The sequence below is a fragment of the Bidens hawaiensis genome, unplaced genomic scaffold, assembly GCF_021521415.1.
Source record: "Bidens hawaiensis isolate Kalapana, Puna unplaced genomic scaffold, B.hawaiensis_p1.1 tig00006250_1, whole genome shotgun sequence".
Classification (NCBI taxonomy): Eukaryota; Viridiplantae; Streptophyta; class Magnoliopsida; order Asterales; family Asteraceae; genus Bidens; species Bidens hawaiensis.
Window position 1 is genome coordinate 285,885 of NW_027491413.1, and position 124,313 is coordinate 410,197.

Below are 124,313 nucleotides of genomic sequence, written 5' to 3' on the forward strand. Positions count from 1 at the left end.
GAGGTTAACTTCACCTGAGTTTAACTTAGCACAAAGTTGAAATAATCTGATACGATAGGACGAGTATTGATACGTGTAACTTATATACAGTTAGCAGAGCACAGTTAAAGAGAGGAACCACGATAAACGGAGAAAGGAACCGCATTCAGGTGAGTTTCTAGCCCCATTCCTTGTGATGTTTTCGGGGCTGTGTGCATACTCAATATGTTTGTTAATGCATTTATCCTAAGTGATAAGTGTATGCCATATGTGATATATGTGATAGATATGAATGATTGCTTGTCGGTACGCGAACGATCTTCGGATATTGCGCGTACTGTCAGGTTAAAAATAAAGGTACGAATATTATATATCGAAGATGTATGAACATTACAAATGAACACTTGTCGGGCGCGTGAACGATCTTCGGATATTGCACGTATCGATAAGGGGTATGGTTGTTAAATGAATGATGTAAAGAACGCCTAGAGTGTTCTTATGCTATAATGTAATTATTGTATATGTGAAGTATGAGTATACAGGTACACTAATGGTATGTGAGTCCTACGTTTGACATAGTAAGTTAGGATGGCGAATCCTTCTAACTTCTGTTGGACATAGACTTGGCAGGTGATGGCGTAGTTAAGGACTGCGGGCCTTATACGTGATGTAGATGATAGATGTAAACGTAGCTAGGGACGGTGGGCCTTATACGCGTTATAGGAGATAGACGCCAATGTAGATAAGGACTGCGGACCTTATACGTATTGTAGATAGGCGTCAGCACAGGAAAGGACTGTGGACCTTATACGTGCTATATTTGTGTTAGCATAGGGGAGGACTGCGGACTTCGTACGTGCTATGGTTTAGGTTGCAACATAGGGAAGGACTGAGGACCTTGTACGTGTTGTCAATATAGGATGGTACAGAGAAGGACTGCGGACCTTGCACGTACCATAACTGGTGAACATAGGTAAGGACTGCGGACCTTTTACGTGTTCACGATCTTGAGTACAGGTATAGACGGCGGACTATGAACATACTCTCGGTAGACTGAGGTTAGTGATTGTAGATATGTATGTATGTATGGTAGTAGGGTAATGGATTAGGTATGGGTATGTATCTTCGGATATGTATGTATGTGTATGTATTGTATGTCGTCCGATTAACTAGAACTCACTCAGCGTAGCTGACTTTTAGTATGCACGCAGGTGAGTAGAATGAGACAGCTAGCTTGAGCGGGCACATGGTGGGCGAATAGGAGACTGGCATCTGAAGACTCAAGATGTTTTAATGTTAATTGACGTTTATTTTGAAAGACAAGAATGTTTAATTAAGGCAAGTTTTGGATTGTTGTAATGTTTTTTTTATGAAAGTTTTTATATTCCGCGAAAGTTTTAATTAACTCTGATTTGTAAGAACTGTGTTTATGAGTAAATCCGACGCTAAAGTAGGGCTACCGGGTTCGGGGCCTTACATAAAAAACGGCGGGTTTCGTTGTTTTCGGGCGAAAAGTTTACTAAAAACGGCGAGTTTGGTTGTTTTCGGGCGAAAAGTTTTCTAAAAGACGGCGCGTTTGGTTGTTTTCGGGTGAAAAGTTTACTAAAAAACGGGTCGTTTGGTTGTGTTCGGGTGAAAAGTTTACCAAAAAACCAACTCGTTTGGTTATTTTCGGACGAAAAGTTTAGTAAAAAACGGTTCGTTTCGGGTGAAAAGTTTAAACGTATGATGATTTTGATGATATAGATATGATGATTATGAGGATAAAGATATGGAAAGATGGATATATGGAGAAGATGATGAGGAGGATGAAAACCTCTTTAATGAAAATAAAGAATATATATTTCATATAATATAACTACAAACAAACAACTGTTTAGTTCAAACGGTAAGTTTTGTTTGTTGTTAACCCAAAGGTCGGGGATTCGAACCCCGGCCGCTACACCATTTGAAAGAAATTTTTGATTTAGTTATAAGCTCAGGGGTAAAATGGTCATTTCAATCTTTTTTGGTCAGTCAACTGACGGCAGGGGCACAGACTGACCCGCCGGAGAAACATAATGGCCCAAAATTCGTAAAATCTTTTTCAAGAGTTAACTCATCGCGCAAATTTCTCTTTAAACTATTCATATTAATCGACATGTCTTTACCATCTGATTATATATTTATTTCATAATGTTCATTTTTGCATTGATGACAAAAAAATTTTCAATTTTTGTTTCAGGTTTTGACCCATTTAAGACATTCGTGTTGTATTGGAACTGCTAGAAAATCAACACAATAAAGGACGAGTGAAAATGCATATGTACAAGATAGAAAATCCATTTAATGTAATTTTTTTTTGTTTGATTCAGCTTTTGTAATGTGAATTTGAATTAAAATTTGAGCAAACGAAATATTCTTACATACATTTTTTTTAATATACAGATGCGTAAACATCTATTTTTGGCTACATGTACATAGATGTAAGTAGACAAACTATTTGGCAATAATAATAATTATAATTTTAAAGATTTTTACACACATGTAAAATAGATTATTAATTTGAAATAAGTGTTTATCCTTAAAGATATTGATTATTTGTTTGAAGATTTACATGCATGTAAATACAAGTTACATACGCATAAAATATATACATACATGTAAATAGAGGACATTTATAAGTTTGAACAATTAATAAATTAAATAATGTAAATATACGGTATTTTATTTCTTTGAAAAATAGATTATCATGTTTTAGAATAGTTGAATTCTTAAATAATGAAATGAATCTAGTTAGTTATTTAGAGAGAGAAATGTTTGTTTGATACCTATAATACTCTTTTCATTTAAAGTATAATTGTACAAGCTAAAAATAAATGAATGGTCTATATGAGTTCTTAGAGTTTTTAACAAAAAATATAGTTGTCAAAGGATGCTAACCCTATATATATATATATATATATATATATATATATATATATATATGCTTGTTGTTTATGAACCATTATGAAAGAGTAGACTTACAATCGTCTTTCACATATACTTTGTATGAATAATTTAAAAATTAAATGAGTTAAAGGTTAGTATTGGTCAATATAACAAGCAACACAAATACCGATCGAATGCCCACTGCAACGTGCTTGTAATTCTCGCCAACAAAAGTAGCATACAAATTATCACGATAAGATTAATAAACTAACAGAAATGAGTGTCGCGTTGAAAAGTATTGCCTTCACATCGCGCGGGCACCTATATATATATATATATATATATATATAAAAGAGTTAAAAAAATGCATAGTTTTGTAGGAAGAGTAGGAATAACACAAAATTTAGATTTAAGAAACTATGTAGTATAAATCCTTAATCATAGGAAACTATTTGGTAGTTTAAAAACTACCAATCTCAACCATTAGATTATAAATCCAATGACCTAGATTGATTTTTACTCTTCCTAAAAAACTATTTCTTTTTATTATAACTCACCCATATATATATATATGTGTGTGTGTGTGTGTATTGAAAAGTAATAAAAATCACTTTTTTGTGTAAAAGTAAGTTAAGGTACGAGCTTTATATTATCATATTTTGGTTTTGGTTTTATTATTATTATTATTATTATTATTATTATTATTACTACTAGTACTACTACTATTACTATTATTTTGTCACTGCTTTTTTACTCCATGCTGCTTTTTTTATATAATATATTAGGGATGCTTAAAATTGATTTGAAGATAATAACAAAACAAAACACAAGAAGTTAGAAAAAATAAAATAAAGTAAAAAACACTAAAAATTAGAACCAAGATCTTTAAAGTTTTCTTTGCTTTTCCTTTTTTAATCTCATTTTCATCCTTATATTTCAATAATGCAAAGATGACATGCGTTTGTTATTATTATTATCTTTAAAAAAAACATCGAATAGAAAGTTGTGTTTAATTTTTTTCTCGACATTCTAGTATAACTTCTATAGAAAACCAAGTCGTATTTAAGCAAGAGTATTACTTTTGATAACATGAGCTATATGAGTGACGGCATTGTACCGGTACGATGGCGAACCGAGCGCATTCCGATCGAACAACATTGGCACTTGTATCGGTTTTATTGGAACCAGTATCAAATTCGTTTTTATAGCTTTCATAACCATGTTTATTTTTTTTCCTTTGACATTACAATACAAGTTTTGTTGCGACGGAGTAGTATTCAAAATAAAGTATTTTATTTTATATCATAGGCTTTACGAGTGCAATATCGTATCGGTATCTATGGCGAAGCTAACTACGATGGACTTGATAACATAGGTAACGTAATTAGTATTAGGCCAATTAAAATTTCTAAGCCGCTTAATATAGGAAAATAGCTTGAAGAAAACCACAAAAGAACATATAGCAATAAAAACAATAAAAATAAAAAAACAAATATATAATAATATAACACCTTTTCTTTATCGGTTCAGTTAATTAAATAAAAAAAAATAATAGACAGTTTTCAAAAAATATTTAAATATTATTGAGAAAACGAGATGCAAAACATGGAGTTTTATTATTTTTCAGTATATAAAAGTATTTTGGGTATCTTATGAAAATTATAATAGAAATTATTCTTATCCATTAATATGGTGATTAAAAGAGAGAAAATAACCTATTTAGGTAAATAGTTTTAAAATCATCCATTTTAGTAAATATTTTTTCCTTCCAATCCATTTTGGTAAACAAAACTCGTCCAAATTTAAAACAATGTCATTTTCCTTTTGGCTTTTTTGTCTACTTCCTTTAATTCTGCAACATCTATTCTGGGGTATTAAAGTTTAATTAAAACTTGTATGCCGGGGGTGATTTGGAAAAGTTTGAATCTTGGTTTACAATTTAACCAGTTGGGGATAAAGAGATATTTGAATTTGATGAAGTCTACTTCTCTGGATCATCAAGGCTTTTCGGATTATTAAGGAAATCTTATGTATGAACAGTGGCGGAGCCACACTATCACCACCGGGTTCAGCAGAACCCGGTTCCTTTTCGGTTTTATATATAACCTATAGTGTTGAATTAACGATCGAACCCGTTCTTTTTCAGCGAACGAACCCATTATCGTCTTAAAAAAGTGTATTCGAACCCATTGATTATAAAAAGTTTAGTTAGTAAACAAATAAAAACATCGGCCATAACTCAGCAACCGATCAACTTTTTTCTTCGCCGTTCATCTTAAGGTTTCAACCATCGCCAACAACCAATACATGTTGGTCTATCGTTTGAGAAGCGTTTTTCTTCAATGAAGCATGTGAAGTCGGATTTGCATAATCATTTGGGTGACGATTATACGAATGATGCTTGTATTTGTTGTATTGAGAATGAGTTCTTTTTCAAGGTCGTGATTGAATGTATTTTTCAAAACATGCAAACACGTAAAGAAAAATTATAATATGCAATATCTTTATATTTAATGACTTCGTATTTTATTGAATGTTAACGATATATTTTTGTTATGATAATGATATTGCATTTTATTTATCTAACCGAATGATCAACCCGATCCGACCCGACCCATTCAGGGGCGAAAACTTTGACACCGAAAAAAAAATCAAGCATCGAAAATTCCGAACCCATTAGAAAAAGTTTATGGCTCCACCACTCACCACTGTGTATGAAAGCTCCTTTGATCCAATATGACATTATTGATTTAGATCTATAATTCATTAAATTGTTTATGATATGAACAATTTATTATCAATGTACCATAATTATAGAGAGTAACATTTGCCTACTCATGTATTTATTGGGTTTATTATAAGCCCTCTTATTTTCTCTTGTATTTGTTATATAAATCTGTATCTATATCTATATCTATATATAACTACTAGTTTTTAGCCCGCGTATTACGCGGGTCACTTTTATTTATTTTTTAAAATCATTTTGAATATCTATTTTTCATGTGTGATGTATTTAGGTATTAAATTTAAAGTTTATATGAATGTATAAAGTATGTTATGTTTTTTTAGTTTTAGTTAAAACAGTGTCTCATAAGAACTATTATGGATATATATTTAACATATTAAATAAAAATCATATAAATAAAAGACGGGTAGTTTAGGTTCGTGAGCCAGCTCAAGCTCAACAAGTGAAGATAGGGTACAGGCTGTTCGCTAATCGAATTCGGGTTCAAATAGTGTCTCATAAGAACTATTATAGATATATATTTAATTTATGTAATAAAAATCATATAAATAAATGACGACTCGTTTAGGTTCGTGAGCCAGCACAAGCTATAACAAACCAAAAATTAAATAAAAGGAAGAAGTAAGGAAATGGAAGAAAGTAAATTCCATCCCACATTGGTGGAGGAAAGAAATGGAAAAGGAACCACCATAGTATAAATAGGTTTGTAAACTCTTGTCCCACATCGCTAGATTAACAAACTAGTGAGCCCTTTATAAGAAATGAAATTTCTATGTTAAAGTTCTTATAAGGCATATCACACCCAGTGGTCCTAGCGGAGGGTGCGAAGCACCCGAACGCGCACGGGCACGGGCTCGGGCGAAGTGCGATGGGCACAATGTGACGCTTTGATGACGCACTTCGCACGCTCGCATCGCCGCGAGCAGCTTAAGGGCCGCCTTAGTATTTTTGTCTCCCATCGCGATACGCGACAGGATTGGGTTAGCCTCATCGCGTACCGCGATGACGTAGAAATTATCCGATAAATATGGCGGCATAGCGATACGCGATAGGCTGATATAGCTACCCATCGCGTACCGCGACGTGGAGGTTACGCAGTGGACACGTAGCCTGCCACGTGTCGTGCCACGTAGCAGGCCTAGGCTGACTCATCATAGCTATAAGCTACTTCGCGATACGCGATGGCTTTCTATTTATGGCCATCGAGTAGCTCGATAGGGTCCGAAACTTGCTATAAATATTAAGGTGACGGGACATTCAGAATTCGCTCAAAAGATTTCTTTCCTCTCTGAGTTCTCACACACAAACATAATATTAAGATTTTAGTATAATACCGAGTGTCGTAACGATATCCTATCCGATCGAAAGAAGCTTATATACACGAATCCGAAAGCTCTGCCTGTTAAGGTATGACATTGTGTCATCGTGTAAAGTTTCTACTCTCGTGATTATCGTTATGATTATTGGTTTTATACTAATCTAGTTATACTACATTGTGTTTGTCTTAGGTGCTTAATACCAGGATGTGATACTTAATTGTAAACTTACAAGGTGAGACATTCGAGTTTTTATACAACTCACATTTGCGTGAGACAACTATTTTTCCGACATTGTCATGATCATTTCAAAACCTATAAAACTCATGACAAATGGTCTAAATATTTTCAAATATATTTAAAAAAAAAGTATTTTAAATACATTACAGTGATTAAGTCTCTGTAGACTTACGGGATGGTTACTACTGGTATTGTGGGGTTTTGTATACAAGGCTTGTCTACTGGGCTATTACACGTTACTTATTGGACAAGTGTTAGCCAATAAAGTAATATGACCACAGTCATATATACGGTCGAGTGACAAGTACCTTTCGGTAATTTGTAAGCAGGCAGATGTAAAAACATCTTAATGTTGTAACTATAAAATGTGTCATTTACAAATGAATGTACTCACCAGTATTTCTTGCTGATCAAATATTTTAAACATGTTTCAAGTGACTTGTTAGAGATAAAGGAATGATGATGCGGGCTTCCAGCTTAATTAAGTGGCTTGTCACCAGAATAAAGAAACGTGTTTTGTAAATTAGGGTTTAACCCTATAAAACTTATGTTTGTATCAAAAGGGATTAAATCCCCGGTTTTATCATAATAATAATCATGGTGTTTTTATAACTCTGATCATTTTTCCTAACTACGGTTCTGATGAAATTTTTCCGCTGCAAAATAATTTAATAAAGACCGATACCACCAATCAATGTTCGCGGCTCCCCATCCCGGGGTATAGGGTTCGGGGGCTGTGACAGCTGAAGTGGTATCAGAGCCACAGGTTTAAGAAATATGGGTATTTTAATAATACCTAATCCTTAAATAAAAAGTTAGGAAATACATGCATTAACCTATGTGTTAACCATACGTATAAGAATCTAATCACACGTGAAAATAAAAACAACTTTCTTTTTGGAGTTCGTTGTTTTATTGTTTTTGATTAACAGCATGAGTGAGCTAGTTGAAGCTTTTGAACACATATCCGTTAACTCCACGGATATAGAAGAAGGAGAAGCTAGTCAACCACAACCTGAACCTATGATTTTTCAAGCTCTACCTGTAGAAAAACCAAAGCCTAAAAGAAGAAGAAGGCTCAGAGACTGGCAACAAAGATTGAAAAGAAATAAGTAAAGAAAAACCACAGTCAAACAATCAACTCAACCACAACCTGAACAACCAACTCAACCACAACCCGAACAACCAACTCAACTACAACCCGAACAACCAACTCAAGCACAACCAATAGAACAACCACCAACTTTACCACCACCCATGTCAACCATACCCATGGAGGAGCAACTAGGCAGATGCCTAGACGAATGCGAAATCTTTCAACCCATAATCAATGATATTGGTGCAGGCAGCTCCAACAACCCGAATATGCCATCCCAGGACCCAAATTATCCACTGTTCCCTGATGATATTATTAGCCAAGCTCAAATGGAGGAATGGTGGACCAATGATTGGCAATACCAAACAATGATGAATAACCCATATGCACCGTTCCAGGCAGAAACCGCAAAATACCCCACCATGACACCGGAGATGACGACAGAGCTCCGTCACTATGGGGAAGAATTGGTGGATCATGCCAATAGACTGAGGGATGATGGGGAGACCCTACTCTGGAGGTTCTACGACCGAGAGCCTTATATATAAAGTTATATATATATATAATATTTATATGTTCATTATCGTAATTTATTTGATAAGTGTATGTATGTAAGAAAGGTGTGTAGTGACGCATATACATAGGGTGTAGATGTAAAATATAGTGATGCATATATATAAAAAGAGTAAATGTCGCAAAGATCGACGATTTTGACATATTTTGTGCCTATGTGTTATTTATGCTTATGTGTTATTAATATCTTGCTTACTTTATTATTTGATTACGATATTAATAAATCCTTTCTTGTATGTAATTCAGATGTCAAATGAAGCTAGTTCTAATCACGAAAACAACCATAATCACGAAAACGAGCACAATCAAGAAAATGAGAATAATCATGAAAATTCCAATCAAGAAACTCATCTGAATATGAATGCTATTGAAAATATGATAGCTCAGAAAATTACGGAAGCAATCCCTTTAATTGCTGATGCTATTAGGCAACCCGTTTCTGTAATTAGGCATAAAACCGAGAGTAATAAACGCAATTCTAACAATGAGGCTAGTCATAGCGTGAATGGAGGGAATAGCAACCCACAACCCAAAAAGTCAAAAGTCCACGGTTGTACTTACAAGGATTTCTTAGCCTGTAAACCAACCGAATTCTCTGGAAATGAAGGACCCATTTCAGCACTACGCTGGTTAGAAAAGACAGAAGCTATAATAAGAATCAGCAAGTGTGCTGAAGAAGATAAAATATTATATGCTTCTAATCTCTTCGTTAATGAAGCAATAGAATGGTGGAACACAATCCTCCAGTCAAAGGGAAACAACGTTGTTTATACTATGACCTGGGAAGAGTTTAAAGAAATAGTAGAAAGAAAATTTTGTCCTCCTCATGAACGAGAAAAAATTGCTACTATGTTCTTAAACCACAAGATGGAAGGTGTGAAGTGTCGTGAGTATACGACAAAATTCTTCGAACATGCGAGAATGGTGCCGGCTTTGGCTTCGCCAGAATCAGTACTAATTTCTCGTTATATTTGGGGATTAGTAAGTGAAATCCGTGATCTGGTAAAGTCAGCTAGACCTCAAACTATTGAAGAAACAGTTGAGCTAGAAAATACCCTGACAGACGGATTAGTCCGAACTCAGGAAGAAAACAAAAAGAAGGATCTAGCCCAAAAGATTACCCAAGAATTCCGGAAGAAAGGAACAGGGCAATCTTATGCTCATCCTTTCTGTAGAACTTGTAGAAAAAGGCATTCAGGGAGATACGCTTTTAAGAAAACTAAGTATTGCAATTATTGCAAAATGGCTGGACATACGGATGAAGAATGTAGAAGAAAAGAAAGTCGTGTTTGCTACAACTGCGGAGAACCTGGCCACATCCGTCCAGAATGTCCAAAGCTGATAAAGGCGCCTGACAACAAAGTAAAGAACACAGATGGACCTAAGAAGAATGCACGAGCCTTTCAGCTTACTGCACAAGAATCAGCAATGATTCCGGACGTCATTGCGGGTACGTTCCTTATCAATAACGTTTACGCTAAAGTATTGTTTGATTCCGGAGCAAACCAAAGTTTTATAAACACGAAGTTTTGCCAAGCCTTAAATCAACCATTAACCAAACTCCATCAAGTCTGCACGGTAGAGACGGCAGATGGATATTCCATTCATATTCATGAAGTACTTCAGGAAGAAAACATAAACTTACTAGGCCACCAGTTTAAAGCAAATTTACCCCCAATGAATCTGGCTGGATTCGATGTTATATTAGGAATGGACTAGCTAGCAGCCAATCATGCTCGAATCCTATGTAATACAAATTCTGTTGAAATTCGCTCGCCAACATGAGAAATTATTACAATTCAAGGAGATAAGATGCTCAAGCCTAGAAAGTTTATATCAGTAATGAAAGCGGCAAGCTATCTAAGGAAACAAGGCGTGGTATATATGATTTCTGTAATCATTAGCGCCAAAGGAAAAGAGCTAAAAGAAATTCCGGTAGTATCGGAATATCCTGATGTCTTTCCAGAAGATTTACCTGGACAACCGCCTGATCGAGAAGTTGAATTTAGAATCCATATAATACCAGGAGTAGCGCCAGTTGCTAAAACACCATACCGATTAGCGCCAACAGAGATGTTAGAATTAAAGAAGCAATTAGATGAATTGCTAGAAAAGGGTTTCATACGACCTAGTTTATCACCTTGGGGAGCACCAGTACTGTTTGTCAAAAATAAAGATTGGTCAATGCGTATGTGTATCGATTATAGAGAATTGAATAAAGTCACAATTAAGAATCGGTATCCTTTACCGAGAATTGATGATTTATTTGATCAACTCCAAGGAGCTCGATATTTTTCTAAAATCGATTTACGCTCAGGATACCATCAATTAAAAGTGCAAGAAGAAGATATTCCTAAAACAGCTTTTAGGACAAGATATGGTCATTATGAGTTTACAGTCATGCCATTTGGTTTAACCAATGCACCAGCTGCATTCATGGATATGATGAACCGAATATGTAAACCATATTTGGATAAATTTGTAATCGTTTTTATAGACGATATACTTATTTATTCCAAAACCAGTGAAGATCATGTCAACCATCTTCATACACTTTTGACGCTACTGAGAAAAGAGAAGCTTTATGCTAAATTCTCAAAATGTGAATTCTGGTTACAAGAAGTACAGTTTCTAGGACACTTGATTAACCATGAAGGTATTCACGTGGACCCTTCCAAAATAGAAGCTATTACTAATTGGGAAATTCCTAAAACTCCTACAGAAATTCGAAGTTTCTTAGGATTAGCAGGATATTATAGACGCTTCATTCAAAATTTTTCCCGAATGGCAGTTCCGTTAACCAAGTTAACGTGTAAGAATGTCAAGTTTGAATGGGGACCTAAGCAAGAAGAAGCTTTTATAACTTTGAAGCAAAAGTTAACAAATGCCCCAATACTTGCACTACCAAAAGGAACTGAAGATTTCACAGTTTGTTGTGATGCTTCTAAATCAGGATTGGGATGTGTACTAATGCAACGTGAAAAAGTAATTGCTTACGCATCTAGACAATTAAAGAAGCATGAAGAGAATTACACAACACATGACTTAGAATTGGGAGCAATAATTTTTGCCCTAAAGATCTGGAGACACTATCTATATGGTAGTAAGTTTACTGTATTTACAGATCATAAAAGTTTAAAATATATCTTTGGGAAAAAGGAGCCTAACATGAGGCAAAGACGCTGGATGGAAATTCTTAGCGACTATGATTGTGAAATCTTATACCGTGAAGGTAAGACAAATATAGTAGCCGATGCATTAAGCATAAAAGAGCATGAGAAACCTAAAAGAGTGCGAGCTCTAAGGTTAGAACTTCAAATCAATTTAATTGATGAAGTAAAGAATGCTCATAAACAAGCAATAGAAGCAAATAATATTGTTCTTAACCGTAAACCTAAACCGACCGAACACACAGAAATACTAAACATCAATAATCATATATCAATTATCAATAATCAAAACATAAGTGTTCTTAACCGCAAGAGAAAAACTGTAAAGAGTTACAAACTATACATCCCGGGTGCGATTCTAGGAGATTAGCGGAGCCTAGACATGATTGAATCTTCGATATGGATTATAGAAATCATATGTAGGGTCTTGACACGAGCTAGGATGGTAAAATAGCCTATCAGAACTGCTGCAAATCGCTTCTATTCTTCAAAAACGGAGTTAGGGTTTCTTGTTGATGAAAATAAAGATATAAACATAATTTCCCGTCTGCACTCCCGTCGCGGTACGCGACGGGGTCTTCTTTGGTCCGATCGCATACCGCGATTGACCATTGATCAAACATTATTTTATCTCTCATCGCGGTACGCGATGGCGACTTCAGCACACCCATCGCGTACCGCGATGGGTCTCTGACACAGCAACCTTCACTTCTTATATCGTTTTGCGTGCTGGACATCCCGGGTCTTCATTCCGTGTCACAACAGGTCCAAATTGAGTACTTTAATGCCTGTGACCTGAAATCCAATAATACACGTACGAAGTATCGATAGTTCTAAAATTAATGGTTAAAACTAGATAATAAACGAACTAAAACATATACAAATTAACCGACCATCAATGTTATTCTTTTTACTTATAAACTTCTAGTACATTTTCCTCTTTTCAAACGACACCCGGTGGCAGTTTTCTTGCGAGCCATCCAGAACAGGCTTCCCACGTGTGATAATTTGATAGAAAGGAAGATTATTTCAGCACAGATATGAGTTGTAATTGTTTAGCGGTGGGGGAGTCAGCGGACCATATATATGCGTCATGCTACGTTGAGAGCATGGTGTGGCAAAGGATTGGTAATTGGTGTAACATTCAAACTTTCCATGTCAAAGATGTCCAAGGGTTATTTGTGGCTATCAAACAAGTCTCGGAGGTGGAGCATAAAAGAAAAATGGTCTATTCTGTTGTGATGGCCGCGATATGGTGTTTATGGGAAGCCTTAAACGAGTTCATCTTCGAAAACAAACCGGTAAAGATTGATAAAGTGCTTGAAGATAAAAAGGTTTTAGGTTTTTATGTATTAAAAATAGAACGAATTGTTTGAGTCTGGATTGGAATAGGTGGAAATCGATAGTGTTGTAGTTTCTTTTCTGGATCGTTTGTGGTACTAGTTCATGCTTATATCTTGATAGGAAGGGTTTTTGTTGTTTTTAACTACATTTTGTTATAGAAGTTGTTAAAAAAACAACCATTTACAGTTTCAACACATACAAATTAAAAATGGTTGCCTATTCATTAAATAGCATGTACACTAACTTTAAAAATATGAATTATAAAAGATTATCGACCAAAAAAAATATTTTATATATTTTTGAAAACCTTGGATACAAAAACATTAAGCATCTAAATAACAAATAATGAATATTTGAACCAAACACGACTGAATCACAACTAAAGATTAATACTTTAAGGTTAAATACAAGTATAGATACTGAAATTTCATATGGTTTTTTAGTTATTAATTTTATGATAATGTCATCCATCTTTTAAATACAGTTCTACTTGTCCGACCAGTAAACCACTAAAACGTTCGATTCAATGTCTTGTCCGATCATGAGAAAATTTGAGTATTCCGATTCAAGTTATGTTAATAAATTCTAGAAACGATATTAAGTTATAAAATTAATAATTGCCTTTAAACTTCTAGACTCATTTAAATTATGTATTCGTTATTTATAAAATATGATCTAAATATAAATTAGACCCAAAAATATATACTTATTTTAGCATATAGAGGGGTGCCCCGTAATTCATTGTGGAACAAAACAATTAAAAGGTTGTTAACGAGTTGATCTAAGTCGAGCCAAAGCTAGCTCGAGGTCGACTTGAACTATAAAATATGTCACGAAATCATTAATAAACTAACCAAAAGCGGGTACTGCACTATGAGATTCTAGGGGCACTTTTGTCTTTAGGCCACATCATATACGGTTAACTTCAATGTTCTTAAAAATAGTTACAGTTTTAATCTTTCAACTTGAATCAATTTTTTTTAATTTATATAATAGTAACACTTTTAGCCCCTAATCTAAACAAACTACCCTCAGGACTTCTAAACAACCTTAATCTTTTCACATGTTAATATTGTTTTTAAGAAACTACACTATAAAAACGATCATTCTATTCTCTTTAATTTATAATATTTAAAAACTAACATGTTACGTGATTATCACTTGCAAGGTTACAAGCATACCGACATAGATAATTTTCATATTGTAAAACCTATAGCCATAATTACAATTCCCAAGTAAGGTCTGTCTAATTAAAGTTAATGATCAACAAAAAAGAAGTTAATTACTAAACGTTAACATCATAATCTCTTTCAAGAAATTTTAATTATTTGAACCGCTGAGAATCCTTGATCCTTAAAGAAGGATCCTTGATTATGGACGAAGGATCCTAGTGGTTGAGAGTTGAAGGATCCTTGAAGATATGATCCGGAGGATCCAGGTTGAAGGATCAATGGTCCTTGCTGAAAGGTTGAGGATCCTTAAGTTGGTTGACCCATGGACCCCTAGTGAAGGATAGATGATCCTTGCTGAAAAGTTAAAGATCCCTGAACATGCTGACCCATGGATCCCTAGTTAAGGATGGATGATCCTGGGTGAAAGATCGAGGATCCTTGAGTTTGTTGACCCATGGATCCCTGTTGGAGGATAGATGATCCTTGCGTGAATTGAGCCACGGATCCTGGAGTGGTGAAATCCAGCATCCTAGGCACCAAGGGAATCTGATCCTCCACTGGCCTCTTAGTCTTTTTGAGATCCTCAATCTTCCGAAGGATCCTCTGGTTGGTCTTGTTCTGCTACTCCATGTAAGCCTTAACCTGCGAAAACATAGAGGAAGCATCATTGTTAGTATTAACCACCGAAGCGGCAGTAGTGGTTTTCGAGCTCTGGAAGACTGGTAGTTGCGTCTTGTTTCCAGCAGCAGTAGCCCATGGTGCTCCCGTGATTGGCGGAGGCATCGGCGTCAAAGTTCTTGATGAGAAAGGAACTGAAGATGGCATGGTTGATGAAGCAGAGGTTGATTGAGAGGCCATTGATAGTGATATGGGTATGAAAGGTTGAAAATTGATGGGAATGATATGGATTATAGCACCAATTGCCCCACGGTGGGCGCAAAATTGTTTTGGACAAAAATCTGCTAAGGATTATATATCCAAATTTATTATGTGAGGTTTAGTGCCAAAACGATAACAATTAATATATGAATGAAATGGAGATGAACACCGTGATTTGTTTCGAGGAAAAACCCCTTGATCTTGTTTAGATCAAAGGAAAAAAAAACTCCGGGTGACGACAATTGTCTATCACCACTTTATTAATAACAAAAAAGGGTTACAATGGGTGGAGTTTATGATCAACGAGTACAATAATGCTAAGTGAATGTGATTACAGAGAGCTATCAGCTAAAGTGTGCGAGTGTAACTGTGTGACCTAGAGTTGATCATAGACTCGGTTTATAAAGAAAAAGAAAAATTCAACAACTAACTAAGTAGCCCTATAAATCCGCCATTTCTCCACTCTCTTCCTTCGTGCCTTTTGACCACGTGCCGTTGAAGTCCAGTAGCGAAATAGATGGTGGACTAAGTCTTAGAGCCGTTGCACTTGATAAATATCAGCCTACATACAAGAAACAATCGTTAATAATACTTAAACCTGAGGATCCTCGATCCTATCACAGTTTCGAAGCCCTTCAGGAGGATAATAGATCCAGATCTGTCAATAAGAATAACATATCCTCAGAGTCAAATTTATTTGGCTTAACAATATCTACTATTGAATGCTATGTGCGAAATCCATAACAAAAGCGAAAAACACAATATATCTCTTTAATCTTTTTTGTATTAAACAATAACAGTGAAGTACAACTTGAGTATGACCAAAATCAGAGCATGTACTCTCTGGAGATTCGGATATGAACTCTATGTCAAGCAACCTATTTATAGGTGAACTTGAAGCTTATACGATGTGTAAGCTTATATAACGCATATGTTATGCGCCACATAAGTTATCATGCATAAAGCTCATATGCTTTCAAACATTAAAATTACATTCCAAACACTGCTATCTAATACAATACAAGACCTATAAGACCTAAGCAACTGACAATATGCACTAACAATAGTAATTTAGAATTTCAGAACTTGGTTATTCTCTTTGCCATGATGGGTCAGGTCACAAGATATCCATAGGGAATAATTAAGCATATAAAATGTTTTAGTTTCAACGTGTTTACTAGCATATGTTGCTAACGTATTTTATAAACTATTTTACAGTTTGTAAGGCCCCGATACCGGCGCCTCATATTTGGACGTTGGATTTACTCATAAACGCCGTTCTAAAATCAGAGTTAATTAAAACACTTTCGCGGAGAACTAAAACAGTCAATCATTCGTTACAATCATCCATAATTTGTCTTTTTAAAACATAAAATAGAACATAGTGATAAAACATCATAAAAAAATCTTCAGATGCCAGCTTCATCCAACCTTGTCACATGTCCCTCTCAAGCTAACTGCCTCATCCTACTCACCTGTGTGCATACTAAAAGTCAGCTACGCTGAATGAGTTCTAGTTAATACAATCAACATACAATACATTCTTATATTACACATTTGTCCTTCTTTACTTTCTTTCAAACATACGTAAGTATATACTCGCATTCTTACTTTCATACTTTCTTTCTTTCTTTCATACCTCGTACTTTATCTTTCTTTACATACATACTTTACATTTTAAAGAGCCTTTCGCCCTATAACCTCACAGATATTATTAGGGTCTGCCACCCTTAAAGAGCCTCTCGCCCTATAACCTCACAGATATTATTAGGGTCTGCCACCCTCCTTCACATATATTATTAGGGTCTGTCACCCTCCTTCACAGATATTATTAGGGTCTGCCATCGTTTACCGTCAATTCCTTCATATCATACCTTCCTTCCTGTTTATATATTTTACATACTTTCTTTCATACTCATTTTCTATAACATATATACTTCATAATACAACATATATATAAACAATCACATCATCTAACTATCCCCTGAAAGTACATGCAATATCCGAAGATCGTTCATGTACCGTCAAACATTATTCCATAGCATTCACATATATCATAAATAGGCATACACTTACCACTGAAGGTAAGCGTATTAACTAATCACATCGAGTATGCACACAGCCCCGAAAAACATAACAAGGAATGGGGCTAGAAACTCACCTGAATGCGGTTACGTTCACCGTTAATCGTAATCCCTTTCTTGAGCTGTGCACGGCTAACTGTATAATATTTACATGTATCAATTTAACTATTACTACTCATATCGTATTTCTATCTTTATATAACCCACAACGAACGGGGGTCTGGGGGCAGCGCCCCTAGCGGGGTCCAAGGGGCAGAGCCCCTGGCTGGGTCGAGCTGCCAGGTCAGCTTGGAAAAATTTTATTTCCATTAACTGTCTTAACACATTTTTCATTAACATTTTAAGTTATTTTCTAAGTTGGGCTTGTTATTTATTTCAAGATATTGGGCTTGAGCATGTGGGCTGAACTAAGTCAGGCCCACAGCCAATTACCGGATCTGGGTTCTACTGGGCTCAGACCCAAGCCAAACTTGGTGGTCGAGAACTCCAGACAGAGAACCCTTGCTGACCGAGAACATGGGTTGACCGAAAACCCGTGTTCGACCGAGAAAATGGGTTGACCGAAAACACATGTTTGGCCGAGAACCTTCATGGCCGAGAACCACGTGGCCGAAAACTTGGCCGCCGAGAACTCTCTTTGGCCGAGAACCCGTCTTGGCCGAAGTCTCAAGTTGACCGAAAACCATAAGGGTTGACCAAGGATCTTCACAATTGGTCGAAAACCCCCAGCTCAGCTTATTTCCTATCTTAGGTTCCCACCTTGCCCAGCTACTTGTTCTAAGGTTCAAATCATGAACTTTTTCCGTTTATTATCATCACCCATAATCATTTTACACTCGATAGTAATCCTTCATCAAGATCTAGTCTATTTTAGGTATAAAGTTTTGACCTTTAATCATAAAACGTTCTTTAAGCTAGATCTAGGGTTTCATTCATGAACCGTATCCAACCATGAGTCCTTTACGTCCATATTAATCATCAAGTTTGAAGCTTTATGATTTATCTAGACCCGATCTAGTCTATGTTCAATTTTCATGGCTAACCGTTCATAAAAATGCAAGCTTTAAGATCAAGAACATACCTTTATATGGTTACTAGGTTTCGGCTAGCTTGTTATGGAGTATTGATCTTGTATCTAGCTTGAATATCTAGGATCTATCAACAAATGGTTCGATTTTTTATCTCGGGTCCTTTTTCTTGCTTGTGGCCGAAATGGAAAGATTTGTGGGTGTGTTTTGGTATTTAGAGAGAGAATAAGATGTAAAATATGGATGAAAATGGAAAGGATTAGGGTTTAAGGGGTATTTATACTCCCTTAAGCCCATGGACCTTAAGGCCCATCTTTCCTTTTTATTCCATGATTAATTCCATTTAATTAGCCTACTTATCTTTCCCTTTTACCATTTTACTTTTTACTTATTAACTCAAGTAAACTTTTCCGTCATGACGAGTCAATATACATTATCATTATTATTCGAAATTTGGGATGTTACAGGTTTAAGCTAAAACAACATCATACTATCATTACCTCAGGTCGGTGCTCGGTTTCCTTCTTGGTTTCGGTTTAGAGAAAGGAAGAACTAGAGAGAAAGCTTAAGTGTGTGTTTTGGATGGTGTATGGAATATGTGAAATGAATGATTAAGTGGTGATTATGGTTTATATATTTATGGGTCATGGGCTTAAACCCATGGTCTTTCCTACAACCCAAGTCCATAACTCATATCCATTTGACCAACATAAGCCCAACTCATATTCTATTTATCTAAACCGACAACGACCCACTGTAAACTTGACGAACTTTATTTTATTATAATAGCCAAAAGTAGGATGTTAAATTTTTAGTTTGTGAAACTTTTCAGGAACATTAGGGATCATATAAGTGAATCCCTGTTAAAATTTGGTAATTATTTGATAAAAGGGTAATATTTGGTGAATTTATTACCGTTTATTGGTGTTTATTTGGGAAAAATAGTTAAACTTCTTGAAACATAATGACATTTGGTTTTGAACTAGAAAATGCAATGGTAAGATCACTAGTAAAGTTTTGGATCATTTTCAGATGTCTAAGTACAGTATGTGCAATTGCTTTTTACTCGGGTTTCAACAGCCGACAAATGCACAAAAGGGTATTTTGGCCAAAGAATTAGGTTCTGGTAATTTTACAAGGGTTATGTTATGGTATTGTGACCACATATATAAATTATCGTATTTTTTCGGGAATCGTTTGGTATAAACGGGTTATTTATCAATTATTATAACACATAAAATGAATTTTTATAAATAAATAGTTAAAAAAATTCTAAAAATATTTTTATGAAATTCTACATATATTACTTTATTTTTAAAAAAAAATCTCATAATTTATATATAATTACATAAATAGTTATGATTAATTAAAGATTTAGAATATATATGTTTTATCAAAACCGACAGTTTTGTGTTTAACGAACTGACTGGTATGTCAAAACATCAAAAGTGGTCAAACATCATAGTTTTGGATGAATTTGATAAAAATTTACTTTTTACAAGATTTCCGAATAATTCGGGTGGATTGTACACGTATTGTATAATCAAACCCGTATGAAAACGGAAACGAACACTGCGATCAATCCAGATACCGAAACCTTAAACTTCTTTTACTAATCAAATCATTTTATCAAAAAATATGTTTACCTAAGTTTGTGTGATCTTACCTATTTCCGAAACGCGTAAACGATCAACTTGGTCAGGCACGGAAAACGGTGAAACTGAGCCAAATCTGGTTTTAAACATTTTATAACGTACAACGTCACAATTTAAGAATACTGACATGTTCTGGGCATAACAGCTATATCCAGACTAATTAAACAGACTGATTTAGTTTAAAGATTGTACTAGTGTTAACCATACTATACCGATTATAGGATACGAGCTATAGTCAAGGCATTATACATTGTACAAGTGTAACCGATCAATACTACACTAAGGTGAGTTTCATGACCCCACTTTCTAAACTGTTTTATGAACTTTTGGGGTGGAAAGCGTGTTTACATATACGTATATACTTGAAAACTTGTGATGCTGTGAATTATTTAAGTACTAACACTTGAAATTCCCCACAAACACAAGTGATTAACTTCGTGCCGATGACGTGTGGATAGTACTATCGGTATGACAAACCCAACTGACAGGGCCGGAGGGGTATGCCGGAACTTGTTAACCCAGTTGCACATTTCCATTTAAACTTATTACATTCTGCTATGTAGTGTTAGACATAGTACATACTTTGGGCAAAGTGGATGTTAAATGCCAACGGGAGTGCATGGGCAGGGGTGACCATGTGTTTTAGCTCGTTTCGGTTTCACTTGTGGCTTAGTATAAAAACATCATACACATACATACATACATACATACATACGTACGTACGTACGTACGTACGTACGTATGTACGTACGTTGTACATACTGTGAACTTTATGAACTCGTATACTGATTTTTTGTTCGTACTCGTGAAACTTGAAACTAACCAACTAGACGTAGTTGACTCGTTTTAATATGCTTTTCAGGTAAGCCAAAGTTGGAATGATTGCTTACGTGCTCGATGTTAAAAAGTGAAGTTGAATCGCTGTAAATAGATGCAAGTACATAGTAATAATTAAGAAGCCCGAGAACTGGTTACGTACTTTTCGCCTAGTTTGTTGTAACACCCCGGCTAAAGCGGAATATGCCCGAGTGTGATGTACAGATTGCCCAAAACACATGTGACACTATTAAGTGGCGATAATATCATTAATTCATTCAAATCCCAAGTACACAAGTTTATCAAATGAACAATACAAAGAAAAAGGAACAAAACAAACGTCTTGTTGTTTATTCTTTAAATAACCTAACTTCTAATATCTTTCGCCATTTCATCCTCTAATGTAAGTACATGTAGCATATATATAAAATAAAGTTAACTAATTGAATAGTTGGTGAGTCGACACAAGTTTGATACAAATACATAAAAACCATACAATTCCATGAAACATGGTGTAGTAATAGTGCAAGTAATGTCTTTTCCATTTGGTAACAACCAAAAGTACTCGGATCGGGGGTCCCTATTCCACTCATAACATCGAGGTCCTGAGTGCATAGGGGGGCGTATGATCATACTTGTTGAGGAAACCATGAGCAAGTAATCTTTGAGCAAGTAAGCAAATAAGCACACAAGTCCATGTACGAATCGTAGTTTGTAATTAATAAATAAACGAAATTGGATTGTTGATAAGATATATATGCTACCCCCAAAACAGTAAAAATAGTAAAGTGTATAATTTTTGGCTTATTGACATGCCTACTTTAAACCGTCACCCAGAAATATTTATTAAAGTGTATAATTTTTATTTCTTGTAATTACAGGGTGGACGTAGGGTTAAAAAGTACCGTGGTATGGGGTCTTTAGAAGCTATTACAAAAGGAAGCGATGCTCGTTATTTGGGTGATACGGTTAAGATGAAGATCGCGCAGGGGGTTGTTGGGGCGGTTGCGGATAAAGGGTCGGTTTTGAAGTTTATTCCGTACACCATGCAGGCGGTTAAACAGGGTTTTCAGGATCTTGGTGCTGATTCTTTGAAAGCGGCCCATGAGCTGTTAAGGTCCGGGAACTTAAGGTTAGAGGTATGTATATTATTATACCCTCATCTTTTTAAATTTTAACTTGAAGTTAAATTCTAGCTTGTATTGATTTCTTGCGGCCAAGGGTGTGCATGAAACCGGAAAAACCGACCGGTAACTGAAATAACTGAACTCAAACAAGGGCTGACAGTTTGGTCTTATGTTTTCTTAAAAGTTGAATTTTCCTTTTGGTTTTGCATGTAGTTAAAACCGAAAAACCGAACCGAATCAAATTTATGGATTTTTAATTTCGAATGTTATGTAGCTTATTAGAAGTTAATAAAAAGTACAACCCAAATATTTTAGACTAATCAATTAATCACTAATTTACGAATTAAGTTTGGCCCAACAGTGTAAAGCCTAAATGATAAAAAAAGCTGGAAATTATAACTCAAAATTGTTTTCTAAGGTTCAAAAACCAATTTTGAACATCTGCCCTATATACATTATCATTTACCTTAAATAGTACATATGTCTATAAAAAACATGTATGTACATAATTATACATATATGTATAATGTTGGTTTTTTTACCTTTTTCGTTTTTTAAACCGGGATGATATATCATGAGTTTGTTGTAATGATTGTTATATAAGGCCAAATAGGTAATTTTGATCTAGCTTCCAATGTTGTGCTTTCTATTTGTTTAGGCACGGACAGGCTTGGTTTCTTATGAAAAGAAAGCATTTTGATGTGTTTAAATCACTGTAGTTGAGGTTGTTGGGTCTTTTTGTAGTCGGTGTGTTTTTGTTTGTGCTTTAGTTTTAAATTCTTGGACCGCTATGAATCATAAAATGTGGTTTGATGGTTTAAAAATGAGTCATCTCTCAGTTAGTGTTCTAGATTGATGGTATTTGGAGGTTTTCAAGGTGCAAACTAGCCACACCCACACCATATCAAAATTTTGCGGTATCGCTACGATTAGAAACGCATAATCAACACATCAAAATTTTGCAGTATCGCTACTGTCAGAAACAAATAATCTCACATTATTAATTGCAAATTGCATTGCTTTACTCATGAGCAATACAAGAACAATGGTATGCATACTAGAATGAATAAAACTCAAATACAAAAATTGAGATGATGACAAGAGAGAGAGAACTAGAGATAATAATGGGCATCTTTTCTTAGATGGTAAATCTATAGACAATGAAAATCAGCTGCAATGATAAGACGGATCATGTACTTGAGCCATATGACCGCTGCACTCGGTGTTCTTGCCGCCAAAGTCTTTTTGTTAGCAGGGCATGTAAGACTTAGAATCTTATATAGCAAGTAAACAAGAGGTTTCAAAATATAATATTATTATCAAGTCTTCTTATACGAAAGAAATGAAAGAACAGAAGAGACATTTCTTTGCATCAAGTTCTTCAAAAATCATGTCAATTTCATCTAATAGTCAAGCTTTAAATGTCATTATACGAAAAAACAATTATGGCTACTCTCATATATGGTATTCGTATACCCAAAATCAAACTTTTAATCCCATCAGGCATCAACACTCCAATTATCAACAAACACATGTAAGAAAGTTACATTTTCAGTATGCACTCATATTTTGTTGGGTTTAAACAATTTTAATTAGTATATGAGTTTACATTCTCTTTTCTGTTTTTAGTTTCTTATTTGAACTTTTTAATATACATTTTAACCTAGTCTTTTATTGTATAATTAGAGAGTGTGTTCGGCAGTGTAGCGGCGGATTTAGAAAATTTGTTGTTAGGGTCATCCTGACTTTTCGGATGGCTTTGATGGTTCGAGTCAGTTAGACAGCTTGGGTCATTCAATGTATCCAGATTGAGATTTTACTTTGGTCATTCGGCTTCGGCGTTTATTATATATAATATATGCAGCAGCAGTTAAAAGTTGAAAGGAGGTTTGGGTGCCAATTCATGCGCTGGATGATGATGATGATGGAAGGAGTAGTTGTGAAACTCCCTCAACCGATAATAAACAACCACCCGAACCCTAATTATTATCATTTATCCAATCGAACAACAACAGCTCCTCCTCTCAAACTCCTCCGCTTCAAATCTTCTTCTTCTTCTTCTTCATATTCAACGATAACAGCTGCTGCTGCCTCTCTCTGTTCCAGCACCCGTCACTCTAGGCCACGCTACCCGACCAGATTTTCATATTCTCCACCAGGTATTATTATTATTATTATTATTATTATTATTTAAAATTGGTGGAACTCTAGTATTCCATTCCAATTGGAGATTTCTGGATTTTACTAGTAACATAATAATACTACTTAGTTTCCCTCAATCCACTCCTACTGGAACACAATCTCTTCAAAATATCTATCTTCTTTTTTTAACTCTTAATTCTCGTGTTTCAACTCTTAATAATTTGCAACTTGGAAACAGCTTAATGGTACCCGGGAGGAGACTGTGTATACTCAGTTCTTACTGTATATATTAAATTATAAATTCTGCATCATATTAGAATTACCGATATCCCAATTATTGTGTTAAACTTGTTGTGTCGATATCCCAAATATTGAGCTGGTCAAATTTTATTCTGTTTAAGCGTATGCTCTCTTTCATCTTATCAAACTCATCACCTTTTAATAGCGTTAAATCTGCGTGTTGTGTAACCCGATTACTTTACTAAACATATCCGTGTTAGGCAGCGTTTATGAAAATGACATGTTCAGTTAAACGTGTTCAGGTTCACTAGTTGTGTTAAACTTGGATAGATATTATGAAAGAAATATCATGTTATCATCAACGTGTATCTATCTTGCAGAAGGTGAACAATGGATCAAACCTCGTTTACTTAGACAATGCAGCAACCTCACAGAAGCCATCAGCTGTCATAGATGCTCTTAACAATTATTACAGATCATACAACTCAAACGTGCATCGTGGAATTCATTTCTTAAGGTATTTATGTAACACACCAATTCACTCTCAACATTCCATTAACAATCATATATAATTTTATTTAAACACTAGTGCACGGGCAACGGATGAGTATGAAATGGCAAGAAAAAAGGTCGCGGCTTTTGTAAACGCATCAGAATCTAGTGAAATCGTGTTCACGAGAAATGCTACTGAAGCTATCAACCTTGTAGCTTATTAATGGGGACTTTCTAATTTAAAAGCCTGTGATGAGGTGTGTCTTTTTATTTGAATATTCTTGAATAAAAACGTTAATATTCTTATAATTGGCTTTATTATCAATACGTGCAGATAGTTGTTACAATTGCTGAACATCACAGTGCCATTGTTCCATGGCAAATTCTATCTGAGAAGACTGGCGCGGTTTTGAAGTTTGTTAGTTTAACAGAAGATGAAGTACCGGATACCAAAATGCTACAAGATTTTCTTTCCAAAAGGACTAAACTAGTGGTGGTTCATCATGTCTCAAACATGCTTGGTATGTATATGTTACATGCATCGTCTTTGACCAATTTTGGTTGCAAAAGTTTTTATCTGTGTGATGTAGATGCCATGATTTTTTAAATTCATATGTAGCTTCGGTTCTTCCAATTAAGAATATTGCTCAATGGGCACATGATGTTGGGGCAAGAATATTGGTGGATGCTTGTCAAAGTGTACCACATATGGTTGTTGATGTCCAAGATCTTGGCGTTGATTTTCTTGTTGCTTCTTCTCACAAGGTGAGCAGTTTCATTAAAGGTGGTATAATGGGTAGGTTGGGTTGGGTAACGGGTCAAAGCAGGGAAATTCTTGTATGGGTTAAAATGGGTATGGTAAGGTTGATCCCAATTTGGGGTGTGCATGGGTCGGGTTGCATCGATTGTGACTAAAACCGTTCGGTTTTACCATACGGGCTTGAAATTTTTGGGCCTAAAAGAAAATTGGCTGGAAATAATGAATTTGGGCATAAATCTTTTTGTTAATTGATGGTTACTTGATTATTATGCATTTGGGCTTATAATATTTGGATTACACTGTTTATTAAACTCTCAAAATCATTGAGATTTAAAATTTAAAATGTAAAATTATACATTCGGTTCGATTTTTTGGTCTCTATTACGTGCATAACCGAAACCGAACTGAACATTTGGTTTTCACGAAAAGATAAAACCAAACTGTCAGTTTTTGTTAAGAGTTTGGTTATTCTGGTTCGGTTTTCTCGGTTTCATGCACACCCCTTCCCAAATCTCTTTTTTCTAAAGTTTTATTTTTTATAAGCAACTAGTGTCATACATGGTTATACAATTTCAATAATAATCTAATTATTTAATAAAATGATTTTAACTGAAAATGCACCAGTTGAGCTTCAACACACCATATATTTTGAGCTATTTTTTTATTTTATTTTACCATTCCGCCTCTAGCAAAATATACATATTCGAATATTCAATGTTTATGAATTGAGGGATAAACATGCTTCAGATGTGTGGACCTACAGGCGTTGGTTTCTTATATGGAAAGAGTGAACTATTGGCTTCTATGCCTCCATTCTTAGGTGAGTCAGATTTATATAAACATCAACCACTTAGATTATAAATTTAATCATACAATGTTTGAGTGCGCTTTTATGGTTGATATTGCAGATGGCGGGGAAATGATTTCTGACGTTTTTCTGGACCATTCTACTTATGCTGACCCTCCATCCAGGTTGGCCGACTCGATCTATTTTATTTATAACCTTGTTACAAACTTTGACTCTTGAGGTCAAAGTAGTTATAAATGCCTTTTGCATCAGCCATCCACATGGACCCCACCTGAACTTTGATCCCTGCATCTTGATTTCATAGTTATGATGTTTCAGATTTGAGGCTGGAACGCCTGCGATTGGGGAAGCTATTGGTTTAGGAACAGCAATTGATTATCTTTCTCAAATTGGCATGCAAAAGATTCATGATTATGAGGTTATTTTCATCTGTTTCATTCTTGCTTTGATATTCATTCATCTTCTTTGTCTTTATACATCACAATAACTGACTTTTCAAATTTCAATCTATTTTAACTAGCCGCAGTTTGGTAAAACGGGTGGTTGGGTCGGGTCAGTTAACGAGCCAAAACTGTGTTCAGGTCAAGTGGATCCTTTTTTAAAAGGCCAATTTGGTTCAGGTCAAAACGGGGTTTGACCAATTAGTCTCGGGTTGAAACGGGTCGTTTAGAAAATAATTACAGGTTCTTTTTATAAATCTGAATTTGGTTTAGGTCAAAACAGGTTTTGACCAAAATGGGCTCGAGTTGAAACTTGGTCGTTTTAGAAGAACAAAGAAACGGGTCCTTTTGAAACCCATCTGGTGCAGATCAAAACGGGTTTTGACCAAAATCGGCTCGGCTAAATCGATTCAGAAAAAAATTAAAAATGGGTTCTGTTTGGAAATGCTAGTTTAGTTCGGGTCAAAACGGGTGTTGTTGGCCCATTTTATAGACCCAATCAGTCCATTTAGTAAACAAAAATTACCCAAATCATTCAATTTTATGAAATGATGTCTCATTATTGCCAGGTGTAACTTTACCTTAAATGATCATTTAATTTTGTTTAACAGGTAAGAGCTGGCTAATTACCTTTATGAAAACCTTCACGCTATTCCCGGTGTTCGTATCTATGGACCGGCGCCTTCACAGACGGTTCATCGGTCTGCTCTATGTTCGATCAATGTTGAGGGCCTTCATCCCACAGATGTAGCCACTTTTCTTGATCAACAGGTACCCAATAAAAGCGCCCGCCAACTTTGACCTTAAAATATTCAAATAGCATGAAACCAAACAATAAAATTTAGTGATGATCATGTTTTGGTACAGCATGGAGTAGCGATTAGATCCGGGCACCACTGTGCGCAGCCACTTCATCGGCACCTAGGGATAAGTGCAAGTGCGCGGGCCAGTCTTTATTTCTACAACACGAAAGAAGACGTTGATGACTTTATTCAGGCACTTAATGATACCATTGGTTTCTTCAACTCTTTCAAGTAAATCATATTAATCTACAATGAAATGTGTTCGTATGTGAAACTATACACGTATTTACGTATTTGGATATTCTCTTGTGATGTATCAATTTATTTTATTTTATTTTTTGAAAAAGAAACTAACATGTATAATGAAAATAAACATAATAGTATCTTGTTAGAATTGTGTCCAAACCTATACAAATCTTAAATGTAACGAAGGCGATCACTTCACATACAGAAGTCCCAACATTTATAAGTTAGTTGTATACTAAGTATTACGAAAATCCTTTTCGAGTCTATTTCTCTCATATTAGTCGTTTTACCACAGTAAACGAGTTAGAAACCGGAAATCTAAATTATTGAATTTAAAATGATTAGCCACGTTCAAGATAGGCTTGATCTCCAAACAAAGGTAACAAGCCCTAATTTTGATAAATAAACATTTGACATTTGAAAATAAATGCAGAACATGTAAATACTAATCCTAATTAACAGTTATTAAACTGCTCCACTGCTATTTTTGCTCAATAACCGGTTACCTATCAGGGGTGTTGTACATTCATGACTCGTAAAAGTTAAACAATTCCAAAGAGAACCGATTGGTTAAATTTTGAGGCATGCATAGTTAGGATTGCTTATTTTAGCCAGCTTATATCTTATTAACTTTTTGGAAAGTAATTAGGTGTTTAGAATTGGTTTTGTGTGAGGGAGAAAAGTTGATAAGTCACACTTATGACTTATTACTCATTGAAAAAGTAATAAGGAGCTAAAATGAGGAATCCCAAACACAGCCAAAGAACGAACCCATGAGACAGACTTTAGCCCATGCAAACAAATGCAGCCACCACTTTCTGCACAACAAGTCAACACATCCACTCACCACATCATGTAAGATGACACCCAGGACTCCAGGAGTTGACAAGAGGGAATCGCAAAAGTGTTTTTTTGAGTGTAGGGTTTATGTAAAAGAGAAGTGATTAGCGATATCTTAGTTAAAACTTAAAAGAGAGAACAAAATGCTTGAGATGCGCCTTTTTTTATATATTTAAGTAGGGGTTATGTAAAAGAGTTGCAGCATCTATGGAATTTAAATACGAGGTCCAATACACAAAATATCAGTATCAGTACATGCACCAAATTAGATCCACCTCCAGTCTTTATTCTCTATAAATTAGACCCTTGAAAGACAAAATTTTCTTTGGAAAAAGGAAACAGAATAAAAAAATTCAAAATTCAAAAAGTGTTAAATTTCCCTTGAGTTTTTGCTTGCTCATTATGGAATCAAACAAGTAAATGATTCTCAGCCATTGATCTTGTATTGGTTCACTAATGCCGTAGTGAAGGAAGCAAGCAATCATACATCCGCTCCATGCGCGAAGTCACCATTAGCTTATGTGCAGTCTGCAAGTTTGGCTTCCCTAAATCACTGATATCCTGCCTCAAACTGTCCACATAGACATAATGCATAAGTACATATGTTTATATACACACATAAAGTGTAAACACTTCAAGTTACATAATAAATTTAACTAAAAAAAAAACAGAAGCAAACTAACCACTGCCATTCACCGGTAGCCTTTGCTTGTGCCTCCACTGCTCTATAAAGGCGGTCCAAGGTATACAAAACCAATCCATACATACATTGAGCATCCTTTTCCTGCAACAACAAACCAAATTCATTTTGCACGTTAATATCAATAACAAGTTATTGGTAAACAATAATGAAAGAGTAGCATTTACCAGCCCCTGGTCGATACGACTCTGGAACTGCATAATTCTCTTCTCAACTTCCACTATTAATAACCTTCTTTGCACCCGAGCAATTCTCCCTTTGCCTTCTGCCCTAGTGTCCTGGAAACAAAAATTATAAGAAAATTGGTAAATGTACTATAGACTATTTGCGTGCTTAATATAAATATAAACAAAATATATATTTTAGCAGACCTGCTTGAACCATGCACGTAATAACATGAGAACAACAAGCGAGAGAAAAAACGCAGGTAAAGCAGCAAGGATAGCAAAGTTAATTTCGTTAGCCCGTAATATCTGGTTGAGTTCAAGCATTGCCCTATTTGTAATACCATCATTAGAAATACATAGTACAATTATCATAAATGAGAAATTATGATTGCAACTTACGTTTCAATGTCAAGTTTTAGCTTCTGAATCTGTAAATTGCAACAAAACAAAAACAAAAACAAGGTCAGGTGACATAGTTTGAAATTAGGGGGTGTTCATGGTCCGGTTTTGACAGTTTTGGGTCAAACCATCAACCAAACCATTAGTACGGTTTTCGATTAATCGAACAAGGGTGGGAGTATGTTACTTGAATAAGCATTGCACGAGCAAGTTCACCCCCGAGAAGATTCTGAATTGGATGCATAAGCTCCTTCTCGTATCTACAAAATGTTTGATTAAATATTAGAAAAACGAGAAATTGTTGCAAATATAATGCAAAAAAGAGAGTGCGGTTTTGCAAACATCGTGTAACCCCTACACGATCTGTTTTAACCCAATTACCTAAACAAGTCAAATGGGTTGACAAGTTGGTGGGCTGTAATCAAGGTGTAAATGTGTTAAACGGCTTTCAGGGTTCTGATATATGGGTCATTGGGTTGGTGAGTTGACCGGTTTAAAATACAGGTTAATCAAGTCAACTCAAACACGACCTGTTTACTAACGGGTTATATATAACAACCCAAAACCTGACTATTTCGTTCAACCCGAAATTGATTCGCATGCTTATTCATGTCAAAGACACCCTATTTAACACGAACACAACCCCTTTAACCCATTTATCAAAATAAGTCAAACGGGTTGGCAAGTCAGTTGTTGTAAATAGGGCTGGCAATTCGTGTCTTAAGTCTTAACAAGTTTAACAGGTAAGAATCGACGCGCGTAACACAAATATAAAACTTGAATACGACTCGTTTAACTACTTTATATGTCATGACTATAAGACAGTTTTGAGTTTTGTGTACCAATAAGGGATAATGAGGGTGTCTAGCCTACTAACTTCAATTATTTAAGAAAATAAAAAAATCACATGTCGCACTTTTTTGATTAACAGGCATTATCGTGTCTTTAACAGGTACCCAATTGCCAGCCCTAGTTGTAAACTTGTTAAACGGGTTAACGGATTGTAATAAAAGGGTTAAATGGGTCATGAACCAGTTGGCATGTCAACCTGTTTATTTAAATGGGCTGGAGGGTTGACCTGTTAAATAGACACGTAAAACGGGTCTACCCAAATACGACCCGTTTAACCCTATTTATCTAAACAGGTAAAATAGATTCAAATACATAATACCTGCCCATTACTATTTCAAGCATCTCCTGATCCGATGCATTTTCTGGAAACTTTTGACCTTTTGTCTGCTCACTAAACGCCAACAACATTCTGCAAAAAAAAAAAAAAATCATAAAAAAAGTTTGTTTCAACCGACTTTTAACTGTCTAACTAACCTGTGTAGTGAGTTAGAAGTTAATTGCACCTCTTCAAGTTCCATCACTCCCCTATGCCTTTTTCTAAAGGTCTCAAAAAGCTCGTCTCTTATAGCTATAAGCTGAAGTAAAATGATATAGATTATTATTGCACAATAATATCATATATGTGATCACAAATAACATGATAAATCTTTTAGAAAGTTAACTCAATAGACAAAAAAGTCTTACTGGCTGCTCTACATGGTCAGTCATAAAAACGGTTACAGACTCTTTTGCATCCGAAATCCAATTATCAATGTCAGAACTCCCGGCCAATCTACTATGACGGAGAAGCCATAGTGAAAAGAATGTAATTCCAACCGCACCGACAGTGTAGCGCATCCAATGTTGGGTCATTTTTCTTGGCTTCTGGTGTTTGGCAACCTAAGATAAAACAATAGCATGCATAATCTTAGGGTTTAGGGATTAAAATTTAGTAGGTTTGTACACGAACCGAACGAACACGAATGCAGCATGTCCATGTTCGTTTGTTTAACTTTAACCGAACATATGACCAAACACAAACACTTAAATGAACGGGGTTTTGTTGTTCATGTATCGTTCGTAAGAAAATAAACCTGTTTGTGTTTGTTCAGGTTCGTTAGTTAATAGTATAAACAAACGGTTCACAAACATAAACAAATGAACATAAGTTAACATAGATAACAAAAATAACTGAATTAAAAGTAAATGTGAACAACAATGTGTTGGCCCTAAAACCATACTGAAACTAGAATAAATTGTATGTGGGCCTGTAAGCATTTACATGAGTATATAAGTGAACGTAAACGGACGAACTTAAACAAATGTAGACTAACATATATGAACGTAAACGAATGAACAAAACATGTGTTCATTTTCGTTCGTTTAAATAAATGAACAAAATTCCACATGTTTGTTTATTTATAAAATAAGCCGACATAAACAAATTTCCTGCCAAACAGTTTTGAAACATAAATGAAGGAACGAGACGTGTTTATCTTGTTGGTTTAACAAAATGAACAATTTCTCTTGTTCAAATTAATAAATAAACATAGTCAAACTTCCAGCCAACTTCTTTCGTGAACAGTTCCCTAAACATTCTGTTCATTTACAGGCCTAGGGTTTAGTGTTTAGGGATTAAGGTATAGAGATTAGGGTTGAGGGGATCAATCAAAACCATAGCCTTTAGCATATTTAGCATATAATAAAGTAGTATATTATGATTCAGTTATTAAGGTCAAGGGAGAAAGAGAGCAACATGATTTTGAAATTAAATATGCAAATAGAAAGTATGAAAAAAGACATTACCAAGAGAGATAAGTATACGTCAAGTTTGCTTAGATTCAAATAAATCAAATTAATGTTATCTCTAATCGCGCAATCAGTCCACTGAGACCCTTCTTGGTTTATACCAGGCAGTTTCTCAAACAACAAAGGTGCCGAATAACTCCCATCAACAGAAGAACCGGGCTGCATATTCAGTTGTAGGTTTAATATACAACATGTACGTACGCGTATGAAACCATGAATTGAAAACTAAAATGTAAAATTACCTGGCGTATTGCACTAACATGTCCAATTGATGTTTCCAGTTCTAAAAACAAAGCGTTTATCGTTCTTATTAACGAAGTCACTGACATCTCGGGCTCCTTCAAGATCTGCTCCCCAATTTTGTCAACTTCCACATAGACCTGATGAATCACAAAAGAGAGATTGATTATTGATAGGCCATAAAAAAGGATAGTTGATTCAAACAAGCGTACCTGTGCTAGAAATGTAGCTAATGAGTATCTTAAACTAGTTAAGACAATTATCCTCTCGGAAATATGTGCAGATGCTGTGGTGGTGAGACTTTGCATGCCAGTGCCATGGAAAAGGTAATCATGTAAGAGCTGTCCGGAAGCATCAAGAAAGGCTTTAGGGCCTCTTTCGAAAACCATGAAGTATGCTTTCTGAGAAGTAGATCCCTGAAACAATAATAACACCAATTGGTAGAGGAAACAAACAATTAGAATTAGAATTAGAATTAGAAATAGAAACCTCTGCTCTAGCTTGCCAGAAGTGTAAATTCTTCTCGACGCTATGCAAATTGAAGAAAATGTGTTCCAGTATGTCTCCTAGAACCTCATAGAGTCTGGATGCATCAGGTGTCAGCCTGGATGATTAAAAAACGTAAATAATTTTGAGAGCAATAAGCAAACAAATAATAATAATAATAATACTTGTAATGGTCAAGAGAGGCTGTGGGCAAGGGCAGCGGGAGAGAGTGGCGGCGTGAAGTGGAAGGGATGAGGGTGCGCTTGTAGAGGCTGCAAACCTTCTCCAGGAGGATTCTGGAATAATACTGGAACAAGGATGACTTTGACTTTGACTTTGACTCTTCCATCGGAATGAAGGAAAAGTGATCGGAAGATGAACAAACAAACAAACTCAGGGTGGGTTTTTACTTTTTAATTTGACACAAGAAGACGATGATGGAGTTTTATTTCATAGATTATTTGTTTTTTCATATATTATTAATTAATTTAGTTGTAAAATATGGGCTCCAAGTTGATAAATATGTTTAAGCTTTTAGATTTTATGTTTTTAAAAGGTGAAGAAATACGTTTTCAAATTATAAATCTTTTTGTAAAAATACGAATATAAAATATTTAACTCCTAACTGCGGCGTGCTTACTCAGTGAAATTTGACTTGTCGTATGTTTTAATCTGCTTTATCACAAACAAAATGTTTAGAAACCTTTTAAACTAGTCTTTCGGAGGTTGGTGAGACCGATCAATTCACGGACTTCAGTTGGAAAGCTCTTCAACATCTAAGCGCCTTTCTTGGCATTTGAAATCCACAAATACATGTCCGGAGCATGAACATAAAAGAAAGATGATGCAATCTATTATTATGGTGGTGTGTTGATGTATATGGAGGGCTCTAAACAACTTTATTTTGACGAATAGTTTGGTGAAGATTGAGAAAATTTTGAGACATTAAAGTTTTTTTTAGATTAAAAATAGGGCTAGAAGCATGAATTTAAATTGGGCTAAGTGAAAGATATTTATTGTTGTTAGGTGTAAATGTCTAATAGTTTAGGGTTGTAATTGTAATATGTTCATATACACGTAAAGGAGTATGAATGAGAAATGGTATCCATGATTTGAGATTATTATTATACCATATATAAATATAGGGGGTGTTTGGCCTCGCTTTTATTTTTTAGCTTATGTTTTATTTCCTTTCACAAATAAGCTTATTCAAATAAGCTAAAAAAAACCATCTTCAAACAAGCCTCGTCAAAAACCATATTGTAAACCGTGAAAACTGGCCGAACCACATCATAAACACCCCTGAGAACAATTGATGGGCGTAGGAAAAACATATACCTTCATGGTAAAGTATCATTACAAGAATGATATGAAGTTCATACCAATTTTTATAAATATAAAAACTGGATCATCAGTAGATCCTAAAAGGATTATTAAGCATACATCAACAACAAACATCCACACTTAGATTATGCAGTGAAACTAGATTGGTCTGCAAGTGAACCAGCAGCATTTGCTGAAGATGGTTCTGCGTACCATTGTTGATCTGCACGCGTTAGGAATGTAGCTTCTGCATTAACAACACGATCATATGTCAGAAATATGGATCAACCGAACAACTTATAGATCAAAGGGGTGAGTAATCTTGACTTACCTGAGAAAAAGACGTCCTTATAATCTTCTTCATCGTATATAAATTGTGGCGGATCCGGTGAACCGACCCCTACTATAGTGCTTCCACTGCAAAATCATTATGAAAATGATAACCAACTAACATGATTATTTAATGTAGCAAAAATCATTATGCTTCATTTTTATTTCATTAGGGGTCACAATTCTTAACATGGGTGTTCATAAACCATTGAAATCGTCCAACCCAACAGCCAACACGGTTGCCAAAAACTGTCACCTGACAAATTAAACGAAATTATCGGTACCTTCCAGACATAAAAACAGCATCATATTTTCCACGTCCCGCAGCGATTATGCGTTGTTTTAATCGTTTCAGAGATGGAAGCACTTCAAACGCAGGTGGTTCTATGGTAATAACATATGTTAAGTGATATTAATCAATTTTGATGACATGTCATATTTATAATATAAATAAATAACTTCATACCCAAATCGTTTACACAAACGTCTTGTGATATTCCGTTCTTTGATATCTTCTCCAACAAGGTTGACGGGTCAACGGTACTTGATGCATCTAACCGGAACCGCTGATAACATACATTTCAATATTTGATCATTATTGTTATACGTGGAGGTGACACTTTTAGATCCGTTTAGGGATCAATAGATTGATTCGGGTTGTGTTTTATCTCATACCGGTCAAATCAAAAAGTCAAAAACAAAGGGGAATGGGTCAAGCGGGTTGAAAGTAACTTAAAGTCCATTTTTAAGGTCTTAAACCTACTAAATCGTTTTTCCATACTTTGATTATGAGAATTATACGGTTTTTGTAATGAAAATTAGCCATTTATTGTTTTTAAATTATAAGAGGGGGTTGCGGCGCAGCTTGTTGCCCGCTTACCTGCCACTTCATTGTAAATCGTTTGGATGTTTCTATGAAATATAAAAGGAGCTAATAAAAAAAATTATAAGATGGAAAAATTAAAAAAAAAAAGAATTTGTATGCCAACCTGTTTTGACCTGCTTCACCCCGCACTTAATTTGACCTGTTTCATCCCGAACCTGTTTTGACCCATTTCAGCCCGAAGCTGGTTTGACCTGTTTCATCCCGGACCTATTTTGACCCATTTCAGCTCGAACTTATTTTTGACCAGTTACAGCCCGAACTGTTTTGACCCGTTTAAGCCCAAACCTGTTTTGACACATTTCAGTCCGAACCTGTTTTGACCTGTTTCACCCCAAACCTTGTTTAACCCGTTTCAGCCCGCTTTGCCCCGTTACCCAATTCGCATGACCCACCCATCTTGTCACCTCCAATCACAAGACAAAAATTACCTTGTAAACTTCAGCTGTGGCGCATGCCTCGGGAGGCTTAATCAGAACCATTGGCAGGTCGAAAGGTACCGGTGAGGGTATATCTTGGACAATCTAACATCAAAAATGTGACAAACAAATCAAATTACACGCAATATATTTACTTGAAATTAGCATAGCATTAGACTATGTGTAGTGATTTAACTAAAAGGTGAACCCCCCCCCCCCCAACACCACCAAGAACTGCCACATGGACAGGGGGGCTCACACTAACTTTTCCATAAAAAACGCATAATGATTTAACTAACACCACAATTGTTATTTAATTATTTGATATAAAAATTGTGACATGAGCATGGCCCCACACCCCTTGTCAATGGTGCTCCTGCCCTTTTGCACTCTTCACGCCTACCCATTTTGGTGTTTGGCGCCTTATGTGGCTGACATGGATAAGAGTGTTAGCCCATAACACCTAGTCTTAAAAAGGAAACAGCAAATAGATCATCTGTTAATTTAAATGGATACGTACCTCACCTCGACCGGTGCAATAGGCGGCTCCATTGGAGAAAAAGAACGGGACATCTGAACCGATCTCACCCGACCATTCTTGAAGTTCTTTTTCAGTGGCTAGACCGCCACTGAACTGGTTTGCCGCCCATAGTGCAGTTGCAGCGTTACTACTTCCGCCTCCAAGCCCCGCCCCAGTTGGAACTCTTTTATCAACATGAACCTGCCACAAAATATCATAAGCGGATAAATAATAATAGAGGTCGCAATTTTGATACATGTGGTTAGAGTTTACGGGTGTAAATGAGCCAATATGGTCGTGAGGTACTCGAGATCGGCTGGTTAAAAGATAGAATCGAGCCGAACTTAATCAAGCTTGAGCCAGAGTTTCACTTATCAAGCTTGAGCTGGCTTGTGAGCCTAAACGAGCCATAATTATGTAGTTTTTATTTAATATACTAAATCCACATTTATGTAATAGTTATTATATATACAATTTATAAGAATAAGTAAATAATATATATTAAGATCTACATAAAATTTTAATTAAAATATATACATGTATATAAATAATTATAAATGTATATAAATTAGTTAATATATAATAAACAAGCTGAGCTCGAGATTGAAAAACTATCCAGGAGCCAAGCTCAAGCTTTAGAAACAAAGCTCGATACAAGCCTATTGCGTGTATAACTTTGATTTAATATAATCAATATTTATATAAAATTATTACAAATATAACTATATAATATATATTATGATATATAAAAATTACAATGAAAATATGTATGCATATAAATAAATATATAAAATATACTTAATAAATGATAAATGAGCTCGAGCTTGTAAACTACTCACGAGCCAAGCTCAATCTTTAGAAACAAAGCTCGAAACGAGTATAGCTCGAGTTCTCATAACCTATACGTGGGAAGCTCAACCTAGGCTCGGTTCATTTACACCCTAATTCAGAATGGTCAATCCAGATTGTCTTTTCTTTAACGGGTCAAACTGGTAAAAAAATAGCTTAAAATAAAAACAGGTCAAAAGTTACCAAAGAACTTTTCTCTCTCTCTCTTGTATAAATGCTCATAAATCATTTTGTTCTCAAAATAACATCATAAGACAACAAATTATTTACTACGAAAACTATTATGGGAGGTTAACATCAAACAAAAATTATATAGAATCTAACAACTAAAAATTCATTATTTCATGTAATTTTACACGTCTTACCCAAAAGAATTTGTCACTTCCAGTCTTCTTGCGGTATAAATTCAAGGCCTTTATTATCTGAATGCACAAAAGATTTCATAAAACCATTAAACGCGTGACACAAAAAGCACTAAGAATTAAAGATTGCTGATTTACCAAATTTCTTTCATCAAGTGGGATTCCAGGGACATTGGTTGACAATCGATCAGTAGATTTTGATGGTGACAAGGAGAACTTTATCTTATCACCAAAACTGATTACCTAAGGGTAAAACAGTTCAGTTTTCAACATCAAAAGTATAAATAAACCTTCAAAATATAGAATAAAAGATCAACAATATTATACAACTTACATGAAAGAGAGATGCCAAGTCATGGAACCCATCCGGCCTCTTACTCGTTATTCTTAAAAACACATTTATCTGCATTTCGAAAAGATTTCAAAGCCCAGTTCATAAACAGAGTGTTGCATTGACTTTTGAAGTCAAACTGACTTCAACTTTAAAATGCATATATTAATCAACTGTAAATGTACTAATATGTAGTCTTGTAAACATCGCTAGGCGCTACTCAGGCGGTGGGGTACTGACTGGTGATTAATAAGGATTAGCCAGGCGATGGGGTACCGACTTGAGTTGTGAGAACTTGAATGAACTCCACTAAACAGTAATTTAAAAAAAAACATATGTATTATATGTAAGTTACATCTACGAAAAAAAATACATTGATTGCCTATACACATATGATAGTTACGGGAATTTTATTTTTTTGATTTGTTAATAGAGTTCTTTTGAGTTTTCACAACTCAAATGATGTAATAATTCCTATGCACACACACATTTTGCATGTACATTTTGTTGGTTTTTACAAACCTTAGCATTTAAAACCCTTGTTTGATCATGTTTTGTTGCTTAAACACTTGTCGATGCTTAAAACACAGGTTAAGGGATTAAAAGCAGAGTAGCGATTAGGATAAGATGAAACGCATGGGCAGTGCTAATATCTCAAAATATTAATCCTCATGGAATTAGGCATAAATTAAGAAACATAATAAAAGAAAAGAGAAGATGAAAAGTAAGTAAGTATTAGTAACCTTGCAAGGAGAAAAGAGGGCGAGTCTAGACAACCCAGCATTCATATCCACCTCATCAGCTAACCTATTCAGCTTCTCATCTAGATTATACACTATCTGAAACAACAAACTCACTTAATATTAATCATCACAAGTAAAGTAAATTAAATGAAGCAAGCATCAACCTCCACTTGCTTTCTGCTATCAGATGAGGCTTTGATTACTAGTCGATTTCTGGAACCAAATTCAAGAGATGAGAAGCGTTTAGGTTGATGGTGATTGCCCGTGAATTTGGATGGGAACAGATTAGAAGCGCCCATTGTCGCCATCGATTCAACTACTGAAGCTTCACAGACACAGAGATTATTATTATTATTATGGTGGGTGGGTGGGTGGGTGTTTGTTGGTTGGCGGAATCAGAATTGGGGGTTAAATGAAGATTCTGAGCCTCTTTATTTTGACTTATAGACATCTCTTCTATATATATACACTCCTCTACTCTAATCTCATCTCTTTTGGATTGGTCCTCAACGTCAACATTCTACTCCCTTATTTAATCATTATTATTATTATTACTACTACGGTTACTAGTAGTATACCCGTGCGATGCTGCGGTGATAATAATATGTTTAAACAGATTTTTGGTAGTTACAACCTTTTAAACATATGGTACGATACGGTTTTTACAAAAAAATGAATTTTGCTTTTTGTGCGTTACAATTAATATATGAATCATAAAAACCAAGTTTTATACCCGTGGCATGGTAGTTTAAGAAAAATGATCGAAGCTCATTATGCTTATAACATGTTTTAACCATAATCAAATTGACAACTTTTTTTTAAATGACTCAAACTCATTTTATTATTGCATGTTTTGACATAAAAAAATTTTAAACCTTTATTTATAATGACCTAAACTTATTTGGCTTATATCCAGTTATAACTCAAAGGCGTTTTTACCTGCCAAAGTTCTCAATCGTTGACCCGGAACAATAAAAATATTTAAAAAAATGATCAAAACTCATTTTGATGTCATTTTAACTTGAACCAAAATTGATACTTTTTTTCTAAATGACACGAAATCATTTTGGTTATAACATACGCATCACTATTCTTACATTGGAACGTCGACAAAAATAAATATTTCGTAATTGTGTGTTTGAAATTTATTAATACGTGTTATATTTTAAGAAAAAGAATATTGATGATTATATGGGTAAACTAAAGGGAATGGAAGAGTAATTATTAATTAAATTTACAAAAATTGAGTATAGTTGAAGGGTTAAATTTGTAATTATATTTTAGGTTTATAATTGCATATTTGAGTTGTACTCTTATGGTTAATACATTATAATAAACACCTCAAAATAAAACAAAATTTACATTGAAAGTCAATAAAAATAAGCATGTTGCAATGGTAAGTTCGTTTTTGTTTAAAACACAATATTTCTTAAAGATATTGAAAAAATAAAAAATTTAAATGAAATTGTCAATTAAATAGGTAAAGATAGAGAGTTTATGTGTAACTAATTTTTAAATTAATAAAGTTGTATTGAAAGTTGAAGGATTACTTTTATAACTATATATTCTAAAGTAACTATTTATAACCGTACAAAATGCCAAATATACTATATTGCCCTTATATTTTCAAAATTTTATGCATTAGTGATTGTATTTTATGTAATAGTGGTTGTACTTCTTAAAATTTAAGAGGTCATTCACTCATGCTTTATATATAATATAGATATAGATTATTACTACTATAAAATTTGAGACTTAACTTTATTATATTTATTTACATGTGATAATATGTGAATTCTAATTTTTACATCATGGTAATGTTTTTAGGTGGATAACTTGTTTCTATTGTATGTACATGTTCCTCAACAATGAGAGGTAGTTTTCTTTTCTCTGTCCAACAAGCGAACGAACGCTAAGGTCTCACACACAACACAACACAACACAACACAACACAACACAACACAACCTCATACTCTAACATGGTTACTGTTTGAGGTAACATTGCTATGCTATCAACGCATCTTTCTTTCTGCTAACCAATCCCAACACAACACAACACAACCTCATACTCTAACATGGTTACTGTTTGAGGTAACATTGCTATGCTATCAACGCATCTTTCTTTCTGCTAACCAATCCCTTCACTTTACTCCTAACTATTTTTTTATTTGCAACTAAACTTAATCCGCTTCAAACAACTTACCTGAAATTGTGGATTTTTTTTATTTATTTACTTTTCTTTTTTATCATTTTAACCCAATGAAAATCTAATGTTTAAATAAGGATATGTAAATAGGCAGCAGCAGCATAAATAAAGTAACCAAACAGACAGGCAAACAACAATAAACACACACACGTTTAAAAGTCATGTTTTCTTTTTCATTTTCAAACCATTTCTTTCTTTCTTTCTTTTCCTTATTCTTTTCAAACTCCCTCTTCTCCCCCTAGAGAGAGGGCGAAGAAACAAAGTGTCTGGGCAAACTAAACAAGTCTTTCTCCTCAAAAGGAGATGTCCATTCACCCGCTTCCGAACCACCACCGCCACCACCAACCACCCCAACGCCCACTACATCAGGGACTTGCAACCCAGCCACGCCACCTATTGACAACGCCGGCCTAACTGCACCCCTACCAGGCAAAGATCCCGAGCCAGAATCCATCCACGACCCGTTCGGTATAAACCCACCACCAGCTGGTGCAGCACGATTTAAACTCCAGTCTATGTTCGTGTAGTCAAACTGTGACGACCAGTCACCGTTCCAGTCTTGTGACGGGCTTGAAACCCCGTTTGAACCGAAACTCGAGAACAAGCCTAGAGAAGTAGCAGCCATTAACGGTGGAGTTGAGGTGGACCCCACCGTCCTGTTATTCCACAACTGGTTTGTAGCAACTGGCAGTTGACCACCATGATGGTCAACCACCCCACCACGAGGCTGATAATGAAGCTGGTCATACAGTTGGTTGGTTCTATAACTCGGGGTATTCATGTTAAAGCCTCTTGTCGTATGGAACCCGTTTGGATTCAAGCCTGTTAAGGGTTCAGCTGCACTGTTAGAACTAGAGCTCATACTTGTAGCAGGCATATGCTTCGATTGAGCCCTCTGCATCATTATAACCGGTTCTCTAACTGACCCGATCTGAAGACTCTTTAGCTCATTACCAATGTTCATGTACGGTGTTTCGGTTTTGGATAGCGGCGGGGCAGCCTGCAACGAAGACGTCAATGAATAAGAACCAGACGGGCTCGGGCTCAATCCACCAATCGCCCACCTCTTTTCTAAAGATGGAGCCGGTGGAACTTTCTTCAACAGTTGTATATTCTTGCCGCCAGGTTCTGCTAATGACCGCCCTGTAACCGCCACGGCTCCGAGTGCTTGATTTTGCTTTAGTTGATGTATATGTGAAGCTGGCTGTGGCGGCATCTGGGTGGTGCCGCCAAAAGGTTTAGGTGGGGCACCGTTTTCCTCCGGCTTAGACGGGACAGAGGCAGCATTAGATTCGGTTTTCTGAAACTTTAACAAATTCTCTGCCGCCTGCGCAAGGTCACCCTCACAGGCAACTACCGCACGTTCGACCTCTTGTTTTGAGCATTTAAATTTAATTTCCATGTCAGCAATTTGAGCAAGCTCGTGTGATATGTCAACTTTCAAGTTGCCGCCACCATGGTCAGAGTTGACTTCTTTTTGGTTGACTGAATCTTCACCACCTTCAAACAACCAAGCCACCGATTCTTCTAACTTTCCTTCGTTTAAAATAAGGGCCATTGTTGCGCGTTCAGAAGGGAACCCCATTGCAACGAGCTGTTGAGAAAGCGATTCTAGCTTTCTCGACATTAAATACCCGCAACAACGTTCGTGCAGCTCCTGAGCCCGTCTCTCTTTCTGTCTCTGATGTTTTTTCTCATTTTTTTGACGGATTTTTTCTCGTTTGTCATTATCGACCCCAGTACCCGCCTCGTTGCGGGTGGTAGGACCGTGAGTCGGTTTGTCTTTTGGGTCTTCTGACTCACCTGACCAACTACCATTGTTGGACGCACAATCATACTCCACACCTGTATGAACAGAATTCGGGTCATCTGTATCATCAATATCGTGAAAACGGCCATTGGTGTGAATATGCGGAACAGATAAAACTGATTCGGTTTCGAGTGAGTGAAAGGTCCCAAGAAGTGGGTTGTAACCGCTAGAGGGAGCATTGCCACCAGTGTTTGCAGTTACTGTGGGTTTGGTGGAAGGCTTTGGTTGTTCTTTTCCTGCTGCTTTTTTATCCTTTGACTTTGACCTGGAAGTTGACATTTCTGTTTCTGGTTTTCCTGAAATGTAAATGATTTTACCTTGGTGTTAAATACTTGCAAACAATTGTTGTAATATCTAACATCTAAAACTAATGATTTGCTCGTTCATGTAGTAACTGATACATTCTTATAATATCATAACCCTAAACATGTCATTAATTAAATTAGTGTCTGCAAATAAATGTCCAAAAATACATTTTATGCTTGATCATTGCAGGCTTAGTTAAGTTCAAGTAAACAAAATACAATCTGCAGTTTCAAAAGTGCAAAAGAGGAGCCTCAATTCTCAAAACTAGATGGAGCAAGTGTGAAGAAAATAGTTTCGATTCTCAACCGAAATGATTTCAGAAGTAAAGATCCAAACAGTTTGAAAGTTTTCACAAAGTTCCAGATGGTGATGGACACACCAACACAGATGTAATATTCTAATATCCAGCATGCGATACACGAACGCAGATGTAAACTTTTATTCTACCATAATAATATATAAAGCCAGAAATTATCTTGCTGAAAAGCTAGCAGACCAAAATGCATCAGCCATCATTTGAAAGCGAAAACCTATGAATGGTAATAAATCACCAAATGAAGTATCTAAGCATCCAAAACCAAACAGCTGCATAAGTTACAACAAAAAAAAGTTGCAAAACTTAGAAAAATTACTAAAAATTATCCCAATTGAAACCGTAAAATGGCCGGAACCTAATCAGAAAACGCCAACTAGGTTTGATATATATAGTGCTCGGAAAATGAGTTACATCACTGAGACCTACGTTCTAAATGTAACATTTCATAGCATAACACCATACTTATTCCTGTAAACCTTTAACATGTTAAATCAGATAAGCTAATTCACAACAATTAATTACACATGTTAAAATTGCAAACAAACGAAGAAAGACATTTGAATGAATTGGATAAAGAGATGAAGTTTACCGCGCCTTTGTTTGTTTGTTTGTTAGGGTTTTTGTTTGTTCGATCGATTTGATTTGTTAGGGTTTGCGAGTCGAACGTAAATAAAAATGAACCCCTTTTCCTTTCTTCTTTCACTCGTTTGTTTTGTTTTGTTTTGTTTTGTTGTTAGCTCTCTCTCTCTCTCTCTCTCTCTCTCTCTTTGGATCATACGTCTTATTTATGTATTGTATTTGTAGCCGACTTAGCCCATTGGGTTGCCTGCTTTGGGCTTTTTTTCCTCATTTCGCAAAACATTGCAACAGGGTAAAAGCAAGAAATCAATGAGAAATTAAAGACAATTCCAATGTTAAATTATACAAATTACTGTTTTTTCTCATGTTTGTCGTTTTAACTTTTTTATTTATATATGTTTGTTTTTATTATTTACTTTTTTTCAGTTAAATAAAATGAGTCTATTTAACATTTTTGGTACTTAATAATTTCTTTTGTAATTTCTTTATAAAAAAATGGTAAATAACCAGTTAGGTAGGTTAATCAGTCCGTTGATAACCTAGCCGTTTTTCATGATTACAAATTGCAAGCATAAAAACCAGTTATTGGCAATAATCGGTTTTAATCGCTTGACCAAAAATATGTTCGATAGTACTACCTACATATTCATCGGCTAAACCCATAGTTAATGATTATAGAATGTATTGATCCGAAGATCTAAGGGCCTCGAGTTACTCATGATTATATCAAGATCATTTATTACGGTTTAAAAGATTAAGTACGTTTCCACCCCAAAAATAGTAAAACAATAAAAAAAAGGGTCGTGAAACTCACCTTAGTGTCGGTGAGTAATGATGACAAGGTTCTTGACAGTACTCGACCTAATTGTGTCCTATGACAAGTACGGGCCATTATTAGGGTCGGCATGACATATTAGTTATGTCAGTTTATGCAATGTGTTCATCCAATAAGCTAGACCTAGGCATGGTACGACTATTTGGTGATACATTAAGTCTAATATATTATGTTTCGTAAATATATCTTCAGGGGTGTTTGGGATTCCTTATTTTCCCCTCCTTATAACTTATGAAGGATGAATAAGTCATTTTTATATTTATATATTGTTTGGGAACCAATAAGGCCTTTTAACTTTCTCCTTTTCCCTAAGGCCAAAAAATGGGTTTTCATAAGTTAGGATATGGTAACTTATCTCCTTATAGGTTTAGAATACACATTCCACCCTTCCATTCCACCCAAACACTTTTTAAACACAACTTATTCACTTATACAAAATGTCTCTTTTGGTCATTTTACATCAATAAGTTAAACAAAACGCTTTTTAATAAACAACTTATTGATTTATATTAATCCAAACACTTTTTTGGAAACTCCTTATTAGAAAGTCATAAAGCATTTTCAACTTATAACAAAAAGGCCTTTTCACAACAAATAAGGAATCCCAAACACACCATACTTATCTTATAAGTAATAGTAAATAAAATATATATTACATTATATCTTTATTTTAAAAGGAAATTGTATTTGTATATATTTATATTAATAAATATATTACTTGTATAAACATATTTTGAGAAACTATAAGTATTTATACAACCAAAAATACATATTATTGTAAAAATGATTTTAAATAAATTATCATACCTTGTACTTTTATGGACTTGACGAAATTAAACAAGTAACTAGCTAATAGATACTTATATATGTATGATTTTATGAGTAAAAGTATGTCTACGTTTTTACACAAAACATCTAACTTGTTTAAAAGAATATATAATCTTAAATATATTTGTTCTTATGTATGGTTAAAATAAGTTTATAAAAACTAAATTACTTTATTAAATAAACTTATATTTTGTAAAGTAACACTCAAGTGTCTCTTTTTAAAATAATTTTCTTCATAACTATTTTTGATATTTAATATATATATATATATATATATATAATATCTTTAAGACACAAAAGTAATAAATTTATAATATTTTATTCTATTCAAATAACTTATTAGTTTAAGTTTAATCACCATCTTATTTAGTGTGTCCATAAATAATTCTTTGTTCAAACATAACTCATGTTATGAGTTTTTAGTCCACTAAGTATATGTTAATATATCTTTTGGCCATCTTAAGGTTTATGTATTCTATTTACTAGTTGCACATTACTCGGTCCATAACTTACAACTATATTTTAAGTGAAGACATATTAGATTTTATTGTCGTTTGTGTTCATATTTACCTAATGCTAGTTTAACAAATTTAGTCAGTTTGCTACATTATTAGTTTTGTTTTGTCGGTTTTACTTGAATGAAGTGAGCATAGCCTAAAGTAGATTTGTAGTGTAAAGGGAGGGTTAGAATGGTATTCATACCACTAGACAAGGTAGGTGAAGATTTATAGCGAGGAAATAAAATAATCTTGAGCACTCCAATCTAACTTCTGACGCTCGTAAATCATCCTACTCCTTGGTTCCTCCTTAAGCTTAAGCACATTTTCTTGAACTTGACTAGGCCATGGAGCTTATTTAATGGTTATGATGGTGATGTTGGATAGAAATTGGATTAAAGTATGGGTTTGGTATTCGGACGTGAAGAGAGTAAAGTAATAAAGGGGAAGTATGATTTGTTTGGTAGTTGAATGCATGTACAAGCCCCTTTTATAACCTTTTGTTTCTGTAACTTTTTTTTTCTAAGTTATATGTGTGTGTATGAGTGGAAAAAGAGTTAATTACATTTTCACCGAATTGGCTTTTGGTAGCTTTTTTCTAGTGTGTTTTTTTGCTATATAATTCTCCTCGATGACTACTAAGTTAATTGTTTTAAATAAGAAAAAGAAAAGAAAATATTTGAGTGACCACTCCTCTCGTATCACGGGTCCATCCAAAAGAATCCATTCCATTCAACTAGAAATAGACAGAGATCTTCTTCTTCAATTCATGTCATGTCTGCTGCTGCAGCATTCGCATGTCGGCCTTCAAACACCACGGTTAGTTACTTTATACGTATCTACGTTGTTCAATTAATATTCATTCAAAATCTCCCATAGCCAGCCATATCGATGAATAACCAACCCATTCATTTATGCTTGCTTTTCTTTCAACTTGTTATTGTTTGTATGGAATGATTAATAATAATAATAATAATAATATTTGCTTGCTTTTCTTTCTTAATTCTAACTAAGTTGACTCTTCTGTTCTGTTGCTGTTTATTATTATTATTATTATTATTATTATTATTTTGTCGTAACAATTAGTTATGCAGGTTTTGATTTATATCTTGGAAAGGTAGTAGTGAGTGATGAGTAACTCAGATTATAAATTCAAATAATTATGTCATATTGTTTGTCTAACAATGTATATATTGTTTTTCTATACCCATGGGTTTGGTGATTCAGGTCTGGGATCATGGAAGTCATGGATGAAACGCTGGTTTATTCTCACACCTACTTGTCTCCTTTTCTTCAAAAACCATCCCGTTAGTCATCTCTCAAAATCACTTTCAATTTTTTATATTTAGCAAATCTTGAGATTTATTACTCCAAACAAATACCACTCCCATTTTGAAGCTTTACCAAACAACTTTTGCTTTTCATAAATCAAATAAGCCATTTTTAAAATCTCACCCCTAAATAATTTATTTATTTATTTATATACCCAAATTAGACAGAATAAAATGTTCCTTTCTAAGGCGCAATATTTTTACAAAAATATTAACGTATGAAAAAGTTACTGCCGTTTAAAAAATCGAATTGAAACTAAAAACTTAATATGGTTAAAAGATGAAGGGACAAACTTGTAAGTTGGGGTGAATTGGGTTTAAAAGACAAATTTACCCCTTTTTTCACATCTACTTTATGCATTAGCATTTGTAAACTCTTAAAATCAAGTGTCTTAATTTACCCTTGTCTCATATATTATATATAGTATCTATATAGATATTTTGTATATGTTTTAACTATAATTTGTTTATATATAATAATTTATACTATTTAGTTATTCTTATCATAATTTATGTAATATACTTATATACATTTAATATATAAATTAACAATTGTATAAATAATAGGCTCGTCTAGGCTTGCAAGCCAGCTCAAGCTCGATAAGTGAAGCTTGGGCTCGGGCTCGTTTATTAAACAAGCTTATTTTTAGGCTTGAGCTTCTTTTATTCTTGGCTTTATTCGAGCTTTTTGTGAGCCTATCACAAGTAGCTCATGATGGGCTCGACTCGTTTACACCCCTAAAACAAACGCGCAAAAACATGGCAACGTAAAGTACAGAAGATTTATCTGTGATTCTTTTGTGCAACTACTTCAAGATTCTCATATCTAATTCACATGTGAAGTTTAATATTTGATTCTTCAGAAGACAATTCTTTATTTGATCACATATATTTTTTTTTTCCCATTTTTGTTCAGAGTGCACTTCCTCAGAGAGAAAGTGAAGTAAATCTGACATTAGGAGGAATTGACTTGAACAATTCTGGAAGGTAATGCTGGTTATTGGGTGTGTGAATATTCATTAATGAAGTTTTTTCGCCTTAACATATAATTTATTGAGAGTTTTGCATTTTCAGTGTTGTTGTTAGAGAGGACAAAAAGTTGTTAACCATTTTGTTTCCTGATGGTCGGGCATTTACTCTCAAGGTTATAAGTTTTACATCAATTAGCTTATGATTGAAGTAATAATTTTAAACTCACATCTGAAAATAATTGCTAATTTCCAGACAGAAACATGTGAAGATTTGTATGAGTGGAAGACTGCACTTGAACAAGCTCTTGCACAAGCCCCAAATGCAGCTCTCGTTACGGTCCAAAACGGAATATTCCGGAATGCTACTGTTGATTCAATTAACGGGTCGTTTCTTCAATGTTTGTGAACTTCATTCTTAGCTTTTATTTTTTTTTTTCTGTGTGAGCCCACCTTAGGACTAGGCTTGTTAGTGAACCGAACGATGCTCGTTCATTTTACTTTAACCAGACAAATGATGAACACGAGCTATTAAACGAATGGGGTTTTCTTGTCCGTGCTCGTTCAATAAGAAAATGCACATGTTAGTGTTTTTTTATGTTCGTTCTTTAACAATGTAAACGAACGGTTCACGAACGTAAACAAACATAACTAAACATAAATGAAAGAACATAACTGAACATAGCTGAATGAACAAAACTGAGCTAAAACCGATGGGAAAAACAATGTGTTGGGCCTACAAAAGTAAAAAAGTTATTATAATTAAACTCATTTGTAGTGGACCAACAAAATTAAAATGAATATATTAATAAACTTTCACGAAGAACTTCCCATCAAACGGTTCACGAACTGTTCACTAAACGTTGGGTTCGCTTACATGGTGCCTACTTAGGACCCTGTTTCAAGATAATCAAAAAATCTAGTGTCTTTAACTTTTGGCGGTAACTTATTTAATATTTTATTTTTCAGGGAGAGATAAACAGCCCGTTAAGTCTTTAGTTGTTGGAAGACCGATATTGTTAGCACTGGAGGACATAGATGGAGCCCCATCATTTCTTGAGAAAGCCCTTAGATTTCTCGAGACACATGGTTAGTTTCTTTCTGAATAATTATGAAATGTAAAAATGAAAAAGAGTTATTGGTTCTTCTATGAGGTAAACTTATATTCACCCTGCATTAAAGGAAGCAAAGTTGAAGGAATTTTGAGACAATCTGCAGATGTAGAGGAGGTGGACCGTAGAGTTCAAGAATATGAAAAAGGTTTCATTTTTTCTAATCATATTATTATTGCTGAATTTAGAGTTTGTTCAGATGCTAAAGTTTAATATACATTATTGTAGGAAAGGACTTTAGTTGTGATGAAGATGCACATGTTGTTGGTGATTGTGTTAAGGTACATATTTGATTTGATTCCGCTTATATGTGGAAGAAGGTTTAATTACTTTTATAGATTATGTGATATTTAGTGGTGACTATTTGGCATCTTGTATTGATCATTGATTATATTGTTTTTGTTTGCAGCATGTTCTTAGACAGCTGCCCTCGTCACCTGTTCCTGCTTCATGTTGCTCCGCTTTGTTGGAAGCTTATAGTGAGTTGTACTCTCCTCCCTGTGTTTTCAGTTGAAGGAGCAATTATACTTAGGGATTAAAGATTAATTGTAATATTTTATCTTTTTTTAATTTTTGTTTCATTTTTTTATTGAATGGTAGAATATGCTAGCTGTTTTCTGTAGGGCCTGTAAGTGAACCGGATGTTAACTTAAACAAGCGTAAACTGACGAACATAAATGAACGTAAGAAATTGAACACAAAACGAATTTAAATTAACGACCAAGACATGTGTTAACGTACGCTCGTTTAACTAAATGAACGAAAGTTTTTGTTCATGTTCGTTTGCTTATAAAGTCAACAAACTTCCCGCAAAACGGTTCACTGAACTATCGATTCATTTACAGGCCTAGTCTTTTGTAATAACGCATTAACACATTAAGGGAAATCATGTTGTTTGAATTCACACTTCATATTGTTAATAAACATTGTATTTTTATAGTATGCATACTAATAATTATTGCAATGATCCAGAAATTGGTCAGAAGGAAGCTCGAGTAAACGCTATGCGAACTGCAATCTTTGAAACATTTCCTGAACCAAATAGGCATTTATTACAAAGGTTTTTTCTGGCTTATTATAATTATACTGTTTGTACTTTGTCGGATTTTTAAAAATCCAATAATATTTTACTTGCAGAATCTTGAAGATGATGCACGCTGTTTCTTTAAACACTTCGGAAAACCGAATGACAGCATCAGCAGTTTCTGCTTGCATGGCACCGTTGCTCTTACGCCCACTGTTGGCTGGCGAGTGTGAGTTGGATGATGATATTGATGATAATTCTGCACAGCTGCTTGCTGCTGCTAATGCTGCAAGTAATGCTCAAGCTATTATTGCAACTCTTCTAGAGGAGTTTGAGAATGTATTTGATGTAAGATTTTTTTGTATGTACCAAGGTGGCAATTTTGACCTGTTTAGTGTTTACTTTTGAGTCGGTTCTGGCGATTTGGGTCGGTTTTTTTATCGGCACTCGTATCCTTAGGTCTTTGTAAGTTTAGTAAAATGGTAGCTTTTGGAAAAGATAAAATTTTTTTCACTTTGAGTATAAAAGGGTTTACAAAAAGAAAGAAAAAAACAAAAAAAAAGTGAAACAGAATTAATTGCATGAAATCGGTTAAATTAATAATATACACGTATTACAATTATGCGATTCTTATACGTGCAAAAGTATTATCTTTCTATAAATATGAGATAGATTAAAAAAAGTATTTTCTGTAAAATATTTAGCTAGTTTGGTTTTGGTGTCCAGTTCCAAACCGTTAACTGTAAATCAAACTGTGAACCACGTTTTCCAAACCGTAAACCGAACCGGTTTACTCTTAACCTGGCCGGTTTAGCTCAGTTAATGGTTTTTGAACACCCCTAAAAAAGTTTAGCTAAAATGACAAGTCAAATGTTTCTAACAGGTTGAATATTGAAAGTCACCACTCACCAGGATTCATTTATACAAAGATTTATTTATTTTTTCCGGGAACAAACACCCTAAGTATTTAGAACAGATAAGTGTTTAGCGCTCAACTCAACTAGTAAGCCCGACCCGGCCCATTCCTAACTACTGAAAATGTATCTTTCTTTCAGGATAATGCTATGGTAAGATGTTCTATATCAGCAGCATCTCGGGACATTAGTGCAAGTGAAGATACAAGTGATGATGAAAATATGGAAATAGAAAACAATGTTTACCATGATGCAGAAAACGAAACTGGTCAAGAATCTGATGATGATGATGATCCCGAACGTATATTTAGTGGAAAGTTGAGTGAAAGCAGTGGTTATGCTGGCAGCGATCTTTATGACTTTAAGGTACTTACTTTCTCGCTATTGGCTGAGGTGGCATGGATTAAGCTTAAAACTCTTTTTTGACCAAAATTATATATAATTAATATTACAAAATCTACATTAATTTAAAAATTTTGATCGAAATGATTTACGAGGTTTGACACATTAAAATTACATTTTGGCTGAATTCGACCCGTTTGACCACATTCAAGGGTGATTTCAACCTCTTTTGACACCATCAAGTGTGATTTCAACACATTCACCCATATATTATCAACCGGCAATGTAATTTTTTAAAAAAAATTATTTTAATGTCTTTTTTTATTTTATTATTTTTCTTTAAATATGTATTTTTTTATTTTTATTTTTTTATAGTTTTGGTACCGTAAGGAACATAACCGAAACTGACTGAATTCACGTCAACTTGTTAGAGTTGTAACCTGAATCGTAACCTTTACTCTAGGATGATCTTAACCATATCTTCATGTTTTCTATTTTTATTTTATTTTTTGAATGTTGATTTCTTGAGTCAAGTTGTAATCTGCTTGAAATATTTTCTTGTCCCCAAATTAGTGATTTTTAATGTTTGGCACTTATTTAGGCATGTGGAGCTGATGAAACAGATGTGGTATATCCTAGAGACAACGTATATGCAGCAACTGTATCAGATTCATTGGAAGATTTTCAACCTCTTGAAGAAGATTCTAATGTTGGAATTAATGAGCAACAAATACAGCAACATAGGCCTAGTGATAATCAGATGGATGTACCTCAATCTTTAATTCTTTATCTGGACTCGAATCAAGTACCGGGACTCCTGTTAGCAAACTAACAGGATCCAATATTAGTTCTAGGCGCTCAACGATTTGGAAACAGAATAATGTAAGTTTCATTAACATTTATAGGTTTTCTTTTTCTTTTTCTTTTTTTAAATTTGATATATAATATCTATACTACTGTATCAAAACTGAAAATCTAAAGATGTTAGTTTTTGTTGTGATTTATGTTATAACTAGTGGCATGAACTTCTAACGCACACAAACGCAACATGAACTTCATGGTTTAGGTTTAGTTTAAATGGTTTCAGGTCAGACCCCGAACCCATTTAGCTAAAACCCGGCCGGTTCATGGGTTGACCTGATTATACATTTATTTAATTTACATTTTTTGAAATAACATAATCTATTCGAGTATATTTTATACCAAAATTCAAAACTTTTATAAATAAATTGGCATACTTTAACCGCTCAAAAGAAGTAATATGCAATTCGTAGAATTTTAGAGAATTAATTTTTTAAATTTAATAAATTTTTTCATCTTAATCGGTTTGTGTTCGGATTCATGTGTGACACGATTTTCGGGTTTGTGTCAGGTCCGACCCATTTAGCAACACTAAATACACCATGGTCTCTTTTTGCTGATCGTTGTTCTTTCTTTTCCACAGGGAAGAAAGACCCCCTCAGTGGAATCATTTGATTCTTCTGACGAGGAGGAGTAAGATTATGGCACCTGTCACACTTCAGTTAATTTTATTTTTTCCGCATTTAATATCATTGAAGAAACACTAACCGGACCCCGGGCAGATTACTGGTAACCTGGGGGTTAGATAGCTGTTTCCCACGAGGGGTTAGACCCTGAGAAGATGGTTCTTCTGATAACCTGCAAAACAGACACCGTGAGTGTAACACCCCGACCAAAGGCGGATTATACATCGGGGCGCCACATATTGTTTCATTACTCGTGACACTATTGGGTGTCAATATTTAATAAATACATTCATTCGCGCACGCGCAGGGTAAACACAAGACAACATAAATCATCATAAATCAATATATTATAAATCATAATAATAAAACAGCAATAACTTGTCTTGATACATTTTAATCTAGGTCCAAAATAAAGAAAACTTCCTAGGTGTCCACAAGCTCCAAAACAGCTACTGCAAACCTGAACATGTGTTAAAATAAACGTCAAACACTTGCGTGTTGGTGAGAAATCAAGTTTAATACAATACATAGATAACCATAAATCTGCGCGCAACATGAGTATGTCTGGTTTTCAACAAGGGTGTAATCTGATCGGGACCAACTCTAAGATTCATAAGACTGTCAGTGCTCACAATTGAGCTCACAAACAAGACAAACTGTGCATGTGTAAACAAAAGAGAAAATCATAAACGATAGTTCTCCCGTGTTCATCTAATGGTACCATGAGAACTGCGGAATAGACCGACAAGACGGTTAATGATCCACACATACAAATAAACAGCCAAGTCTACGTCCTCAACACATGGGATACTGCGCGACTAAAGTTCATAAACAGTTTAAGACTCTAAGTTTGTATGAACACATGAACATCCCAAAATATTAAAAGCAAAAAGGGATTAGGTACGAGATTACTCACTTGATAAATGATGCGGTGTAAGATAAAGCAAGAACCAACTTTAAACAAGCACAAGTTAACCTATAAATAAGATTATTGTTTTAATGATTTGTTTTAAGTCTTGATTATAAGTTAGCATAATTAATAAGTAAATTATTATATATAATATATATATATTACCGGAAAAGCAGGGCAGAACAGGGAGGAAGACGGAGGCAGAGAGGAAGACGGCAGAGAGAGCAAGGAGCAAGAGAACAGGAGAGATTAAGTGTTTTGTGTGTGTAGTGTTAAAACATTATTATTATTATTTATAGGAAAACCCTAGGAGACATAATCCCTAGAAAAGGGGAAAAGATCTTTAACAGGATCAAGCAAAAGATATCAAAAAGCATAAGAATCCAAAAGCAAAAGATATGGAAAGATATGGCAGCTGCAGAGGCAAGATAAAGCTGTCAGGGAACAGTAAAAAAAGGCATGGGCGGTTCAGATAAATGTACTGGTCAAGCATGGAAAAAGCAGATCTCCAAAGATAATGTCAGTCACTTATTCTGCCAACCAATGGGGTTGGTGCGCATGCTGCGCCGAAAGTAACTTTTCAGACATAAAGCAGATTAGGTCAACAGCACAAAAGATAAGACAACACAAAAGCAAACGGCTAGATTAAACAGAAGAAAACTCAAAGGGTTTAGCGCGAGAAGGCTGACACAAAAGGTCAAGAGAGCGCGAGCGCGAAGGCAGACAGAACTAACCTTAACGCGTCGCGGAAAGAACTACATTTCTCAGCGCGCCGCGGGAAGAATCACATTTCTTAGCGCGCCGCGGGAGGAACTAAAATTCCTAGCGCGCCGCGGGAAGAACTATAATTCTTCGCGCGTCGAGGGATGAACTACGATTCTTAGCGCGCTGCGAGAAGAACTACAAATCCTTAGCGCGTCGCGGGAAGAACTACCGTTCTTAGCGCGTTGCGAGAAGAATTACAATTCTTAGCGCGCTGCGAGAAGAGTTCGTCTCGCGTATCGCTGAAACAGGTGGTCTTCACGCAGGATTCCTTGTAAGGGATCTGGCGCGTGGAGCTGCGCAGACAACCTTAGGCGGGAAGGAACAAAGGACAAGCAAAGAGTTAGAAGAAAAAGAGGGAAACAAGGCTTAAGGGCGGGACGGCAACAAGAGGGAAAAGAAGGCGGAAAGAGAGGAGGAGAGGGACGGGACGGCGGAAAGAAAGAGAGAGAAAGAGGCGGGAAGGAAAATATATATATTATTATTAAAAGTAAAATATAAGTATAAATAAATACTAAATGATAAAAGAAAGAGATCGGATAAGAGAAACGGGTACCTGGGTCGGGTCGGATCAGGGCAGATGTTACAGTCTCCCCTACTTTAAGAAATTTCGTCCCGAAATTTATCTCGAAGTAGGTTGCGCAGAGAACAGGTGCGGGTACTTGATCTTCATTTGATCTTCCCTTTCCCATGTAAACTCGGCTCCGCGCTTGGACTCCCAGCGAACTTTCACGATAGGGATACGACTGCGCTTGGTTTGCTTTACCTCGCGATCCATAATCTCAACGGGCTTCTCAACGAAATGCATAGTTTCATCAACCTGAACTTCATCAAGTGGAATGTGAAGGTTCTCGTCAGCTAAACACTTCTTGAGATTGGATACATGGAACGTTGGATGCACATTACTGAGCGCGGGCGGCAGGTCAAGTCTGTAGGCAACTTTTCCCACACGCGCGAGAATCTTGAATGGACCAACATAACGAGGAGCAAGCTTACCTTTCTTCCCAAAGCGGACAACACCCTTCCAAGGCGACACTTTGAGGAGAACAAGATCACCAACTTGAAATTCGAGAGGCTTTCGTCTGCGATCTGCGTAACTCTTCTGTCGGCTTCTAGCAGTCAGCAGATGATCACGGATCTTGGCGATTTTATCGGTTGTCTCTTGAACAAGTTCGGGTCCTGTGATTTGAGTTTCACCCACTTCGTTCCAACAAATCGGGGAGCGGCACTTACGACCGTAAAGTGCTTCAAATGGGGCCATACCGATACTGGAATGATAGCTGTTATTATAAGAGAACTCGATCAAAGGCAGGTGCGAATCCCAATTACCTCCAAAATCAAGAACACAAGATCGGAGCATATCCTCAAGAGTTTGAATAGTTCGCTCAGACTGTCCGTCAGTCTGGGGATGATATGCCGTACTCATGTCCAAGCGAGTTCCTAGCGCAGATTGGAGAGATTTCCAAAAGCGAGATATAAAACGGCCATCGCGATCGGATATGATGCTCAAAGGAGTACCATGGCGGCAGACAATTTCCTTGACATAAAGCTGCGCGAGTTGCTCAACACGGTAGTTTTCACGAATGGGCAGAAAGTGAGCAGACTTGGTCAATCGATCCACTATTACCCAAATGCTATCATGTTTGCTTGCTGTCAAAGGTAACTTGGTAATAAAGTCCATTGCTACACATTCCCATTTCCACGTAGGAATTTCAGGTTGTTCGAGCAAACCAGATGGGCGTTGGTGTTCAGCTTTTACTTTAGAACAAGTCAGACATTTAGCTACGAACACAGCAATATCCTTCTTCATACCGGGCCACCAATAAGTAATGCGCAAATCCTTGTACATCTTATCAGCGCCAGGATGAATAGAATACCGAGATTTGTGCGCTTCACTCAGGATATCAGCGCGAAGATTCTCATCAAAGGGAATCCAGATGCGATTGAGATAACAGAGAATTCCACTCAGATTGGGCACAAAATGCGCTTCCGCGCCACACGCTAACTCGGCGCGAAGGTTACCATTACTGATGGATGCGCGCTGCGCGTCACGAATGCGCGATTCAAGGTTGCTTTGGATCGGCGCGAAGTGAAGCTGGGTGCGCGGCAAGATACAGTTAAGTTGGCAGGGTTTTCGGCTGAGCGCATCGGCTACCACATTAGCCTTACCAGGATGATACCGGATCTCACAATCGTAATCGCTGATGAGTTCGTTCCATCGGCGTTGCCTCATGTTAAGTTCCTTTTGATCAAAGATATGCTGAAGGCTTTTATGGTCAGTGTAGAGGATACACTTAGTACCATAAAGGTAGTGTCTCCAGATCTTCAAGGCAAAAACAACTGCACCAAGTTCGAGGTCGTGAGTTGTATAATTCTTTTCATGAACCTTGAGTTGCCTTGATGCGTAAGCGATAACCTTGCCTCGTTGCATAAGAACACAACCGAGACCTTGGTTGGATGCATCGCAATACACGACAAAATCATCATTACCCTCAGGTAGCGCAAGAACAGGAGCTTCACACAACAGACGCTTGAGCGTTAGAAAGGCTTCTTCTTGCTTCGAGCCCCAAATATACGGTTTACCTTTGTGCGTTAGAGCTGTTAAAGGCAAAGCGATCTTTGAGAAGTTCGAAATAAATCGCCGGTAGTAACCAGCTAAGCCCAGAAATGAACGGATCTCAGAAGGAGAGGATGGCGTAATCCAGTTCTTGATTGCTTCAATTTTGGATGGGTCGACATGGATACCCATCTTGTTAACAACATGGCCAAGAAACTGTACTTCATCCGACCAAAATTCACACTTGGAAAGCTTAGCATAAAGCTGCTCAGCTCTAAGCTTTTGCAATACCAACCGAAGATGTTGCTCATGCTCGGCCTTGGTCTTAGAATACACCAGAACATCATCGATAAACACAATCACGAATTTATCCAAGAAAGGCCTACACACCCGATTCATTAGATCCATGAAAACGGCGGGTGCGTTGGTTAAACCGAAGGACATGACCAAGAATTCAAAATGGCCATAACGAGTTCGAAAAGCAGTCTTCGGAACATCTTCATCGCGGATGCGCAACTGGTGATAGCCAGAGCGGAGATCGATCTTGGAAAAACAAGAGGCACCTTGGAGTTGATCAAAGAGGTCGTCAATACGCGGTAAAGGATACCGGTTTTTAATGGTGAGTTTGTTCAACTCGCGGTAATCGATACACATGCGAAACGATCCATCTTTCTTTTTAACGAACAACACCGGAGCACCCCAGGGCGAAGAGCTAGGGCGAATGAATCCTTTAGCAGTCAACTCTTGAAGTTGGCTGGCCAATTCTTGCATCTCAGCGGGTGCAAGACGGTAAGGAGATTTAGCTACGGGGGAAGCACCAGGGACAAGATCAACACGAAACTCGACTTCACGAGCGGGAGGGATACCAGGAAGATCATCAGGAAAAACTTCAGGAAAATCACGCACAACAGGGATATCGCGAAGCTTCTTCTCTTCAGCAGGTTTAACCACATGGGCTAAGAATGCAACACACTTCTTCCGCATAAGCCTTTGGGCTTCGGCGCAAGACATAAGTTTAAGACCGCGGGAGGGTTTCTCGCCGTAAATATGAAGATCACCATTCTCTCGAGGTATGCGAATCATCTTCTTGGCGCAAATAACTTCGGCGCGATTATGCGTAAGCCAGTCCATACCAATGATAACATCAAAGCTTCCAAGAGGCATAGGGATGAGGTCGATCAGAAAATCGTTTTCGTTAAGGTTAAGCGTGCAATCTTTAATCACTGAGTTTATTAAAACAGTTTCACCATGAGCCAATTCAACTGAAAAATCTTCTTTTAAATCGTTGCGCGGTCGCGCAAGCTTCTGCTCGAAGGCGCGAGAGATAAAACTTCGATCGGCGCCAGTATCAAAAAGTACAGAAGCATAAAATCCGTTAAGCAAAAATGTACCATTAACTACGTCATTATTCGCTTGCGCTTGGTGCGCGGTTATGTTAAAAGCTCGTCCACGCGTTACTTGGTTCGAAATCTGGTTCACCGGATTCGCTTGTGTGATTTGCACTTGTAGTCTCGGGCACGCGTTCCGGAAATGACTGGGATCACCGCAGTTATAGCACGATCTGGGTCGTGGGTTTTGGTAGGTTGGTTGTGGGTTCTGCGGGTAGACTGGTGGTGTTGGCGCAATTGGATTGGCGAGAAGGACTCTACAGTTTTCTGCAAGGTGACCAGCGCGGCCACATCGGGTACAAAGTCGACATGGGACTTGAGGTGGGTGGTGGAGTCTACAGGTTGGGCAAAAGGGATGGTTTCCTGTGTAAGGTTTCTTAGTTGGCGGGGCAGGGAGTGCTGGATTGGTTAAGGCATAGTTGTGGGCTACAGGAGGTGTTGGGTAAGCTGACAGAGGGTTAGGCGCGTAAACTGGGGGTTGGTAAATGGGTTGCTGGACAATGGGCGTGTTGGTAAGCGCATAGGCCTTGCGCCTGCGCTTGAGGTTGTTACGGTTTGAGGGTTCTGGTTTGGTTTCTGTTGGTTCAGGAACAGTCTTGGTGAGTTTGGTCTTTTCGGTTCCCCGCAGGAACAGGGTTCCTGCTCTGACATGGTTGTCGCTGAGCACTGCGGCCAACTCGATGGCGTCAGAGAGGGTTACTGGGTTTCTGGCCCATACAGAATCTTGAATTTCCATGGGGAGACCCCCAAGGAATTTCTCGATGGCTCGGCGGGAAGGGGTAACAAGGTGAGGGACCAGTAAGCTTAGCTCGTGGAAGCGCGTCGCGTACTCGCGCGCTTCACCGCTGTATTGCTTCAAGTTCCAGAATTCTTCCTCCAGGCGCTTAACTTCGTTGGGAGGGCAGAATTCTCGCGTAAGAATTTCCTTGAATTCCTCCCATGTCATGCTAGAAGCAGCCTCTGCGCCACGCGCATGAGCTACTCCATTCCACCATGTAAGCGCTCTGGATTCCAGGACACTGGAAGCATATAGGGTTCGTCTGTCTGAGGGGCATTGGGTGTGGAGGAAAGCGTTTTCTATTTTCTCAAGCCACTGGAGCATCACGGTGGCTCCTTCAAGACCTGTGAACTTTGGAGGGTTACCCGCGTTAAAGGACTTAATGTTGTAACCAGAGGTGTTGGTATTGTTTTGGCTCAAAGCTTGGGCTATTGCGGCGGCCATTTCCTGGGAACGTTGCTGTCTACGCATGCGCGAGGCTTCTCTTCTCTGAAATCGGCGAGATAGCGGAGGCATTCTATAAAAATTTTTAATTTTTAGTTAATATCTTGGTTTTAGCGCAAAGTATAACTTTATAAAGCTTGGTTTCGCAGAGTTAGATACTATCAAAAGTTAAAGTAGATTAAATGACCCTAATGCAGACTTAATAAAAGTAACAAATTCGAATCAAGAATCGACAATTCATGTATCACCATGACTTTCCGAATTCCCAATTTAAAATATACGAGCAAACGAGTATTGGAGATTGACGATTCATGTATCACCATGACTTTTCAATCTTCAATATAAAATATACAAGAAAATGAGTATTGGAGGTTGACAATTCATGTATCACCATGACTTTTCAAGTCTCCAACCTCAGAACATAATCGTAAATGGAAATTGAAAATCAACTATTCATGTATCACCATGACTTTTCGGATTTTCAAACCCAACAAACGAATATGTAAGAAAAATCAATAAAAATCGAAATTCAACAAAAATCGAAATATCGCGGAATAAAACATAAAATCATATACTGCGCAAGCGCGAGCATATTCATAAATAACGAGTAATTAACAATAAGCGCGCAAACATGAGATTTCTCTCATGCGCGATAAGGGACTCTTAGGTATTCTAGGCCGTTACGTCTAACCACCTATCCTAAAGTCACGGAGCTCTGATACCAATCTGTAACACCCCGACCAAAGGCGGATTATACATCGGGGCGCCACATATTGTTTCATTACTCGTGACACTATTGGGTGTCAATATTTAATAAATACATTCATTCGCGCACGCGCAGGGTAAACACAAGACAACATAAATCATCATAAATCAATATATTATAAATCATAATAATAAAACAGCAATAACTTGTCTTGATACATTTTAATCTAGGTCCAAAATAAAGAAAACTTCCTAGGTGTCCACAAGCTCCAAAACAGCTACTGCAAACCTGAACATGTGTTAAAATAAACGTCAAACACTTGCGTGTTGGTGAGAAATCAAGTTTAATACAATACATAGATAACCATAAATCTGCGCGCAACATGAGTATGTCTGGTTTTCAACAAGGGTGTAATCTGATCGGGACCAACTCTAAGATTCATAAGACTGCCAGTGCTCACAATTGAGCTCACAAACAAGACAAACTGTGCATGTGTAAACAAAAGAGAAAATCATAAACGATAGTTCTCCCGTGTTCATCTAATGGTACCATGAGAACTGCGGAATAGACCGACAAGACGGTTAATGATCCACACATACAAATAAACAGCCAAGTCTACGTCCTCAACACATGGGATACTGCGCGACTAAAGTTCATAAACAGTTTAAGACTCTAAGTTTGTATGAACACATGAACATCCCAAAATATTAAAAGCAAAAAGGGATTAGGTACGAGATTACTCACTTGATAAATGATGCGGTGTAAGATAAAGCAAGAACCAACTTTAAACAAGCACAAGTTAACCTATAAATAAGATTATTGTTTTAATGATTTGTTTTAAGTCTTGATTATAAGTTAGCATAATTAATAAGTAAATTATTATATATAATATATATATATTACCGGAAAAGCAGGGCAGAACAGGGAGGAAGACGGAGGCAGAGAGGAAGACGGCAGAGAGAGCAAGGAGCAAGAGAACAGGAGAGATTAAGTGTTTTGTGTGTGTAGTGTTAAAACATTATTATTATTATTTATAGGAAAACCCTAGGAGACATAATCCCTAGAAAAGGGGAAAAGATCTTTAACAGGATCAAGCAAAAGATATCAAAAAGCATAAGAATCCAAAAGCAAAAGATATGGAAAGATATGGCAGCTGCAGAGGCAAGATAAAGCTGTCAGGGAACAGTAAAAAAAGGCATGGGCGGTTCAGATAAAGGTACTGGTCAAGCATGGAAAAAGCAGATCTCCAAAGATAATGTCAGTCACTTATTCTGCCAACCAATGGGGTTGGTGCGCATGCTGCGCCGAAAGTAACTTTTCAGACATAAAGCAGATTAGGTCAACAGCACAAAAGATAAGACAACACAAAAGCAAACGGCTAGATTAAACAGAAGAAAACTCAAAGGGTTTAGCGCGAGAAGGCTGACACAAAAGGTCAAGAGAGCGCGAGCGCGAAGGCAGACAGAACTAACCTTAACGCGTCGCGGAAAGAACTACATTTCTCAGCGCGCCGCGGGAAGAATCACATTTCTTAGCGCGCCGCGGGAGGAACTAAAATTCCTAGCGCGTCGAGGGATGAACTACGATTCTTAGCGCGCTGCGAGAAGAACTACAAATCCTTAGCGCGTCGCGGGAAGAACTACCGTTCTTAGCGCGTTGCGAGAAGAATTACAATTCTTAGCGCGCTGCGAGAAGAGTTCGTCTCGCGTATCGCTGAAACAGGTGGTCTTCACGCAGGATTCCTTGTAAGGGATCTGGCGCGTGGAGCTGCGCAGACAACCTTAGGCGGGAAGGAACAAAGGACAAGCAAAGAGTTAGAAGAAAAAGAGGGAAACAAGGCTTAAGGGCGGGACGGCGACAAGAGGGAAAAGAAGGCGGAAAGAGAGGAGGAGAGGGACGGGACGGCGGAAAGAAAGAGAGAGAAAGAGGCGGGAAGGAAAATATATATATTATTATTAAAAGTAAAATATAAGTATAAATAAATACTAAATCATAAAAGAAAGAGATCGGATAAGAGAAACGGGTACCTGGGTCGGGTCGGATCAGGGCAGATGTTACAGTTGGTGAGTAGGCAGCGGCTGATAGTGACCAGGCCTGCCGTGTACTATTCCTTTTTCACCAACTACAGGCTAGGCACGTGATATGTCAGGAGTTGGTGAGTAGGTAGCGGCTAATAGTGACATACAGTACAGGAGCATGCTGCTCGCCATACTGTTGTCAATGAGCTGTCGTATCTTTGGACAGATCTTTTGCCCATACCTTGTCAGGTACAGTAAAAGATCCTCAGTATCGTACGGACTGGCCCATTTGGGCGGGAGTATTCCCCCTCCCGCCTTTGTGCGGGAATGTTCCCGGCTTGCTCATTCCTTCTTCAGGTGACTGCTGAATTATTATGAGAGTTAAGCCTTGTGCGTGTAGCCATGCTGCGCGGGTGGCCTTCCCTGATGGCCGGTATCCGTAACTGCGGGAACAGCCGGAGTACCTGGAAACCATTGGTAGGCGTTTCCTGCGGGAACAGCTTGCGTACCGCACGTGAGGACGTCACGTCTCTGAGCGTGGTGGGTCCTGCTGATCCAGTTGGTTTCTGCGCAGACGTTCCTTTAGTATAGTCTTGCGGGTTCAACCGCTCAGACGTCCGTTTAAGGAGTCTTGCGGGTTGAACTGCGCATACGTCTCTTCAAGGTGAGTCTGTGGGTCCAACTGGGCTCTGCTGGGACCTACCTCTTCAAGTCCCCCCAGTCCAATGTTCTTCTCATGAATGTTTAATAAAGTGAGGTGAACTTTTGGACTTAAGCAAAGGGTTTTTGAAAAGGGTTTAGTTTTAAGGTTTTCCATGGGGATTCTTCCCACGGAAGTCCTATTGTCACGCAGAATTTCCCACTGTTCTGCTTGATCTTTGGGTATGATGCGGGTAGGTCTTTAACCTCCTCGCAAGTCAGGAGCGTTGAGTACCTCTTGTGTAGATTCTCCATGAGGTTTTGGTAGTTTTGAACATAGTGATCAATTATGTTAAAACCATCAATTCCATCTTGAAGTTTCAAACAATCTAGTTCTCATCGTTCCCGCTATGCGGGGATGTTATTCCCGTGTGCGCAAGCATGGCCCAGAAGATCCTTCTTGGTTTCATTTCCCTGCGGAGTGCTAGGTATGTGAAGGGTTTCGCCTTGACACTGTACCCGCAACCGTCTTATAGTTACTTTACTCCCAAGGTATGTATTCCTGGCGTCAATTCCCTGCAGGTGCTAGGTATGTGAAGGGTTTTGCCTTAACACTGTACCCGCACCCGTCTTATAGTTACTTGGTTGCCGAGGTATTCCTGGCGTCAATTCCCTGCAGGTGCTAGGTATGTGAAGGGTTTTGCCTTAACACTGTACCCGCACCCGTCTTATAGTTACTTGGTTGCCGAGGTATTTTTGGCTTCAATTCCCTGCGGGTGCTAAGTATGTGAAGGGTTCTGCCTTGACACTGTACCCGCACCCGTCTTATAGTTACTTGGTTGCCAAGTTATTCTTGGCTTCAATTCCCTGCGGGTGCTAGGTATGTGAAGGGTTTTGCCTTAACACTGTACCCGCATCCGTCTTACGGTTACTTGTTTGCCAAGGTAAGGGGTATATTCCCGCTTACTTTTGAATCTTTTTGAATTTTGAATTTTGAAATTCGAAGAGTTGGTGGAAAGATAAGAACAGTCCAAACCTCTGAAACGTCGTGCGACGGTTTCTTCTGACTGTGTCAGGACGTGCAGGAAGTTATGGTGACGTGACAGTACATGGTCATTCCAGACGCTTTTTCAGGCGCGTGGGCGCGATTTTTCGGGCGCGTGGCCGCGAAATTAATGGTATGCGTCCTGTCAACAGCTGTTGCCAGCTTGCTTTTTGCCACGTGTCATAGTTTCATTGCACCTTCGTTTTCTCTCTCTTCCGCATTAATTTCATCGCATTAATTGCGATTAGTATATAAAGGGGGAGAGGGTTCATTGTAATCCACACTTTCACTCTTCTGTTCATCTTCTTTGCGATTTCCGGCGAATACTCACCTTTTCAGGCAAGCATTCTCCCGAAATCGTTTTTTTCTTCTTTTACAAGATGTCTCGTGATCTCGAATCTACAGCTGATGACAAGAGTACTGCTGGCGAGTGCCAGTGTGCTCTGCCTGGCGATCTGTATCGGTACGTCGTCAGGAAGTTCATGCTCGAGTCTCTCGAGCCTGAGTTTCCTGAACCCCATCAGACGGTGTACGATGCCCCCAGAGGCAAGATCGGGGTTTATGCTGATTCTTTGTTTATGGGAATCTTAGGTTCCCATTGACAAAGTTTGTTTACCGTGTCCTTGAGAGGCACGGTGTTCATTTGACCGAGTTGCACCCCATGGCGATCGCCAAGATTCGCCACTTCGAGTGGGTGTGCCGGATTTTGGGCATTGAGCCCTATGTTGACCGCCTGATGACCTTCTACACTTGGAGGTGCATCCAGGGGTGGTACACGTTGATAACCCGGATCAAGGGTTTGAAGATTTGCGCAACCGAGCGCAGTCTTCGCGCGTGGAAGCGGGAGTTCTTCTACATCTCCGCTCGCGCCATCCTCCTTGCCATGAAGTTTAAGAATGGGCAAGTACTTCCCAGCCTTCACGCCTCCAACTACGAGGAGGCGGAATGGTTCTCGAAGATATCTCGGGTCCAATCTCCGGTTTACCGGTTTGCGGAGTCCGGGATGGTGATGCTGGGGATGAGCCGGGTGTGGAAGGCTGCCGATGCGCAAAAGATCCCAATCGTCCTCGAATACGGTTCGAACTCTGTTCCTTACGGTATGCTTTGTATCTTTTTGTTGATTTTGAATTTCTTCTAACTTCTTTCCTGTTTATTTCAGAGGGGAACGACTTGCAGTCGCTCCTGAACCCGCGGGAGGCTGACGGTCCCGCTCGGATGGGTACTCGCGCTCTAGACGAGAACGAGTTGCCCATCCTAGAACAAACGGCGGATCGGTTCGTGGAGGTCTATCCGCTAGGCCATGAGATCCTTAACGCCCGTCGGCCAGGTAAGGCGCTATTCGACCCTCGACCCCTCAATGTTGAAACCTCTGCTGGAATTCCTTTAATCGTATGTTCTGATGAGGAATCCGCAGATGGTCCTCCGTTGGTGCGGAAGAAGAAGGTTGCCGGCGGGAAGGGGAAAGAGAAGGCCTCCACTGCCGATCCAGCGCCTCGGTCTGATTCGGAGATCGAGAGCGAAGAGGTGGCGGGGAATCCGGTGGTGATAAGACCACCGCTCCGGAGGTTGCGACTGTCACCTCCGGAGAGCCAAAGAAGACGACGGTGACCGGCGCAAAGAGGCCGGCTCCATCGGGTTCGTCCCCGCCTCTCCGTACCTTTAGGCTCAAGAAAACCCGTAAGTACAAACTTCCTTTATCTTCATAGCTTAATATCATTAACACTTATCTTCTTTACGCAGGCGTGGATGTTGACGCATTCCAGGGTGGAGTGCAGAGTAGTACTTCTCCGCCAATGACGGTAGGCTTGGTCAGCCTACCTGAGGTGACGACCCAGGCGCCTGCGCCTGCTTCCGCTGGTTCAGTTGCTCACTCCTTTGAGCCGATTGTTCCAGCTGTGATGACGTCACCGCCGGCTGTGAGTGCGATTTTTACAGCATCCTTCACCGAGCCGGCGGTTACTATTGCCGCGGATTCCGCGGCGGCGACCGCGGCGGCTGCTACCATGCCTCCGTCATCGGCAACGACGGTCGATCCATCAGGTACGCATGGGGCTTCTCGCCAATCTCTGCCACCTTCCCATCTGCCTGACCTCTTGGATGGATTTCCCTTGGGTTCAGGTGATGGGTTCGGTGGCTATCGGCCTGTTATTGACCCTACAGGTGCGTAGGGTTCTTTTGGCCCTTTTTATATATTTTTTCTTATCATCTTTTCTTAACTGCTTTATGTTTTTTGCAGTGTCGGATTCCAATGAAGTGTATGTTCCACGATGGAACATTCGCCGAGGAACAACCCTTCGCACCCCTGTGGAGTGCGTGGAGTGGGCTCGTCACGCTGCTCCTAGTGGTGCGTTGGGGGAAGCCATGGCTAGCTACCAGGAGGGTAGGCTAATCAATGAGCTTCGGGTTCTCCTGGCCCGGATGCAGCCGCGCGTCGAGCTGCTTTGTCGTGAAAACGACAAGTTGAAAGCAGCTCGCGTTAAAGAAGTGACTCAGGCGCGGGCTGTCCGGGAGGAGAACCAAAGGCTTTCCGCATTGGCTGCGGAAAAGGAGAAGGCCTTCAAGGCCCTCGAGGTTGAAGTTCAGGCACGACTCGAGGCCCGTTCCAAGGCTGCCCAAGCTGTTAATGAACAGCTTCGGCTGGCTAAGGAAACTGCAAGGAACGCAACCGAGAGGGCCACCAAGGCTGAAGCTGTTGCTGAGCCTCTACGCGTGGAGAATGAAGAACTTAAAGCCAAATTAGAGGCTCTCCAGCAGGCTCATGATGCCTTGGCGATGGAAGACGCCAAAAAGCTCCAAGAAATCCTGGACCAGAGGGGGGTGCTTGGCCATGCTGAGCGTAAGCTAAAGGGCGTCGAAGAGGCTGCGGCTAAAGAAGTGTTGCTTGCCAACCTCAACAAGAGTGAAGCCGATCGCGCCCGTAACGAAGCTCAAGCTGCCCTCCAAGAAGCCCTGGTTTCCAAGGAATGGCTTCTTCGAGAAGCGTTGTCTCAGGTAAGCTTTTCTTGTCTTTACGCTTTTCTTTGTAAATAGAAAAGGTTTCTGACACTTGTATATTTTCTTTTGTAGGTTGTGCATCGAGTCTTTGCTGAGACGTCGTATGACGATGCTATGAGCGCAGCCCTCAACGCTTCTCACGAGGACGGGGAAAAGGTCGGCTTCCTGCTTGGTCTAGGGTTCGTTGAGAAAGGCATCCCGCCTTCCAACTTCCCTTTGTACAATGTTGATACTGAAGCTGTTTACGACCAAGCAGTGAATCAGTACGCCGCCTTCCCGCATCCGGTGGTGGAGAAGGTGAATGAAGTTGCTGCTGCTGATGTTGGGCTAGCTATCCTTAAGGCTTTCCTTGAACTGCCACGCTCTACTGACGGTGCTGGTCCAAGTGGAAGTGGCCCTGAAGCCTGATCCTGTAGATCCCTTCCCACTGCTAGGATAGATTTAGCTTGTAAAGATTTATTTTCTTGTAGGCGGGTAGTTACCCGGCCATTCTTGTAATGAATCATTGTGAAATATAAATCTTTTTGCGGGTAAGACCGCTACTTTCGTTGGGTTCCTTGCTTTGTAAACGTTGTATGACTTGCATACTTTAGTTTAAATTAGCAATTTTCCAAGTGTTTAGAATAAGTTAACCTTTGAACGTGGTAGATAATAGGTGTGAAGTTTTGCTTCCTCTTTCGTGATTGTGCGGGTAGGACCGTCACTTGCACTTAGTAGGATGGCTAAACTTTACCTGCGTCTAACCTGCGTGTAGGTTTTCCTCATCTTTTCTGAGGATAAGTTAACCTTTGAACGTGGTAGATAATAGGTGTGAAGTTTTGCTTCCTCTTTCGTGATTGTGCGGGTAGGACCGTCACTTGCACTTAGTAGGATGGCTAAACTTTACCCATATCTGACCTGCGTGTAGGTTTTCCTCATCCTTTCTGAGGATAAGTTAACCTTTGAACGTGGTAGATAATAGGTGTGAAGTTTTGCTTCCTCTTTCGTGATTGTGCGGGTAGAACCGTCACTTGCACTTAGTAGGATGGCTAAACTTTACCTATATCTGACCTGCGTGTAGGTTTTCCTCATCCTTTTGTTTGAAATTCTGTTTTGAATAACCGTTCGACGCGCGGTTGTCAATAGGTTAGTGTTCAGTTTCCACTCATGATTCATGCGGATAGACCGGCACTTTCATTTAGTGGGACTGAACTTTTCCCCTTCAACTGACCTGCGTGAAGGTTTGTCGTTTTTTGGGTTTATGCGGGTTCTGCCGCCTTCCCCACGCAACGACTCACACTTATGTATGCGGTGAAAACCGGCATCAGTGTTGATAGTTCATAAAAGTATAAATGTAAAATCATCAGCGTCGATGTTTTAAGGAGAATCATTTCCATTAGAAGTGGCTCTTGGCCTTTTCTTTACAAATTTGGAATTGATTTACATGCAAACTGTCTAATTGAGCTCCCTTCCATGTTGGGATGGGAGTGACATCGAGCCGATACGCACCTGGTTCGGGATCTCGTTCTTTACGCAGCATGTAGTCTCCACATTTGAAGCTGGAATTTTATTCGTGTTTTCCCCAGCTGGGGTTCTACACGCATCAGCCTGCTCAGCGTTCATTGCGCCACGAGGTGCGCGAGCGTCCCATCTCTGACAAATGCTTCGACCATGTCCTTCACGTCTATGCATTCTTCGGTGTTGTGGCCTTTTGTCCTGTGAAAGTCACAGTATTTGCTCCGATCAGCATTGTGACGATGTCGGATTATTTGAGGCTTTGGCCATGGGAGCTCCTCAGTAGCGAATATCTCGGTGACGCTTTTGGTGAGCGGCGTCCATCTGGAGTTCTTGTTTGATTGTACGTTATCCCTTCCGCCTAACCGATGCTGCAAGCCGGATGAGGTGTCAAAGTTTACCCTTGACTGCCAAATGCCTAGCTTTCGCTTTTTGTTTAATCGGGCGGTAAGGACGTTGTCTTCTCTTGTTTTCTGGGTGTAGAGGTTTGTGCTCTGTGGGAGATCTCTACCCAGTTGCTTCTCCGTTTCCGCAAAGCGTTTAGCTGCTGTCATGATGGCATCCCATGTGGATGGCATGCCATCTTTACCCGTTAAGGTGCGGATGAGCTCTGGGTCGTTCGCGCCCTGAATAAAGGCAGCGCGAACAAGATCTTCGCTAATGTTACCCAGACTTAGCTTCTTCGAGTTGAAGCGAGTGATGAAGTCCAGCAAAGATTCATCTTTTTCTCGAATGCACTTGAGGATTGTCCATTGCTCCTCGGTATACTTTCTTTGCTGGCTGAAGTGTTGGCTAAACTTCTGTTGGAAGTCAGCCCAGTCGTAGATGTGGTTGACCGGTAGACGATCGAACCACGCTCTAGCAGCCCCGACAAGCGTCATTTGGAACATGTAACACCACGTGGGTTCCGTCTAACTACTGACGGTTGCCCCCGCTATGAATCTGTTCAAATGATCATCTGGGTCAGATATACCATCATATGTGCCTATGCTGGACATTTGTTTGGCACTTTTTGGGGCGATTGCTTCCGCAATGTCCCTTGCAAATTTGGACGTTCCCGCATTTGCAACGTTTGGTCTGAATGTTTTGGAGAAGTCTCGTGGACTTCCACCTGTGCTTTTTGGTTTGAAGGCTTGTCCAAAATGCCTTCTCGGTTGGGAGTCTGTTTCCGTACGCTTCCCTTTTGCCCTATGGCGAGGGTTCGCGTCGGAGTCGGACTCCTCCGAATCATCGTCCCAGTATCCTTCGAATTCGTCAGCCTGTTGGACGGAACGCAAGCGTTCGTCCAACTCAGCTTGGAATTCCTTTTGACGTGCCTCCGCCCATGCCTTAACCTCATCGAGTGTTTGGCGGGGGAGTCTTGTTCGTTTCTCTAACTGGGTATCGGTGATTCCCAGTGAGCGATTATTTACTGCACTTGCCCCAGCTTGGGTAACTGGGGTAGTGTTCGTAAAATTTACTTCACTTGCCCCGGCTTGGGCAACCGGGGTAGTGTTTGTAAAAACTGTGTAGCCGGTATTCCCCCAGTAGCTGGGGTTGTGGTTACCGGAGTTTCTTTAACCATCTTAGAAGTTTGAAAAAACTGGAAAAAAATGAAGTTCTAGCTTTTATGCACGGATGGCGCCAATGAAGAAACACTAACCGGACCCCGGGCAGATTACTGGTAACCTGGGGGTTAGATAGCTGTTTCCCACGAGGGGTTAGACCCTGAGAAGATGGTTCTTCTGATAACCTGCAAAACAGACACCGTGAGCTTGTCACTGAGAAGGGGGGGTTCCTCCTTGTGACCACCCTCCGGCGTGAGAATCAGACTAGGTTGCTCTTTAAATATAAGTGTATATTAAGAGATTGCTAGAGCAGATATCAGGTATAATATGATGATAATATGTTAAGATAAGATGATCATACCATTCGTGGTATTTATAGCCGGAGGTAGGTTTCCAAGGAGGTGTGGCCTGCTGAATAGTATTTCTGTTCAACCAACAGTGGCCTACGCACATGCCCTGCTGGTAGTTGGTGAGTAGGCAGCGGCTGATAGTGACCAGGCCTGCCGTGTACTATTCCTTTTTCACCAACTACAGGCTAGGCACGTGATATGTCAGGAGTTGGTGAGTAGGTAGCGGCTAATAGTGACATACAGTACAGGAGCATGCTGCTCGCCATACTGTTGTCAATGAGCTGTCGTATCTTTGGACAGATCTTTTGCCCATACCTCGTCAGGTACAGTAAAAGATCCTCAGTATCGTACGGACTGGCCCATTTGGGCGGGAGTATTCCCCATCCCGCCTTTGTGCGGGAATGTTCCCGGCTTGCTCATTCCTTCTTCAGGTGACTGCTGAATTATTATGAGAGTTAAGCCTTGTGCGTGTAGCCATGCTGCGCGGGTGGCCTTCCCTGATGGCCGGTATCCGTAACTGCGGGAACAGCCGGAGTACCTGGAAACCATTGGTAGGCGTTTCCTGCGGGAACAGCTTGCGTACCGCACGTGAGGACGTCACGTCTCTGAGCGTGGTGGGTCCTGCTGATCCAGTTGGTTTCTGCGCAGACGTTCCTTTAGTATAGTCTTGCGGGTTCAACCGCGCAGACGTCCGTTTAAGGAGTCTTGCGGGTTGAACTGCGCAGACGTCTCTTCAAGGTGAGTCTGTGGGTCCAACTGGGCTCTGCTGGGACCTACCTCTTCAATCATGAACTGAATTCTATGTGTTTGTAGACTTGCTATTCAGAGACTCGAGCTAACGAAAACTGACTTAAGACAAAAACTTGCAAACGAGGTCATACTTTTTTTTTTGCTTATTCTGCAGTGATCACATACTTAATAATATATTAATATTAATACTTGTTTAGGCGAGAGGTAACACGATACTCAAGCTAGCTTGGAAAGAAGGAAGCACACGTTACATGAACGTAGGGTGGCACTTGAACAAGATGTAAGCCTGGCTTGACATGCTTTTGACGAATGCTGAACTTGTGTTGACCGGACTTCATTTAATATGCTGGAGTTTGAGTTTGTTATTATTTCATGCTTCTGATTTTACTCACCTGTCATGACAGGTTTCAAGATTGCAAGAACAGTTACAGGCCGAGAGAGAATTAAGATCCGTATTAGAAGTTGGGTTAAACATGTCTTCAGGACCGGTTTCTGGATCCCATAATATGGATCCAAAGGTTTCTTTCCTTCACCTATGTGTTTTGACTTTTTGTATGTTATTTCTTTAGTGGAAACACCCTTTGTCCAAAAGTTTAAATTCTAATTAAACGAGCCGAGCCCGAGCTCGAATAGGATCGATCTTGGCTCGTTTAACTTGTGAGGGCTCTAGCACAAGCTTGGCTCATTAGTAGTTTTTCAAGCTCGAGCTCAGCTAGGGCTCTGCTCGTCTTATTTATTACTTAATCTATATACATTCTAAATTATAATTTTTATATATGATAGTCCATATTATTTAGTTAAATTTTATCATAATTTTACATATAATATTAAATAAAAGGCTTGCATGGGTCCGCGAGCCAGCTCTAGCTAGATAAGTGAAGCTTGGGCTCGGGCTCGTTTAAGCTCGGTTCAATTCAAGATTTTAGCGAGCCGATCTCAAGTAGCACACGAGCGTCTTGGCTTGTATGATTCGTCTATTACAGATATAATATTATTCCAGTAATAATAATACTAATTTTTTTAACATATTCGAAGGTTATATATGCTTTAGAAGTACAATCTGGGCCACTTTTAACCCTTTTAACCGTTTTTAGCTAATATTTTGTTAAAATTATTTGATTGATCATATACTTTTAAATGAAGATGAGAGCTGAGCTGGAAGAGATTGTTATTGCTGAGGCAGACGTTGCTCGCTTAAAGCAAAAGGTTGCAGAATTGCATCAACAACTTTATCAACAACGCCATTGTCACTATGATTATCGACATGACTATAATTATCAGCGGTGAGTTATTTTATTAATAAAACTTTTGGTTTTATGATGGAGCATATTAATCTTCTTGTACTTGTTTGGATATGTTATAAGTGATTATGTCATTTAATTAATCATAACCGGATTGTTAAACTTTATACTATTTGGTAGGAGAGTTTTACAGCAAGATTTTGATTCTACAATTGCTTATATCAACCATGAACCAAAACAAAGGTCCGAGGTAAATATACTCTAAATATGATGATTATTCATATTTTTTTGGCAATTTCAGTTTCCAATTTGGCCAAAAATGGGTTGATAGATGTGTCTGATCCTTAACGGGTCAAGCGGATTTGGGTCAAAAGTCATTCAAAGTGTACTCAAATGCATAACCCCCCCAAAACTGCTTTATCAAACAAAGCCATACTTATTGTAATGCTATAGTTTTTGTGTAATCGTGCTTAATCATTAGGTACCAAAATTAAAAAAAAGTATAAAAGTTGCATTGTGCAGGACCGAGCCGACTACAGTTGCTAAACATGTCGTGTTCATGGATTAGCATGTTGAACCCAAAATGAACTCTGAAATTTTACATGAACCTTGTGTGGGACTGACATGACTAGGGCTGCTAAACAGGTCGTGTTCGTGGGTTGGCATGTCGAACCCGAGACGAACTTGAAAATTTTACACGAAACCGAAAATCGTCTCGCACACATGAACCCAAACATGACATGTATTTGCGAGTTGACATGAAGACGACCTGTTTAACCCTTAAAAAACTAAATGTAGTGTTTTACATATTAATACTTTAAAATTCTAAAGTTACATATTATTTGTTATTATTATTACTGTTGTTTTTTGAAGCAATTATGTTAACCCATGACAATTCATTTTAAGAAAATTATGAACTTTGGCATAAATTTACCCAAATAGTTTATGTTTGTTAAGTAAATCAAATTTCAAAAAACTAAAAAATTAAATAAACACGTTTAATTTCAAAAACTTGATCACAGCCAGTTTAGATAAACGTGTTTACAGGTTGACCCAAACCCTTTAGACTAAACCCAAACCCGCAAATTTCGTGTTAGGTTTGTTTCATTTCCGAAATTCACACCCCTAGACCCGACCCTTTTTGCCACCTCTTGAGATATGTTTTGCTCATTTGAATAAGTCATGTATCTGTTTTTTACATAATTAGCAGGAAACTTCACTGGGCGCAGAACCGAGAAACATAAAAGGGCAAACCTTAATGAATGGAAACAAGAGTAGACAGCCTACTCGTGTTCAGTTTCTAGACCCGACAAGATTAAGTGATTCTAAAACTACCAAAACATCTACAAGTTTTTCCGTGGATGAATTTGGGCTCGTTGATTATGCAAATTTAGCATCTACATCTGGACCAACCGAGGTTAGACTTGATGCAAATGACTTATTTAAATTTTACTTTGTTTAATACGGATAAAATCATGAAACTGTAACAGGTTTTGAATTGTTTTAATCAAGTCACTCATACTTTTTTCTAACCATAAAACCACTCGATTTTTAATATTGTTCCATTGTTAAAACTAAATGACCTTGATGGAACAATTATAAAGTGAGGTTATTATTTAGTGACTTTTGTTCTTTACAGTTACCTCCTACTTCAAGTTAAAACATGAAATGTATAATCATTACATAGTAACTAGTTTCGTATATGTTCCATTTAACATTTATAAAAAAATTCACAACAGTGAAACAATATTCAAACTTGAGTTAGAAAAAAGTTTTGAGTGACTTGAATGGAATAGTGAAGAAATTTGGTTACTATTAGGTGAAATATTCATCGTTAGCTGCAGTAAAATAGCGTTTGGTTACTAAAGTAAAGGTTTTAAATGTGTAGGTGATTGATCATGCAAGAAACCCGTTGGCAGCATCATCATCATCGACATTAGTAGAATTAACAACCCGTCTTGATTTCTTCAAGGAAAGGCGTTCTCAGCTCATGGAACAACTTCACAATTTAGACTTAAGCTACGCAACCTCGTCACAAGATTTTGCATATAAACAACAACCCGACCGGAAGATCCCTAAAAGAAGTTAACCCTATTTGTATATCCTCCGTTTCTTCTCTTTTCATGATTCTTTTGTCATTTGGTGTCAAAAATAAAAACACCAATTTGTTATTTTGTGTACCCCCAAGAATCCTTGATTAATTGTATTATATATATGTTTTGATATGTGTTAAAGCAAATCCTATCCGGATCGATTATTGGGATGAGATCCACTCTAGTGGGTGGGTTTATGGGTGATATTTGAGAGAGATTAAAACACACAGTTAAGAGTGTTTGCTTATTGATACAAATAATAATCCTGGCATTGTTACAAGCATACAGGCTATTTATAAGCATAATATAGCATCTACAATCGTACTAGTATTCCTAATGGCTAACCACGTCCAAGGACAATACTTTTCCAGTTGTAATCCTTGTCTTCTTTCTTGTCTTTATCAAGTAGATGCTTATCTAGCTTCTCCTATAACAATGCTTCTCCATTGGTGACAAAAGCTCTTGTATGCCAAAATTAATGTCAAGCAATTTGTTAAATGAGTAAAAACCGTAAAAGAGGGTTTTGGATGCCAAAAAGAAAATGTAAAATGTAACAATTTCCATTTTTAAACATTTTTTATGTTCCTTTCAAAAAATAGGGGGGGGGGGATGATCGGTGACATTTTCGGGTACAGATGACACTTTTTCTACAATACGAAGAGGGTTAACTGATCTGGTAATGCCATTTTGAAAGGCTTTGTAGAGGTTCTCTTTTGTAATGGATCCAAGAATAACATTTCATTAATTCTAGTGATAATTATAATTTTTTGAGAGAGATTGGTGTGAAACAATAAGAAATCAAATAATAAATATTTTTTTAATATATATAATAAATACTTTTTTCAAACGGTAGCATTACCATTGAGAGCATGGTGGGTCCATCGGAAGCAAATCGTCGAGTGGGATCAAAACACATAACATTTTAGACAAAAAGATAATTAATGTGAAGAGTGATAGCTAAATGTCAATTTTACTCTTAAGAAAGATCATGCAGCTTTAGCCTATTAAGTACATACATGTCGTTTTGAAATATGTATCATGATGCAAATTAACTATATACAAGACGCTTCTACAATTTACTGATATGACGCTCAATGCTTCCGTGTATTGCTACAAGTATCATGGGCACAAAAACTTGTATAGTTGGGACCTACATCCATAATCAAGCAACTCTTTCTTAAGGGGTGTTTGGGAAGCCTTATTTTACCTCCTTATAACTTATTTTTAAGGCATAAGCTATATAAGTTACAAAGTTGTAACTTATACTTTATACACTCACAAAATATAACTTTCCCAAACACCTTAAATTATAAGATATAAGAAGCAAAAATAAGGAATCCCAAACAGCCCCTTACACCGTACACTCAAATATTCTATGAAATTAAGTACAACATAACTAATAAAACAGACACCAGTAGGCAAGACATGATAATATTTTATTAACTTTTCAGGGCAGTTTTGGGTTAACTTGATACAGTGAAGCAGCTTATCTGATGACGTGGTGGAGGTGGCTGTGAAGTAGCGGTCACTGCCGCCATAGTGACAGACTCTTGCATATGAAAAGTTTGAGATTTGGCATTAGGTTGTACATGAAATTTGGAAATAAGTTTACAACATAATTTTGAAAAAATAAGGTATACATAAAGCCTATATCTGAATATTTGAATAATAAACTTGATAATGTTTCGATTATATACATAGTGGCTAATTTTGTTACCGGTGTTGAGTGATAATAAGTTTATGTAAGCCTAGCTAATTGCTATTGAATTAGATAGTTTCCATTTTAATTACACAAAGTCTGTTATTATTGAGAACCATGATCTTTACAAACTTGATATTAAGAACTGTGATTATTATTATAGTTAACATAGTAATTTTATTTGGATTCAAATTGTGTGAATTTGGCACATGTTGATGCTATTGCATTATGTAATTATGAGATGGACAACATTTGGATTCTTTAGTTAGTATTTAATTATGTGAGTTTTTTTGCGTGTCAAGCACCCCTATGGTATTTTTAGATTTTATAGGTGACTGCGAATCACTAACAATTGGTTTTCAAACTAAAGTAAATCACGTATTATGAAATCAATAATCGGATAAGACCAAAACTTTATAAACAAACAATAATTTCTTCCATGTGAATTTCAAAGTGCGTAATTCGGTAATAAAATCAGACCGGAAATAATTCTAGTATAGGGGTTGAATGGTTGGTAGTTATATAACTGCCATAACTACCGGTGGCGTTGCCCTTGTTGGCATTGTTCGGTGAGCTTTAAATATTAATCTTGATCAAGTGTTTACTCGCACTTGCTAATTTGTATAGGTGTAGATTCTAACTTCTCATTTGTTCCTTTAAGTGAATCCCTAACTAATCATACTATTGCATTATACAGCAAAACCTTGAGATTTTAAATGTTATCTATTCGTATATGTACCTACAAAACGTCTTGTGTATAGAAACAAGTTTTTGTACAACGTTCGTTTCGTTCGCCAGTCATGATTGTTAAATTTCTACAAAAGCAAGATACATTTTATCAAACTAAATTCCAAAACTTTTCAAGGAATTTTTATATGAAATATGTTTATGTTACTATAAAAATAATCTGATTTTTCTATCCCAAATCACCAAAATCATTTTATTTAAGTTTATATTAATCAAAAACAACATTTTCAAGTTTTTTACCTTGTTGTGTTTTGGATTTTTGTAATTTTCTTAAAATATTACAAATTTAATGCTAAAAATACACTTATATTCAAACAAAAAGTTATGAACGCCTGGAAATTATAAAATTTGGTTTTAGTCATACTTTCCCATATTAAAAACAAAAAAAAGATTCATTCTGTTTTGACTTGTTATGACGGTAATTCTAAGTTTAACGCTCATAAGCTCGATTTTACCGTTAACAAACTAAGGTCTAAGTTTAAGTAATACAAATCCATTTTCTCACCAAGTATATATGGTCAGGTTACTGTAATATTACAAAAATTAGGGTTTTGGCCTTTGGGTTGCTCATAACATAATCTTTCACAAAAAGTAACAAAATGCTTAGTTTAGTGAATGATTGTGGTGTTTAAGCTAAGTTCTTTAATTAGGGAATCCATGTTTCAAGTTGCTAATGTTTTATGAGGTTCAATTTTCATATGTTATTAGGATTTGTAATAAACATGTTTTAAGGTAGAATCATCATTTATACAAAAATACCCACGGATATGCACTAATTTAAGGTTTGAAAGTAACATTATTTAAGGTGGGTTTTGAGCATTTTAACAACTAGGGTTTATAAATTCATGATACAATCTAAGTTTTGTTGTATAACTTACATCATAAAAAGGTTTATATATAATATGAATTTGTAATAAAGTAGCTTTAAACATGGGAATTTTAGCATGACAATGCATAAAAACTTAAAGTATAAGAAAATGATGATGATTTGAGCTTGAATCCTCCAAGAAATTGCAAGAGCTCCTCAAAGTGTTGTTTTGATTCTTAAAATCAAATGTTAAAATGACTGGTTTCTGATATACAAGAGTTGATAGGAGACAAGATTGCATGTTGTATACGAGAACCTTAACGCCCTGTTCTTGAGTTTTTTAAGGGAGAGAAAGGAAAGGAAAACTAATGATAGTTAAAAAATAAGTGTTCTTGAGTTTTTTTAGGAGGAGTTAAGAGGGATTAAACTGATGTTTTTTTTTTCCAATAAATTATCCTCTAAAAATGGGCTGATTACTAAGGATAACATAGTTATCCTTTCATTTCCTCTAATTTTCTTCCAACTCAATAACACACCTAATTAAAAAAAAAATTTCCCTTCCCTTCCCTTTCTTATCCCTGCCTCTCCTTTTCTTTTATTTCCTTGGTTAAAAAACTCAAGAACAAATATGAAGGAAATGAGATGAGGGAGGAGGAGGCCAGGGGAACATTATGATAAGAAAAAAATAGTTACTAGCATTTAAAAACAATAAATGAGAATTAGTGATACTTAATCTCAACACTTTGTAAAACACAAAATTTAGAAATTATATTTTAAGTGTTTTTATAAAAATGCTAATATAAGGGTGTGGTTTGGTTACTTTACGGAGCTTTTTATAAAATGATGCATATAGAAAACATATATTTTGGTTAGGTCATAATATATAACTTTTTATAAAAGTAAAATTCTACATGGATGGTATCTTTAAATAAATTCCCAAGTGTTACTAGGATTGTGTTATAATTTTATAAAATATACAATGAGTAGGTAAAGATTTTATAAACTTTAAAATAAGTATAAACTTACACGGATGAGTTTTTAAAGAAAAAGACAAAAATAATATTAAATGGAAGTATGTAATATTCCACTCAAATTTTAATTAAATGGATGGTAAAAACTGCTAGTGGTTTTATAATTTTATAAATTGTTAATGTACTAACTCCCATGTTATATAATTATAAAGTTGGCTTCACCACATTATTTTAATGTTGTATATATGTTTATAGCATACATACTTGACTATTTATTCAAACTTTGTATTTTTAATATCGGATGAACATAAAATATTATAATTTTTTTACTATTATTCTTGAATAGTTTAATAACCGATGTTGAGAAAACAACAGACGTGGTGATATCGATTTCTTCTTCGTTGATCGTGCATCCCTCATAATCTCTTGGAATACCAATCTATGCGAATTGAAAGCTAGGTTACTGGCAGTCTAGGTGCGTTATGTATTGTGTAGTACCTTCCAAAGGTGAATGGATACCATACCACGTTAATCCTTAGCCAAGCAATTATGCTCCTCTCAGCTGCTTGCCTAGCTATTCCATTGATGCAGACTTTAAAATAATACCTAATTCGATGTATGACATTTTTAGAAATAATTAAGAACACTTAACCTCCAAAGTATCTTATATTTACCGAGTATAGATTTAGTTGAGCGAAGTAGGATTTAAGATTACAAAGATCGAGCTGCAAAATCTGTAACTTGACCACAAAGATCAAGAATTGCCGAATAAACCGTACTTATTGCTTATTTGGATAAGGAAGGATAACAACCGAACCATTTCAGGCAAATCTGAAATCCACTGATAAAATCGTTTTAATTTAGAAAAGGCGGAAGAGAAATAATATAATTGAAATGTAATTAATAATAATAATAGTCGAAATGTATAAAAGGGGGTGTTAGGGTTATCGTTTTCTTTCTTAACAATTCGCAAATCTCTCATTCTCTCTCTCGCGCAATTCATTCTTTCGTTTTAAACGTTCTTTTTTTCTGCAATCAAACAAAACAATCGTCTTCTTCTTCTTCTTCTTATTCAACGGCGTCTTCTTCTTCAACGATGATGATGATGATGATGATGATGATGCTGATGCACATGGCGCGTACTGCTGCTGCGATTTTCTTTACGTATTTTTGTTGTTGTTTTTTGTTGTCTTTTTTGCAGGAGGAATTCAAGGGTTTCATCAACATTTACTATTTCACATCCAAGATCTTCACTTTCTTCTTCTTCCACTGTAGTAAGATTATTATTATTATTATTATTATTATTATTATTATTATTATATTATGATGATTCTTGGTGTGTTTTAATATCTTTCTTTCTTTTTCAGAAACCACTTCAAACTGGTAGTGAATTAATGCTGCTTCCTGCTCCAAAGGTATGAACTTTATTCATCTTTATTATTATTATTATTACTATTATTATTATTTAAAACAAGAACTTTCAAGATTAATTTTTAAAACAACTGTTGTCAAGATTAATGTTTCATTAATCGTACAGTTTTGAGAGCTTGAAAATAATAATGTATTCAACAGTTTTCTTGAAATCAACACTTTTCTTGAAAATAATATATTTCATTATGCCAATCATACAGGTGGTCACCGTAGAAGAAGAATCAGAAGAAGAATATGGAATGGGCTGTCTTGATTTGAACACCGCACAATCATCAGTATCGGCTGCTGCTTATATTGCTAAACTTAAGAGTGATCAAAGGCAAGATTTAATGCTGCCCGAAGATACTGCTCCAAAGGTAAATGACGACTTTATTCATCGTTTTTATAAATGTTTTTCCAATCTGCATGATATTATTTATTTGTTTGCTGATGCGCTTTCGTTACAGCCTTCATTGGTGGTCACTGAAGAAGAAAAAGAATCCGGTTTTCGTTATTCCATACACCCTTCATGGGAGGTAACTGAACAAGAGGAATCTGATATGAAGTCATCATCATCAGTATCTTCAAAATCTGCTTATGTTACTCCACCAATTCTTACAATCGAAGCTGCAAACGCTGCTTCACTTCAACATCATGGTTCCAACACATCAACGGCAGATTCTTCCTTGTTATCTGGATCATCCCAAACTCAAAAGCAGATCGAGAATCCCACAAAAGCTGTGAAAAGATCCGCTCCTATTGCATCTGTGCCAAAACGACCAAAACAAGATCCTGTGAAAACCGAAACTAAACTAAAACGAGATCCTGTAAGAATTCTCATTATTAATGTTATGTTGTGTTCTGTTCTATTATGTGGTAGACTAATTAGCATCGTCGTTGTTGTTTGTTTAACCTCCTGTTTGTTATGCTCTATTCTCTCTTTTAGGCTGCTAAACTTAAAAGTGACATAAGAGAAGATGTAAAGCTAGTGCCTACTGCTCGAAAGGTGATATATGACTTTATTCATTTTTTTAATGTTTTTTTTTCTCAAATTATATATCTGCTTGATACTTGTTTACATATATTGATGCGGTTTCATTATGCCAACAGCCTTCATGGGTGGTCGCTGCATCATCCCGAACTCAAAAGCGGATCGATGATTCTAGGAATCCCACAAAAGGTGTGAAAAGATCTGGTCGTACTGTATTTGTGACAAAGCAACCGAAACAAAGCCTTGTGAAAACTGAAACTAAACCAAAAAATGATTTTGTAAGAATTCTCATTATTATTATTAATAATTTTCTGTTATGTGGTATAATAATTAGCATCATCCTGTTGTTTGGTTAATCTTTTGTATGTTTTCTTTTAGGTTGCTAAACTTAAATGTGATAAAAGAGAAGTTGTAAAGCTGCTGCCTACTGCTCGAAAGGTGATGCCTTTTTCATTTTTTTATAAATGTTCTTTTTTTCTATAATTATAAATCCGCATGATATTTTTTACATACTGATATACTAATGTGGTTTCGTTATAACCATACAGCCTTCATGGGCGGTCGCTGGATCATCCCAAGCTCAAAAGCACATCAATGATTCTAAGAATGCCACAAAAGGTGTGAAAAGATCTGGTCCTATTTCATCTGTGACAAAGCAACCGAAACGAAGCCTTGTAAAAACTGAAGCTAAACCAAAAAAAGATTGTGTAAGAATTCTCGTTAATATTATTAAAATTATGTTCTGTTATGTGGTATAATAATTAGCATCATCCTGTTGTTTGTTTAATCTTTTGTATGTTTTCTTTTAGGTTGCTAAACTTAAATGTGATAAAAGAGAAGATGTAAAGCTGCTGCCTACTACTCGAAAGGTAATGCCTTTTTTCATATTTTTTATAAGTGTTCTTTTTTTTCTTAAATTATAAATCCGCCTGATATTTTTTACATACTGATATACTGATGTGGTTTCGTTATAACCATACAGCCTTCATGGGTAGTCGCTGCATCATCCCAAACTCAAAAGCGGATCGATGATTCTAAGAATGCCACAAAAGGTGTGAAAAGATCTGGTCCTGTTGCATCTGTGACAAAGCAACCGAAACAAAGCCTTGTGAAAACTGAAACTAAACCAAAAAAGGATTTTGTAAGAATTCTCATTATTATTATTAAAATTATGTTCTGTTATGTGGTATAATAATTAGCATCATCCTGTTGTTTGTTTAATCTTTTGTATGTTTTCTTTTAGGTTGCTAAACTTAAATGTGATAAAAGAAAAGATGTAAAGCTGCTGCCTACTGCTCGAAAGGTGATGCCTTTTTTTATATTTTTTATAAATGTTCTTTTTTTTCTTAAATTATAAATTCACATGATATTTTTTACATACTGATATACTAATGTGGTTTCGTTATAACCATACAGCCTTCATCGGTGGTCACTGGATCATCCCAAGCTCAAAAGCACATCAATGATTCTAAGAATGCCACAAAAGGTGTGAAAAGATCTGGTCCTATTTCATCTGTGACAAAGCAACCGAAACGAAGCCTTGTAAAAACTGAAGCTAAACCAAAAAAAGATTGTGTAAGAATTCTCGTTAATATTATTAAAATTATGTTCTGTTATGTGGTATAATAATTAGCATCATCCTGTTGTTTGTTTAATCTTTTGTATGTTTTCTTTTAGGTTGCTAAACTTAAATGTGATAAAAGAGAAGATGTAAAGCTGCTGCCTACTACTCGAAAGGTAATGCCTGTTTTCATATTTTTTATAAGTGTTCTTTTTTTTCTTAAATTATAAATCCGCATGATATTTTTTACATACTGATATACTGATGTGGTTTCGTTATAACCATACAGCCTTCATGGGTAGTCGCTGCATCATCCCAAACTCAAAAGCGGATCGATGATTCTAAGAATGCCACAAAAGGTGTGAAAAGATCTGGTCCTATTGCATCTGTGACAAAGCAACCGAAACAAAGCCTTGTGAAAACTGAAACTAAACCAAAAAAGGATTTTGTAAGAATTCTCATTATTATTATTAAAATTATGTTCTGTTATGTGGTATAATAATTAGCATCATCCTGTTGTTTGTTTAATCTTTTGTATGTTTTCTTTTAGGTTGCTAAACTTAAATGTGATAAAAGAAAAGATGTAAAGCTGCTGCCTACTGCTCGAAAGGTGATGCCTTTTTTTATATTTTTTATAAATGTTCTTTTTTTTCTTAAATTATAAATTCACATGATATTTTTTACATACTGATATACTAATGTGGTTTCGTTATAACCATACAGCCTTCATCGGTGGTCACTGGATCATCCCAAGCTCAAAAGCACATCAATGATTCTAAGAATGCCACAAAAGGTGTGAAAAGATCTGGTCCTATTGCATCTGTGACAAAGCCACCGAAACGAAGCCTTGTAAAAACTGAAGCTAAACCAAAAAAAGATTGTGTGAGAATTCTCGTTAATATTATTAAAATTATGTTCTGTTATGTGGTAAATAATTAGCATCATCCGGTTGTTGTTTGTTTAATCGCTTGTTTATTAATTTCTATTCTCTCTTTTAGGTTGCTCATAATGAACAATTTGAAAAGTTTCGCGAGGACGCAATCCGCCGCTTAAATGCTCTACAAAAGGAGCTTGACGCGATTACGTTTACTCCAATAAGATCATATATCACAGAAAATCAAGATCCTCCTACGGTAAGAATTCTCATTAGTGTTACTTCTGTCTTTGTGTTTTTCAATTTTGAGAGCTTGAAAATAATGTTTTTAAATTGACAGTTTTTTTTGAGAGCTTCATATTTTAAATTGACAGTTTTCTTGATCCTTGTTTATGAATATTTTTTTGTTTTGATGCTGCTTTTTGTTTCTTATGCCCTTTTCTTAGTAGGTTACAGATTCCTTGCTTTTTTGGTAGTTTGTTATCTATGTATTGCTAAGTGTCTTTTGCTTGTAGGATGTATGTTTACTATGATTACCTGTATGTAGCTTTATGAGCCAGGGGTCTCTCTGGAAGCAGCCTCTCTATTCTCTCGGATAGAGGAAAGACTTGCCTACATCCCACCCTCCCCTGACCCTACCGATAGCGTGCTATGCGGTGGGATATACAGGGCTTGATTGATTGATTGATTGATATATTTTTCATAAATTTTTTTTTCTCAATTTATATACCTGCATGATGTTTGCTTACATATTTATGCTGTTTCGTTATGCCATACAGCCTTCATCGGTGGTCGCTGCATCATCCCGAACTCAAAAGCGGATCGATGATTCTAGGAATCTCACAAAAGGTGTGAAAAGATCCGGTTGTACTGCATCTGTGGCAAAGCAACCGAAACGAAGCCTTGTAAAAACTGAAGCTAAACCAAAAAAAGATTGTGTAAGAATTCTCGTTAATAGTTAGCTTCTTGTTGTTGTTGTTTGTATAATCTCTTGTTTGTTAATTTATATTCTCTCTTTTAGGTTGCTAAACTTAAAGCGCCTGCTTCTCGGTGGAAGTTTTGATGTTTCATATATTCTGTCACACTACCTGCTTATGTGTGTCTGGAGGATTATGCTCAGGTATTCTTACACTTTTCAACATTTGTATTGAATCATTGTGTTCCTTGTTTTTGTTTTTGTATTGCGTAGAAAATGTTGGTTCTTGTGATTATTGGAGAAAATGCTGAAGCTCGCTGACATCAAGTGTATGCTAGAAGACTCCTAAAAAGTTAAGTAACGAGGCATGTTTTGTATGTTAGTTGTAATATCTTACTGCCTAAAGAAGTTCAATTATGTATTTTGTTTTGTATTTGTAGATGGGAAATTAAGAGAGTGACAAAGAAGTGTTGCAGAGACAAATGTATGCTTTAGAACCTATCAAAACACTAAAACAATCAGGTAATTTTAATATACATGTTCTCAGGGTTAGGTTTTTTCTCACATTTGCGTGGGCATCTCAATACATGATATTTACGTATACACCTGACATTAATTGTGGCTCCGACTGATTTGTGCGTCGGAGTGTCTACGGGTTTTAAGCTCGTGGACCCTCTTAACGGGTTTTCTGTGAGTGTAGTTCTAACTTTGAATGAAGAGTTGTTAACTGATGCACCTAAGATCAATGAGGCTGCTACACAACTGATAAGTTCCATGGAAGTTACCAGCAATATGACAGAGATGAAAAAGGTGCTAAATCGAGCTCGTTTATGCTTCGTACAATAACGCGTGTGGAAAAGTTTCCAATCAAATGTACCTTGTAATGGATGATCTTGCTGATCAGTTTGGTATTGGAACCCTTCGGTTGACCACCCGACAAACATTTCAGCTTCATGGAGCTCTCAAAAAGGACCCTAAAACAGTTACGAGCACCATCATCAAAAACATGGGATCTCAACAAAAACGTTCTTGCTCCTGCTGCCCCGTTTATGAAAAAAGATTACCTTTTTGCACAATAAACAACAGACAACATTGCAGCACTATTAACTCCACAATCTGGATTTTATTATGACATGTGGGTTGATGGGGAGAAATTTATGACTTCAGAACTTCCTGAAGTTGTGAAAGCCCGCAATGATAATTCACATGGGACGCATTTTCCCGACTCTGCTGAACCAATTTATGGAACTCAGTTCTTTCCAAGAAAGTTCAAGAGAGCAGTTTTTAATGTGCCTACTTTTAACTCGGTTGATCTTTTCACAAACGGCATTGGTGTGGTGGTTGTTTCTGATGAAAATGGAGAACCACAGGGTTTCAATATATACATACGTATGTCACTTCTAATAAGCATTATACATACTCGTTTAATATTGTCGGTTTGTTGTATATTTGAGTATTTATTTATGTTTTTCAGGTTGGTGGTGGGATGGGAAGGACACATAGGGTGGAAACCACTTTTCCTCGTTTGGCAGAGCTGATAGGTTATGTGCCTAAAGAGGATATTTTGTATGCAGTGAAGGCTATTGTTGTCATACAACGAGAAAATGGTAGACGAGATGATCGCAGGTACAGCAGAATGAAGTGTTTGATAGATTCATGGGGGATTGAAAAGTTTAGGTCGGTTGTTGAGCAGTATTATGGAAAGACGTTTGAACCTGCCCAAGTGGGAGTTTTAAAAGCCTTCTGGGTTGGCATGAACAAGTAAGTTTCATTACATTTTTTTTCACATAATTTGGTTCATTCTTTTAAGTTATGAGTTGATTGCTTAAACAAAGCTTATTTGTATCATTTGTTTTGTGGGCTCCGTGCTGACAGTGGTAAGGTTAAGGGAATAGCAAAGAAGACGCTACGAGAAATAGTCGAGAAGTATAACTTGAATGTACGCATCACCGCAAACCAAAATATTGTTCTTTGTGATATCCGCCCTTCGTGGAAACGCCCCATCACTGTAGCTCTAGCGCAAGGCGGTCTCTTGGTAATCACGCATCTGTCATGCATATCTTGTTTTGTTTTGTTTTGTTTTGAGGAGCACCTATTTGTGTGTGTATTTATATATATTGTTTATTTTTGTAGCCTCCTACTTATGTGGACCCCCTTAACATAACTGCAATGGCATGCCTTGCTCTGCCCTCTCGCCATAACCGAGCGAGGAATTCCCGACCTTCTTAAGCGTGTCCGAGCTGTAGTTGAGAAGGTATTTTCTTTGAGAAATGGATTTTAACATCTTGAGTTATCCATATGTGTGTGTGTGTGCGCATATCTAATCACAAAGTTACAAATAATAGATGACAAAACTACCTTCAAATAATATTAAATATATAAAATAAATATCATGATTAGTTGTTAGGTGTTCTTAAAGTTTTTAAATTGTTTTGTAATATTAGGTTGGTCTCCCATATAATGAATCCATAGTAGTTAAGACTCACAGGTTGCCCTAATGGCTGTGCTCGACCCTACACGGCTGAACTTGGATTAGTTGGTGATGGTCCCAATAGCTATCAGGTATGTTCTTAGGGTTAGGTTTTTGCTCACATTTGTGCGGGCATCTCAGTACATGTTATTGACATATACATATGACATTAATGGTGGCCCCGACCGACTTGTGTGTCGGACTGTCTACGGGTTTTAAGCTCGTGGACCCTCTTAACTGGTTTTCCGTGATTGTAGTTCTAACTTTGGCATGGTAGAGATGAAACCAGGGTACACCACCACCGAGACACACCTGTACCAAAGGAGTCTCCTACATTGTAAGTCACTGGCTATAGCCGCTCTAAAATTTGTCTTAAGAAATGCAAATGTGTTGATTTTGTATTGTGAGCACACTACATAAGTACAAATAAAACTAATATTAAAATCTGATCTTTATACCTTTTTTTAATATAAATTAGATGCAAAATCACTTTCCTTTATATGATTATAAATTTTATTTCCCATTAAAATGAGTTATATTTCCATTATATGTGTAAAGTCAATAGCATAAGTTTGATATGATATTGCAGTGATATACTTATAAATGTTTTGTATATGTATTTTATAGTTCCAATATGCATGAGGAAGATTGAAGAAGCAGCTCTCGGCCATGGGAAAAGTCGTTTCAAACAAGAAAGCATATTGTCACCGTGTTATATTCTGAACTCTCGTGTGGCGGCTCCACAACCTACTGAAACATTAAATCAGGTAACTTTAGGTTAAAGATTATTAATATATATTTTTTGGCATATGGATCCTCTTTTTGCTTATAAACACCTTACTGTATTGTGCATCATAATGGTGTACCGGAGCTAGAGCCGGTGTGTGAGTTTAAAGCTGCAGTAAAATTTTATGAGAATTAGGCTGCGAGGCTTTCATTTACTAAAAATTATCCATCTTCTAAAAGTTTAGAAAAGCCTTTTTTTCTTTGTGATTATAATGTTTAGGCATAAACTTTAGAACAGGGTAATAAAGATGCAATATGTCATGATAAGGTGGTACCAAATAAATAAATTGACCAAAAAAAAGACGTTTTATACATTTTATACTTTTGTTCTTATAAATAGTAGCAGTAATGAACTCAGGATAGCACATATGTGTGCACTGTTGCATTGGTAGATTTGGGCAGTAACCACTTTTTAAGATTTATATACTCATGTTTATTGTATGTTCTTCTTGCAGTTGGACACAACTTAAAGCAGCTTGGAATGATGGTTGCAAAGTTAGCTCCCATGGTTGTGCTTCGAACCAAGTGTGGATTTCGAACAAAGTTAGTCTTTATGATACGGCAACAGTGAGCATGTGTTGAGGTTTTAGTTTTTTTTTTGGTATTACTTTACTCTAATTGATATTAACCATATGAATAACAAACTACAAGATGCTTATTTGCAGGTGTAACAAGTACCCATCAATGGCTATTCCAACATCTAGTAAATCAGCTAAAAAAAGGGAGTGGGATTTTAGTTTTTTTCCTTTTTTTTCCGCAGGTGGGCCAGATCTCTACATGTTCCTTTTTTGGGGGCTAACACTGTGATCTATACCTACCTAGAAACCGTTACGAGTCTATCTGATAGCCAAACAACATAGTATACCGGTGTTTTGTTGGTTTTATTCTAAATAAATAATACACCAAGTATTAGGGGAAGCATGATGAGAGAATTCCTCCTTCGTGAGAGAGCTCTATCTAACCATTGGTTTAAGTGTAGATATTTTTCTAGGGTTTAGGGTTTAATTTTTAGAGTTTAGGGTCTAGTTTAGTTTTAGAGTTTAGGGTCTAGTTTAGTTTTTAAGGGTTAGGGTTTAGTTTTAAGGTTTAGGGTTTGGGGTTTAGCTTTTAGGGTTTAGTAATGGTTAGATAGAGTTCTCGCGAGTTCTCTCACGAAGGGGGGCTCTCTCATGATCCTTCCCCTTAATAATAACAATAGTAATAATAATAATTATAATAATAATAATAATAATAATAACCTATGGTGGGTTTCAATAAAGGGAAATAAATAAACAATGATGCACTCTTCATAATGTTTGAACCAGAACACTTTGATGCTTGTTTGTGCTTGAAAGCTTGGCTAGTACGGATTTCATCGGGGATGGTCGGTCGCAGTGATTTGTAGAGTGTAGGTGCCTAGACGTGTTTACACGTCGAACGCACCACTGGTCGGGAGCTGTTGCCGCTCTCCTGATGAGTCCATGGTAGGACGAAACCAGCCACATTTATCTTAAGTGAGACGGAATGTGGAAGGAAACATGTCTGGATTTGCTGTCAATTACAACTACCCTAATAGTTAGCGTGTAAACTATAGTCATTTGCTATCTACTGGAAATTCTAAACCCTTTTGTTTTGCTTACAAATGTTTTTTCCTGTTATTAGAAATGGCCTTGGGAAAAGGGAAAACTTTTCTTGTTGCATCTCAGCTTCGTCTGCTCAAGTTGGCTGAAAGACACGATGTTGGCTACACGATGTTGGCTACTGATGTTGATGATTATTAGTCTATAAATGGGTCGATTCAGTTCTTTTTCTCTCTCTCAAATTGGTCAAAATAAAAGAACATAGAAAGGGAAAATATGTCAAAACAGGTTGAAAATCACCTGAGATATTATTAGTCTATTAAACCTTTCTATTATTTAGATTCATACCGTAATAGTCAGATCATAATTAACGCAGCATTTGTTGTATAAATATTTAAAAACTGTACAAAAACGTGTTTTCTGGTAGACCCAATCTGCACTAAATTTAACCCTTTACTGGTCCTACGCATTTGCCATCTTTTACTAAATTCCTTACTCATTATCTGCAATGGAGAGATACAACAGAGAGAGGTCGGCTGATTGGGGTTCTGATAAAGACGACAGAAACAAAGGGTGGTACAATGAGAAGACCGGTTTTGCGGTCAAAGTTTATCACTGCCACAGCCTCTGCTGCCAGTCGTTAAATGCAAACAGAAGAGATGAAGATACGTTACTTTCTCAAGAAGATGCAAAGAGAAGGCGTGAAGAAGAAATCCGAGACAGGAAATGAGAAGTCCGAGAAGCATTTTCAAATAAGGTATATTTATTTTCCCACTTATTATTAACGGGTGTAAACGAGCCAAGCCATAGCTCGACTATAGGCTCAAACCCGGCTTGTTTAACTTACAGCAAGCTGGGCTCGTTTCAAGCTCTGTTTATGGAGCTTAATCTCAGCTCGTTTACTATTTATTTATTAATTTATCTAAATTTGTAATTATTTTCATATATTTATTAACTACAATTTTATATATAACAAAATATATATTATTTAGTTATTTCTATTATAATTCTGTTCATAAAAATTATTATTATACAAATATATATTGAATATATTAAATAACTAGTAGAAACCCGCACGATGCGGCCGAGACAGTTTACCATTCGATACTGGTTTTCTGTCAGTTTAGCAATTCTCTCGTTGATATATAAGTACTTCTTTTCGTTTTTTGTTAGTAGCATTTTTGTGATCTATCTATGCCTTACATATCTCAATTAAATAATAGATATAATAATTCAAAAATAAAAAATTCCGAACAAACGAATACGTAAAAAATATCAGCTGATGATTACAAAAATAGCCAGGCAAATATTTTTAACGAGTTTCATTTGGCTTGTCAAACTAAAAATGGTGCACATTAACCTATTAGATGAACACCTATGACACCGGTTCATTCACGAGTACCATGTAACAAAAGTGTTTTTAGAGAAACACCTAGATATTTGATATCCTCGCTTTTGCTAATTCGTGTCTACATTGCTAATTCGTGTCTACGTTTATGTTTGTTCATTCATCTTCATTTTTTATTTTAAGTAATATATAAAAACTGAATCGAAATAACCGAATCCCATTTTATTTCATTATAATTGTTTGACTTTTAAAACCCAATACTGAATTGCATTAGGACTGTTTGACTTTTAAAAGTCAAAACTGATCAAATTTAAATGCATATTGACGGTATGACTTAAAAAGTTCAAAGGTGATCATATTAATACGCGTATTGACAGTTTGACTTATAAAAGTCAAAGATGAACATATTTTATTGCGTTTTTTTACGGGCACAGGTATTCTTTTGGCTAACTCTGCCATGTATATGTCACAAAGTGCAGGGGCAATTAAAGTCATACTATTTTTTGCAAATGCATTTAATATTCCCCTTCTTTTTCCGGTTTGACTTTTGCTGACTCAATGATTCTGCAGAACTTTGAAGATTACAACACTTGGCTTGCTGCCGAACATGGTGTGTTTTTAAGACAAGAAATGGTCTCGAAACTTGACTGTTAATATACATATGGACTGGATCGAGGGCGTTAAGGGTACGTGCATGCTTATGTTTGTTTATGGTCAAATGCGTAACTGGTCAATTGGGCCAGTTTTACCTGCTGAAGTTTCTTGAAATCTGTCAACTTGTTCTTAAAAGTTGATGCTAGCTGCAGCATGATTTTTAGTACTTCACTGAACGAACTCCACGATCTTACTATGAGCTTCACGAGACATCAATCATTTGGAATTACAAGTATTTTGGTTTGTACCCAACTGGACATTTCATATTTTTAATGTTTATGTAACCACATTTAATTATTTTTTCGTTCTTTTGTTTGTTTTTTAATAAAGGATTTCAGTTTGGGAGACTTTAAACAAAGGGCATGTTGCAGCATTTGTTTACCGGGCCCATATCAAACGCTAGTCCAAGGTGGGCGGTTTGACCACCTCCTTCCGAAGGTAATATCAGTTGACTTTTTACAAAGATTAAAAATGCTGACGTTTAGTAATTTAGGAGTCTAATGCTGAATCATGGGCACTTTGGTCTTTTTGATTTAAACAAAAAGTAAAACACCATCATCTCAAAATGTAAATTTGTCGGTTTTTCACGAGACAAAATGGTTTCCATTTTCTTGCAATTTTGATGATCGAGGGTGAATTCAGTATATGCTTTTGTATATAAGGGTCCAAAGGATTAGACTTTAAAGGGAAACGGATCAAAAGAACTAAAGATAACTTTGGGAAAAAAAAAACCTTTTTAACTGAAGAACCTTTTGATGATCAGGTGGATTCGGTTTGGTTAATGTTTGATATTAACCAAGAGATAACATTGTTGACCCATACTTGACCTGCTTGCATATTTTAACCGTGTGCATATTATTATTTCTGGATGCAGACGTGTGTTTTGAGCCGGAGCTTCCTTCTAACAGCAACCCGACCCATATAAGCAAAATTTCTAAAGAAATTTCGTTTTTTAAGATTCACATGTTATTATTGGCCATTAGGTACTTTTACAATTTTTCGATAACTTCTCTTTTGTGTTTTTACTTTTGAAGTGATTTTTTATTAATATTATTGGCCATCAAGTAATTATATATTTTTAGGGTAAAGGTTTGCGGTAATGCTTCGTTTTTAGTCATCGATAGTATAATACATGCTGTACAAGTCTCTTCATTAGATTAAAAACAATTGATAAGCTAACGGAAGACGAGTTGGACATGATTTTGATAGTTAATTTATAGTTAACTTACTAAATTGTGTGTTCAACTCATAAACAAAATGCCAACATTACCATCGATCGGCATTCTCTATATTTAATTATTTATTTTTTAGCCCTTCTGAGAATTTGATTTACTGTCTAGAAAAAAAATCAAATACATACATAATGTAATCGTCAACATGATAACTAAATCCTACCGAATTGAGGGAAAGAATTGCACTTTAAATTCGTATTACCAAAAGTTAACTATACCGACCATAAAAATGGGTCACTTTAACAAACCAACCTTGTCCGCGTGGGCTCTTTTACTTGTATTAATGATCTCTGTTGCAACTTTATTTTAGAATTTGATGTAGAAAACATTATACCAAGTCGGGTTTTGTCATATTGGGTCATGTAGAAATACTAGTTTGATCCTCCCGTGTTACGGGAGTTTATTTAAGTTTTTGTTTTTAATCGTTTAGCAATTTTATGATGATTTATTATATTTTAAACGTAGTTTTGTTTTAATTTAAGGGATTTTTACATATATCTTCTCCTTAAGCCTTTCAAGTTTCAATCACATATTTCCCGATGTTAAAATATAAATGCATATTTCCCCTTATAACATGTAATTACCCTTCTACCCTTTTTATTTTATAATACTCATGCTTCCATTCAGGGCACACTTAAGAGTTAAAAGATAGTATCTGTGTCTTTATGAATTAACAGTAAAAAAAATAAAAAAGAAGCCTTCTTTACGACCTAAATGGTTCCATAACCAATAAATCAAAATCAAGGTTTTTGTTCATTCTAATCCTCATGGCGGACAATGCCGAAAGAAGGCTTCTAGAAGATCAACTGGAGTTTAGCTCATTAGATGAATTATCTTTTTGATCCAGAGTGTTGTTGGTTGCTCTTATTTTTTTAATTGCCAACTGTTACTTAGGTCATTAGTTATTTATTATTGTAAATGTTCCAGGTTAGAAATATTATAACCTATAAACTATGTTAAAAATACCTTCTTATATTTGCTAACAATTAAAAAAACTGACTCCAACTGAATTTATTAGCTTTGATTTGTTTATCTTAACAACGACTCGTTTTGGTTTAAGTTGGGAGATATGTAATTGATGCTATTAGGAAGGGGATATATGTAAGTAGTTGTTTAATTAGTTCATTAAGGGTAAAATAGTTAATTTTAATAAAATAGATAGATATGTAATATATGTGGTTTAGAAAGGGGATATATGTAATTGATGTTTAAGGGTTAGGCAAATATATAATAAGGGAATATATATAAATGCCCCTTAATTTAATGCATATATATTAGTTTGTTACACTCATTATATTTTTTAGCGTTTGGGTTTTTTCAATTGAATTGTGTAGGTTTTTTTAGTTTTTTAACTAACAAACATAAACGAACAATTGATGTAGTTGACGATGGTGAGTAGTATCGGAAGTTAACCAATGAAGGAGATGATAGGCTAGCAACGGAGAACATTTAAAGGAGATAAATTAAATTAGGGTTTGATGATAAAAAGTGTTTTAACAATAAATGCGATATTATAACCCCATTTGAAGGCTATTAGGGTTTGGTAAAACCCATAACCCACGAAAATTATTCTTTGATAATTAAGAGGTTATTTCACAAATAAATGAGATGTTATAACCAGTTTAAGGGTTATCCGGGTTTGGTGAGACCCATTACCCGCGAAAATTATTGTTTGATTATGAAAAAGTTTCATAAATAAATGGGATGTTATAACCCATTTAAAGACTATCCGAGTTTCGCGAGACTCGTACTTGCGAATTCGGGTTAAATGCATGAGAAACCTCCATTTAAATGCATAAGGTCTTTTTGTGTCCTATTTCGTTAAAAACATTTTTGAAAAGGCTATAGCGCCTTTAGGGCAGGATCTTACCATGAAGTCTTATTTATTTAATTAGGGGTGTGCAAGAAACCGAAAAAACCAATCCGGAACCGAAAAACCGAATCGAAACAAAAATCGACGGTTCGGTTTTTGTTTTGCATATAATAAAAATCGAAAAAACCGAACCGAAACAAAAATGGACGGTTCGGTTTTGGTTTTGCATATAATAAAAACCGAAAAAACCGAACCGAAACAAAAATGGACGGTTCGGTTTTGGTTTTGCATATAATAAAAACCGAAAAAACCGAACCGAATTCCTAAATATTTGTTATTTTATATTTTATATTTAGTAATATATAAGAATTTAACAAACATGTAACTCAAATATTTTTGCTAAAATGTTTAATAATATATTATTATACGATTAACAAAATTATTTACACCTAAATTAATTATTTTTTTGAAAACTTTTTTTGACCTAAAATTTTCAAGATCAAATGGCAAAAACCGAAACCGAACCGAAACCAGAATGAAAACCGAAAAACCAAAACCGAAACCGAAACCGAACGGTTTCAAATACTCCAAAAACCGAAGTTTTGGTTTTTGGTTCGGTTTTAACAAAAAAACAGCACTGAACCGCACCACACACACCCCTATATTTAATAATATTTCCATTTAAACGTCCAACTCAAATGATTGATCTCACATGTTTAACTTTTCTTTAGTGATGAACTAGGTTAGAACCCGTGTGATACACAGATGATTAATAATAAATACAATAAAAAAGTTGAATTTAATAATATACATAATAACATACCTTATGAATTACATAAAACAAACAAACATGTAAATGAGTAGCGTTCGTTCATCTATGTTCATGAACGCACAGAAATGTTTATGCTTGTTCGTTCATGTTCATAAACTGATCGAAATAACTGAATCCCATTTTATTTTATTATAATTGTTTTGACTTTTAAAACCAAATACTGAATTGCATTATAACTACTTAACTTTTAATATATTATAAAGTAATATATCCTTCTCCCTCGTCACCTACGATCAACAATTCAAGCCGAAAACATCATGAAATTAATATCACTAAATCGTTAAGTGATTAAAAACGCGTTAAATAATCATCTATTCATGGAATATGACAACCAATTGACACCATAATCAATCGCTAACAAATCCGCGGACCGATTGATCTTGTATCACTGTTTATACGCGTCGATAATTCTATTAACTCCTCATACACCATCTCTGCATCAGTCCGAATCAAAATTCTAAATCAATTTCAACATACAAGTTGTCCAAGATCAATTTTGTTTCCGGGTTTCAAGCTGCAAACCGTAACTCTCGTTCACCCTCAATTCATAACCAAATCAAGGAAGTGTTTTGTGCTTCTAGGCCGGACTTAGTAGAGGACCGAAAGCCCTTCAATTGTCAATTTCAATTGACAAAGGGCGGATGGTGATCAATTGGGATTGAATTGAAACTTAGGCTTTAATAGGATTGGGATCGATTTGTAAACATGTATAATAATTTTCTTGCGGGTATCAGTTCGTTAATCTGCAGATTATGGAGCAGATTACCATGGTGAGTCACTTACATGTTAACATTTGTACCGGCCAGGAGTTTCGAACCCTGGGCGACCTATTTTTGGGTTATTTTTATTTTCCATCCTTTTTACGTATTTCCTTTTATTTATTTATTTATTATTATTATTATTATTATTATTTGTTGTAAATAATCGATATGGTTTTCATTCGTTTAACGAACTGATACCCAAACGTGTTTACAGGTTGACCCAAACCCTTTAGACTAAACCCAAACCCGCAAATTTCGTGTTAGGTTTGTTTCATTTCCGAAATTCACACCCCTAGACCCGACCCTTTTTGCCACCTCTTGAGATATGTTTTGCTCATTTGAATAAGTCATGTATCTGTTTTTTACATAATTAGCAGGAAACTTCACTGGGCGCAGAACCGAGAAACATAAAAGGGCAAACCTTAATGAATGGAAACAAGAGTAGACAGCCTACTCGCGTTCAGTTTCTAGACCCGACAAGATTAAGTGATTCTAAAACTACCAAAACATCTACAAGTTTTTCCGTGGATGAATTTGGGCTCGTTGATTATGCAAATTTAGCATCTACATCTGGACCAACCGAGGTTAGACTTGATGCAAATGACTTATTTAAATTTTACTTTGTTTAATACGGATAAAATCATGAAACTGTAACAGGTTTTGAATTGTTTTAATCAAGTCACTCATACTTTTTTCTAACCATAAAACCACTCGATTTTTAATATTGTTCCATTGTTAAAACTAAATGACCTTGATGGAACAATTATAAAGTGAGGTTATTATTTAGTGACTTTTGTTCTTTACAGTTACCTGCTACTTCAAGTTAAAACATGAAATGTATAATCATTACATAGTAACTAGTTTCGTATATGTTCCATTTAACATTTATAAAAAAATTCACAACAGTGAAACAATATTCAAACTTGAGTTAGAAAAAAGTTTTGAGTGACTTGAATGGAATAGTGAAGAAATTTGGTTACTATTAGGTGAAATATTCATCGTTAGCTGCAGTAAAATAGCGTTTGGTTACTAAAGTAAAGGTTTTAAATGTGTAGGTGATTGATCATGCAAGAAATCCGTTGGCAGCATCATCATCATCGACATTAGTAGAATTAACAACCCGTCTTGATTTCTTCAAGGAAAGGCGTTCTCAGCTCATGGAACAACTTCACAATTTAGACTTAAGCTACGCAACCTCGTCACAAGATTTTGCATATAAACAACAACCTGACCGGAAGATCCCTAAAAGAAGTTAACCCTATTTGTATATCCTCCGTTTCTTCTCTTTTCATGATTCTTTTGTCATTTGGTGTCAAAAATAAAAACACCAATTTGTTATTTTGTGTACCCCCAAGAATCCTTGATTAATTGTATTATATATATGTTTTGATATGTGTTAAAGCAAATCCTATCCGGATCGATTATTGGGATGAGATCCACTCTAGTGGGTGGGTTTATGGGTGATATTTGAGAGAGATTAAAACACACAGTTAAGAGTGTTTGCTTATTGATACGAATAATAATCCTGGCATTGTTACAAGCATACAGGCTATTTATAAGCATAATATAGCATCTACAATCGTACTAGTATTCCTAATGGCTAACCACGTCCAAGGACAATACTTTTCCAGTTGTAATCCTTGTCTTCTTTCTTGTCTTTATCAAGTAGATGCTTATCTAGCTTCTCCTATAACAATGCTTCTCCATTGGCGACAAAAGCTCTTGTATGCCAAAATTAATGTCGAGCAATTTGTTAAATGAGTAAAAACCGTAAAAGAGGGTTTTGGATGCCAAAAAGAAAATGTAAAATGTAACAATTTCCATTTTTAAACATTTTTTATGTTCCTTTCAAAAAATAGGGGGGGGGGGGGATGATCGGTGACATTTTCGGGTACAGATGACACTTTTTCTACAATACGAAGAGGGTTAACTGATCTGGTAATGCCATTTTGAAAGGCTTTGTAGAGGTTCTCTTTTGTAATGGATCCAAGAATAACATTTCATTAATTCTAGTGATAATTATAATTTTTTGAGAGAGATTGGTGTGAAACAATAAGAAATCAAATAATAAATATTTTTTTAATATATATAATAAATACTTTTTTCAAACGGTAGCATTACCATTGAGAGCATGGTGGGTCCATCGGAAGCAAATCGTCGAGTGGGATCAAAACACATAACATTTTAGACAAAAAGATAATTAATGTGAAGAGTGATAGCTAAATGTCAATTTTACTCTTAAGAAAGATCATGCAGCTTTAGCCTATTAAGTACATACATGTCGTTTTGAAATATGTATCATGATGCAAATTAACTATATACAAGACGCTTCTACAATTTACTGATATGACGCTCAATGCTTCCGTGTATTGCTACAAGTATCATGGGCACAAAAACTTGTATAGTTGGGACCTACATCCATAATCAAGCAACTCTTTCTTAAGGGGTGTTTGGGAAGCCTTATTTTACCTCCTTATAACTTATTTTTAAGGCATAAGCTATATAAGTTACAAAGTTGTAACTTATACTTTATACACTCACAAAATATAACTTTCCCAAACACCTTAAATTATAAGATATAAGAAGCAAAAATAAGGAATCCCAAACAGCCCCTTACACCGTACACTCAAATATTCTATGAAATTAAGTACAACATAACTAATAAAACAGACACCAGTAGGCAAGACATGATAATATTTTATTAACTTTTCAGGGCAGTTTTGGGTTAACTTGATACAGTGAAGCAGCTTATCTGATGACGTGGTGGAGGTGGCTGTGAAGTAGCGGTCACTGCCGCCATAGTGACAGACTCTTGCATATGAAAAGTTTGAGATTTGGCATTAGGTTGTACATGAAATTTGGAAATAAGTTTACAACATAATTTTGAAAAAATAAGGTATACATAAAGCCTATATCTGAATATTTGAATAATAAACTTGATAATGTTTCGATTATATACATAGTGGCTAATTTTGTTACCGGTGTTGAGTGATAATAAGTTTATGTAAGCCTAGCTAATTGCTATTGAATTAGATAGTTTCCATTTTAATTACACAAAGTCTGTTATTATTGAGAACCATGATCTTTACAAACTTGATATTAAGAACTGTGATTATTATTATAGTTAACATAGTAATTTTATTTGGATTCAAATTGTGTGAATTTGGCACATGTTGATGCTATTGCATTATGTAATTATGAGATGGACAACATTTGGATTCTTTAGTTAGTATTTAATTATGTGAGTTTTTTTGCGTGTCAAGCACCCCTATGGTATTTTTAGATTTTATAGGTGACTGCGAATCACTAACAATTGGTTTTCAAACTAAAGTAAATCACGTATTATGAAATCAATAATCGGATAAGACCAAAACTTTATAAACAAACAATAATTTCTTCCATGTGAATTTCAAAGTGCGTAATTCGGTAATAAAATCAGACCGGAAATAATTCTAGTATAGGGGTTGAATGGTTGGTAGTTATATAACTGCCATAACTACCGGTGGCGTTGCCCTTGTTGGCATTGTTCGGTGAGCTTTAAATATTAATCTTGATCAAGTGTTTACTCGCACTTGCTAATTTGTATAGGTGTAGATTCTAACTTCTCATTTGTTCCTTTAAGTGAATCCCTAACTAATCATACTATTGCATTATGCAGCAAAACCTTGAGATTTTAAATGTTATCTATTCGTATATGTACCTACAAAACGTCTTGTGTATAGAAACAAGTTTTTGTACAACGTTCGTTTCGTTCGCCAGTCATGATTGTTAAATTTCTACAAAAGCAAGATACATTTTATCAAACTAAATTCCAAAACTTTTCAAGGAATTTTTATATGAAATATGTTTATGTTACTATAAAAATAATCTGATTTTTCTATCCCAAATCACCAAAATCATTTTATTTAAGTTTATATTAATCAAAAACAACATTTTCAAGTTTTTTACCTTGTTGTGTTTTGGATTTTTGTAATTTTCTTAAAATATTACAAATTTAATGCTAAAAATACACTTATATTCAAACAAAAAGTTATGAACGCCTGGAAATTATAAAATTTGGTTTTAGTCATACTTTCCCATATTAAAAACAAAAAAAAGATTCATTCTGTTTTGACTTGTTATGACGGTAATTCTAAGTTTAACGCTCATAAGCTCGATTTTACCGTTAACAAACTAAGGTCTAAGTTTAAGTAATACAAATCCATTTTCTCACCAAGTATATATGGTCAGGTTACTGTAATATTACAAAAATTAGGGTTTTGGCCTTTGGGTTGCTCATAACATAATCTTTCACAAAAAGTAACAAAATGCTTAGTTTAGTGAATGATTGTGGTGTTTAAGCTAAGTTCTTTAATTAGGGAATCCATGTTTCAAGTTGCTAATGTTTTATGAGGTTCAATTTTCATATGTTATTAGGATTTGTAATAAACATGTTTTAAGGTAGAATCATCATTTATACAAAAATACCCACGGATATGCACTAATTTAAGGTTTGAAAGTAACATTATTTAAGGTGGGTTTTGAGCATTTTAACAACTAGGGTTTATAAATTCATGATACAATCTAAGTTTTGTTGTATAACTTACATCATAAAAAGGTTTATATATAATATGAATTTGTAATAAAGTAGCTTTAAACATGGGAATTTTAGCATGACAATGCATAAAAACTTAAAGTATAAGAAAATGATGATGATTTGAGCTTGAATCCTCCAAGAAATTGCAAGAGCTCCTCAAAGTGTTGTTTTGATTCTTAAAATCAAATGTTAAAATGACTGGTTTCTGATATACAAGAGTTGATAGGAGACAAGATTGCATGTTGTATACGAGAACCTTAACGCCCTGTTCTTGAGTTTTTTAAGGGAGAGAAAGGAAAGGAAAACTAATGATAGTTAAAAAATAAGTGTTCTTGAGTTTTTTTAGGAGGAGTTAAGAGGGATTAAACTGATGTTTTTTTTTTCCAATAAATTATCCTCTAAAAATGGGCTGATTACTAAGGATAACATAGTTATCCTTTCATTTCCTCTAATTTTCTTCCAACTCAATAACACACCTAATTAAAAAAAAAATTTCCCTTCCCTTCCCTTTCTTATCCCTGCCTCTCCTTTTCTTTTATTTCCTTGGTTAAAAAACTCAAGAACAAATATGAAGGAAATGAGATGAGGGAGGAGGAGGCCAGGGGAACATTATGATAAGAAAAAAATAGTTACTAGCATTTAAAAACAATAAATGAGAATTAGTGATACTTAATCTCAACACTTTGTAAAACACAAAATTTAGAAATTATATTTTAAGTGTTTTTATAAAAATGCTAATATAAGGGTGTGGTTTGGTTACTTTACGGAGCTTTTTATAAAATGATGCATATAGAAAACATATATTTTGGTTAGGTCATAATATATAACTTTTTATAAAAGTAAAATTCTACATGGATGGTATCTTTAAATAAATTCCCAAGTGTTACTAGGATTGTGTTATAATTTTATAAAATATACAATGAGTAGGTAAAGATTTTATAAACTTTAAAATAAGTATAAACTTACACGGATGAGTTTTTAAAGAAAAAGACAAAAATAATATTAAATGGAAGTATGTAATATTCCACTCAAATTTTAATTAAATGGATGGTAAAAACTGCTAGTGGTTTTATAATTTTATAAATTGTTAATGTACTAACTCCCATGTTATATAATTATAAAGTTGGCTTCACCATATTATTTTAATGTTGTATATATGTTTATAGCATACATACTTGACTATTTATTCAAACTTTGTATTTTTAATATCGGATGAACATAAAATATTATAATTTTTTTACTATTATTCTTGAATAGTTTAATAACCGATGTTGAGAAAACAACAGACGTGGTGATATCGATTTCTTCTTCGTTGATCGTGCATCCCTCATAATCTCTTGGAATACCAATCTATGCGAATTGAAAGCTAGGTTACTGGCAGTCTAGGTGCGTTATGTATTGTGTAGTACCTTCCAAAGGTGAATGGATACCATACCACGTTAATCCTTAGCCAAGCAATTATGCTCCTCTCAGCTGCTTGCCTAGCTATTCCATTGATGCAGACTTTAAAATAATACCTAATTCGATGTATGACATTTTTAGAAATAATTAAGAACACTTAACCTCCAAAGTATCTTATATTTACCGAGTATAGATTTAGTTGAGCGAAGTAGGATTTAAGATTACAAAGATCGAGCTGCAAAATCTGTAACTTGACCACAAAGATCAAGAATTGCCGAATAAACCGTACTTATTGCTTATTTGGATAAGGAAGGATAACAACCGAACCATTTCAGGCAAATCTGAAATCCACCGATAAAATCGTTTTAATTTAGAAAAGGCGGAAGAGAAATAATATAATTGAAATGTAATTAATAATAATAATAGTCGAAATGTATAAAAGGGGGTGTTAGGGTTATCGTTTTCTTTCTTAACAATTCGCAAATCTCTCATTCTCTCTCTCGCGCAATTCATTCTTTCGTTTTAAACGTTCTTTTTTTCTGCAATCAAACAAAACAATCGTCTTCTTCTTCTTCTTATTCAACGGCGTCTTCTTCTTCAACGATGATGATGATGATGATGATGATGATGATGATGATGATGATGCTGATGCACATGGCGCGTACTGCTGCTGCGACTTTCTTTACGTATTTTTGTTGTCTTTTTTGCAGGAGGAATTCAAGGGTTTCATCAACATTTACTATTTCACATCCAAGATCTTCAATTTCTTCTTCTTCCACTGTAGTAAGATTATTATTATTATTATTATTATTATTATTATTATTATTATATGATGATTCTTGTTGTGTTTTAATATCCTTCTTTCTTTCTTGTTCAGAAACCACTTCAAACTGGTAGTGAATTAATGCTGCTTCCGGCTCCAAAGGTATTATTATTATTATTATTATTATTATTATTATTATATTATGATGATTCTTGGTGTGTTTTAATATCTTTCTTTCTTTTTCAGAAACCACTTCAAACTGGTAGTGAATTAATGCTGCTTCCTGCTCCAAAGGTATGAACTTTATTCATCTTTATTATTATTATTATTACTATTATTATTATTTAAAACAAGAACTTTCAAGATTAATTTTTAAAACAACTGTTGTCAAGATTAATGTTTCATTAATCGTACAGTTTTGAGAGCTTGAAAATAATAATGTATTCAACAGTTTTCTTGAAATCAACACTTTTCTTGAAAATAATATATTTCATTATGCCAATCATACAGGTGGTCACCGTAGAAGAAGAATCAGAAGAAGAATATGGAATGGGCTGTCTTGATTTGAACACCGCACAATCATCAGTATCGGCTGCTGCTTATATTGCTAAACTTAAGAGTGATCAAAGGCAAGATTTAATGCTGCCCGAAGATACTGCTCCAAAGGTAAATGACGACTTTATTCATCGTTTTTATAAATGTTTTTCCAATCTGCATGATATTATTTATTTGTTTGCTGATGCGCTTTCGTTACAGCCTTCATTGGTGGTCACTGAAGAAGAAAAAGAATCCGGTTTTCGTTATTCCATACACCCTTCATGGGAGGTAACTGAACAAGAGGAATCTGATATGAAGTCATCATCATCAGTATCTTCAAAATCTGCTTATGTTACTCCACCAATTCTTACAATCGAAGCTGCAAACGCTGCTTCACTTCAACATCATGGTTCCAACACATCAACGGCAGATTCTTCCTTGTTATCTGGATCATCCCAAACTCAAAAGCAGATCGAGAATCCCACAAAAGCTGTGAAAAGATCCGCTCCTATTGCATCTGTGCCAAAACGACCAAAACAAGATCCTGTGAAAACCGAAACTAAACTAAAACGAGATCCTGTAAGAATTCTCATTATTAATGTTATGTTGTGTTCTGTTCTATTATGTGGTAGACTAATTAGCATCGTCGTTGTTGTTTGTTTAACCTCCTGTTTGTTATGCTCTATTCTCTCTTTTAGGCTGCTAAACTTAAAAGTGACATAAGAGAAGATGTAAAGCTAGTGCCTACTGCTCGAAAGGTGATATATGACTTTATTCATTTTTTTAATGTTTTTTTTTCTCAAATTATATATCTGCTTGATACTTGTTTACATATATTGATGCGGTTTCATTATGCCAACAGCCTTCATGGGTGGTCGCTGCATCATCCCGAACTCAAAAGCGGATCGATGATTCTAGGAATCCCACAAAAGGTGTGAAAAGATCTGGTCGTACTGTATTTGTGACAAAGCAACCGAAACAAAGCCTTGTGAAAACTGAAACTAAACCAAAAAATGATTTTGTAAGAATTCTCATTATTATTATTAATAATTTTCTGTTATGTGGTATAATAATTAGCATCATCCTGTTGTTTGGTTAATCTTTTGTATGTTTTCTTTTAGGTTGCTAAACTTAAATGTGATAAAAGAGAAGTTGTAAAGCTGCTGCCTACTGCTCGAAAGGTGATGCCTTTTTCATTTTTTTATAAATGTTCTTTTTTTCTATAATTATAAATCCGCATGATATTTTTTACATACTGATATACTAATGTGGTTTCGTTATAACCATACAGCCTTCATGGGCGGTCGCTGGATCATCCCAAGCTCAAAAGCACATCAATGATTCTAAGAATGCCACAAAAGGTGTGAAAAGATCTGGTCCTATTTCATCTGTGACAAAGCAACCGAAACGAAGCCTTGTAAAAACTGAAGCTAAACCAAAAAAAGATTGTGTAAGAATTCTCGTTAATATTATTAAAATTATGTTCTGTTATGTGGTATAATAATTAGCATCATCCTGTTGTTTGTTTAATCTTTTGTATGTTTTCTTTTAGGTTGCTAAACTTAAATGTGATAAAAGAGAAGATGTAAAGCTGCTGCCTACTACTCGAAAGGTAATGCCTTTTTTCATATTTTTTATAAGTGTTCTTTTTTTTCTTAAATTATAAATCCGCCTGATATTTTTTACATACTGATATACTGATGTGGTTTCGTTATAACCATACAGCCTTCATGGGTAGTCGCTGCATCATCCCAAACTCAAAAGCGGATCGATGATTCTAAGAATGCCACAAAAGGTGTGAAAAGATCTGGTCCTGTTGCATCTGTGACAAAGCAACCGAAACAAAGCCTTGTGAAAACTGAAACTAAACCAAAAAAGGATTTTGTAAGAATTCTCATTATTATTATTAAAATTATGTTCTGTTATGTGGTATAATAATTAGCATCATCCTGTTGTTTGTTTAATCTTTTGTATGTTTTCTTTTAGGTTGCTAAACTTAAATGTGATAAAAGAAAAGATGTAAAGCTGCTGCCTACTGCTCGAAAGGTGATGCCTTTTTTTATATTTTTTATAAATGTTCTTTTTTTTCTTAAATTATAAATTCACATGATATTTTTTACATACTGATATACTAATGTGGTTTCGTTATAACCATACAGCCTTCATCGGTGGTCACTGGATCATCCCAAGCTCAAAAGCACATCAATGATTCTAAGAATGCCACAAAAGGTGTGAAAAGATCTGGTCCTATTTCATCTGTGACAAAGCAACCGAAACGAAGCCTTGTAAAAACTGAAGCTAAACCAAAAAAAGATTGTGTAAGAATTCTCGTTAATATTATTAAAATTATGTTCTGTTATGTGGTATAATAATTAGCATCATCCTGTTGTTTGTTTAATCTTTTGTATGTTTTCTTTTAGGTTGCTAAACTTAAATGTGATAAAAGAGAAGATGTAAAGCTGCTGCCTACTACTCGAAAGGTAATGCCTGTTTTCATATTTTTTATAAGTGTTCTTTTTTTTCTTAAATTATAAATCCGCATGATATTTTTTACATACTGATATACTGATGTGGTTTCGTTATAACCATACAGCCTTCATGGGTAGTCGCTGCATCATCCCAAACTCAAAAGCGGATCGATGATTCTAAGAATGCCACAAAAGGTGTGAAAAGATCTGGTCCTATTGCATCTGTGACAAAGCAACCGAAACAAAGCCTTGTGAAAACTGAAACTAAACCAAAAAAGGATTTTGTAAGAATTCTCATTATTATTATTAAAATTATGTTCTGTTATGTGGTATAATAATTAGCATCATCCTGTTGTTTGTTTAATCTTTTGTATGTTTTCTTTTAGGTTGCTAAACTTAAATGTGATAAAAGAAAAGATGTAAAGCTGCTGCCTACTGCTCGAAAGGTGATGCCTTTTTTTATATTTTTTATAAATGTTCTTTTTTTTCTTAAATTATAAATTCACATGATATTTTTTACATACTGATATACTAATGTGGTTTCGTTATAACCATACAGCCTTCATCGGTGGTCACTGGATCATCCCAAGCTCAAAAGCACATCAATGATTCTAAGAATGCCACAAAAGGTGTGAAAAGATCTGGTCCTATTGCATCTGTGACAAAGCCACCGAAACGAAGCCTTGTAAAAACTGAAGCTAAACCAAAAAAAGATTGTGTGAGAATTCTCGTTAATATTATTAAAATTATGTTCTGTTATGTGGTAAATAATTAGCATCATCCGGTTGTTGTTTGTTTAATCGCTTGTTTATTAATTTCTATTCTCTCTTTTAGGTTGCTCATAATGAACAATTTGAAAAGTTTCGCGAGGACGCAATCCGCCGCTTAAATGCTCTACAAAAGGAGCTTGACGCGATTACGTTTACTCCAATAAGATCATATATCACAGAAAATCAAGATCCTCCTACGGTAAGAATTCTCATTAGTGTTACTTCTGTCTTTGTGTTTTTCAATTTTGAGAGCTTGAAAATAATGTTTTTAAATTGACAGTTTTTTTTGAGAGCTTCATATTTTAAATTGACAGTTTTCTTGATCCTTGTTTATGAATATTTTTTTGTTTTGATGCTGCTTTTTGTTTCTTATGCCCTTTTCTTAGTAGGTTACAGATTCCTTGCTTTTTTGGTAGTTTGTTATCTATGTATTGCTAAGTGTCTTTTGCTTGTAGGATGTATGTTTACTATGATTACCTGTATGTAGCTTTATGAGCCAGGGGTCTCTCTGGAAGCAGCCTCTCTATTCTCTCGGATAGAGGAAAGACTTGCCTACATCCCACCCTCCCCTGACCCTACCGATAGCGTGCTATGCGGTGGGATATACAGGGCTTGATTGATTGATTGATTGATATATTTTTCATAAATTTTTTTTTCTCAATTTATATACCTGCATGATGTTTGCTTACATATTTATGCTGTTTCGTTATGCCATACAGCCTTCATCGGTGGTCGCTGCATCATCCCGAACTCAAAAGCGGATCGATGATTCTAGGAATCTCACAAAAGGTGTGAAAAGATCCGGTTGTACTGCATCTGTGGCAAAGCAACCGAAACGAAGCCTTGTAAAAACTGAAGCTAAACCAAAAAAAGATTGTGTAAGAATTCTCGTTAATAGTTAGCTTCTTGTTGTTGTTGTTTGTATAATCTCTTGTTTGTTAATTTATATTCTCTCTTTTAGGTTGCTAAACTTAAAGCGCCTGCTTCTCGGTGGAAGTTTTGATGTTTCATATATTCTGTCACACTACCTGCTTATGTGTGTCTGGAGGATTATGCTCAGGTATTCTTACACTTTTCAACATTTGTATTGAATCATTGTGTTCCTTGTTTTTGTTTTTGTATTGCGTAGAAAATGTTGGTTCTTGTGATTATTGGAGAAAATGCTGAAGCTCGCTGACATCAAGTGTATGCTAGAAGACTCCTAAAAAGTTAAGTAACGAGGCATGTTTTGTATGTTAGTTGTAATATCTTACTGCCTAAAGAAGTTCAATTATGTATTTTGTTTTGTATTTGTAGATGGGAAATTAAGAGAGTGACAAAGAAGTGTTGCAGAGACAAATGTATGCTTTAGAACCTATCAAAACACTAAAACAATCAGGTAATTTTAATATACATGTTCTCAGGGTTAGGTTTTTTCTCACATTTGCGTGGGCATCTCAATACATGATATTTACGTATACACCTGACATTAATTGTGGCTCCGACTGATTTGTGCGTCGGAGTGTCTACGGGTTTTAAGCTCGTGGACCCTCTTAACGGGTTTTCTGTGAGTGTAGTTCTAACTTTGAATGAAGAGTTGTTAACTGATGCACCTAAGATCAATGAGGCTGCTACACAACTGATAAGTTCCATGGAAGTTACCAGCAATATGACAGAGATGAAAAAGGTGCTAAATCGAGCTCGTTTATGCTTCGTACAATAACGCGTGTGGAAAAGTTTCCAATCAAATGTACCTTGTAATGGATGATCTTGCTGATCAGTTTGGTATTGGAACCCTTCGGTTGACCACCCGACAAACATTTCAGCTTCATGGAGCTCTCAAAAAGGACCCTAAAACAGTTACGAGCACCATCATCAAAAACATGGGATCTCAACAAAAACGTTCTTGCTCCTGCTGCCCCGTTTATGAAAAAAGATTACCTTTTTGCACAATAAACAACAGACAACATTGCAGCACTATTAACTCCACAATCTGGATTTTATTATGACATGTGGGTTGATGGGGAGAAATTTATGACTTCAGAACTTCCTGAAGTTGTGAAAGCCCGCAATGATAATTCACATGGGACGCATTTTCCCGACTCTGCTGAACCAATTTATGGAACTCAGTTCTTTCCAAGAAAGTTCAAGGGAGCAGTTTTTAATGTGCCTACTTTTAACTCGGTTGATCTTTTCACAAACGGCATTGGTGTGGTGGTTGTTTCTGATGAAAATGGAGAACCACAGGGTTTCAATATATACATACGTATGTCACTTCTAATAAGCATTATACATACTCGTTTAATATTGTCGGTTTGTTGTATATTTGAGTATTTATTTATGTTTTTCAGGTTGGTGGTGGGATGGGAAGGACACATAGGGTGGAAACCACTTTTCCTCGTTTGGCGGAGCTGATAGGTTATGTGCCTAAAGAGGATATTTTGTATGCAGTGAAGGCTGTTGTTGTCATACAACGAGAAAATGGTAGACGAGATGATCGCAGGTACAGCAGAATGAAGTGTTTGATAGATTCATGGGGGATTGAAAAGTTTAGGTCGGTTGTTGAGCAGTATTATGGAAAGACGTTTGAACCTGCCCAAGTGGGAGTTTTAAAAGCCTTCTGGGTTGGCATGAACAAGTAAGTTTCATTACATTTTTTTTCACATAATTTGGTTCATTCTTTTAAGTTATGAGTTGATTGCTTAAACAAAGCTTATTTGTATCATTTGTTTTGTGGGCTCCGTGCTGACAGTGGTAAGGTTAAGGGAATAGCAAAGAAGACGCTACGAGAAATAGTCGAGAAGTATAACTTGAATGTACGCATCACCGCAAACCAAAATATTGTTCTTTGTGATATCCGCCCTTCGTGGAAACGCCCCATCACTGTAGCTCTAGCGCAAGGCGGTCTCTTGGTAATCACGCATCTGTCATGCATATCTTGTTTTATTTTGTTTTGTTTTGAGGAGCACCTATTTGTGTGTGTATTTATATATATTGTTTATTTTTGTAGCCTCCTACTTATGTGGACCCCCTTAACATAACTGCAATGGCATGCCTTGCTCTGCCCTCTCGCCATAACCGAGCGAGGAATTCCCGACCTTCTTAAGCGTGTCCGAGCTGTAGTTGAGAAGGTATTTTCTTTGAGAAATGGATTTTAACATCTTGAGTTATCCATATGTGTGTGTGTGTGCGCATATCTAATCACAAAGTTACAAATAATAGATGACAAAACTACCTTCAAATAATATTAAATATATAAAATAAATATCATGATTAGTTGTTAGGTGTTCTTAAAGTTTTTAAATTGTTTTGTAATATTAGGTTGGTCTCCCATATAATGAATCCATAGTAGTTAAGAGTCACAGGTTGCCCTAATGGCTGTGCTCGACCCTACACGGCTGAACTTGGATTAGTTGGTGATGGTCCCAATAGCTATCAGGTATGTTCTTAGGGTTAGGTTTTTGCTCACATTTGTGCGGGCATCTCAGTACATGTTATTGACATATACATATGACATTAATGGTGGCCCCGGCCGACTTGTGTGTCGGACTGTCTACGGGTTTTAAGCTCGTGGACCCTCTTAACTGGTTTTCCGTGATTGTAGTTCTAACTTTGGCATGGTAGAGATGAAACCAGGGTACACCACCACCGAGACACACCTGTACCAAAGGAGTCTCCTACATTGTAAGTCACTGGCTATAGCCGCTCTAAAATTTGTCTTAAGAAATGCAAATGTGTTGATTTTGTATTGTGAGCACACTACATAAGTACAAATAAAACTAATATTAAAATCTGATCTTTATACCTTTTTTTAATATAAATTAGATGCAAAATCACTTTCCTTTATATGATTATAAATTTTATTTCCCATTAAAATGAGTTATATTTCCATTATATGTGTAAAGTCAATAGCATAAGTTTGATATGATATTGCAGTGATATACTTATAAATGTTTTGTATATGTATTTTATAGTTCCAATATGCATGAGGAAGATTGAAGAAGCAGCTCTCGGCCATGGGAAAAGTCGTTTCAAACAAGAAAGCATATTGTCACCGTGTTATATTCTGAACTCTCGTGTGGCGGCTCCACAACCTACTGAAACATTAAATCAGGTAACTTTAGGTTAAAGATTATTAATATATATTTTTTGGCATATGGATCCTCTTTTTGCTTATAAACACCTTACTGTATTGTGCATCATAATGGTGTACCGGAGCTAGAGCCGGTGTGTGAGTTTAAAGCTGCAGTAAAATTTTATGAGAATTAGGCTGCGAGGCTTTCATTTACTAAAAATTATCCATCTTCTAAAAGTTTAGAAAAGCCTTTTTTTCTTTGTGATTATAATGTTTAGGCATAAACTTTAGAACAGGGTAATAAAGATGCAATATGTCATGATAAGGTGGTACCAAATAAATAAATTGACCAAAAAAAAGACGTTTTATACATTTTATACTTTTGTTCTTATAAATAGTAGCAGTAATGAACTCAGGATAGCACATATGTGTGCACTGTTGCATTGGTAGATTTGGGCAGTAACCACTTTTTAAGATTTATATACTCATGTTTATTGTATGTTCTTCTTGCAGTTGGACACAACTTAAAGCAGCTTGGAATGATGGTTGCAAAGTTAGCTCCCATGGTTGTGCTTCGAACCAAGTGTGGATTTCGAACAAAGTTAGTCTTTATGATACGGCAACAGTGAGCATGTGTTGAGGTTTTAGTTTTTTTTTTGGTATTACTTTACTCTAATTGATATTAACCATATGAATAACAAACTACAAGATGCTTATTTGCAGGTGTAACAAGTACCCATCAATGGCTATTCCAACATCTAGTAAATCAGCTAAAAAAAGGGAGTGGGATTTTAGTTTTTTTCCTTTTTTTCCGCAGGTGGGCCAGATCTCTACATGTTCCTTTTTTGGGGGCTAACACTGTGATCTATACCTACCTAGAAACCGTTACGAGTCTATCTGATAGCCAAACAACATAGTATACCGGTGTTTTGTTGGTTTTATTCTAAATAAATAATACACCAAGTATTAGGGGAAGCATGATGTGAGAATTCCTCCTTCGTGAGAGAGCTCTATCTAACCATTGGTTTAAGTGTAGATATTTTTCTAGGGTTTAGGGTTTAATTTTTAGAGTTTAGGGTCTAGTTTAGTTTTAGAGTTTAGGGTCTAGTTTAGTTTTTAAGGTTTAGGGTTTAGTTTTAAGGTTTAGGGTTTGGGGTTTAGCTTTTAGGGTTTAGTAATGGTTAGATAGAGTTCTCGCGAGTTCTCTCACGAAGGGGGGCTCTCTCATGATCCTTCCCCTTAATAATAACAATAGTAATAATAATAATTATAATAATAATAATAATAACCTATGGTGGGTTTCAATAAAGGGAAATAAATAAACAATGATGCACTCTTCATAATGTTTGAACCAGAACACTTTGATGCTTGTTTGTGCTTGAAAGCTTGGCTAGTACGGATTTCATCGGGGATGGTCGGTTGCAGTGATTTGTAGAGTGTAGGTGCCTAGACGTGTTTACACGTCGAACGCACCACTGGTCGGGAGCTGTTGCCGCTCTCCTGATGAGTCCATGGTAGGACGAAACCAGCCACATTTATCTTAAGTGAGACGGAATGTGGAAGGAAACATGTCTGGATTTGCTGTCAATTACAAATACCCTAATAGTTAGCGTGTAAACTATAGTCATTTGCTATCTACTGGAAATTCTAAACCCTTTTGTTTTGCTTACAAATGTTTTTTCCTGTTATTAGAAATGGCCTTGGGAAAAGGGAAAACTTTTCTTGTTGCATCTCAGCTTCGTCTGCTCAAGTTGGCTGAAAGACACGATGTTGGCTACACGATGTTGGCTACTGATGTTGATGATTATTAGTCTATAAATGGGTCGATTCAGTTCTTTTTCTCTCTCTCAAATTGGTCAAAATAAAAGAACATAGAAAGGGAAAATATGTCAAAACAGGTTGAAAATCACCTGAGATATTATTAGTCTATTAAACCTTTCTATTATTTAGATTCATACCGTAATAGTCAGATCATAATTAACGCAGCATTTGTTGTATAAATATTTAAAACCTGTACAAAAACGTGTTTTCTGGTAGACCCAATCTGCACTAAATTTAACCCTTTACTGGTCCTACGCATTTGCCATCTTTTACTAAATTCCTTACTCATTATCTGCAATGGAGAGATACAACAGAGAGAGGTCGGCTGATTGGGGTTCTGATAAAGACGACAGAAACAAAGGGTGGTACAATGAGAAGACCGGTTTTGCGGTCAAAGTTTATCACTGCCACAGCCTCTGCTGCCAGTCGTTAAATGCAAACAGAAGAGATGAAGATACGTTACTTTCTCAAGAAGATGCAAAGAGAAGGCGTGAAGAAGAAATCCGAGACAGGAAATGAGAAGTCCGAGAAGCATTTTCAAATAAGGTATATTTATTTTCCCACTTATTATTAACGGGTGTAAACGAGCCAAGCCATAGCTCGACTATAGGCTCAAACCCGGCTTGTTTAACTTACAGCAAGCTGGGCTCGTTTCAAGCTCTGTTTATGGAGCTTAATCTCAGCTCGTTTACTATTTATTTATTAATTTATCTAAATTTGTAATTATTTTCATATATTTATTAACTACAATTTTATATATAACAAAATATATATTATTTAGTTATTTCTATTATAATTCTGTTCATAAAAATTATTATTATACAAATATATATTGAATATATTAAATAACTAGTAGAAACCCGCACGATGCGACCGAGACAGTTTACCATTCGATACTGGTTTTCTGTCAGTTTAGCAATTCTCTCGTTGATATATAAGTACTTCTTTTCGTTTTTTGTTAGTAGCATTTTTGTGATCTATCTATGCCTTACATATCTCAATTAAATAATAGATATAATAATTCAAAAATAAAAAATTCCGAACAAACGAATACGTAAAAAATATCAGCTGATGATTACAAAAATAGCCACGCAAATATTTTTAACGAGTTTCATTTGGCTTGTCAAACTAAAAATGGTGCACATTAACCTATTAGATGAACACCTATGACACCGGTTCATTCACGAGTACCATGTAACAAAAGTGTTTTTAGAGAAACACCTAGATATTTGATATCCTCGCTTTTGCTAATTCGTGTCTACATTGCTAATTCGTGTCTACGTTTATGTTTGTTCATTCATCTTCATTTTTTATTTTAAGTAATATATAAAAACTGAATCGAAATAACCGAATCCCATTTTATTTCATTATAATTGTTTGACTTTTAAAACCCAATACTGAATTGCATTAGGACTGTTTGACTTTTAAAAGTCAAAACTGATCAAATTTAAATGCATATTGACGGTATGACTTAAAAAGTTCAAAGGTGATCATATTAATACGCGTATTGACAGTTTGACTTATAAAAGTCAAAGATGAACATATTTTATTGCGTTTTTTTACGGGCACAGGTATTCTTTTGGCTAACTCTGCCATGTATATGTCACAAAGTGCAGGGGCAATTAAAGTCATACTATTTTTTGCAAATGCATTTAATATTCCCCTTCTTTTTCCGGTTTGACTTTTGCTGACTCAATGATTCTGCAGAACTTTGAAGATTACAACACTTGGCTTGCTGCCGAACATGGTGTGTTTTTAAGACAAGAAATGGTCTCGAAACTTGACTGTTAATATACATATGGACTGGATCGAGGGCGTTAAGGGTACGTGCATGCTTATGTTTGTTTATGGTCAAATGCGTAACTGGTCAATTGGGCCAGTTTTACCCGCTGAAGTTTCTTGAAATCTGTCAACTTGTTCTTAAAAGTTGATGCTAGCTGCAGCATGATTTTTAGTACTTCACTGAACGAACTCCACGATCTTACTATGAGCTTCACGAGACATCAATCATTTGGAATTACAAGTATTTTGGTTTGTACCCAACTGGACATTTCATATTTTTAATGTTTATGTAACCACATTTAATTATTTTTTCGTTCTTTTGTTTGTTTTTTAATAAAGGATTTCAGTTTGGGAGACTTTAAACAAAGGGCATGTTGCAGCATTTGTTTACCGGGCCCATATCAAACGCTAGTCCAAGGTGGGCGGTTTGACCACCTCCTTCCGAAGGTAATATCAGTTGACTTTTTACAAAGATTAAAAATGCTGACGTTTAGTAATTTAGGAGTCTAATGCTGAATCATGGGCACTTTGGTCTTTTTGATTTAAACAAAAAGTAAAACACCATCATCTCAAAATGTAAATTTGTCGGTTTTTCACGAGACAAAATGGTTTCCATTTTCTTGCAATTTTGATGATCGAGGGTGAATTCAGTATATGCTTTTGTATATAAGGGGCCAAAGGATTAGACTTTAAAGGGAAACGGATCAAAAGAACTAAAGATAACTTTGGGAAAAAAAAAACCTTTTTAACTGAAGAACCTTTTGATGATCAGGTGGATTCGGTTTGGTTAATGTTTGATATTAACCAAGAGATAACATTGTTGACCCATACTTGACCTGCTTGCATATTTTAACCGTGTGCATATTATTATTTCTGGATGCAGACGTGTGTTTTGAGCCGGAGCTTCCTTCTAACAGCAACCCGACCCATATAAGCAAAATTTCTAAAGAAATTTCGTTTTTTAAGATTCACATGTTATTATTGGCCATTAGGTACTTTTACAATTTTTCGATAACTTCTCTTTTGTGTTTTTACTTTTGAAGTGATTTTTTATTAATATTATTGGCCATCAAGTAATTATATATTTTTAGGGTAAAGGTTTGCGGTAATGCTTCGTTTTTAGTCATCGATAGTATAATACATGCTGTACAAGTCTCTTCATTAGATTAAAAACAATTGATAAGCTAACGGAAGACGAGTTGGACATGATTTTGATAGTTAATTTATAGTTAACTTACTAAATTGTGTGTTCAACTCATAAACAAAATGCCAACATTACCATCGATCGGCATTCTCTATATTTAATTATTTATTTTTTAGCCCTTCTGAGAATTTGATTTACTGTCTAGAAAAAAAATCAAATACATACATAATGTAATCGTCAACATGATAACTAAATCCTACCGAATTGAGGGAAAGAATTGCACTTTAAATTCGTATTACCAAAAGTTAACTATACCGACCATAAAAATGGGTCACTTTAACAAACCAACCTTGTCCGCGTGGGCTCTTTTACTTGTATTAATGATCTCTGTTGCAACTTTATTTTAGAATTTGATGTAGAAAACATTATACCAAGTCGGGTTTTGTCATATTGGGTCATGTAGAAATACTAGTTTGATCCTCCCGTGTTACGGGAGTTTATTTAAGTTTTTGTTTTTAATCGTTTAGCAATTTTATGATGATTTATTATATTTTAAACGTAGTTTTGTTTTAATTTAAGGGATTTTTACATATATCTTCTCCTTAAGCCTTTCAAGTTTCAATCACATATTTCCCGATGTTAAAATATAAATGCATATTTCCCCTTATAACATGTAATTACCCTTCTACCCTTTTTATTTTATAATACTCATGCTTCCATTCAGGGCACACTTAAGAGTTAAAAGATAGTATCTGTGCCTTTATGAATTATCAGTAAAAAAAATAAAAAAGAAGCCTTCTTTACGACCTAAATGGTTCCATAACCAATAAATCAAAATCAAGGTTTTTGTTCATTCTAATCCTCATGGCGGACAATGCCGAAAGAAGGCTTCTAGAAGATCAACTGGAGTTTAGCTCATTAGATGAATTATCTTTTTGATCCAGAGTGTTGTTGGTTGCTCTTATTTTTTTAATCGCCAACTGTTACCTAGGTCATTAGTTATTTATTATTGTAAATGTTCCAGGTTAGAAATATTATAACCTATAAACTATGTTAAAAATACCTTCTTATATTTGCTAACAATTAAAAAAACCGACTCCAACTGAATTTATTAGCTTTGATTTGTTTATCTTAACAACGACTCGTTTTGGTTTAAGTTGGGAGATATGTAATTGATGCTATTAGGAAGGGGATATATGTAAGTAGTTGTTTAATTAGTTCATTAAGGGTAAAATAGTTAATTTTAATAAAATAGATAGATATGTAATATATGTGGTTTAGAAAGGGGATATATGTAATTGATGTTTAAGGGTTAGGCAAATATATAATAAGGGAATATATATAAATGCCCCTTAATTTAATGCATATATATTAGTTTGTTACACTCATTATATTTTTTAGCGTTTGGGTTTTTTCAATTGAATTGTGTAGGTTTTTTTAGTTTTTTAACTAACAAACATAAACGAACAATTGATGTAGTTGACGATGGTGAGTAGTATCGGAAGTTAACCAATGAAGGAGATGATAGGCTAGCAACGGAGAACATTTAAAGGAGATAAATTAAATTAGGGTTTGATGATAAAAAGTGTTTTAACAATAAATGCGATATTATAACCCCATTTGAAGGCTATTAGGGTTTGGTAAAACCCATAACCCACGAAAATTATTCTTTGATAATTAAGAGGTTATTTCACAAATAAATGAGATGTTATAACCAGTTTAAGGGTTATCCGGGTTTGGTGAGACCCATTACCCGCGAAAATTATTGTTTGATTATGAAAAAGTTTCATAAATAAATGGGATGTTATAACCCATTTAAAGACTATCCGAGTTTCGCGAGACTCGTACTTGCGAATTCGGGTTAAATGCATGAGAAACCTCCATTTAAATGCATAAGGTCTTTTTGTGTCCTATTTCGTTAAAAACATTTTTGAAAAGGCTATAGCGCCTTTAGGGCAGGATCTTACCATGAAGTCTTATTTATTTAATTAGGGGTGTGCAAGAAACCGAAAAAACCAATCCGGAACCGAAAAACCGAATCGAAACAAAAATCGACGGTTCGGTTTTTGTTTTGCATATAATAAAAATCGAAAAAAACCGAACCGAAACAAAAATGGACGGTTCGGTTTTGGTTTTGCATATAATAAAAACCGAAAAAACCGAACCGAAACAAAAATGGACGGTTCGGTTTTGGTTTTGCATATAATAAAAACCGAAAAAACCGAACCGAAACAAAAATGGACGGTTCGGTTTTGGTTTTGCATATAATAAAAACCGAAAAAACCGAACCGAATTCCTAAATATTTGTTATTTTATATTTTATATTTAGTAATTTATAAGAATTTAACAAACATGTAACTCAAATATTTTTGCTAAAATGTTTAATAATATATTATTATACGATTAACAAAATTATTTACACCTAAATTAATTATTTTTTTGAAAACTTTTTTTGACCTAAAATTTTCAAGATCAAATGGCAAAAACCGAAACCGAACCGAAACCAGAATGAAAACCAAAAAACCAAAACCGAAACCGAAACCGAACGGTTTCAAATACTCCAAAACCGAAGTTTTGGTTTTTGGTTCGGTTTTAACAAAAAAACAGCACTGAACCGCACCACACACACCCCTATATTTAATAATATTTCCATTTAAACGTCCAACTCAAATGATTGATCTCACATGTTTAACTTTTCTTTAGTGATGAACTAGGTTAGAACCCGTGTGATACACAGATGATTAATAATAAATACAATAAAAAAGTTGAATTTAATAATATACATAATAACATACCTTATGAATTACATAAAACAAACAAACATGTAAATGAGTAGCGTTCGTTCATCTATGTTCATGAACGCACAGAAATGTTTATGCTTGTTCGTTCATGTTCATAAACTGATCGAAATAACTGAATCCCATTTTATTTTATTATAATTGTTTTGACTTTTAAAACCAAATACTGAATTGCATTATAACTACTTAACTTTTAATATATTATAAAGTAATATATCCTTCTCCCTCGTCACCTACGATCAACAATTCAAGCCGAAAACATCATGAAATTAATATCACTAAATCGTTAAGTGATTAAAAACGCGTTAAATAATCATCTATTCATGGAATATGACAACCAATTGACACCATAATCAATCGCTAACAAATCCGCGGACCGATTGATCTTGTATCACTGTTTATACGCGTCGATAATTCTATTAACTCCTCATACACCATCTCTGCATCAGTCCGAATCAAAATTCTAAATCAATTTCAACATACAAGTTGTCCAAGATCAATTTTGTTTTCGGGTTTCAAGCTGCAAACCGTAACTCTCGTTCACCCTCAATTCATAACCAAATCAAGGAAGTGTTTTGTGCTTCTAGGCCGGACTTAGTAGAGGACCGAAAGCCCTTCAATTGTCAATTTCAATTGACAAAGGGCGGATGGTGATCAATTGGGATTGAATTGAAACTTAGGCTTTAATAGGATTGGGATCGATTTGTAAACATGTATAATAATTTTCTTGCGGGTATCAGTTCGTTAATCTGCAGATTATGGAGCAGATTACCATGGTGAGTCACTTACATGTTAACATTTGTACCGGCCAGGAGTTTCGAACCCTGGGCGACCTATTTTTGGGTTATTTTTATTTTCCATCCTTTTTACGTATTTCCTTTTATTTATTTATTTATTATTATTATTATTATTATTATTATTTGTTGTAAATAATCGATATGGTTTTCATTCGTTTAACGAACTGATACCCAAACGTGTTTACAGGTTGACCCAAACCCTTTAGACTAAACCCAAACCCGCAAATTTCGTGTTAGGTTTGTTTCATTTCCGAAATTCACACCCCTAGACCCGACCCTTTTTGCCACCTCTTGAGATATGTTTTGCTCATTTGAATAAGTCATGTATCTGTTTTTTACATAATTAGCAGGAAACTTCACTGGGCGCAGAACCGAGAAACATAAAAGGGCAAACCTTAATGAATGGAAACAAGAGTAGACAGCCTACTCGCGTTCAGTTTCTAGACCCGACAAGATTAAGTGATTCTAAAACTACCAAAACATCTACAAGTTTTTCCGTGGATGAATTTGGGCTCGTTGATTATGCAAATTTAGCATCTACATCTGGACCAACCGAGGTTAGACTTGATGCAAATGACTTATTTAAATTTTACTTTGTTTAATACGGATAAAATCATGAAACTGTAACAGGTTTTGAATTGTTTTAATCAAGTCACTCATACTTTTTTCTAACCATAAAACCACTCGATTTTTAATATTGTTCCATTGTTAAAACTAAATGACCTTGATGGAACAATTATAAAGTGAGGTTATTATTTAGTGACTTTTGTTCTTTACAGTTACCTCCTACTTCAAGTTAAAACATGAAATGTATAATCATTACATAGTAACTAGTTTCGTATATGTTCCATTTAACATTTATAAAAAAATTCACAACAGTGAAACAATATTCAAACTTGAGTTAGAAAAAAGTTTTGAGTGACTTGAATGGAATAGTGAAGAAATTTGGTTACTATTAGGTGAAATATTCATCGTTAGCTGCAGTAAAATAGCGTTTGGTTACTAAAGTAAAGGTTTTAAATGTGTAGGTGATTGATCATGCAAGAAATCCGTTGGCAGCATCATCATCATCGACATTAGTAGAATTAACAACCCGTCTTGATTTCTTCAAGGAAAGGCGTTCTCAGCTCATGGAACAACTTCACAATTTAGACTTAAGCTACGCAACCTCGTCACAAGATTTTGCATATAAACAACAACCTGACCGGAAGATCCCTAAAAGAAGTTAACCCTATTTGTATATCCTCCGTTTCTTCTCTTTTCATGATTCTTTTGTCATTTGGTGTCAAAAATAAAAACACCAATTTGTTATTTTGTGTACCCCCAAGAATCCTTGATTAATTGTATTATATATATGTTTTGATATGTGTTAAAGCAAATCCTATCCGGATCGATTATTGGGATGAGATCCACTCTAGTGGGTGGGTTTATGGGTGATATTTGAGAGAGATTAAAACACACAGTTAAGAGTGTTTGCTTATTGATACGAATAATAATCCTGGCATTGTTACAAGCATACAGGCTATTTATAAGCATAATATAGCATCTACAATCGTACTAGTATTCCTAATGGCTAACCACGTCCAAGGACAATACTTTTCCAGTTGTAATCCTTGTCTTCTTTCTTGTCTTTATCAAGTAGATGCTTATCTAGCTTCTCCTATAACAATGCTTCTCCATTGGCGACAAAAGCTCTTGTATGCCAAAATTAATGTCGAGCAATTTGTTAAATGAGTAAAAACCGTAAAAGAGGGTTTTGGATGTCAAAAAGAAAATGTAAAATGTAACAATTTCCATTTTTAAACATTTTTTATGTTCCTTTCAAAAAATAGGGGGGGGGGGATGATCGGTGACATTTTCGGGTACAGATGACACTTTTTCTACAATACGAAGAGGGTTAACTGATCTGGTAATGCCATTTTGAAAGGCTTTGTAGAGGTTCTCTTTTGTAATGGATCCAAGAATAACATTTCATTAATTCTAGTGATAATTATAATTTTTTGAGAGAGATTGGTGTGAAACAATAAGAAATCAAATAATAAATATTTTTTTAATATATATAATAAATACTTTTTTCAAACGGTAGCATTACCATTGAGAGCATGGTGGGTCCATCGGAAGCAAATCGTCGAGTGGGATCAAAACACATAACATTTTAGACAAAAAGATAATTAATGTGAAGAGTGATAGCTAAATGTCAATTTTACTCTTAAGAAAGATCATGCAGCTTTAGCCTATTAAGTACATACATGTCGTTTTGAAATATGTATCATGATGCAAATTAACTATATACAAGACGCTTCTACAATTTACTGATATGACGCTCAATGCTTCCGTGTATTGCTACAAGTATCATGGGCACAAAAACTTGTATAGTTGGGACCTACATCCATAATCAAGCAACTCTTTCTTAAGGGGTGTTTGGGAAGCCTTATTTTACCTCCTTATAACTTATTTTTAAGGCATAAGCTATATAAGTTACAAAGTTGTAACTTATACTTTATACACTCACAAAATATAACTTTCCCAAACACCTTAAATTATAAGATATAAGAAGCAAAAATAAGGAATCCCAAACAGCCCCTTACACCGTACACTCAAATATTCTATGAAATTAAGTACAACATAACTAATAAAACAGACACCAGTAGGCAAGACATGATAATATTTTATTAACTTTTCAGGGCAGTTTTGGGTTAACTTGATACAGTGAAGCAGCTTATCTGATGACGTGGTGGAGGTGGCTGTGAAGTAGCGGTCACTGCCGCCATAGTGACAGACTCTTGCATATGAAAAGTTTGAGATTTGGCATTAGGTTGTACATGAAATTTGGAAATAAGTTTACAACATAATTTTGAAAAAAATAAGGTATACATAAAGCCTATATCTGAATATTTGAATAATAAACTTGATAATGTTTCGATTATATACATAGTGGCTAATTTTGTTACCGGTGTTGAGTGATAATAAGTTTATGTAAGCCTAGCTAATTGCTATTGAATTAGATAGTTTCCATTTTAATTACACAAAGTCTGTTATTATTGAGAACCATGATCTTTACAAACTTGATATTAAGAACTGTGATTATTATTATAGTTAACATAGTAATTTTATTTGGATTCAAATTGTGTGAATTTGGCACATGTTGATGCTATTGCATTATGTAATTATGAGATGGACAACATTTGGATTCTTTAGTTAGTATTTAATTATGTGAGTTTTTTTGCGTGTCAAGCACCCCTATGGTATTTTTAGATTTTATAGGTGACTGCGAATCACTAACAATTGGTTTTCAAACTAAAGTAAATCACGTATTATGAAATCAATAATCGGATAAGACCAAAACTTTATAAACAAACAATAATTTCTTCCATGTGAATTTCAAAGTGCGTAATTCGGTAATAAAATCAGACCGGAAATAATTCTAGTATAGGGGTTGAATGGTTGGTAGTTATATAACTGCCATAACTACCGGTGGCGTTGCCCTTGTTGGCATTGTTCGGTGAGCTTTAAATATTAATCTTGATCAAGTGTTTACTCGCACTTGCTAATTTGTATAGGTGTAAATTCTAACTTCTCATTTGTTCCTTTAATTGAATCCCTAACTAATCATACTATTGCATTATACAGCAAAACCTTGAGATTTTAAATGTTATCTATTCGTATATGTACCTACAAAACGTCTTGTGTATAGAAACAAGTTTTTGTACAACGTTCGTTTCGTTCGCCAGTCATGATTGTTAAATTTCTACAAAAGCAAGATACATTTTATCAAACTAAATTCCAAAACTTTTCAAGGAATTTTTATATGAAATATGTTTATGTTACTATAAAAATAATCTGATTTTTCTATCCCAAATCACCAAAATCATTTTATTTAAGTTTATATTAATCAAAAACAACATTTTCAAGTTTTTTACCTTGTTGTGTTTTGGATTTTTGTAATTTTCTTAAAATATTACAAATTTAATGCTAAAAATACACTTATATTCAAACAAAAAGTTATGAACGCCTGGAAATTATAAAATTTGGTTTTAGTCATACTTTCCCATATTAAAAACAAAAAAAAGATTCATTCTGTTTTGACTTGTTATGACGGTAATTCTAAGTTTAACGCTCATAAGCTCGATTTTACCGTTAACAAACTAAGGTCTAAGTTTAAGTAATACAAATCCATTTTCTCACCAAGTATATATGGTCAGGTTACTGTAATATTACAAAAATTAGGGTTTTGGCCTTTGGGTTGCTCATAACATAATCTTTCACAAAAAGTAACAAAATGCTTAGTTTAGTGAATGATTGTGGTGTTTAAGCTAAGTTCTTTAATTAGGGAATCCATGTTTCAAGTTGCTAATGTTTTATGAGGTTCAATTTTCATATGTTATTAGGATTTGTAATAAA

The 124,313-nt window shown here is 35.8% G+C and overlaps 5 protein-coding genes, 5 long non-coding RNA genes and 4 pseudogenes across 13 annotated transcripts; 11 read left to right on the forward strand and 3 right to left on the reverse strand.

The window, feature by feature from the left end:
• The first annotated feature begins 24,047 nt into the window (after window positions 1-24,047).
• On the forward strand, window positions 24,048-28,146 carry LOC143631714 (cysteine desulfurase 1, chloroplastic-like; annotated as a pseudogene). The gene is made up of 10 exons (XR_013153408.1): window positions 24,048-24,294; window positions 24,898-25,034; window positions 25,107-25,266; window positions 25,344-25,530; window positions 25,629-25,774; window positions 26,517-26,589; window positions 26,678-26,741; window positions 26,896-26,997; window positions 27,632-27,788; window positions 27,885-28,146. The product of XR_013153408.1 is annotated as a cysteine desulfurase 1, chloroplastic-like (transcript).
• Window positions 28,147-29,127: 981 nt separating this feature from the next.
• On the reverse strand, window positions 29,128-33,887 carry LOC143631699 (protein DGS1, mitochondrial-like). Its single transcript, XM_077100379.1, has 14 exons — window positions 33,724-33,887; window positions 33,542-33,656; window positions 33,265-33,468; window positions 33,055-33,192; window positions 32,810-32,971; window positions 31,709-31,903; window positions 31,499-31,599; window positions 31,344-31,433; window positions 30,360-30,432; window positions 30,173-30,201; window positions 29,978-30,101; window positions 29,774-29,884; window positions 29,590-29,690; window positions 29,128-29,477 (listed from the first exon to the last, which is right to left on the reverse strand). The coding sequence occupies exons 1-14, from the start codon at window positions 33,885-33,887 to the stop codon at window positions 29,360-29,362; spliced, it is 1,725 nt and encodes a 574-aa protein (XP_076956494.1). The 3' UTR covers window positions 29,128-29,359.
• A 1,029-nt stretch (window positions 33,888-34,916) lies between these two features.
• Window positions 34,917-39,650, reverse strand: LOC143631715 (4-diphosphocytidyl-2-C-methyl-D-erythritol kinase, chloroplastic/chromoplastic-like). Its single transcript, XM_077100388.1, has 11 exons — window positions 39,463-39,650; window positions 39,299-39,394; window positions 38,559-38,627; window positions 38,363-38,467; window positions 38,228-38,284; window positions 37,014-37,214; window positions 36,506-36,598; window positions 35,658-35,757; window positions 35,476-35,575; window positions 35,193-35,278; window positions 34,917-35,108 (listed from the first exon to the last, which is right to left on the reverse strand). The coding sequence occupies exons 1-11, from the start codon at window positions 39,604-39,606 to the stop codon at window positions 35,008-35,010; spliced, it is 1,152 nt and encodes a 383-aa protein (XP_076956503.1). The 5' UTR covers window positions 39,607-39,650; the 3' UTR covers window positions 34,917-35,007.
• A 1,951-nt stretch (window positions 39,651-41,601) lies between these two features.
• LOC143631725 (uncharacterized) lies at window positions 41,602-43,654 on the reverse strand. Its single transcript, XM_077100394.1, has one exon. It carries the CDS (start codon window positions 43,591-43,593, stop codon window positions 41,743-41,745), a length of 1,851 nt encoding a protein of 616 aa, XP_076956509.1. The 5' UTR covers window positions 43,594-43,654; the 3' UTR covers window positions 41,602-41,742.
• A 3,795-nt stretch (window positions 43,655-47,449) lies between these two features.
• LOC143631700 (rho GTPase-activating protein 7-like) lies at window positions 47,450-75,485 on the forward strand (annotated as a pseudogene). Its single transcript, XR_013153407.1, has 20 exons — window positions 47,450-47,494; window positions 48,923-48,993; window positions 49,081-49,150; window positions 49,231-49,375; window positions 49,944-50,063; window positions 50,157-50,234; window positions 50,315-50,367; window positions 50,496-50,565; window positions 51,059-51,146; window positions 51,224-51,458; window positions 52,166-52,390; window positions 52,968-53,248; window positions 53,811-53,860; window positions 72,299-72,359; window positions 72,433-72,515; window positions 72,640-72,753; window positions 73,379-73,518; window positions 73,657-73,726; window positions 74,687-74,893; window positions 75,296-75,485. The product of XR_013153407.1 is annotated as a rho GTPase-activating protein 7-like (transcript).
• Window positions 75,486-81,066: 5,581 nt separating this feature from the next.
• LOC143631716 (uncharacterized) lies at window positions 81,067-81,592 on the forward strand. The gene is made up of 2 exons (XR_013153409.1): window positions 81,067-81,209; window positions 81,426-81,592. It is a non-coding gene; the product is annotated as an uncharacterized LOC143631716 (long non-coding RNA).
• Window positions 81,593-81,732: 140 nt separating this feature from the next.
• LOC143631702 (uncharacterized) lies at window positions 81,733-83,387 on the forward strand. The gene is made up of 7 exons (XM_077100380.1): window positions 81,733-81,828; window positions 81,940-82,031; window positions 82,151-82,210; window positions 82,315-82,384; window positions 82,814-82,902; window positions 83,005-83,064; window positions 83,178-83,387. The coding sequence occupies exons 1-7, from the start codon at window positions 81,765-81,767 to the stop codon at window positions 83,385-83,387; spliced, it is 645 nt and encodes a 214-aa protein (XP_076956495.1). The 5' UTR covers window positions 81,733-81,764.
• A 353-nt stretch (window positions 83,388-83,740) lies between these two features.
• On the forward strand, window positions 83,741-84,177 carry LOC143631732 (uncharacterized). Its single transcript, XR_013153419.1, has 3 exons — window positions 83,741-83,770; window positions 83,873-83,932; window positions 84,046-84,177. It is a non-coding gene; the product is annotated as an uncharacterized LOC143631732 (long non-coding RNA).
• A 99-nt stretch (window positions 84,178-84,276) lies between these two features.
• On the forward strand, window positions 84,277-86,159 carry LOC143631728 (uncharacterized). Of its 2 annotated transcripts, XR_013153414.1 has the most exons (4): window positions 84,539-84,638; window positions 84,755-84,889; window positions 85,410-85,568; window positions 85,652-86,158. It is a non-coding gene; the product is annotated as an uncharacterized LOC143631728 (long non-coding RNA). The 2 variants fall into 2 exon arrangements; XR_013153415.1 differs by lacking the exons at window positions 84,539-84,638; window positions 84,755-84,889 and adding an exon at window positions 84,277-84,366 and having other exon boundaries at window positions 85,652-86,159.
• A 2-nt stretch (window positions 86,160-86,161) lies between these two features.
• On the forward strand, window positions 86,162-89,381 carry LOC143631703 (sulfite reductase 1 [ferredoxin], chloroplastic-like; annotated as a pseudogene).
• Window positions 89,382-103,941: 14,560 nt separating this feature from the next.
• LOC143631717 (uncharacterized) lies at window positions 103,942-104,418 on the forward strand. Its single transcript, XR_013153410.1, has 2 exons — window positions 103,942-104,035; window positions 104,252-104,418. It is a non-coding gene; the product is annotated as an uncharacterized LOC143631717 (long non-coding RNA).
• Window positions 104,419-104,558: 140 nt separating this feature from the next.
• On the forward strand, window positions 104,559-108,985 carry LOC143631727 (uncharacterized). The gene is made up of 8 exons (XM_077100395.1): window positions 104,559-104,654; window positions 104,766-104,857; window positions 104,977-105,036; window positions 105,141-105,210; window positions 107,376-107,464; window positions 107,581-107,715; window positions 108,236-108,394; window positions 108,478-108,985. Exons 1-8 carry the CDS (start codon window positions 104,591-104,593, stop codon window positions 108,517-108,519), a joined length of 711 nt encoding a protein of 236 aa, XP_076956510.1. The 5' UTR covers window positions 104,559-104,590; the 3' UTR covers window positions 108,520-108,985.
• LOC143631731 (uncharacterized) lies at window positions 106,471-107,003 on the forward strand. The gene is made up of 3 exons (XR_013153418.1): window positions 106,471-106,596; window positions 106,699-106,758; window positions 106,872-107,003. It is a non-coding gene; the product is annotated as an uncharacterized LOC143631731 (long non-coding RNA).
• Window positions 108,986-108,987: 2 nt separating the features above from the next.
• On the forward strand, window positions 108,988-112,207 carry LOC143631704 (sulfite reductase 1 [ferredoxin], chloroplastic-like; annotated as a pseudogene).
• Window positions 112,208-124,313: the final 12,106 nt, after the last annotated feature.

Bases quoted from the DNA above. Each gene is read 5' to 3' on its own strand.
- LOC143631727 (XM_077100395.1), top strand. From the start codon at position 104,591: ATGAAGTCATCATCATCAGTATCTTCAAAATCTGCTTATGTTACTCCA. The intron at 107,465-107,580 runs GTGAGAATTCTC...TCTCTCTTTTAG, and splicing joins CTAAACCAAAAAAAGATTGT to GTTGCTCATAATGAACAATT. The intron at 107,716-108,235 runs GTAAGAATTCTC...TATGCCATACAG, and splicing joins AAAATCAAGATCCTCCTACG to CCTTCATCGGTGGTCGCTGC.
- LOC143631699 (XM_077100379.1), bottom strand. From the start codon at position 33,887: ATGGAAGAGTCAAAGTCAAAGTCAAAGTCATCCTTGTTCCAGTATTAT. The intron at 33,469-33,541 runs GTTTCTATTTCT...TTATTGTTTCAG, and splicing joins TCTGGCAAGCTAGAGCAGAG to GGATCTACTTCTCAGAAAGC. The intron at 33,193-33,264 runs GTACGCTTGTTT...GTGATTCATCAG, and splicing joins TAGCTACATTTCTAGCACAG to GTCTATGTGGAAGTTGACAA.
- LOC143631725 (XM_077100394.1), bottom strand. From the start codon at position 43,593: ATGTCAACTTCCAGGTCAAAGTCAAAGGATAAAAAAGCAGCAGGAAAA.
- LOC143631715 (XM_077100388.1), bottom strand. From the start codon at position 39,606: ATGGCGACAATGGGCGCTTCTAATCTGTTCCCATCCAAATTCACGGGC. The intron at 39,395-39,462 runs GTTGATGCTTGC...TTGTTGTTTCAG, and splicing joins ATAGCAGAAAGCAAGTGGAG to ATAGTGTATAATCTAGATGA. The intron at 37,215-38,227 runs GTAAGACGTGTA...ATTTTGTGGCAG, and splicing joins GAAGTGACAAATTCTTTTGG to GTTCATGTTGATAAAAGAGT.
- LOC143631702 (XM_077100380.1), top strand. From the start codon at position 81,765: ATGAAGTCATCATCATCAGTATCTTCAAAATCTGCTTATGTTACTCCA. The intron at 82,385-82,813 runs GTGTGAAAAGAT...ATGCCACAAAAG, and splicing joins TTCTAGGAATCCCACAAAAG to GTGTGAAAAGATCTGGTCCT. The intron at 82,903-83,004 runs GTAAGAATTCTC...GTTTTCTTTTAG, and splicing joins CTAAACCAAAAAAAGATTGT to GTTGCTAAACTTAAATGTGA.